Raw genomic sequence first — 144179 nt, 5'->3', positions numbered from 1 at the left:
GAGAAATGTCTTTATACTTGTCTTCCATGCATCTTGAAGGACAGCGGGTCAAGCCAAGCTGTACTTGAAGGTCAAAGGGATCAAGGTACAGGTCAAGTTTGGACAATACACACTGCTCTTAACAATGCATATTGCTCTCATCAATACACACTGCTGTCACACACCTGGACAGAAAGAACACATATGTAAGAATGCTGTTCATAGATTACAGCTCAGCATTCAACACAATCATCACTGCCAAACTCATTCCTAAGCTCACAGACTTGGGTTCGATCTCTGCAGCTGGATACTGGCCTGCCTGATGAGCAGACCCCAGGTGGTGAAAGTTGGGAACAGCTTCTCCTCCACACTGACACTGAGCACAGGGGCTCCCCAGGGATGTGTGCTCAGGCCCCTCCTGTACTCCCTGTATACACATGACCGTGTAGCCAAACACACGTCTCACATCATCTTCAAGTTTGCTGATGACACCACCACCCTAGGCCTCATCACTGATTGAGATGTAACAGCCTACAGAGATGAGGTCAGCGGTCTGTCGGAGTGGTGCCATGACAGCAATCTCTGTCTCAACCACAGCAAAACAAAGGAGATGATCGTAGACTTCAGGAAGTGTTAGAGGGGTGGTCACTCTGCCCTGTTTATCAGTGGAGCCGAAGTGGAGAGAGTCAGCAGTGTGAAGTTTCTCAGCGTACGCCTCACTGATGACCTCACCTGGACCCACCACACCAACACTATTGTGAGATCAGCATCTCTTCTTCCTGCATAAGCTTAGGAAGTTTGGTCTGCCTCCTCAGATCCTCACCAACTTCTACAGATGCACCTTAGAAGCATCCTCACGGGCTGCATCACTGTCTGGTACAGCAGCTGCACTGCCTGTGACCACAAGGCCCTTAAAGGAGTGGTGAGGATGGCAGAAGCCATCATACGCAACAAACTACCAGCCTTACAGGATATCTACCAGTCCTGCCTCATCGCTGCCTCAGGAAAATCGATCCGGTCAGCCAGCGTCACCCAGCACATGGCCTGTTCACCATCCTGCCATCAGGCAGGAGATTTTGCAGCATCCAGGCTAGAACAATCTAGCTAATGAACAGTTTCTACCCACAGGCTGTCAGGCCTCTGAGCAAGCTGTGAAGCTGTGGGTCCGTCCCGAACTATCATTTCACTCAGTCACTCTGTCAGTATTATTATTATTATTATTATATCATATCATCTCTGCTATGGACAATAACACCTTAACATTAAGTCACTTTAAATAACAACAACACTGAGTCACTTAAGCCACTTTAAAATGTATATTGTCTCTATATTTTGTGTATATTTCTCTATATTTTGTGTATATTTAATATTAATTTGTTTTTTTATATTTTACTTATTTACTTTCTGTAGAGTGATTAGTTGAGCATTTCAATGCATAAATATCCTGACATGTTGGACAAATGACAAATAAATCTGAAACTTGAAACTTTTGCTCAAATGCTCCATATCAACCCACTCATTTTGGACTTGCTCAGGAGCTCCCTCTAGCATTTAAGAAACCAGGAAGGCATTGCAGAGTGGAAATTCTCCACTCTACAAGTTCTCTGGTGATGCGTCTCTGTGTCCGCAATGTTGGAGCGGTCAAGACCAGCTTGTGAACAAATTCGCTTGTATTGAGAGATGATGAGCTCTCAGGATTAAACCACAACTTACTTATTTGTTTGTAATAATATTCGGGTTAATCTAGGTTGCACAGACTGCTCTCGGTAGCTTTTATTTCTTTAATACCTCGTGCTAATTAGCCGTCCAGACCAGGAAAAAACATTTTCAGTCGGGACCTGACGTTAAAAAACAGAGTTTAGCGCAAGCTCCAGTGGAAATACAATCTCACACAGATCAGCAAATCCATCAATGTATGAACCACTTCTAAACTTAATACACATAAAAATAAAATAAACTCCCCAAAACACAGTAAGAAGGACAAATAAGTTGGCTTACTATTCCCCAGCTTCTTGTTTGAGTTTTCACATTCCACCTTAAATGGTGCAGCAGTCATTTTCTGGTGCCTGAAGCTGCACTGTTTAAGGTATAACAGGAAAATTCGAACAAGATGCAGGCTGATGCGCCATTTAAGGTGGAACAGGAAAAGTCCAACAAGAAACTGGCTGATTTATTTATATATTATTATTTTGTGTCCCTAGCATTTACAGATATATTACACTTGAAAAACCTGTTAGGGTTACAATTTATTCACATTTTAAAATAAAAGAATGTTATTTTAACAATTACACCTTCTTGAGCCATTAATTTAGTAATATTGTTTTTTAAATCAATTATCTAGAATTCCATGCACCACAGAAGTGCTTGTACCCACAGTCATGTGTAAAGGGTGAGTGCTGTATTTTGAAGTAAAAACACGTTTTTCTGCTCTTTTAACTGCGATCATCTATACATGGCTATGGAATATATGAAGTAAATGAAACAAATGCCAAAAGTAATAAAAAGTTGTTGTCCCCAGGAGTGTATTATGAAATAAAAATCACACTGATGACATTACCTGACTTTCTTTTCTCTATTTTCTGAAGATCTATGAAGAAAAGCACCTGGTAAGTCTGCTGTGTGTTTTCAGTTATCAGAAATGTTCTCATTTAGCTCCTGATTTCATTTGAAGCTTTTAGTTGAAGTCACTGGTATCACTTACGTTTCTCTTAGGTAACTGTGAAAAAAATGAAATTACATATTTTAGTATAGATTCCATGATTGACAACACCTGGTTTGATGCTCGGTAGCAGTCATTTTCTAAAATGCCTTTTTCTTTATACATGTCTCTGGTGTTACCTTTCTTACGTGTAACACCAGTGAGGATTGGTAACAAAAATGGAAAAACGTGGAATTTGCCATCAAAATATTTTCTAGTCAATAAAGTTTACTCGTCTCACAAAACCTTTTTTCTCCTGTATTAGCTTGTTAAAAACCATAAAACAGTATCCGTACTCAGTTAGTACTCAGGCATTTCCTCAGTTTACTCCCATTCACTTACCCAGAGTCTCTGGTTCCTCTGTGTTTTCATTTGGAATCGGGAAAAAATATCGTCTGAAATCGATTCCATTGATTACCGTTACTTGGTATTGAAATCGGAGTCGACGCCGCAGTTTTCGGAATTGAAACAGTCTTATGCTAAGCCAACGTGTAACTCAGTAGTTAGCTAGCAAACTAAAATTATTTCGAAAAATCAATCTATCGCAATAATTATTCTTATTTTAATCATTTAAAAAGAGTTTGTTCGCGGAACTGATGCTAGCTATTTTAATCGGGCAGACGCGACGGGTGCCAAAGGGTCTTTGGGATGCAGGCTGCTGCAGTAGACCGGATGGGACGCACACTGAGGGGTAAGATGTCGCTGCACCTGACGAGGTTTTCTGCTATTTTTAGGCGAAATGTCGCCGTTTTGCCCCGCATAAGCGGTCCCGGGCCTGCGGCGACTCAGTGTCGTACAGCTGTCTGCACATCTTCGGGTGCCGTTTTGCCCAAACCGAAAAAGGTAATTCTGTCTGTCGTGACGTTGAAAACGGTTTGCTGTTTTATTTAGTTCGACACCCCCGTCCTGTGATTGGCTGGTGATGGGTAGTGACACGCCTCCTTCCTCAAAATGGATAACGCCTATTAAACATGTTTAAGCCTGTGAAGAATTGGATGTAGTTGTTTGGAAGTTACTTAATATGCGCTTTTATTATTAATTACTTAATGTGCGATATCTTGACATCCAGCCAGTTTTCCTGCATCATTCTCCATAATTTTCTTTTACCTGCTCTAACACATTTAATGATTATTTACCATATTGACGGCTTATTGATCAGATATTCATATTTGGTACAGCAGAGAAAACACAAAATGCATTGGGTACTATGATGGAATCATGTAATTGGTGCAGATTTGTCAGCTGCGAATCTCCAAGTAGCAAAGGTGCTCTTATGGACTCGGATCAGATGATTGGGAAAGCATCTGAAGTACACAGAACTCATTGTTCTGTTCACTAAACCAGTTTGAGATGACGTGTTTTGTGGAAAGGCACATTATCATGCTGTAAGTGGCCATTAAAAATGGTTAAATTGTGACCATAAAGGGATTTGTAGTAACAATACCCAGAAAGGCTATAACATTCAGAAGATGCTTGATTGGTATTAAGGGTCCCCAGCGTCCCCAACTACTACACCACTAGCAGCAGCTTTAATTCTGACCTTAATTTCTGCATGTTGCAGCAGAAATCAAGATTCATCAGACCAGTCAGGGTTTGTCCATTCCTCACCTGTGCCCATAGTGGCTTCAGATTCCTGTTGTTGGCTGAAAGGAGTGGAATCCAACGTGGTCTTCTTGTGCTGTAGCCAGACCTCGTCAGTGTTTGACGTGTTGCATATTCAGAGATGCTTTTTGATTACTGTTCCAAAGAGTGGTCACTCAAGTTACCGTAGCCTTCCTATCAGCTTTAAAACACTGGTTAGCTTGGTTATTCTCCTCTGACTTCTCTTATTAATATAACAAGGCATTTTTGCCCGCAGACCTTGCATTTACTGGATGTTTTCGGTTTTCACACCATTCTATGCAAACTTTAGGAATTATTGTGTGTGTGAAAATTCCAGAATATTGAGTTTCTGATATACTCAGACTATCTTATCTGGCAACAAGTATGTCATCATCATTTAAATCACCTGTTTGCTTCATTCTGATGTTTGATGTGAACATAAACAATACATAAACTCTTCTCTCCCCATTCATGTCACATAAACTCTTGACCCGCATCTGCTTTAATTTGTGTTGCACTGTCACTTTATTGACTGAGTAGGTCTACAAGTGTTCCTATGAAAGTGGATGGCGAGTGTAGGTGTAAATTAATGCATTAAAAAAGCAATGAGAGCTAATGGCCTTAAGCCCCATCTTTGCCGCCCCCCCCCCTTCCCCCTTCCCCCTTCCCACCAGACGCCATTGGGTTTAATGCGTATTGCCATGGTGGTGGCTCCTTTCCTGTATGTGGGAACACTGATCAGCAAAAACTTTGCTGCTCTCCTGGAGGAGCATGACATCTTTGTCCCTGAAGATGATGATGATGATGACTGAATTCAGGTAATAACCCTTCACTCATATTTCAACAGGTCAGATTCTGGCAAAAAAGTCTAATTCATCTTGTGTGTATAAAGAGGAAAGTGCAAAGGTTATGACAAATATTTTGTTTTTATTGTTGACCCATCCCTTCTCCCAATATCTTAAATTCAATAGGTGTCATCAGATGTCTGAAGCTGAAGATGCTACTAATGGAGGAAGATTACATTGCAGAGAAACATCAGAGTGTCCTATCATTTCTCATACGCCGCTTTAGAGTGACTCTGCAGTACACATGGATGTGTTTGTGTGTGTGTGTGTGTGTGTGAGTGTGTATTTAACAGAGCTGAGCTCTCTTACTGTCTGCATGAAGCCCAATAAATTCAACACTGGATAAACCAGTCTGGTGCTGGAGTTGTATGATTTTTACACAGATACAGTAAGGCCACCTGAACAGTATGAACCTATAGAAGCAAACCATTTCCAAAAAAGGCAACCTCTTACTGAGGAGCATACTGCCAAAACGCCTTCTAGACTTGTGTATAAAGCACGAAAGCCTCTAGAGAAACAGAAAGAGGGAGGGGATCTCAGATCCGTTTATCTTCTATGCCTTCAAAACATATTTGGAGAACTTTAATATTAATTCGTTGTGTATGAATGCAGACAGACACGTTGTTTAGATAACATGAGTATTTACAGTTCAACAGCAGATAATAAGCACACTGTTTCATCACAAATATATGTGCAAATGTAGGGTGGGGTAGATCAGGGCTCATGTCCATGGTAAAATTTTGACAGGAAGTCATTGGGGCAGGGGTTTTCGGTCTCATGGAAGTAACGCATCACATGTGTTTTCTGCTTCCAGATGTGGATGGTTTCCTGAAGTTCCATTTTACCCTGTAGAGAGACATGAAAGACACAGGACAGCATTTTAGCATGTTTTTCCCCTCCTAACTCAGTTACGTTGTTGTTTCAGTTCCAACAAATAAAAAAAATTGTGCAGCATAAAGTAGAAGGAACTATGTATACAGTAACGTAATATAATAGGGAAGCACCGATATTGGAATTATGGGCCAGTGCTGAAATGCAGTATTTTTCATGTATACATCTGCCAGGCGGACACCTAAAGATTGGTAAAATCGCAACTGATTCACACAGTGGCTCATTAAAACAGAATCACACAGTCACTTTGTTGGCCAAGTACAGTTGCATATATGAAGAATTTGTCTTGGTGACACTGGTGCCTATATAAATGAACAATACATTTTTAGCATGGTAAATAAAATATATATAATAAGTAAATAATATTACTGGTAAATAGTATTAAATATATACTTTACATAGCTACAAATGATATCACAAATTTTACATACTCCCATGTATGTAAACAACAAAAATATAAATTAAACTCTTGGTTTTGGTAATGTGGTTTGACCAAAACAAGTCCACCATTATTACTAGACATTTGTCACACTGCTACAAGCAGAACAATTGCAGAATTTTTGCTTCATAACCCAGCCTGTTTTCAGTAATAAGTTTTTTTTTTATTTAGTGTAAATGTGCAGGTATTTACAGCCCTTTGTGAATCAGGTCTGTTAGAGCAGGTTACACAATGCAGAATCATCAGTCTTGGCGTGCGGTGGGTAAGTTTTTTATTCAAACTAAGCAGAAGCACGCTTCATATAACTAAAAAACTAAAGTCTGCTTAAAGTCTGAACTGAATAAATGAGTAGAATCAGGTAGGCTTCGACTTTATTGGAAAGAAGTTTTTTGTAGTTTATGTAAGCTTTAAGTATTCTGGGTAGATTTGTTTTTGATCTGTTTCTTACCTTGATGACCAGCATGTCGATGACTCGGGGGTCAGTGACATGCTTGTTTTTGTTGAAAATCTCTCTAACCTTGTCTCTGCCCTGTCGCACAGTGATGTCCAGCTGGTACATCGCCACTAAAACAAGCACAGTGACCACAGTTATACAGAGCAAAAACAAGAACTGTGATTATTTCAGTGTTTATATATGCTGTTTACAAAGCGCACTTTTTATGATTCCTTGTCAGACGAACTCCACTGTTCTGCATATTTCATCTCTAATTAATCAGCTCATTAAAGCCCTTCACAGAAAAAGAGTGTAAAGAGAGAAATGGAGAACAACACTTAAGTTTCATTCAGCAGCAGCATGAGAAAAACACTGTATTAGCAATTAATGATTAGCCCAAGATATGGCTAATAATTTTTTGAGAATTTGCATCAGGTTTAAGTTTCCATTGTGAGTGTCTTTCAGCACTCTAACAGAATTATGTCTGCTTCCACACATCAGGCCTAAATACAGACACTGCGGTGTCCAGTAGACACTGCTGTGCTCCTGGGGTTTTTTAAACAGTGTGTCCACTTACTGTCCACTCTCTGTCCACTCTATAGGATATACCTACTCTGATGGTCCAACTTACAGACAACAGTTAACCTGTTCTACTGTATATCACTGCAGTGATTGATGAACAGGTTAAAGGGGGGCTGACAATTCCGCAGCAAAAGAGATGGACTGCAGTCTGTAATCACAGAACTTCAAAGTGTATAAATGTCAAGATGACCTTCAAAAATGGACAATGAGTGCAAATACAAGGTAGCTAGATGTACAGGGCACTGAAGCGGCCACAGTCAGTCAGTGAGTGTAAATTCACCACAGTTTAACACAATTACATTTAGGAGGTTTGTGAGAAATAAATTACAATTATAAAACCACAAAAATATAAGAATACAGCTTTATGGGCGTCAACTGACGCATTTATCAAAATGTCCTTCATTTGCTGAATACAACTTAAAGCTGTTGCTCTCCGTTATTTCGGTAGGCTAACACTTTACTGTAGGGCGACATGGCATTTATCCCTTTTAAGACAACTGGCATTAACCTTCATAAACATTTATTAAGGATTCTTGCAAACAAACCCTTGCGAATGAAATGAATCGACAGCGGAATGGACAAAGGTGGCTTTCTATGACAGCTGACGCGTTGATCTGTCTGTAACTGTGTTGACGCTGGTTAGCGTTAGCTGTTCGTATCATTGCCGGTCGCCGTGCTCTTTCTGACCTTGACCCTGTGCGTTTATAGCCGCTGTGTGTGTCCGGTTCAGGCCAGTACCTGTGTTGGGAACCTCTCGGTACCATGCTCGGTAAAGCTCCCTCACCCGCCGCTTAGCTTCGTCCACATCCCGGCTAAAAATCGGCTTGACCGCCTTCACAGCACCGCGGGCAACCGACGACGCCATGGCTGAAGAATGACTCGCGAACGAATCGGCTCTTTTGAACCGGTTCATCGGTTCCAACTGAATCTAAAACTTTACCAGTAACCACAGAATTTGCATCCATGGGTTGTTGTATTTATTTACATGGGTTGAGGGGTTGTAGTAAGATAAAATACGAATAATAATATTTCCACATGTAATCATAAATTGATGAAATCACGTATTGTAACATAGTAAGAACTCTTTTTATATCACATTTGATATCGACAGTAGCTTGCTCTTTCTGTTGTGTTTTGTGCGTTAAAGTGTGACAGCATTAGTGAACAGAAGTAGTACATCAGGCTCGCTGAACATTGCTGTGCATGGAAGCTGAGGAGTTGATTTCAACGAATCAATGAACCATTAAATCGGACGCTCGGTTCGGTAAACGGGAAAGTTCGGAAGAATCGATACACCTTCCCTTGAACATCACAGGTCTGCAGACTGAGCATTGTCGCCCTCTACAGCACTGGAGGTGAAACCTCTGCTGGGGTCTAACGCTCCTAGTAATACCTCTTATATCAGCATCTGCGGGCCTAGAACACGATTTTAAGAGTTTTGTGAGACACACAGACAATATATTTGAGAATTATTAGGCCAGCTCTACCCTAGTCAAAAACTCTGTCCTCTATTATGTATTTCTCAAATTTAATCCTTATGTCATCCCTTTTTGAATTCAATTGGATTTTTAATGATCCCACCCTCTGATGGAAACTAACGGACTTAATAGGTTTCACAACAGTGATTATGAGATTCTATCCTGCCTATGTGAGGATGAAGTAGGAGTCTTTCTGAAATGTTTTAGGATACAATTGGTTTAATACGTTATATACTACGGCAGGTCTTAAGGGAACATTATGGCCAAAATAAAAAATTTAACTATTGTTGCATCTTTTGTGAACAGTGAAGCCACAGTAGTATTTGTCAGCGAATTTTTTTATTTAAAAACTAGCCAAAACCCCACTCTAATCATGTGTGTATGAAGGTGAAAGAAAGACGAGTGCTTTGGGTGGATATTTTTTAAGCTAGGTGGTTAATTAAATTTCAAGAGTCATTCCTCTAAAGGAAAAAATATAAAATAATAACTGAAAGCCAATTAGGGTGAGTGCTATAATGCTAGTTGGCATCACAGATGTATTTTCTATCCTTGTGAGGAGAGTCAGCAGTCAGGATTTGGAGTGCCACAGGGATTCCCGATTGTCTAATGTACTTATGCAAAAATACAAAAAAACATACAAAATGCAGTTTAAAAAAAACACTAACTCAGCAGGTGATGATAAAATCTTTACAAGCAGAGAAAATGTATTAAGTGTGCAGTGTCTTGGGATTGAAGTTGACATCCACCGCATTAATGTGTTTCTTCTTAAATACAGTCCACTTCCATCCCAAACTATAGTGCCATTTTACTACTGCTCTATTTCAGAGTCTGTACTGTCATCTATTCCAAACACCCATGCTTTCTGAACTTAGATGGCAAGTGATGTCAATATTATTAGGGTTCCACCTACAGAGGAGCCTGTCTATGATAAGGACTATAAGGAAGAGGAACAGCTCACTTTTTACTCCACACTTGGGCTTTTATAATACTCGTGTACGTCAGCTGTTGAGAACGCCAAAACCGACTTTTGTACATCATTACTGAACAGAAGCTTTCAATGAGGGGAATATTCCACTTATTTATAATTATAATGACTTTGGGTACTTCTTGACAAGGACAGGCACATTTTCTCAGTCCTAGGTCAGAGAGATATTCTACTCTTTATACACACACAAGATGAATTAGACTACAAAAACTGCAACCTGCATTTTATTAATTTGTAAAATAATTACTTTAAATATGTAAAAACATTTGCAAAATAACAAAGTATCTATTTTAAGAAAACAAAATTGGCTCATTGAAGCAAAGCTGGGCTGTTTTTGTGGCACTCAAGAGAGACGGACACTGCAGCACTCACACTTCAGATTAGTGAGTTGTGCTGCTGTTCCAGGATCTCAGGCCTCATGACCCCGTGAATGTCCAGATTTTGTGCCTAACAGTCTCAGCCAGATGACCAGCACTCTACAGCTCTGCACACAGGTAACACACCTGCACAAATAAATCCAAGTGATGTACCCCTTAAACTCCAGAATTACTATTAACCGCAATTTAACTGTTACATAAAATTCAGTTTAGACTAATACTATTAGTCTATTAGACTAACACTAATATTAGACTAATATGTAGATTATGTAGTTATAAGAGTGAGAAACGGAGGTGTGGCTCGCACAAACAGACACTTGAGGAGTTTAAGGGGTTAACACACATGAGAAGTCTACATTTTATAGATTGTTGGGGTTTAAGTGTGTTGGGGATGCTGGACTGAGATTTTCCACAACCCACAGAGCAACACACAACCATCCTAAACAGTGTGTTACCCATGCTGGAAAAATCATGAAAACATGTGCACAGATCCACATACATTGTGCCACAGTAGATGAGTTTACATGTTTCAGTTTCAGTATTCTTCCAGTGGTATTTCAGGTTTCCTCCAAGTTTCCTGTTGTAAAAAAGACCCCTAAGAGCAAAAATATTCCAGTTCAGTCCCGTTGTTTTTCTCCATGTGCTTAAGTTTTGATTCACGTCTTTCACGCTCAAGGATTCTCTCTCAATAAAATACAATATTATAAAAGATAGAAAGACAAAAAAGACAGCAATCACACTTGACAAAAAGTGCAGAGACAGATTTAAGCGACCCAGTGTATCAGGACAGGTTAGCTGAGGCAGTTCCCTGCTGCTGATTGGCTGACTGGATTGAAATGAAAGGCACATGCTCCACCTGGCTCCTCCACTTCAGCTGAAATAAACACAATATATTACAAATTATGAAAACTGCAGATTATAAATGAAAAAAAAAAAAAAAGACAATGTGCCACTTTCCAAGACAGGAATTAGGCCTATTCATGGACTATATCTTCCATTCAACTCAGGACTAGGCTTAATCCATGTAAATTAAATAAAATAAAAATTAGGTTAATTGGTATGGGCTATACAAACTAAACACAGGTTTAAGAAGCTCACTAAAAACTCCGCCTTTAGTGATCCTTTAAAAGAAGCCTTTAAAACTATAGCCCTAAACACCAAATCCAGATGTCTAAACTATAACCCTCTAAACCATATCATAAACCTCACCACAAAAACTCAAAACCATAAACCCCAACTGTAAACTGCAAAACCCATCTACAGACTTCAAACCCTAAACTCCAACCAAAAACCCTACACCCCAACAATAACCTCAAAACACTGGACTGGTGACCATTGCTTTAGACCTTACATTCTAAACTCTAAACTCTTGAATTCTAACCCTCCAGGTGCTGCAATACCTGTTGTGTGTCCAATAGTCCAATAGGGGTCAGTGCTGCAGGCTGTTGCTGAGGTGCTGGCCCTCCTGCAGCGCCGCCATAGCCAGCCTCAGGTGCTCCCTCAGAGTCTGTACCTCTTGCTCACCACGCTCCTTCATCCCCCGCAGCTCCTCACACACATCCTTATAGCGAGCACACACACCCTGCTTCTCCTGAACATGCACAAACAATTATGAGTGGTGTCTGAGTTGTGTACAATCACATGATCAACTTAGCACAAGGAGAGTTTTATCATGTGGTATCTCAGGGGTGCACAACTCCGGTCAGGAGTCCGGCCTGGAAGGCCGGCACAGTTTGGAGTTTTCCCCACTAAACCTGGCAATTAACAGGAAAGTGTAATCAGGTGTGTTGGAACAGGGAAAGCACCATACTGTGCTGAATACCAGCTCTCTAGGATCGGAGTTGTGCACAACTGTGGTATCTTCACTGTTTCAGCAGGTACAATGTTACTGACTGTCTCTCTCACACACCGACTGACTGATTGAATCACTCACTGAGAATCACTCACTCGCTCACTCACTCACTGAGAATCACTCACTGAGAATCACTCACTCGCTCACTCACTCACTGAGAATCACTCACTCGCTCACTCACTGAGAATCACTCACGGAGAATCGCTCGCTCGCTCGCTCACTCACGGAGAATCGCTCGCTCGCTCGCTCACTCACGGAGAATCGCTCGCTCGCTCGCTCACTCACGGAGAATCGCTCGCTCGCTCGCTCACTCACGGAGAATCGCTCGCTCGCTCGCTCACTCACTGAGAATCACTCACTGAGAATCACTCACTCGCTCACTCACTCACTGAGAATCACTCACTGAGAATCACTCACTCGCTCACTCACTCACTGAGAATCACTCACTCGCTCGCTCACTCACGGAGAATCGCTCGCTCGCTCGCTCACTCACGGAGAATCGCTCGCTCGCTCGCTCACTCACGGAGAATCGCTCGCTCGCTCGCTCGCTCACTCACTGAGAATCGCTCGCTCGCTCGCTCGCTCACTCACTGAGAATCGCTCGCTCGCTCGCTCGCTCACTCACTGAGAATCGCTCGCTCGCTCGCTCACTCACTGAGAATCGCTCGCTCGCTCGCTCACTCACTGAGAATCGCTCGCTCGCTCGCTCACTCACTGAGAATCGCTCGCTCGCTCGCTCACTCACTGAGAATCGCTCGCTCACTCACTCACTCACTCACTCACTCACTCACTCACTCACTCACTCACTCACTCACTCACTCACTCACTCACTCACTCACTCACTCACTCACTCACTCACTCACTCACACTACCGTGTTGAGAAACTGCACTTCGTTCCGTAGGCACATGATCTCTTTATGTAAATACTCCACCTCATTCTGCTTCACTCTCAGCAACACCTGCACATAGACACAATATGACTGTTAAAACACCTGTACTACTAATAACACTATTACTGATTACATCTGCTGCACTACGTCTGCTAATGCTACTACTTTAATACCACTTCTACTTCTATATAACACATTTTACTTTTATACTACTACTTTCACAATACAAGTACCACTACATTACTACTGCAATTATTTTTTTACATCTGTAGTACTCCTACTGTTGGAATTATTACTCTTACTTCTATACTACTAGTACTACTACTGCCACTGCAACCACCTTTATGTCTATGCAACTTTAACTACTACTACTACCTCTGTTTCATTTATATTACTACTGCCATATTCCTACAATGCTAATATGCTACTTAAGATAATACTAGTATCTACAATTAGTACAATGTGCACAAAATGTTTCCAGCCTTTAATTTGGCAGGCAGTGATTTAGCCTCACCTCCAGCTCACACGCTGGACGCTCCTTTTGGTCAATGGCAGTGACTTCCTCTGACCCTTGACCTGTGACAAATGAGCGCATTCGCCGAATCTCTTCCGTTAAACGAGTGTGCAGGTCCTAGAGGGAGGAAGTGAGAGAGAGAGTGGGATAGATTTAAAAGATTTAACAACTTCAGATACATATTTGCTGGAGAAAACTAAAACTACCTTCTCCATGCAACCCCTGTTTACCTGGTTTTCCTTCTTCAGCTGCTCCATCTCTCTGCGCTTCTGACTGATCTCTCTCTCCCTCTCTCCGCTGTGCTGCTGGGCACGATTTAGCTCCAGGCATTTCTGAGAGTAACGCTCAGACAGAGCCTGCAATTCTCTGCCCAGAGAGAGTAACTCCAACCTACACACACACACACACACACAAAATGAGCAACACATTCCAGTGTAAAAATGTCAAAACAGTATTATCAAGGGGAGTTATTTTTCCACGTTTTAGTGGAAGTTCTAATTTTCTGGCTAATAACGTCCCTATGGGATTCTAGTAGTTTGTTAGAGCTCAGCTAATGGTGATTTGCATTAAAATTATTTCTTGCTTAGCTATCTTTACTTAGGTACTAGAAAATCAATGCCCAATTGACCAATTTTCCACTCTGCATTTCAAGAACTAAAACCTGTTGCCTTTGTCCAAACCTTTACTATGAAATTAGTGTAGTACCATAACACTTCAGATACAAGTTTAAATACAAGCATAATTCCATTAAATAAAAAGAAAAAACTGAAGTTGGAAATTTAACCAAAAAACGAAAAGTTTGTGATGTCTGGCATATTACATTCAGCGTCTGAAAGAACGATGTGCTTGTGTTCTTGCCCAAAAAGGCCTACAGCTTATTTTATAAGAATGATCCCATTTACAATAAAAAGACACAATATTAGTCAGATAAAAAACTAAGATTTGATAATTCCCCCAAAACATTCAGCCCTACTGAGGCTAAAAGTACATCAGCTTCAGTTGATTTAACACGGGTAATTATTGGAAATTATTACCACATTTCAACTGTATTCACTTAAAAGTACACACTAAAAGATGGTTCTTCAAGGGTTCTTTAATAAAGAGAATGGTTCTATATAGAACTACAACAATCAAAGTACCCTTTGCATGAAGAAAAGGGTTCTATATAACACCATGAAAGGTTGCTACTGCTACAGGCTTGACATCGTAATGAAAGAACCCTTAAAGAACCATAATTCATAAGTATTTCAATATAAACTACTACAGAAAGTATAGCCTTTCTTTCTTTTATAGACTGAATGGGTTTTTTCTTTAGCAGTGGTCTGTAAGCTTGTCCAGCAAGGAATATTCACAACACTATTTTTAAAAATATTTCTTTAAGCTCAACCATGTGTTTCTACTGTCTTTTCTCTGTCCTCCCAATGTAGTCTCTTTCTACTCATAAGTATGTTGCACAATATTTATCATTATTCTATTATTTTTCGCAGGTATCAAAAGCATTTCAAATGTTAAAAAATGCAAATGCCATAAACAAAACAAAACTGTAAATTAACAATGCTTTCATATAATGTAACTAAAACAGATAAACTGCACTTTGGTGTTATAAAGTGACTGTACAGATTAAAAATTGTTGTAAACAGCACCTTAGCAACCATAATAAGATCAAAGGAGTGGTTGCTGCCATTTTGCGTTTATGCCTCACTGCATATGTATTTAAAGGAATTTTCTTCTCAAATCTCAAAATACTAAGAGGAGATTATTATAATGAAGCACCTACTCAGATTTACTGAGGCTGATAATAAATACAGAGTATTCGTTATTTAACACCTGTAAAAAGCACATCATCTTTTTGGTGCCAACATAGCTGCCATAGCTTGTGCTCAGAGAGCAGAAGAGTTTTTCAAACAAATATACCTATTTTTGTGATTTTATGTAAATGCCTATAATAAGTCATTTTGATGTAATAAGTCAAATGCTGAATTTTTTTTATTCTAACCTATCGAAGCATTTTTTGCATACAAAAAAGCACAATGACAACACTGCACCTATATTCATTGCACTTGAATTCCAAGTAGATTATCCGCTAAATTTGCTACCCCCACCAGTATAAAGTGTCAGTAATTGTTGCCTCTCACAGTAAAATCTTATTTAGCTCCTATTCATTTTTAGACAATTTTAAGTACATTAATGATTTTCCTTCAAGCTCCTCCATTCTGCAGTGCAGCTAGAGCCATATGTCAAAGTTTACCTGCGCCTTATAAAATTACATTATGAAAGTAAGTAAAGATCCTTTACAGAGAACACACTTTTGCATATTTTAATACACAACTACTGTTTATTTGCCGGATTTGGCATAACAGAAAAAAAGCAATAATTGTGGACATCAACTATTGTGGGATATTTTATTTTTTTGATGGAGCAAAGGTAGATTAGTATAATCTGTAACAGTCAGCTATGATGTTTTGTCATTTTGACTTCTTAGTTCACTTAGTACACTGCCTGAACAAACACAAATGTTTGGCTGATACACCACACCTGTGTTCTACTGTTGAAATATTCTTATTCACTCTGGCTTATTTGAATTGTCAGTTCTTTTTCTTGCCATTCTAAAAACAACTGCAAACTTCAGAGTGTTCTTGATTGAACCGGTCAGTGTACTCTGGCCTTCAGAGGCACGTCTAGTTCCAAGTAGAATATGTGTGTGCTATAAGCAGCACAGCCTGTGCACAAGCAAAGATTTGTCAGTAATACTTTTAACTCTATACTTTTCTGTCTGGCTAGTTTCATTAAAGTTAAACTCTTGTTATATATCTTTGACAAATATTCTATAAACTGTCAAACTGTTGCGAGGTCACACTAAAAAAACTAATGTTAGCCTAAATAACACTGTGGAAGTGTTATTGTAACTGTGTATAATTTTTTTCAAGTGTAAAGCAAACATTAATTGAGCAATACTTGAATAAATGTAAATGATTATTAACCAGTCTAAAGTTCTTAATTCCTTTCTAACCAGTTACCAACTATAGCATGGACATACACTGCCATAGTACATACACATCATACATTGTTGCTTGCATGTCTGTGTGTACTTATATACTTACTGCTGCTGTTCTCTGAGAGTTTGTGTGTCTGCTGTGTGTGTCGCCAGGCTTTTTGCTTTCTGCACCTCACGCTCCAGCTCTTCCTTATGAGCCTTCTTCAGGGCTTCCATAGCTGATACACACACACACACACACACACACACACACACACACACACACACACACACAGACAGATATATATATATATATATATATATATATATATATATATATATATATATATGATAATAATTAATGCATCTTATTAATCACTGTCATAACACTGTAAATAAGAATCTCATACATTATCATCTTAGTCCTCCAGTCACTGTTGCGCAACGACTGCTATCAATCTGCTTCGCAATCCATCATTCCTATGACATTTTAGTTCTTTAGTCAGCATTTCCCACATACATATATTTTGAATGTAAAGCTCCAGATATGGTTAGATGGGCCTCAGGCACTCAATAGTCTAACCGACTGGATGTTGTTTTCTAACCATTTTACTCATTTCAAACACCAAAACAGCAATAAAAACGTCAGATTTGGATTTGTCTGTGTAGTGAACCTCGGCATTAGCTCAACACAAGAAGTAGAATTATCTAATTCTATGTTAGGTGAGTCATTTTATTTGCTGTGAAGTCGGTAATATGAGATAAGCTGTCTGACACATTGTGTCTGTCAGATGAAAAATTATTCCAAATTATTAAGAGCAATATTTACATAAGTAAAGCATGTTTTTTCCTTTTCCTGTAAAGATACCATTTTGGAGATACAAGGTTTTGTTCTGTGGCACATAAAAATGTGGAGCAGGTCCAGTAGACCTCAGTTGTAAATCAAGATGCACAGAGGAGAAGGTCTGATTCTGTTTACATTGTTGTAGACTGATGGCGGCAAACCAGACATTATATTTTTAATGGAGCACTGACAAAAAATTCCATTCCGCTTACTGCTGCGGTCAGTGGAATTTTGGTTTTTCCGTTGAACATTGCAGTGGAATAAACCAGATGCAAATTTTTTTGATCTGCTGAATGGTTCTAACAACGACTAAGCTTAAATCTAAACAAATTTTTAAAAAATAGAGCATGTTTGAAAGACATTTAGAATAAAACAGTACCTAACACAATTGCCCTGCACATAGGCAGAAACACCAGTAAAGCTATTCTGTTGGCTGTGTACAGTTAGGAACTGGGCTACGAGGCACAGAATGACTTTAAAAAAACGGTTCCTTATTGGGACATGGATGTAGGAGATTCTATCACAAAGACTAAAGTGATCTGCATTTAGATCTATGCAAAACACAATGGTAAAAGTACTTAGTCGGCATTTGTGTGTGTAAAAGGGGAGGGTCACTGAGAGGCAGAATATTTAATAACTGATTTGCAGTGACTCTCCCCTCATGCTCCGCAGATGGAGGAAACGCTCTATCCGCAAGGCACTGAATGCTTTGAGTACCAAAATGATACAAATCATCCCGAGTGAGCATTTATGGGACATTCGTATGTTAGATAGCCCTCTTCATGACAGTTGTTAAAACACAGGCAAGAAATAACTATGAAGATGGGTATTCGAGTACCCTCGAATACAGCTCTAGAGGCTTGTAGAGTCTATGCTAAAATGCACTGAAGCAGCTTGTGGTGGCCCAACAACCTACAAAGACTTTTTTTCCCTTTGTCATTCATCTGTATGTGACATAATCACATCACGCTAAATGCAATGCAAGATCATTTTCTCTGCTCAGTAGACTCTGTAGCATCAGAAGTAGTAATAATATTTGTAGGACTAGCGTTATCTAGCTGATAAGTGTGTTAGAAATGGCTTTTGAAGCTAATCAAGCAGACTACTGTGCTCTCTCTTACATGGGCTGAGGCTGATTGTGCAGTCAGTGTTGGGACCGAACTGGTGGAAAGTGAATTATTGTTTTCTCTAATCTTTATTGATTTCTCTAATCTGCAAACTACAGGCTGCTAAGTTAACTTTCAACAGTGTAGGACTGCGTCAACCACAAATGACAATAACAAATGTAAATGTACATTTGACAGAGTGTGTATGTGTGCGTTTTTACCACGTGCAGTAGCCTGCGTTTCCTCCTGCAGTAATCTCTCTCTCTCTCTCTCCAGCTCAGCTGTATGACGCTCATGTTTCCTTTGCAGCTCCTCTAGAGCCTGTCTGTGAGCACGCTCCATCTGCTCCAAACTCACACCACACACACCCCCACAAATTCTCCCACACACACATCCCCCACACACACCCCCACCACCCTTCACTCGCTCCAGCTGCTGCCTCAGAGACGCCACCTGGTGGAGAAAAAAAAAGAGACAGGGAGAGGGAGGTAAAGCCCACTGAAAGATATGGCAATAAAACCTTCAAGAATTAATTCTATGAATTACATGGACTAATTTGTAAAACAGAAATACAGTCAAGTTTTCCCCCAATATATTACATATAGATGATCAGTCAAAACCTGTTTGGTGTCTGAAGTTTGCTTTTTTTAGTTCTACACTAGAGATACAAGGCTAATGCAGCTAACAAGTAACAACACCAATTAGCGCTGTGCCAAATTAATGTCTAAATCACACAGTTGCCTCAAATCAGCTTGAGCTTCTGACATTGTTATACAGTCCCATGCAAAACTTGGGGTGCCACTGATCAAATAATAATGTTTTATCCAGCTTTTGTTTTTCAAAGTTGCCACACATTTGGCAGATAATTAAACAGGACCGATACGTTTAAAGCGCAACATCAAGTTCAACCCAGTCTATGTTCCCACAACATCCTAAGTGAAGCATGGAAACCATCCTATGTTAATCAATGTAGCTTTTAATACCAGGCAGCGAGCAGTGCAGCAGAAAGTACACATTGGACTTGTACTTCTAGTGGAAAAAAAATACAAAATTCAGACACTAAACATGACTTGGCTAAACGAAATTTGGGTTAAGGAGAAAGTAAGAGCATGCACACTCCACACTCACACACACACACACAGCATAAAACCCAGCAAAAAACCAGATAAAAGGAATTCCACTATTTCTCAAAATTTCTGCATAATTAAAAATGTATGATAATGTCATTTAAGAGTGCTTTAATGTAAAATGTTCCATATTAGAGAAACTTAACAAGTGTGTTTACAGCAGTGGTCATCAAATACACACAATCTAAAGCTTTTAATGACTGAATAAAAGCTATTACATGAAATGATTATGAATGGGTTGTTTGATTAAACCCATTCATGGTGTAGGTCACATGTGTTTAGTGCCAGCTCACATGGGCCAAAACACTGCAGATTTCAACACACTGCCTCATTAAACACACCTCATTCAGCACATCAGCTAATTAACAAAGGCTTCATGAACGGAATATAGAGCATTAGAAGAAGGTAAACACTAAACACTTTGGCACAGAAGGTCACCAGTTTGACATGCCTGATTTAGGGGTACATGCAGGGCATTCTAAAGCAGAATAGTCCTAAAAGAAAACTTTGTCAGATTTACCATTTGCATTGGCATTATCAGCATAGCACAAGAATTTCAAGAACAAAGCACTCAGAATGACTTCGTTTGCATGTGTTCAATTGATCTACGCAGAAATGCGGAAATATCAATGGAATCTTTTACTTTTATATGCTTACTCATTCACCACACCACTATGTAAGCAGCCATAACACACACAAGGAACACTTTAGCCAAATGACCCTTATGAATACACTATAACATGCCTTTAAGGCTCGTATAGCAAATTAAAAATAAAAATGTAGCTTCCTCTATGTCCGCTATGGTTTCTGAATGTGTCTTTGTGAGCATGAATTCATGCATGTTAAATCTGCTCATCGATATGAAAGCCATTCAGAGTGGTTTGCTGTAAAATGGTTCAATGTAAAGAAAAAAACCTACTGACTCAGGTTTCTTTACAGTTGTGGTGACAGGAACTACAAAACAAATATAGCCATTTTATTCACTATCCAACACCACCAGCAAACCTAAATGTCTTCTGAGTTCTTATATGTAATGCTGATGATGGTACAATAGTGGTAAATCTGACATTTTTTCATGTACCCCTCCACCATGCATGAATCTGATAAAATATATTTTACCTCAAAAGCTTATTTCAAAACTACCATAAAACAATGTCTCAGGCATCAGGCACCACATTTCAAATCATTTCAGGTAAAAACTGTCAGTGATTGAGATTTGAGAGGTATTAACTCTTCAGATGTCCGGTTCTGTCTCCACCACTGTGAAAAAATTTAATTCAGTAAGTTTCTCTAATGCAAACCACTTTACATTAAACGACTCAAATGACTTTGACAGATGTGCCCTGAAAGTTCATGTTGTCACATTTCTGAATTTACTTATTTGTTTGGCTCTGGATTTGCTATTGCATTCTTTTATGCACCTTCACAGGACTTTTAGTCTTTGACTAAGGCATTCTAGGTCACTGTTTCACCACACACAGACACACACAGATGGATTGATAATTTGCAGCTCTCATTTTGCAAATTGAAAATCATCTGCACGCTCTACCTCCCTCTGCAGCGCCTCATTGGCTAACGGGCCAGTCCGTGACCCCAATGCAGGAAGTGATCTCATCTCTTTGAGCGGCAGACGCTCAAACTCCGCCCATTTCCTCTCTATCTCCTCCGCGATTCGTTTCTGTTCTGAAGCAGTCACTGCCCCTTTACGCTGCAGCACCCCCTCCCAATCGCTTTGGGAAGGGTCTCTGACTTTCTCTTCTTGCCACTGGCCGTGGTCACGGACCTGCCCTTCCCCAGCCTCTCTCTGATTGGATGGGGTGGGGACAAGGGGGCTGGCTACAGGTGACAGCTCAACGTAATCAAATCTGCGGTGGGTGGGGTTTGGAGTGGAGGAAGTTTCTGATCGGGAGAGAAGACGCCGGGAGGATGGGTGACGGGAGTTTTCTTTATCACTGCTACTGTCTGGAATCCTAGATAGATAGATAGATAGATAGATAGATAGAGAGATAGAGAGATAGAGAGATAGAGAGATAGAGAGAGAGAGAGAGAGAGAGAGAGAGAGAGAGAGAGAGAGAGAGAGAGAGAGAGAGAGAGAATTCCCATTTTCCTACAATTTTAAACACACAAATGTTGCTCAACAAACCCTAAAGACTCCTTACTGACTTAGTCATACACTGACATGTACACATACAAACCATTGGAAAGTTACACACTGTAGCCTTGCTCTAGGTGTATCATCATAAACTATGAGAAGTATTATAGGACACTCAAACTGGGGATCTCCAAACGTGCTAAAGTAGGATAGAAAGAATATGCTAAAATATGCATTTTTGGAAGGTGAATATACATTTCCAGGACATTTTATCAATCTTCTTATTTTCCATATCAGTTATCAATCTTCTTATTTTCCATATCATATTCTCAGACCATGCTGGACTGAGAATAGTCCACCACTGAAAAATATCTATCCAGCAGCGTCCTGTGACCAGTGACAAAGAACTAGAAAATGACTTAACTTCTACAGCTACAACAGAATCTACTGTTCAGCCAAGGCTTTCCACAGGATTTTGGAGTTAGTCTGCGGGAATTTGTGCCTATTCAGCCAAAAGAGCATTTGTCATGTCAGGCATTACTGTTTGACGAGAAGATCTGTTTAGCGAGTTTGAGGTCAGGGATCTGTGCAGGCCACTGGAGGTCCTCCATACCAAATTCATTAACCTATGTAATTTATGGAGCTAGCTTTAAGCACAGGAGCACACTCATTCGGGGACAAGAAGGGGCCTTCCTCAAACTGTTGCTACAAAGCTGGAAGCATATAATTGTCTAAACCTCTTTGTGTGCTCTAGCATTAACATTACCCTTCACTGGAACTAAGGGGCCCAATCCCTGGAAAACAACACCAGACCTTTATCCCTCCCCCAACATACAGCGTGATTCAAAAAGATTAATCCGATTTAAAAGTGCCATATTTTTATAATCAGGCGGCACCTAGGAACCAATCACATACCCACTGAAAGAGGGGGTCATAGAGTTTGACTGTCAGTGAAAGATGGCTCCCTTAAGTCTGTGAGGACATGGTGATCCCTGAGCAGAAAGCTTTTTGCTTTCTCCACTTCAATGTTGCTCCTACGTGTGTCCATTTCACAATAATAGCACTTAAAGTTGACCAGGGCAGATGTAGTATGGAAGAAATGTCACAAATTAACTTGTGGCTAAGGTGGAATCAAGTAGCAGTGCTCCGTTTAGTACAACTCATTCTATAACTCTCCATATGTGTGTGTGTGAGAGAGAGTTAGCATGGTTAGCATGTGTGAGAGGGGTTGATTGTGTAATGTCTGAGAGATTGTGTAAGTGTGAGATGAACTGGGTAAAATTTAAATGCATGTGTGACACTGACTGTGTTAGGTCAGGAGAGCTGCTGGGTCTGATGCTTTTCCTTAGAACCTCAATCCAGTTTCTCCTGATACCAGCCGTCATCGCTGACAGTGTAAACAGAGCATCCTTTGTCTGAGGGAGAGAGAAAGAGGGGCAGTACTATTTTACATCAGCTACATAAATTAGGATATGTCTCGAAAAGCTTCCCTTTATACATATTGTAGACTATCAGGGTGTATTAGTCACTGCTTCAACAGTGTATTCAAAAGAGAGATTCAAGAGAGATTTTCTAAAAGTCTACTCCTTTTACTTACAAAACTAACCATAAATCTCTGCCTTTCACTTGAATTTTACTCACCTGAATCTGAAACCCATAGTTCCTTTCCACATCAAACTCTGAGACCTTCACACATGATCTGAGATCTATCTCCCCATCCAGCTCCTCTTTCTGCAGTGGACAGAAGCAGAAAGAGTTTGATAGTATTGACGCATAATACAGACCTGAAGAGAGTCAAATTTAGCCTTAAATCAGCATCCCAATCCAGCCTCAATTTCACCCACAATCCAACTGCAATTCATACCTCAACCTCATTTCAACCTGAAATCCGGCCTCAGCTCACAATTCTGCCTCAAATAAACACATAATGCAGCCCTACCCAGCCTCATTTCAACCTACCCTGAATTTAGTCTACAAATCAGCCTCAGGTAAAACAACAACTGAAATTCAGAGCCAGCCTGGCCTGCTTAGTGTCTAAACACTAGTGGAGGGGAAACACCACTTAAACAGTCATGATTAGTGTGAGTGATCACACTCACTGTATTACCTCTTCTGCTCCAGAATCTCTGTAGTACTTAAGACCAGCGTCCGTCAGCACAAACCAGTGTTTCTTCCACTGTGTATGCGCACACACACACACACACACACACACACACACACACACAGTTATATTACAAGAGTAAAGTAACATTTAATTTATGATATTATGATCAATTATTTATTGTAATGTGCATAATATCATGCAAGTGACCAAAGAACACTTAAATGCTTAACAATAAATGAATTCCCATACACCTGCTGTCACAGCAAACAGCTGCAAACACACTAAAAGAACATGAAGCTATCACCTTACACACACACACACACGTACACACACACAAACAAAGAGGAAAAGATGAACTGATAAAACTAAAGACAGGAATGCTGTACCTCTCCATTTTCGTCCAGTTTTGACATCCATCCTTTCTTGAAGTTAAGCAGGTCAGGCTGGAGAGAGAAAGTGAGTAAGAGAAAGCAAACTCTCCACTGATACTGGATTCTTATACGGATATTTTTCTTTAAAAACTACTAAGCAATGAACTAATTTCATTTCAGAGTTCAGAGATGAACATCTAAAAAGTAGGTTTGAGTTAGTGAAAAAGTTAGTTTGAGGATACTGGAACCAACAATGAGTGCAGCCATGCTTTATAACTTCAGCTTGCATCTGTGTGACTTGCTGCAGTGAAACAACAAAGCTCTGGTTATTATAACAAAATTCTGTTATAATTATATAACAATATAACAATAATATATAAAAGGTGCACTCATTTGTGTTGCCAGTTATTTAGACATTAATGGCTGCTGTGTTATTTTCAGAGGACTGTAAATCTGTACTGCTATATAAGCTGTACATTGACTACTTTAAGTTATATCCAAGTTTCATTTCTGTAGTGTTGTCCCATGAAAAGACATAAAATATATGCAGAAATGTGAGGCGTGTACTCACTTTTGTGAGATACTGTGTGTGTGTGTGTGTGTGTGTGTGTGCCAGACGGGCTGAGTGTTTCAGAAACTGCTGCTCTACTGGGATTTTCACACACAACCATCTCTAAGGTTTAAAGAGTATGGTCCGAAAAAGAGAAAATATCCAGTGAGCGGCCGTTGTGAGGAGAATGGGCAGACTGGTTCCAGATGATAGAAAGGCAACAGGAACTCAAATAACCAACCAAAATCTCTGAGCAATGTTTCCAACACCTTGTTGAAAGTCTGCCACGAAGAATTAAGGCAGTTCTGAAGGGAAAAGGGGGTCCAACCTTTTACTAGCAATGTGTACCTAATAAAGTGGCCAGTGAGTGTATATTCACACAATATATACAGTAATATACACCACTATTGCACTACTTCCAATTTACAGTTGTACAGTAATATATGTCCACAATCAAGCAACAGGATGAGGAAAAGGTCATATATAATACTGAATAATATGTACATATAATATTAAAACACTAGGCCTTTAAAGGGTGATGGTAGAATATATTTCCCACTGATCATGTTTGCTTAAAATTTGCAGTATTTCCTATGCAGCTTAAGTGTGCCGGTGGTTAATTACCTTGTGAAAATGCTGCTATAACAACAGAAAAATAACGTCTTTCATGTCTTTTCACATGAACATGACTTACGTTTCTCCAGCAGGGAGTGCTATCAGCAAGCAATTCATCCTAGATCTGCACCAGAAGAAGCCCACGAATGTACATGTAGTGGTAACGTTGGAAGTAGTTATTAAAAGATGCTGGGCTATTCAGTATTATATGATTTTAATATGTGGTTTTGTTAAAGATATTCATTAAAACAGTATTCAAAAAAGCACACACACTAAAAATAGGTCAAAGCCTCAGCTGACCATGTGTATTTGTTTGAAAAAATTATTTTTAGATAATCACACAGGCCTAATGGAGAATGAATAAATAATAAAAAAGTAATTATGTAATTACAAAGTAATACGTTTGTACAATAACCCAAATCATGTGCGTGTTTATGTTTACTTTATTCTAATCAGCAGGTGAATTAAAAATGTATTTGTCACTTTAAAACAATGACGATAAGACGGGCTTACTCTGCATTACACTATTACACACAAGGGTGTGTGCAAACAGTGTGGATTAAGTGTGAAAGTAACAGGAAACAGAGAGAGAGAGAGAGAGAGAGAGAGAGAGAGAGAGAGAGACAGAGAGAGACAGAGAGAGACAGAGAGAGACAGAGAGAGAGAGAGACAGAGAGAGACAGAGAGAGACAGAGAGAGACAGAGAGAGAGACAGAGAGAGAGACAGAGAGAGAGACAGAGAGAGAGACAGAGAGAGAGACAGAGAGACAGAGAGACAGATGAAGTTTTACATGCAAAAATGGTGGAGAAGAGAAATGCACTGTTTATGCAACTGTACATCTGGATGCTTGACAAACATTTATATTCCTAAAACCTACTTATATTACATATACACACACACACTCAAGAGTGCTCAAGGCAGTAAAGATGTGATTTTGGATTAAGATTAAGAAACGCTGCCCTGTCTGCATTCTTACTTCCACACACAAACTGTTATCAGTCTCCAACATGCCACTCTCGCTTCAACATGCCGCTCCATTCCACATACTGAAATCTTTTGTAGAATTCTCCAGAATGCTTCACTCTGACTAACACTGTTGTATTCAGTGTTTTCGGCAGGCCCAGGAGTGTATTCTGGCTTAATTAACTTTAGGTGTGTATTCTCAGCTACAGTTGAATCAGCAGTGTTTTTGCAGCATTTTGTATTCTCAGTTTAGCAGCCAGGCCATTAGGGCGCATTTACAGGAGTTAGGGCACATTTAGTGGAGTAAGGCAGCGTTTGGAGGAGTTAGGCAGCATTTACAAGTTGTTAAATCAGAAATAATACACTGTAAATTATTTACACTAAATACTTGGTAAGAAACCTGATCATTATGTTTCAAGTGTGTATTTTGGATATTAATTAATAAATTTTTTATATTAAATGTATTTTGTAACTTCATTCAGCCTTTTCAGTCATTATGGAATCACACATCTAACATTTCTTCTCTTTTGACAGATTTCTACTAATTTGTTTAAATGTATGAAGTTGTATAGTAGAAGCATCACATTAGAATCATTTTGGACCATTTATTTGTGATTCATTTAATCATGAAATTTGGATATAATTTAAAGGGCAGATTACAAATGTTTTCACAGGAAAAAATAAGGTTTTGTTCTAACAGTGATGATAGAAAATTTATTTGCAGATCTAAGAAAGGAGAAAACTGTGCAACAGTGAAAGTTAATGCTTTGAAGCTGGCGTGAGTCTTTAAGAGACAGAGTTTATAAGAAACGTCTACCTTGCACATACACCCACTAGTCATTTGATCAGAAACACCTATCATCTGTACTCTACTGTTAGAGCCCATTTGTTTTTGCATAATTTATCTACATCATGCATCAATAGAAAGGGACCACCATAGGACTATTGCTAACCAGATATTATCTTAATGGTGATCGTCGGGTCAGTGTGCATTGTGCAGGGATGAGGGTATTAGACATCGTAGTTTTCAGTGGTTTTCACCAATGTGTACTTATTGGCCACTTTATTGGAAATCTTACAGTTCCACCTCACTAGTGTATCGTTACAGATTGCAGCTGGTCTGTATTAGCAATCCTCTAATCCTTCACCCTTCCATCAGTGGTCAGCACGCTGTTGGCTGGACATTTCTGGTTGTTTGACTATTCTCAGCCCAGCAGTGACAAGTGTTTAAAAATCCCTAAAACACTGTTAAATATCATGATGCATATCTTGTAAATCTAAAACTGCCTTTAAGTATTGTGATGGATGTTTAGTAAAGGTTAACCAATATACTGTTGCTGTCAAAACAAAACCTTGTATCTCCACTTTTGTCATTTTTTTCACATTTTAAAAATGCCAGTTGGCCTTTACATCCTGTCAATATTGACTGCTGAATGAGGCAAAGGAAATTCTCCAAAATAAGTTTCTGTTCCATTGAATCTTACTAAAAGTTATTACAAGTTATTTTCTGAGGCATGAGCTTCTGTTCCGACAGCGATGACATTTCAAAGCATATTGCAATAATATTCAACGATAAATTCACAATGTGGTATTTTGCTCATTTTGTGCAGCCCAAGTTTGGATCACCGATGGACAAACTGGATGAAATCCATAGCTCACTGGGCCTTTGCTGGTGATAAAGAAAAGCAAACAGACTGAGAAAAACTGAATATTCAGCAGTGATGAAGGAGGTGCCGTTTCCTTCGCTCTCACAGAAACACATACAGAACTTCACTTCAACACACAATCAACTTTAGTCCTGAAGACCCCATTGCCCTGCGGTTTCAACTGCTCCCTGCCCCAGCAAATCTAACCCAGTTTACGCAGGATTTGGCAGTTAGCTGATAAGACAGATCAAATGTTTTGAGCCAAGGAATATGTGAAATTATTCTAGACAGGGGGTCTCCAGGACTAAAGCTGAGAACCACTGGTGTGCTTTTAGGGCGTTTTTCCATGTGCTTCTATATGTGTTTATGTAAATGTTACTGATACACACTCATAACAACCCATAAGCTTAACCACACACACACACACACAATCTTTTTTTGTCACACTAGGACTTTTGACCAGCATAAAGACATAAACACATACTGTTGACTTATCTACGTGCTGTCTCTTGGCTTGTACACACACGACCACGAAAAAAGAGAAACCTTCACACTTACTTGAAACACCGCTGGGGCAAACAATACAGAGTTTAAGAAGACACACCCTCACTCACACACACACACACACACACACACACACACACACACACACACACACACACACACACACACACACACACACACACACACACACACACACGCGCACATGAACTTTTAAACTCGTGTTCAGAAACTCACCGTCATGTTTATGATCTGCAGGAGGTGATCGGGATGCGCAGAACTACTGGTTATCGATCACTGGTCCATAAGTGACGTTTTGTAATCGCGCGGCTCTACCTGTTACTGTGCGCGAGCGCGATGAAGCTAAAGCTACTACAGCAGCGCGAGCAAAGAGAGCTCAGGGCGCAACAACACCGGAATAAACACACGAACACACACACACACACTCGAACACACACGCTCACACCCACGCTGCGGGTTTCCCTCGCGCTTCTACAGTCCCGTTTAAACTTTAATTTCTCCCTTTCACAACTTCCAGCTCCGGGCTGCTCTTGGCTTCCTGGGCGGATCCCTCAGCAAACATCAAAAGCGACCTATTAGAACGCAGCGCCAGTAACCAATCAGACCGCGCACAACAACGCGTCAGAATACAGGAATACAGCAACAAGCCACAACTCCAGAAACAATCAAGGCATCCAATCAGAACACAAGAGACATTCACAGCAACCAATTATAACACCGATATAATCTGCAACCATTTAGAAAACCAACAATCATGACAGCCAATCAGAACACCAGAGGCGCCACCAAAAACCAATCAGAACACCAGAGGCGCCACCAAAAACCAATCAGAACACCAGAGGCGCCACCAAAAACCAATCAGAACACCAGATGTACAACCAAAAACCAATCAGAACACCAGAGGCGCCACCAAAAACCAATCAGAACACCAGAGGCGCCACCAAAAACCAATCAGAACACCAGAGGCACCACCAAAAACCACTCAGAACACCAGAGGCGCCACCAAAAACCAATCAGAACACCAGAGGCACCACCAAAAACCACTCAGAACACCAGAGGCGCCACCAAAAACCAGAGACACCACCAAAAACCACTCAGAACACCAGAGACACCACCAAAAACCACTCAGAACACCAGAGGCACCACCAAAAACCACTCAGAACACCAGAGGCACCGCCAAAAACCAATCAGAACACCAGAGGCACCGCCAAAAAGCAATCAGAACACCAGAGGCACCACCAAAAACCAATCAGAACACCAGAGGCGCCACCAAAAAGCAATCAGAACACCAGAGGCACTGCCAAAAACCAATCAGAGCACCATGCTTTGGTTAAACCTAATGAAAGCCGTATTGTGTAGATAAAGTTTAAATCAGAATAAAATGAAATTAAAAGTAATGAAATCAAGATTATTTTTCATCCTTTTTATATTTGGTCATTTAGCTGATGAAGTAAAGGAGTTAAGGGATTCACATGGCAATGAAAGGTTACTGGGGGGAACACATGTTTAAAATGTTCCTTTAAAAAGTCTTTGAATTTCCACTCCAGTAAAACGGAGCACTGATGAACGAAACGTCATTCTATAGCAGGATCAACTGCAGGGCAGCTTTCATAGCCAGTAAGAAACTCCAACACTGCATGAATCACACACTAATGTGTGTGGACCACTAATGATCTTTGTGTTGGGAATATGCTTGGTGCAGTAGCGATGCCTGAGAAACTAGGCAAATGCATAATGGCTTTGAAGACGTAGGGCCCCCTGCTGGCCACAAGCGGTAGAAACATTAAATATGTCACAATTAGATAGGTAAGCTAGCTATTCAGGGCGTTTCTTATTTAAGCTCCCAAAAATGCTTGTATTCCAGTGATGCCCAAATAAAATAAATGGGAAGGTAAGTGTGATGATATGGAAAGAACATGAAGGCAAATCAAAACTGTTCTGAAGCCAGCACCAAGGTGTTGTTACAGATTAGCAGTAGCATTAGTAACTAGTTACTAGAACATAAGGATTATTTTGGACTGTGTTATGGTTCCTTAAAATCAAATATCCTCGACAGTGGCCACAAGAATGATAAATCCATGCCTCATGCATAAAGTGAACAGAGACACAGAGAGAAAAAAAAGAATGAGAAAGAGAAAGAGAGAGAGAAAGACAGAGAGAATAAAAAGTGTGAAACAGTGAAAATGACAGAGAAACAGAAGGAAGTATGCATGCCTGGTCAATGGTTTCATCCTCAGCCTGTTCCACACTGGAGGAGAAATACACTGATGGCTTGCTGCCCTGCAAAAACAGAAAACACTTGAGTGTTTACAGCAGTCACAAACATTCAGGCACAAAATTCAGGCTTCAAGACGGCTGTTAACACCGTTTTAGCTGTGCTGCATAGTTTTGTCAATTTCTATAGAAAACAGTATGTCATTCAGTGTCTGAAACCACATTAAAGTCTATTTGAGATTACTTAACATCTAAACATGGTCTGAGGTAAGTGTGTTATGATTTAGACATGTCGTTAGCTACATTAGGTTTGTTATTCCAGTGCACAACCAAAGAAGCAAACACCAAACATGTCTTGGCTGATTAAACACATTGCCACGCTAAACACCTCAGTAGTGAGTCAAAACAGCAGTGAGGTATTTTTGTATATCCTTAGCACTGATGCTTTAAGATGTTGGACACCTTCTCATACATGTGCACCACCTGTGCAGGTGAGGTATATTGGTCCACATTTCAATTCCTCACTCTCATAACTTCACACAACACAACAGTTTTATAGGAGATACTGAATAATTGTAGTTACGGTGTAATTTATACTTGTTACTGAATAGGTCATAGCAGCTACTAAATAATTCATAGTAGAGACTGAATAACTTGTGGTAGATACTGAACAATTTATAGCATATACTGAATAACTTATAGTAACTAAGTTACTGAATAATTAAAGTAGATTAGATTTATAAGTAGATTAATAACTGAATAGTAATTCTACAGTTTATGGATTTTAGTCATTGTACAAGTGATTTACTCAAGCATGTGTGTTACCTGTGTGTGTTGAGCAGAAGATGGAGCTGCTCGCTGTTCCCTGGACTCATCCCAGGCGCTCTGGACAGTTTTAGAGTGGGAGTGGCTGAGGAGAGATGGTGTTTATAGATAACAGTATGTCATACAGTTTCAGAACCCATGTAAGTCAATCAGAGATTATTTTGGGGTAAATAAGAAAATTGTGTAAATTAAATTTTTTGCCAAAGTTTTTTTCCTTTAAGAGTTACAGCCAATGCAGGAACAACACTAGAGGGCCGCAGTACTGTATGTTATGCATATCCCCTAGTCAAGGTTTTAATGCACCTTATTCCACTCATAAAGTTAAATTAATAAATTGTAATAAAAATAAATTACAATGAAGATGGGAAGTTGTGTAAAACATAAATAAAAACAGAATACGATGATTTGCAAATCCTTTTGTACATTCAATTGAATACACTACAAAGACAAGATATTTAATGTTTAAACGGATAAACTTTATAGTTTTTTGCAAATATTCACTCATTTTGAATTTCATGCCTGCAACACATTCCAAAGAAGTTGGGACAGGGGCAACAAAAGACTGGGAAAGTTGAGGAATGCTCAAAAAACACCTGTTTGGAACATTTCACAGGTGAACAGGTTAATTGGAAACAGGTGAGTGTCATGATTGGGTATAAACGGAGCATCCCTGAAAGACTCAGTCGTTCACATGCAAGGTTCACCACTTTGTGAACAACACTGTTGAGAACAATGTTTCTCAACGTGCAATTGCAAGGAATTTAGGGATTTCATCATCTACAGTCCATAATATCATCAAAAGATTCAGAGAATCTGGAGAAATCTCTGCAAGTAAGCGGCAAGGCAGAAAACCAACATTGAATGCCCGTGACCTTCCATCCGTCAGGCGGCACTGCGTTAAAAACCGACATCATTCTGTAACGGATATTCCCACATGGGCTCAGGAACACTTCAGAAAACCACTGTCAGTGAACACAGTTCGTCGCTCCATCTACAAGTGCAAGTTAAAACTCTGCCATGCAAAGCGAAGCCACATATCAACAACACCCAGAAACGCCGCCGGCTTCTCTGGGCCCGAGCTCATCTGAGATGGACTGACGCAGAGTGGAAAAGTGTCCTGTGGTCTGACGAGTCCACATTTCAGATTGTTTTTGGAAATCATGGACGTCATGTCCTCCAGGCCAAAGAAGAGGAAAAGGACTGTCCAGATTGTTTTCAGCGCAAAGTTCAAAAGCCAGCATGTCTGATGGTGTGGGGGTGTGTTAGTGCCCATGGCAGGGGTAACTTGCACATCTGTGAAGGCACCATTAATGCTGAAAGGTACTTACAGGTTTTGGAGCAACATCTGCTGCCATCCAAGCAGTGTCTTTTTCAGGAACGTCCCTGCTTATTTCAGCAAGATGATGCCGAGCCACATTCTGCACATGTTACGCCAGCATGGCATCGTAGTGTAAGAGTGCGGGTACTAGACTGGCCTGCCTGCAGTCCAGACCTGTCTCCCATTGAAAATGTGTGGCGCATTATGAAGCGCAAAATACGACAACGGAGACCCCGGACTGTAGAGCAACTGAAGTTGTACATCAAGCAAGAATGGGAAAGGATTCCACCTACAAAGCTTCAACAATCAGTGTCCTCAATTCCCAAACACTTATTGAGTGTTGTTAAAAGGAAAGGTGATGTAACACAGTGGTAAACACTCCCCTGTCCCAACTTCTTTCGAATGTGTTGCAGACATCAAAATCAAAATGAGTGAATATTTGCAAAAAACAATAAAGTTTATCCACATGAACATTAAATATCTTTGGACATTTAAAATGTTCTATAAAGAGTTTTTCTAAGCTGATCTAGTGCTGTAAGGTTCTAAAATACCAGCATGATATTTCTAGGTTTCAAGTTAACAGACATTATTTAATTTACATTAAAAAAGTTAATGAGTCAGCTACTGAATGGCACAACTGCCCTGTTCACACCACAGCCATCCATTGTTGTGAGTCCATGAGAGCATAATTGGTCTCACAACCTCTTTTCTCCCAACAATGTTTATTATCAATCAATACTGCGAAAACTAAAAATCAGCATCACCGTGTATCAATATGTTCCCGGTATACTGGAATAGATGATATCACCCATCAATAAGCTTATGTTGCATTTGGGACAGTGTAGCCTGTTACCTGGCAGGTTTGTAATATAAGTGTTCATCCCTGTTTCTGCTTTCAAGTCGCTCCAGCCGGCTTGGCCCCTCCCTCTGGAAGACGGTCTTGACCTTCGGAAGGTCAGCCATGATGGCGTACTCCTCCCGGTTCAGACCAGATGAGCCAGCTGACAGGTGGCCTGACTCTGACGAGTCCATGGAGCTCTGAGAGGAAGTATGTCTTTGCATCTGAGGGGAGGGGCTTTTATTCCTATTTGACGATCTTCTGAAGTCAGGGGAGGGGCTGTGAACCTCTTGGTTCCTCCTGTCCTGACTTCTACTCCTACTTTCCGTTCTAATATTTTCCCGAGCAACATGGGCAGGTCTCTGAGAGTAACTGATTGGCTTGTTTTCAGCACCTTTTCTGGATGGGGAGGAGCTACGGGAAATGGGTGGGCTGTGAAGAGAGTGGATGGAGCCTTGCCATGACTTTGCACTGCTATTGGTTGATTTCCTCATGTAAGAGATCATCTCAGCCTTGGTCTTGTGCAGGATTGACTGTCCTGCTGGTTCGTGGCTTGCTTTAGATGGAGAAGAACTCCGAGATTCCCTGCCACTCTTATAACTGCTAACCTCAGATTTGCGACGAACAGATTGGCTAGGAGTATTATAACCCTCCCTTAAAGGGGAGGGACTGCGGCTATCAAGTCCACGACTATAGGATGTTTGGTTTGCTTCAGTTTTGCGGAGCACTGATTGGCCAGGTATGTCATAACTCCTTCTTGAGGGGGAAGAGTGTCGACTTTCACAGCTGTGGCTGCGAGTGGAGCTGTTGATCTCATATTTGCGCAGCGGTTGACTGGCTGTCTCAAAGGTCCTTTGTGATGGAGAGGAACTAGTGCTGTTCTGACCCCTCACATTCAACATGTGACTTATATCTGATTGGCTTGGTGCACCATAGCCCTTCCTGACAGGAGACGCACTGCGCCGACCTTCAACTACCTTGCGCAGAAATGACTGGCTGGCTTCATAGCTTCTCCTGGATGGAGAAGAGCTATGACTGTCACGACCACGACTATTTGAAGAGCTGTCTCTTTCAGTCTTTCGGAAAAGTGATTGGCTTGAAGAGTCGTTACTCCTCTGCCTTGATGGGGAAATGCTCTGAGAATTGCTGCAATGTCCACTGTTAGTCTCCGCCTTGCGTAACCCAGCTCTTAGATCAGTGTAAGAGTTGGTCAGAGATTTAGCAACACTGCTGGCAGTACCCACAGAGGTGGCGAAGGTCCTCAAGTTTTTCTGCAGGCCTGTGGACTCGGATGGACGACTATAGGAACTCTGAGTGGGGCTTCTGGACCTCTGGTTATGTCTCTGTGAAAACCCACCTGGCCCAATTCCCCTACCTGACCCAGGTCCCCCAACTGTCCCAAAACCACCACCTGACCCAAATCCCCGAGAGGGCAGGGAGGACACTGACTCAGTCCGTTTGAAAGGGGAGGAACTTCGGGAGGGAGAAGAGGAGCGAGAAAGGCTTGAACTTTGTCGAGAAGAATAGAAGGTTCCAGACTGTTGGCAGGAGGATGAGTAGGACGTCCGCAGCCCCCTTCGGCTAGATGCAGCCAGTGATTCCGCTTGTTTGAAAGGTGTGGGGCTTGGGGACCTGGGGCCAACCTGAGCCTCCACCTCAATGCTAAGGTCCACAGGTTCTGGAGAGTAGCTTGCTGGAGGTTCTGGATCTGAGTTCTGGATCTCAGTGGCTCTTCTATAGGAAGGGACACCCAAGTCTGGGTTACGGAAAGGGATGGTGGCTTTGGGTTCTGGGGCGCAGTTGCTGGGTAGAGGATGGCCACGTTCAGAATGCCGATGAGGAGGTGGGGGGCTTTTATCTCGTAACGTTCTAGCACCTGCAGCCCGGCCCAGAGAGAAATATCCACTCTCTCTGTCCCGATCTGCCTTTGAGCCCCCTGAAGGAAGACAGAGAGGAATTACAGTAGCCAGATTGAGCTTGCAAATAATCCCACAAGTACTTGGTAAATCCACAGACAGTTCACATTTTTGCTGTAGCCCAAGCAAGAAAATCAGTAAGTAAAATGCTGATTACTTAACAAAGCATGCCTAGTGGTAGTAATTCAATAGCACAAGTCAAACTGCCACACCAAGACTTTCTACTGTTGGGCAATTTAGATCTAGATGATGGAAAATCATCACATACATGCTGAGTCAGACATTCAGAAACTGAAACTGGACTGACTAGTGGATCTCTGAGGACTGTACAGTACTATTAAACGACCCAATCCAGCTTTTCATACTCCAGACCAAGTTATTTTATCCCTGTTGGTTGAAAGGTGGTGTGCACAGCAACCCAGCACTGAGGAACACCCAGAGAAATCATTAGAACCATGTAAACAACACCCGCACTTCGTCACTCCGTAACTGGAGCTGCCTGAATGTGGCTTTGGAGCCTTCCTCACCGCGTGAGGGTAATGAATGGCGTCCGAAGCTTTCATGGCCCCGTGCTTCCTCCATCCACGCCCGGGGATTTGGACGGTGGGGTGGAGGGTCCAAACGCGTCATCTTGTAGTGATGAAGGGGAAGAAAGTCTTCCTCTGGAGTAGTAGAACCACTGGAAGCCAAGTCGTTTTCACACTGACTGGAATGAGAAAGAAAAAGAGAAAAGTGTGTATGAAATTTAAAAAGTGTAAAAGCTAACATGGACCAGAGAAGAAGTTATTAATAAAGTAAAAATTCAACTATAAGATTTTCTATTATTGTCTGTTCTTAGCCATTGTTAAATGTGGATTTTAGATAATTAAGTAGATCATTTCTGCTGAATGTTTGATATTACAGTAGTAAAACATTTTGTACATATAAAAGACACATTATTGTTAGCACTGTATGTGAAAATGAACATATTTTCATATACACAGTGCAAAAATTAGGCTAAGTACAGAAGACAATAGCATCAAACAGAAGTATTTAATTGTGTACAGTAACATCTTGCTTACAATAACACAATCAAAATGTCCACTGTTTCAGCTTTGTTCTGTCAGATATTGGCAGATTGTTACAGGGATAATAACTAACTACAAATCCCCTAAACATTTCACTCTCAGCAAACAACACCGTCTCTTTTGTGCTAAACAATGCCTATTATTTGCAGTCAGGAATGGTAATTATTATTTGAACAGCAGAGAGGCCAGGTGTGTCTTACCTGTCAGAGCTGCGGTCGCCGTTTCCGTCACACAGGTAAAGGTCACAGCCAGGGCTAAGGATGCAGAGAGAGCCTCTGCTTACATCACAGTAGCTGCTCACCACTGACACTTCATCAGAATCCTCCTGATAGGCCAGCAAAGCACAACCAGCCAATTACAAAACAGAGCAAATCACCATATCGTCCAATGGTAACTGCCACAGGAGGATTAGGCTGCTTAGGCAGAAACCTCACTTGATCTGTGTACTTTGATGTACTTGACTAGTGTAAGAAGGTTAAAGATGTACTAGCAGCTTTTTCACTCTGTATTACACTCTGAATTACAGATCAGCACGTGATTTGCTGTCAGTACAATACAGTCAGCTAAGAGCATCGCAGGTCTATTCATTCAAACAGTGCAGAGTCAATCAAATGCTGCTAGAACTAGCTGACTTAAGGCTTTCTGTTTCTGATTTGTTGTCTGCCTCTAATCTTCATTAGCAGCCTCTTTTTTTTATCCAAAGGCTGATCGAGATTCAGTTTTTACCGAAATTGCTTTTGCAAAAAAGCAGGAGGAGCTGAACACAAGACACAGCAGCTTCTTTGGCACAGCTGATTCATATAACCCTGGGTGTCTTTTCCTCTCTATCTTACATACTCAACTCCATGTATGTGTGGCTAGGTTTGCATTATGTTGCTGTAATACTAGCTGGGTGCTGCTCTTCTTCATCATTATTTAATCTCTCTGCCGTTCCTCCCTCTCCTTCTCTCTCTCTCTCTCTCTCTCTCTCTCTCACTCTCTGTCTGTCTCTCTCTCTCTTTCTCTGTGTCTCTCTCTTTCTCTCTCTCTCTCTTTCTCTCGCTCTCTCACTCTACTGTAACATGAAATAATAGCTAGTGTGTAGACATCAGCATCAAACCCAATACTCTCACCATCAGCCAAAGCGGGTAAATGAACCTGTTCAACTCAGAATGACATTCAACCTGAGGTCAATTCTTCCAGTCATATTGCTTCTAGCTGGTGGTCAGCGCTGGACAAAATGAAATTACAGTTACACACCATCACAGCTCTCTCTCTCTCTCTCTCTCTCTCTCTCTCTCTCTCTTACTCTCTCTGTTAGTAAAGGTGTATTGTATTACTTGTGATTCCCCATAGAGCAGCAAATGATCTGCCTTCATCAATTTGTAATGTGAGAACACACACACACTCCATCCCCCATAAGTCCCTGTGCTTTCTTTAATATTTCATTGTGTTTTCTGGGAGCCACAAGAAGTTTTTATATGACAGATATGATCCTGGTCAAATTTGCATGAAGAAATTCAAGCTAAACTTCCCTTTAATTCACTCAACTATGTAAATTTTCAAAACGGCATTTTTTTAGTTTTTTAAAGTTTATTAATAGACTAGAAGGAAAAAAAGGAAGGAAAGAAAAAAGAAATAAAGAAAACAGGGCATACAAGTTAATAATATTAAAAATGCTAATTAAACAATCATCTGCAGTACTGTTCGTCCAGTGCTATATCAACAATTAAAAAGCACTAATATGTAGAAATTGTGGGATTTACAGTAAATTTGAACAAACACTCTGGACAAAATGAAAAATGTAAACACCACAAATTCTGTTGTAAACATGCATACTCGCATACCGTGGTGTTGAAGTAGTCTCTAGAGGGAGATTTTCTGGCTTTAAGACTTGGAAAACCCCTTTATGTTTTTCATTTTTGTACGACAACCAGGGCAAGAGTTACACTAACTACTGGGTTGCATTTATTTGCCTATAGATCAGTGGCTAGGTTGGCATTTAGCACTGGTTAACACTGTAGGGATTCCCAGTGACTGTATGACTTATTGGTTAATGCAAGCTGGGTCTTGTAGTGAGAGAACATTACTGGATGAAATACAAGAATGTGAATTGTGAAACTAATGAGGCGCTACAGAATAACACAAGTAACATTAAATGTTTAGACCAGAATCCCACTTTTTTAAAGCAAATATCTTTGTGTAATCAGTCACTGTGCATCTCATTTTGCTCAGCTTAAAAAACACTAAGAAACTCCTTTATCCATAATATATGAGAGGGAGGTGTTCCATCTAATTAGAATCAATCGCCTGACCAGCAAAGAGACAAAGGCAAAAAAAACAGTCTTCAAGGCGGAAAGCAGAGCTAATGGTGGAATCACTACAACAAAGATTTCAAAGCAGTAGATGTGTTTGGGTTTTCCAGTTATAGCTGAGAGTGATTTAAATATTTCTGAGCAGTAAGAGTGTAGAGAAAGGCAAGACGAGAACGTATGCATGGCTTACTGGTGTCTCCATCTCAACTTTTCATCACTACTTTCTGTTCACTCTAAATCTCATTCTGTTTTTTTCTAATTCTGACTCTGCATTTTCTGATATGCTGAAAACCATAACAAAAATAAAAATAAAAAAGCTGGAGACAAGACAGGGTGCGCAAAATCAATACAATTTTAAAAATATATAATGCAATATAATATGGTACAATTGTGTTTCCTTGAGAAACTTGAGATACTGATTCTGAATATGATTCACAATCTGAATATGATTTTGATCTGAAGCGGTCCTCACAAAAGGCTGCAATAAAGACACATGGAGGTTGCTTGTGAGTAAGTTTGTAACAGGACTAGTCAGCATTAAACATGTGACTGCTTCTTCAGATACTTTGATTCTGAATCTGAATATGATTCCGTTCATTCTGATTCATTTTAAAAACTGATTATTCTGATTCTAATGCTGCCATTTCTGATTATGAATCTCATTCAATTAATTCTGATACTTGTTCTGAATTTTATTCTGTTCAATCTGAATCTGATATTGTCTGCCTGTCTGCTATTTCAGAGCTCGGTTTCTCATTCATCCAACAACATTTATTCACTTATTCACAAAAACATTTATTCTCTCTCTCTCTCGCTCTCTCTCTCTCTCTCTCTCTCTCTCTCTCGCTCTCTCTCTCTCTCTCTCTCTCTCTCTCTCTCTCTCTCTCTCTCTCTCTCTCTCTCTCTCTCTCTCTCTCTCTCTCTCGCTCTTACCTTGTTGCTTGTTTCGTGCTCCTCTTCACTCTGTACCTGAGCTCTGCTGTGGCTGCTGTTTTTCTCCACAGAGGGGTTGACCTGCTCTCTTCTGTGAGGTGTGTGTGCGTGTTTGAGACGCAGGCAGTCGTGGCAGCGGGATGAGTTGAAGATATTTGGCTGAAACTTTGGGCACACGAGATCATCACCGGTGAAGGGCATTGTGGGTAGACAAGGAATATACACACACACACACACACACACACACACACACAATCATCACACACTGGAGAGAGACAAGAGAAAAAAGATCACACATTCATTAATACCACTGATGTCACAGACAGACAGAGGAAGGTACAACCTATGAACCTATGAACAATGATATGTCAATCATGTAAACTATATTTTTAAAGAAAAGGTGCTACAAAGACAACATATCAAATGTTGAAACTGAGAAATTTTATTGATTTTTTAAAAATATATGCCCATTTTTAATTTGATGTCAACAACACATTCCAGTTAGGATGGGAGTTTACCACTGTGTTTCGATGCCTCTTCTTTTATCAACACTCTGTACGTGTGGAGGAGGAGGAGGCCAATTACTGTAGCTTTAAAAGTAAAAGGTTTTCCTGTTCTTGTTTAGATATAGGATTTCAGCTGAGCCCATGCAGTGATTTCCACTACAGAATGTCTATTTCTTATGCAGTTCTGCCCAAGGGCCCAAAGATCAAGGAAAGCAAGTACTAGTTTTTGGCCTTGTCCCTTGCATATTTCTTCAGATTCTCTGAATTTTTTATATTATTATGTACCGCAGATGATATAAAGCAAAAGTTCTTTGCTATGTTATCTTGAGAAACATTATTTTTTTAATTGTTGCATTACTCTCCTACACAGAGTTTTGGACCTCTCCTCATCTTTACTTCTGAAAGACTCTCAGAAGCTCTTTTATACCCAATCATGTTACTGACCTGTTGCCAATTAACCACCAGGTGATTTTTTTAACATTACACAACTTTACCAGCCTTTTGCTGCCCCTGTCTCAACTTTTTTGGAACATGTTGTTGGCATGAAGTTCAAAATGGCCAATTATTTTTCAAAAACCATTAACATTTCTCACTTTCAACAGTTGACATGTTGTCTTTGTACTATTTTTAAATAAATACAAGGTTTAAATGATTTTCACATCAATGCATTTTGGTTTTATTTACATTTTGCACAACATCCCAACTTTTTTTTATAAATGTGGTAGTAGTAACTAGATTAATCAAATGTATAGTACTTAATGGGTAACTCTGGATAAAATTTTAAAAATCTTTACTGTGTGTCTGTAAACATGCTTATCCCAGTGTTTTTATGACAAATTTGTGTAATGCATGTTAGATACTGCCTAATCCCAGCAGTCAACTAATAACATAAAAATTTCTCAGCTGCTTGAGAAAACATTCAGAAGTCATATTCTCCAAAGAATCAACTCATATTACTAAAGAGAGTCTTGCTGGCAAAAGTAACAGTTTCATTGCAAAAAGGACTGATCCTCAGAAAACACTAAACACAAGACACAACAGCAAACTTTTCCATCAAACTCTACAACTGACAATCAAGAGAATAAACTCCTAAGACATTAAGCTCATTTTCAGAAACGTTAGGATATTATGTGAAATGCAGTAAAGACAAAGATCTGTGGTTAAGTCTTTTGGATGCTGCAGGCTATGTGTCTGTGCATCTGTGAGACCAATAAACAACTATTTTGAAATGATCATAAGAATGCCGTCTGAATCTTTTCATTTGTTTACCTCAGTGTTTGAATTCAGCACACACTTGGCTATGGAGCCCCTAAGGGGCCATGGTTTAAAAAAAAAAAGAAGAAAAAAAAAGAAAAAAGTTAATAACATTGCATTCCCTCGCAAAAAAATGCATTCCCTCACAAAATATATCAAACGCAGGACCATAGGTGCCCAACGGCAATGCCTACATTAGAGCTTTGTTTTGAACATAGCTAACATTAAAAGCTGTTTTTCCCAGTCTGTGCTGACTCTATTCAACAGTTGTTCTCTGCAGTCTCTGTAAATGTAGCTTTTTACTGTACGGGGACACTCAATCTTTTTTTTTGCATTGCGTTAAAACACTAGCAAGGAAGCACATTTTTCTTTGCAAGGGAACGCAAAACATTTGCAAGGGAACGCAATGTCAACTGTTTTCTTTAACCACGGTACTTGACAAATAGGGCAGCCTGTTCTTTTTTTATTATTGTGAAATGTCTCAATATAATGTAACTTGAATATTCTATGAACTTTTCAATCTTATTTTGCTCCTGACCCAACATACATACCATACCGGATTGAAAATTCCAGTAAAACCCAGAAATCAAAGTCTACACTGTAGCATTTACTGTACAAATTGTTATCTCATTAAGTAAATCTGACATTGTAAAAAACGACTTTGCAGTAGATCAGACTTACCTGTCACACATCCCTGTATTGACAAATGCTGTTTTTAGCCTTCCGTTTTACAACACTTGGCGCAATACTGCTTTCAACTGCTTTTATCTTTTTCGAGTGAGTTTGGAAAAAAGCAGAAACAAATGTTTCTGAACATCTCGGCGGAGGGTGTGCAGCTGGTTACAGTGTCTGATATTTTCAACAGGCAGGTCTGTCATTGTGTAAATCAGTTTTATTTAATGACAGCCTCGCCTGTTACCTATTCCTCTTCTGAGAGACACTAGTCTATAGTTTCATTTATCCACGCTTACATTCAGAAACCAATGACATGAATGAACTATTATGCCCTCTGTAATTCACCATGAGTTCTATATAGAACCATTTCATGCTTAAATGGTTCTTCGCATGGTGAAATGGTTCTTCACATTGATAGGGAATGTGTTGTATATGGTTCCATATAGCATGTTTTTGAAAATTGTTCTGTATAGCACCAAAGAGGGTTCTGCTATTGTTACAGTCAAAGAAGAACCCTTTTGGGTGCTTTATAGAATCATTTTCAACAAAGTTCTTTATAGAAACATAAACCACGCATTTCTCATCAATCTAAAGAGCCATTTCACCATGCAAAGAACCTTTTATGAAGATATTTATACAATGGTACTTCATGTACCCAAAGCTACAGAAGCCCTGAAGGGTTATAGATTTGCATGTAGCTTTTAAACACCTCAGTGTCGCTGCTAGACTGAGAATAGTCCACCAACCAAAAATATCCAGCTAACAGTGTCCTGTGCCCACTGATGAAGGACTAGAGGAAGACCAGCACAAACTGTGCAGCAGTAGATGAGCTATCATCTCTGTCTCTACATCTACAAGGTGGACCAACAAGGTAGGAGTGTCTAATAGAGTGGACAGTGAGTGGGCACAGTGTATAAAAACTCCAGCAGCACTGCTGTGTCTGATCCCCTCGTACCAGCACATCACACACTAACACAGAACCACCACATCAGTGTTACTGCAGTGCTGAGAATGATCCACCACCCAAATAGTACCTGCTCTGTGAGGGTCCATGGGGGTCCTGACCACTGAAGAACAGGGTATGCAGAGAAACAGATGGACTACAGTCTGTAATTGTAGAGCTACAAAGTGCACCTATATTGTAAGTAGAGCTGATAAAATGGACAATGAGTGCAGAAACAAGGAGGTGGTCAGACTGCCTGATCAGTGTGTGTATATATATATTTTTTTAACTAATATTTTAATTACTGTCTTGATGGTTGTAATATAGCATTGTTTTGGATATACATACACACTGAGAGTCAGCCAAACAACAGCACATCCTACATTCACAGATCCATCAAGCATATGCTATACATGTTTTAGCAGTGCTGTGGTTGAAAATAAAGTAGCCACAGCCTCATTTCTCTGATCATGTTTTAATTTGATGCAGATGTTATATATATATATATATATATATATATATATATATATATATATATATATATATATATATATATATATATATATATAGGTTGGGGACAAGTTTCTGTAGAACATTTCACATCTTAACAATTAAATTATGCATAGATATTGAAGAATTGGTGGAATACCCCATCAACCTCACCTATTGGGTAAGCTACACCATTTGCCCTCATGCCATTCTTGGCTGAACTTTTCACAAATTGTAGGTCTTCATTTCTAGCTGACAAGCATATAATCACTACCTGGTGATTGAATTTAACAATGGGGGGGAAAAATATTAAATTATTGTAATATGTAAGGTTGTGCTATGCTCTCCCCTATTAGCAATCTAATCTACAGTGTACTGCATAACAATACACAAATAAACAAAATCAATACATCATATGCATTTCTGTGCTAGTTTTAGGAGATATGAGATTGAAATATCTGCCTGGATTGACACCTAATTTGGTTACACTTCAACATTAAAATGCTTCATTCCTGCATTACCAGGCTGATGTGACAGTGAGTTTGTGCTGCTTTAAGAGTGAAAACTAAACAGTGAAACATTATACACACCAGCTCTGTTACACCACACTCTACACACAGACACATCAGACTCTACACAGAGCACACTCTTTTCCTACAGCACTCATATGCCATTAAGACAAAACTCTGTACATGAGCCAAGTGTCATATTATTGACTAATGTAGTTCGTTCATTACTCTTACCTGCTGCAGCTCTCTCCAGGCCGTGTGTGTGCATTTAGAGTGCAGGAAGACAGCAGTGTGTCTCGTCCTCACTGTTACTCATCTTTACACACACGTCCTATTGGCTGCCACTACAATGGTTGCTGCTCAGTGTTTCTACATGCTGGCTCTGAGGCCTGAGGGACAGATTAAATGTCAGCTACTTTGCAAGAGAAGCCAGCCACCAGGCAGATGGCACCCTCACCAATTAATTAATCAATCAACTGATCAGCCGATCTCCCACAACAAGCAGTTCATCTGTTGTTTAACCACTTTATTAAAGTGCCACATATCGAAAAATTTTTTCCTCCATTTTTTCCAAACAAAAAGATCCAAATAGTTATAACTAAGTCAAGCTTAATGTTTTTTTTAATCCTCCAATTAAGTTTACTTTTTTGGACTGTAAAACACACTGCAAAAAACTTGTTTTAATGCAAAATTTATGATTTTTCTGCATTATATTTCTGCTCAAAAGTAGCTAAAATTGTCACTACCAAAACAGTCACTATAGAAACACTTGGCAAAAATTCGGTACAACTGCTTCTGATGTGACAAAACAGAATGTTCAATCAAACATTCAGTTTGAGAAATAAGAATAAAGCAAGAGAAAAACTAAGGAAAATAAAGAAACTGGCTCCTATTAACAATGAACAGAGTTCCTGGGTTAGAAAAAATGTGTGTATGTGTGTGTGTATATATATATACACAGTGGGGAAAAAAGTATTTAGTCAGTCACCAATTGTGCAAGTTCTCCCACTTAGAAAGATGAGAGAGGCCTGTAATTGACATCATAGGTAGACCTCAACTATGAGAGACAAAATGAGGAAAAACAATTCAGAAAATCACATTGTCTGATTTTTAAAGAATTTATTTGCAAATTATGGTGGAAAATAAGTATTTGGTCACCTACAAACAAGCAAGATTTCTGGCTGTCACAGTCCTGCAACTTCTTCTTTAAGAGGCTCCTCTGTCCTCCACTCATTACCTGTATTAATGGCACCTGTTTGACCTCATTATCTGTATAAAAGACACCTGCCCACAACCTCAAACAGTCACACTCCAAACTCCACTATGGTGAAGACCAAAGAGCTGTTGAAGGACACCAGAAACAAGATTGTAGACCTGCACCAGGCTGGGAAGACTGAATCTGCAATAGGCAAGCAGCTTGGTGTGAAGAAATCTACTGTGGGAGCAATAATCAGAAAATGGAAGACCTACAAGACCACTGCTAATCTGCCTCGATCAGGGGCTCCACGCAAGATCTCAGCCTGTGGGGTCAAAATGATCACAAGAACAGTGAGCAGAAATCCCAGAACCACATGGGGGGACCTAGTGAATGACCTGCAGAGAGCTGGGACCAACGTTACAAAGGCTACTGTCAGTAACACACTACGCCGCCAGGGATCTTGCAGTGCCAGACGTGTCCCCCTGCTTAAGCCAGTATGTGTCCGGGCACATCTGAAGTTTGCAAGAGAGCATTTGGATGTTCCGGAAGAGTATTGGGAGAATGTCAGATGAAACCAAAGTAGGACTGTTTGGTACAAACACAACTCGTCGTGTTTGGAGGAGAGTGAATGCTGAGTTGCATCCAAAGAACACCATACCAACTGTGAAGCATGGGGGTGGCAACATCATGCTTTGGGGCTGTTTCTCTGCAAAGGGACCAGGACGACTAGTCCATGTACATGAAAGAATGAATGGGGCCATGAATTGTGAGATTTTGAGTGCAAACCTCCTTCCATCAGCAGGGCGTTGAAGATGAAACATGGCTCAGTCTTTCAGCATGACAATGATCCCAAGCACACTGCCAGGGCAACAAAGGAGTGGCTTCGTAAGAAGCATTTCAAGGTCCTGGAGTGGCCTAGCCAGTCTCCAGATCTCAACCCCATAAACCTTTGGAGGGAGTTGAAAGTCCGTGTTGCCCCAAAACATCACCGCTCTAGAGGAGATCTGCATGGAGGAATGGGCCAACATACCAGCAACGGTGTGTGCCAACCTTGTAAAGACTTACAGAAAACGTTTGACCTCTTACATTGCCAACAAAGAATATATAACAAAGTATTGAGATGAACTTTTGTTATTGACCAAATACTTATTTTCCACCATAATTTGCAAATAAATTCTTTTAAAATCAGACAATGTGATTTTTCTGAATTTTGGGGTGGCATTTCTTTGGAGGGCCGCACAGCCCTCCATGTGCTCGCCAGAGGTAGCCTGACTGCCATTAGGTACCGAGATGAGATCCTCAGACCCCTTGTGAGACCATATGCTGGAGCGAACAAAGTATTCAATGAGAATATTTCATTCATTCAGATCTAGGATGTGTTATTTGAGTGCTCCCTTTGTTTTTTTGAGCACTGTATATATCACACACACATACATTACTGTTGCTCTCGAGGGTCCACCTTGCTGGTGAGCAGTTTGAGACTGTAGCTCACATAATAGTGAGAGTACAGTTTCTACTTTTAATGTGTAACAGACCTGGCTGTGCTACCGTGGTTAAATAAATGGATAAAATTCCTCTTTATGCTACTACAGTTGGTGCTCCTGAAAGCCTTCACTGCATGTAATGTGCTACACTTTCATGCTTCAAGTCACTTTTTTAAATGACTGTCATGCCACTATAAAAAACATCCTTTCTCTTTAGGAAAAGCAAATGGCGTTTTCCAAAGATCACTCCCATTGTGTATTGTGATAAAAGAATGCAATAAATTATGTCCAATGTCATTTTATTTCTCCATGTAGTCAAAGTATAATTACTGCTACAATCATGCCATAAGCAAACCAACATTCCTGCGCACTGAAACAGTGTAACATGAAAAGTATACTGCTGTTACACATCAGCTTCTCAAACTGTAGGTTACTACTGTCAAAGCAGTGGAGAAAACCAAACTCCAATTTTGCTAAAACATCCAGATAACGCTGTGCATTCCTACACCGTCCGTTCTCATCTCGGCACACTGAATCTAAAAAGACGTGTAACTGTCTAGTTTAAAAAAAAAAAATTCAAACAAGTGAAATAAGAAGCTGCTTGTTCATACACTTTTGTAGTTTTGCCCTTTTTTCTTCGATGGGGAGAAATTAATGGCATTCCTACAGATCCTTTCCATTGCACCTTGTGGTTAACACCTTTATTTAATTTCCAATCAGTTCCAGCCATTAAGTACAATTTATACATTTTTCAACATCAAGAAAAAGCAAAACATTTAAAAGACACAGACACAGAAGCCCCAACAAGTGAATTAAATAGCAAAATTTCAATGTTCAGTGTGTCTAACCTTTGCCTTTATTACAGCTTCCATTCTGTCCATTCAGAAGACTTACTTTCGGTTTTTCAACAAATCTGCAGGGATATTTTGCCACATCTCCAAAGTTACAGAAGTAAATTTTATTTTCTGCTATTAATCCCAAATGCATTCAACAAATTTTGAGGTCTGGACTGGTCTGGTGGTTGGTCCATTTTTCTGAGAACACAAGCAGCTTCTTCGTAAACACTGAAACACAACAGGAGTGGGCGGGCTTCTTCATTTTGCCATTACAATCTGCAGTTTTACTCACTGAAGTTGAACAATCAATAATAAAACAGTACCCCCTGCTGTTCACCACAACAAATTCCACCTCAAATGTCTTTAAACTGCCATGGTCTCGAACACATCCATCTGTAGTTGTTCATCCTCTCATACAACTTTAACCCTTCAGTCCTGACTTTGCCCCTTCCTGCCTGTACGTCTGCGCCGCTGCTTCTTTGTGGATCGTCCCAGTCGACGCTTGTTGCCCACACCATTCAATGAATTTCTCTCAACCTGATGTCTCAGCCCCCTGACATCCTGCTTACCTTTTCTCCTCTTCTTCTGTTTAGTGAAAGCTTGGAGCGAGGATGAAAGGGACTTAATTCTAGAATGACAGAGACGGAAATGGAGACAGAGCAAGAGAGAAAATCAGTCTGATAATACTGTCAATTTATTTATATATGTTCTGTTTTATACTTCTTTATTTCATGCATGATCATTTCTCTGGTGGTAGATTAACTTGGCTTTAATACCAGTGAAGCACTGATAAACTGACCTGACACAGATCAATAGAAGATTGTTTAATTTCTAATAACATTTCAAAAGGTAGCTCAAATAAAAAGGAACAAATACTTTTTAGAAAGCAGGGGATTTCCAGCTTTTTTCGGTAATGCTGCTACTTTCTCCTCTTCATCACATTTTTTTTCATCATCACTCTCTTCCTCTTCCTGTAGGACAGGACAGACTGCTGTCAATACTTGAAAATACATATTTTAAGTTAATACTTAAAAGCAGGTAACTTTCAGACACAGAAATAATGTTTCGAAAAATTCCAAATTCCCCCTTAACATAAATGGAGCTCATTAATCAAGACACATTTGGTGTTGGAAACTGGTTTCGTTAATTTAAGACAGAATGCAGTTTGAAGTGACCACATGATGATTTGGCATATAGTTAACACCACACTAATTGCTGGGTTATAAGCTTCCACCAAGTGCTACATTAGCATTAACCTCCAGTGAAAAACTAACCAAGAACACTTCAGACACCAAACAAGGGTGATTGACAATATCTGAGAAAGGGAAAGAAATGTGCGCATTTCATATTCTTACAACCTGCTGCTTTACCTGAGAGGTCAAAGGCTCCAACAGCCGAGCGCTGGTCAGGTCGAGGTCACTGATGGTCGTCACGGTAACCGTATGATTAGGGTGATCATACTGCACACTCTCTGTGGTAGCTGTGATGGAGTTCTCTAGTTCATCAGCCTCCTCTAAACAACATTACATATTGCAGATACACACAAGTAGTGTTTACCTTCCTCAAATGCTTTGAAAAAGTAAAAACACACAAACTTAAGAGCCCCTCGCCCCCCCCCCAAACACAAAACACAACAAAAATCTCACCAATAAACCCTCATACAAACCTTACAGCCCCCTCCAGACACTCACAACCTCTTACAAAGCACAGCCCCATAAACAAACTTGATCAAGAACCCAGAACCCCCCCCCCCCCTACACATTCCTTACCTACATGCATACAGACCTTAACGTACCTAAAGCCTCTCTTCTCTCCTTCAGCATCTTCAGATATTCTTTGTGTCTCTGTGAACAGTCACACTTTTACACTCACGTTCACGGACAGTTTCTCCATCAACAACACGAGCGTCTCAGTCCATCTGCGCTACACCCTCACCTCCTCTCGGACTCTCTTCTGCTCCTCCTTCAGTTTGTTCTTCATCTCCTCTATCGCCGTCTTCCTCCTTTCCATCTTCCTTTTGTGGAATCCGGTGAGAAAATCTCTGAAAAATAACGAAACAGAAAGATTTCGGGTTTACGTTCCGCATTAAACGGCGCCAGTTATAACCTGGAGTTAGCGCCCGCCAGCCGGTCAGCCAGCCGGTCAGTCGGTCAGCCAGCCGGTCAGCCTAGCGAGCTTAGCTTCTCTCTTTCTGTCCTCATTCTGTCCCAACTTACTGGCGCTCCTTGTCGTCGAACACGACAACGCGTTTATTTTCTCTCCTTTTGGCTCCAGGTTTGGCTTTAAACCCTGTGCTCATCCCCTTTGTTTTATTTTTCTTCATTTTCATTCTCTCAGTTTTCCTCAACACGTGAAAAGGCGTTCTAGAGTGCGTCACTCAATGTGGTCCTCCGACTCATAGCACTGGAACACTACGTTCCCATTTCAATATCCGTAATAATAAACCCAGTAAAGTAGTAAATGAGTTTGTTAAAGGAAGAAAATTTAATAAGAACCTTTATAGTTATGTCTTATAAACTATCCAAACTACGTATTGAACTTAAAAATACAAAAAAACACTCACACAAAAAAAACCAGATTCTGAATATTTTTAGCAAAATTTTACTTGCTAGTAATTAGTTAATTATTTGCTTACTGTTAGTTAATAATTACTACAATCAGCTACTACTACTACTACTACTACTACTACTACTACTACTACTACTACTACTACTAATAATAATAATAATAATAGCAGCTTGTCTTTTCTACTGCTTTCAGATGCATTTTTATGATGCTTGTGATGATATTAATGAACTAGCTGACACGGTTTCATCTTACATTACATTTTGTGTTGACACTACTATTCCAACTAAAAAGGTTGTTATTTATCCAAATAATAAACCTTGGGTAACGAAAGAGCTCAAAACAATGAACTGTGAATTTCTCTTTCAGCAAAGATTTTTCCTTTTAAATTCGACAGTTGGTGGCATATTTTATTGTGGATTAAATAGGAAATGAGACAAACAAACGCTATAAATCAATAAAATGTGCAGAAAATGGGAGACTGATTCGGTCACTGATTCGGCCACCAGGGGTCGACAAAGGTGAGCTCAGTAGTTAAAATTACTTCTGTAATTAACAAGGGGTTGGAGATAAAGCCAGAGAGGCCAGGTTGAGATGGTTTGGACATGTGTTGAGGAGGAATAGTGGATATATTGGTCAAAGAATGTTGGAGATGGAGCTGCCGGGTAGAAGGAGAAGAAGTAGACCTCAGAAAAGGTTTATGGATGTAGTGAAGGTGGACATGGAGATGGTTGGTGTAAAAGTAGAGGAGGCAGTGGATAGGGCAAGATGGAGGCAGATGATCCGCTGTGGCGACCCCTAAAGGGAGCAGCCGAAAGAAGAAGAAAGAAAGAAAGAAAGAATTAACAAGGGGTGCAGTTTGGTCTAACAAGTGGGCGACAGGCTATTACAGCAAGTTAAGTAAGACTACAAAAGCTAGAATTGTCATAATGTAATGATTTCTAAGGCTTTGTGTAGATATCAAAACAAAAATAAACAAATGAAAAAAACTATTTTGACCTAAATTACACTTTTATGTAAATGTAAGGAAATACAAATATGCTACAGCAGAAATACAACCTTACATGTAGTAACTGAATGGAGTGCTTCAGATGGCTATGTGAGAAGCTAAATGTGGACCCTTTGTAGCAGTTCGCCAATAATTAATGGTATGTCCACATGCACTATATTGCCAAAAGTTTTTGCTCATCTGCCTTCACACACATATCAAATTGAATGACATCTCATTCTTAATCCATAGGGTTTAATATGATGTTGGCCCACCCTTTGCAGCTATAACAGCTTTGATTCTTCTGAGAAGTCTTTCCACAAGATTTAGAAGTGTGTTTATGGGAGTTTCTGACTGTTCTCCTAGAAGCTCATTTGTGAGGTCAGACACTGATTTTGGACGAGAAGGCCTGGCTCACAGTCTCCACTCTAATTCATCCCAAAGATGTTCTATGGGGTTGAGGTCAGGACTCTGTGCAGGCCAGTCAAGTTCTTCCACACCAAACTGATCCATGTCTTTATGGACCTGCTTTGTGCACTGGTGCGCAGTCATGCTGAAACAGGAAGGGGCCGCCCCCAAACTGTTCCCACAAAGTTGGGAGCATGAAATTGTCCAAAATCTCTCGGTGCATTAAGAGTTCCTTTCACTGGAACTAAGGCGCTGAGCCCAAGTCCTGAAAAACAACCCACAACACAATCCCTAAGAGCACGTCTCCACTGCTCTAGAGTCCAGTGGCGACGCTTTACACCACTGCATTCCACGCTTTGCATTGTGCTTGGTGATGTAAGTTTTAGATGCAGCTGCTCGGCCATGGAAACCCATTCCATGAAGCTCTCTACGCTGTTCTTGAGCTGATCTGAAGGCCACATACAGTTTGGAGGTCTGTAGAGATTGACTCTGCAGAAAGTCGGTGACCTCTGCGCACTATGCCCCTCAGCATCCGTTGACCCCGCTCTGTCATTTTATGTGGCCGACCACTTCGTGGCTGAGTTGCTGTCATTCCCAATCGCTTCCACTTTGTTTTAATACCACTGACAGTTGACTGTGGAATATTTAGTAGTGAGGAAATTTCCCAACTGGACTTGTTGCACAAGTGGCATCTGATCACGGTACCACGCTGGAAGCTGAGCTCCTGAGAGCAACCCATTCTTTCACTAATGTCTGTAGAAGCAGTCTGCAGGCCTAGGTGCTTGGTTTTATACACCTGTGGTCAAGGAAGTGATTCGAACACCTGAATTCAATGATATGGATGGGTGAGTGAAAACTTTTGGAAATATAGTGTATATGTTCAAATACAGAGCCAATCAGAGCGCAGCAACGAGGGCAAACAAAGTCATACAGAACAGGAAATGAGTACACAGAGTTTCCAGAGCCAGTTTATGGGGAGAATGACCACTTCCTATTTCCCCTGTTATATCAAAAACAGCACTGTTAAACAGCAGAGGGTGCTCTCAGTGAATAGGAGTTAATGGAGATAAACAGCTATCCATCCATCCATCCATCATCTTCCGCTTCTCCGGGGTTCGGGTCGCGGGGGCAGCATCCTGAGCAATGAAGCCCAGACCTCCCTTTCCCCAACCACTTCCACTAGCTCCCTGGGAGGGATTCCGAGGCGCTCCCAGGCCAGCTGGACGATATAGTCACGCCAGCGTGTCCTGGGTCTTCCCCGGGGTCTCCTCCCCGGTGGACTTGCCTGTGACACCTCCCAAGGGAGGCGTCCAGGAGGCATCCTAACAAGATGCCCGAACCACCTCAACTGGCTCCTCTCGACGTGAAGAAGCAGCGGCTCTACTCCGAGTCCCTCCCGGATGACCGAACTTCTCACCCTATCTCTAAGGGAGAGTCCAGCCACCCTGCGGAGGAAACTCATTTCAGCCGCTTGTATTCGCGATCTCGTTCTTTCGGTCATTACCCAAAGCTCATGACCATAGGTGAGGGTGGGAACATAGATCGACCAGTAAATCGAGAGCCTTGCCTTATGGCTCAGCTCTTTCTTTACCACAACAGACTGGTAAAGAGCCCGCATCACTGCTGACCCAGCACCAATCCGCCTGTCAATCTCCCGCTCCCTTGTACCATCACTCGTGAACAAGACCCCAAGATACTTAAACTCCTCCGCTTGAGGCAAGAGCTCATCCCCGACCCAGAGGGGGCTCTCCACCCTTTCCCGCGTGAGAACCATGGCCTCGGATTTGGAGGTACTGATCCTCATCCCGGCCGCTTCACACTCGGCTGCAAACCGATCCAGTGAAAGCTGAAGTTCACGGCCTGATGTCCCCAATAGGACCACATCATCTGCAAACAGCAGCGATGTGACCCTGAGGTCACCAAACCGGACACCCTCCATCCCCTGACTGCGCCTAGAAATTCTATCCATAAAAATTATGAATAGAATCGGTGACAAAGGGCAGCCCTGACGGAGTCCAACTCTCACTGGGAAAAAGTCTGACTTACTGCCGGCCATGCGAACCAAGCTCCTGCTTTGTTTGTACAGGGCCTGAATGGCTCGTAGCAAAGAGCCATGTACCCCGTACTCCCGAAGCACCTCCCACAGAATACCCCGGGGAACACAGTCGAATGCCTTCTCCAAATCCACAAAGCACATGTGGACTGGTTGGGCAAACTCCCATGAACCCTCGAGAATCCTGGAGAGGGTAAAGAGTTGGTACAGTGTTCCACGACCAGGGCGGAACCCGCACTGCTCCTCCTGAATCCGAGGTTCGACTATAAGCCGGACTCTCTTCTCCAGTACCCTTGCATAGACCTTACCAGGGAGGCTGAGGAGTGTGATTCCCCTGTAGTTGGAACACACCCTCCGGTCCCCCTTTTTAAAAAGAGGCACCACCACCCCAGTCTGCCAATCAAGTGGCACCACCCCCGATGTCCATGCAATGTTGAAAAGGCGTGTCAGCCAAGACAGCCCCACAACATCCAGAGCCTTGAGGAACTCGGGACGGATCTTATCCACCCCTGCAGCCCTGCCGCCAAGGAGCTTTTTAACTACCTTAGCGACTTCGGCCTCAGTAATGGACAAGCCTATTCCCGTGTCCCCAGACTCTGCCTCCTCACTGGAGAACATGTTGGTGGGATTGAGAAGGTCCTCAAAGTATTCCTTCCACCGCCCAATGACGTCTTCAGTCGAAGTCAGCAGCACACCATCTCCACTATATACAGTGCTAGTGGCACACTGCTTTCCCCTTCTGAGTCGCCTGACGGTTTGCCAGAATCTTTTCGGAGCCAACTTAAAGTCACTTTCCAAGGCCTCACCGAACTCTTCCCACACCCGGGTTTTTGCCTTGGCAACGACTGAAGCTGCAGATCGCTTGGCCTGTCGATACCTGCCAGCTGCCTCTGGTGTCCTACAGGCCAACCATGTCCGGTAGGACTCCTTCTTCAGCTTGACGGCATCTCTCACCTGGGGTGTCCACCACCGGGTTCGAGGATTACCGCCCCGACAGGCACCAACTACCTTGCGACCACAGCTACAGTCAGCCGCTTCAACAATGGAGGAGCGGAACATGGCCCATTCTGAGTCAATGTCCCCCACCTCCCCCGATATCTGGTCAAAGTTCTGACGGAGGTGTGAGTTGAAGATCAATCTGACAGGTTCTTCTGCCAGACGTTCCCAGCAAACCCTCACTATACGTTTGGGTTTGCCTGGTCTGACTGGCATCTTCCCCCACCACCTGATCCAACTCACCACCAGGTGGTGATCAGTTGACAGCTCAGCTCCTCTCTTTACCCGAGTGTCCAGTACACATGGCCGCAAGTCCGCTGACACGACTACAAAGTCAATCATTGAACTGCGGCCTAGGGTGTCCTGGTGCCATGTGCACTTATGGACATCCTTGTGTTCAAACATGGTGTTCGTTATGGACAAACTGTGGTTTGCACAGAAGTCCAAAAACTGAACACCACTCGGGTTCAGATCAGAGAGGCCATTCCTCCCAATCACACCCCTCCAGGTCTTACTGTCGTTGCCCACGTGAGCGTTGAAGTCCCCCAGTAGGACAATCGAGTCTCCAGGAGGAGCACTTTCAAGCACCCCTTCCAAGGACTCTATGAAGGCTGGGTATTCTGAACTGCTGTTCGGTGCATAAGCACAGACAACAGTCAGGACCCGTTCCCCAACCCGAAGGCGTAGGGAAGCTACCCTCTCGTCCACCGGGGAAAACCCCAACATACAGGCGCCGAGTCGAGGGGCTATGAGAAAGCCCACACCTGCCCGCCGCCTCTCACCATGGGCAACTCCAGAAAAGAAAAAAGTCCAGCCCCTCTCAAGGAGATTGGACCCAGAGCCCAAGCTGTGTGTTGAGGTGAGCCCGACTATATCTAGCCGGTATCTCTCGATCTCGCGCACCAACTCAGGCTCCTTCCCCGCCAGTGAGGTAACGTTCCAAGTTCCAAAAGCCAGTTTCAGCAACCGAGGATCAGAACGCCAAGGCCCACGCCTTCGGACACTGCCCGATCCACAATGCACCGCACCCCTACTACTGCCCCTCCCATCGGTGGTGGGTCGATGGGAGGGGGGACTCATGTAGCTCCTTCGGGCTGGGCCCGGCCGGGCACCATGAGTGAATGCCCGGCCACCAGACGCTCGCTGGCGAGCCCCTCCCCCAGGCCTGGCTCCAGGGTGGGGCCCCGGTAACCCTGATCCGGGCAGGGTACACGAGTCCTGCTTTGTTGTCCTCATAGGGGTGGTTATGGATCACACTTTGTCTGGCCTGTCACCTAGGACCAGTTTGCCATGGGAGACCCTACCAGGAGCTTTTGCTCCAGACAACATAGCTCCTAGGGTCCTTCAAGCACACAAACCTCTCCACCACGATAAGGTGGTGATCCATGGAGAGGATAAACAGCTAAAAATGAAAAATTAAAATAGTTTCTAATCACTTGCCCAGAACTTTTCTTTGATTTTAGAAAGGATGTATTTCGCAAAAAGCAAAGGCAGTACAACGCTAGCATTACTAAGCGCTGATTGGTTGGCGAGCGGAACAACTCATTACCGGTTCGCGCTCACGGACTTCATGGACTGAGTGGTAATGCAAGTTCTCTGGTGGTGCTACTGCTTAGCCTGGCCTCCGTCCTGGATTTTCACTCTTCTGCCAGTGCCGCGCGTCCACGTTTCTATTGATTGATGTGCCTCCACCTCAGAATTGAAATAGGCTGGGGGGCTGCATTTCTGACTGCATGTGTCATTTCCTCACTACCTCGTCAGTGTCACTGCAGTGCTGAGAATAATACAACACCCCAACAACCACAAAGGACAGATCAAAACGGCAAACCGGGCGTTCCAGTATTTTAACAGAGAAGTCTTAAGTCAGCTTAATTTTTTTTGTCAGCTGCTTGTTAAATTTTCTTCTCCCCCCTTAAATGACTCAACGGTTCAAATTCTGTGTAAATCAGGCACAAACTCAGGTGGTGTGTTGAATGCCATCTGCTGTTTTATTACAAAACAAAATAAACAGGAAAAAGCAAACACGTTTAAAGGGAAGCATATAAGAGAAGCCATCTGTATATGATTCAGCAGAAATTCCACCCATTCAGATCAGTCCATTACTGGGCTTTAACACACACACACACACACACACACACACACACACACAGCTCCACTATCCAAAAGCAAACAGTCTAGATATTCCTTTAGCTACAGTTTTAGTTTTGAGCATTTAAATCCACAAGAAATAAAAATTACCTATAAAATCACTTCCACCTCCTTGTAAACACACACAGGCAGTTTTAATGAAGAAAAACAAAAAAAAATATATATATATTGAATAGCCTAAAATTCCTAGCTGATATTTCTGTGTCAGCAAGCAGGACAAACTGACATCCAGAACTGTGAAAGATGCCAGGAAAAGGTACTGGTCAAAAAAGATGAAGGAAAAAAAATATACAAGAACAAATAAATGAACCAAGTTTTTGTGACAAACAGCTCATTAAATTCTTAGAGACACACACAGCTCTAACAGGCAAAACCACCAAAGTAAAAGAAAACCATCTCAGAGAAAGCACGGTAAAAAAAAAAAAAAAAGAATTAAAAGCTGTGAAAGACCATTTTTCAGCTGTACACCATTTATTACCCCAATTCCACCACTCTCTCTCGCACATGTACTGGTGAACTGATCCCACTAAGCTTTATATATGACTTTGGTCTCTACAATGCTATGTACAGTTTATATACAATCTGGTGTGTGTGTGCGCCTGTGTGGTGTGTGTTGAGTAATTGTGGGTGTTATCATTCTGAATAAATAATAGATTCTATGAGCTCAAGTTACAGAAATAGGTGTTGTGTTGTATAATGTCTACACTGTGTATAATTATATAATAATTAATACATAATGGACAGTACTGTGCAAAATTCAGAGACTAATTATTTTATTTCCAGTCAAAACAGCCATTAAGTACAAATGAATCATTTTCAATGTTAGTGAAAAGTAAAAATATATACTGAAAATCCAAATGTAGATGATTAAAATGTTTGTATGATACTAAAAATTTCTGTAATGGCTTCTTGACAGCTACACATCCTTTTAAACCCAACATGTTGCGCTGAATTTCCACAGTGATTCCATTAAAGATTCTGTAGATTTGAAACAAAAACTTGTACTTAATGGCTTTTTTGACTGAAAATTAAAGAAATGAAAGATGGCATCTGACTTTTACACAGCACTGTACATCCTGCTGTGTGTGTGTGTGTGTGGTTGCAGGTCCCACTTCATGCACAATGTGTAGACTGGGAGGGTGGGTGAATGTGAGGGATGTTAAAGCACTGTGCACTGTGTGTATATATACATACACACATTATATATGTATATGTATGTATGTGTGTGTGTGTGTGTGTGTGTGTGTGTGTGTGTGTGTGTGTGTGTGTGTGTGTGTGAGGTAGATGGAGACGCACTGGGCTGTGATGAGATTTTAATTCTAATCAAACCTCCTCAGCCTATATTCCTCTTACATGTGTTTGTGTGCGAGTCTCTGTGTTGGTTAGTTGTGTGTGTATGTGTTTGTGCATATCTGCATCAAGAGGAAATTCCTATCAGTAAGGCCTCAAGCCTGAGTACATAAGGTTAGTGTGTGTGTGTGTGTGTGTGTGTGTGTCTGTGTGTGTGTGTGTGTGTGTGTGTGTGTATGCCAACCCAGCAGCTGTGTGTTTACAGGGGTGAAGTGCAGTAATCTGATTTCAACTTTGAAACTCTCTTTGACCACCTCAGATTTGCTTAATATTTTTAGAAATCAATGTTACTGTGCGCAGTACACATGAGGCCTAGACTATGTCTAAAACAGTGGTTTCCAACCTGACGTACAGCAAGGGGGCTGTAGGCCAAAAATCTTATTTTTTCTCCAATAAATAGATAGTTCAGCATATTTAGTTCGTTTGTTTGCAAAACAAAACGTGTTTAGTTTGAGTTCGTTGAAGACAACCAAGTTACGTCGGCATTTGGAGACTAAACACAGCGAGTATGCATCTAAACCTGTGGAATTTTTTGAGAACAAACTTAAAGAATACCAAAGCAGGAAAAAGACCCTTGAATTGGCTTGCTCTGGAACCGATAATGCTAAAGCTGTTGAGGCTTCCTACCGTGTTGCGCAGCTAATAGCAAAGGCTGGAATGCCACATAAATTTGGGGAGAGTTTGATTTAAGCGTGTGGAACAGTCAAACTACGAGTAATTTGACGATCTGTCAGATTTCCTGACAAAAGAAAATACTCAAATGCTCTGCCAAATGCGGTTTCAAGACCGATTGTTGAGCACCTGCAAAGTTTGAAAATGCAGCTAGGCGATTACTTTCCAGCTCTAGAGCTCTAGACGTCCATTTCAGCTGGATAGAAAATCCCTTTGTCGACATATGCCAAGGAGCCATCGCAAGTCTGAGTGCGTCTGAGCAGGACAGCCTTATTGATCTCTCTTGTGTCAGTGCTTTAAAATGAATTTTTTCACAAAAGTCCTTGGTAAATTTTTGGCTTCATGTTAGGTCAGAGTACCCTCATCTTTCAGACAAGGCAGTGAGATTCCTGATGCCATTTCCCACAACGTATCTCTGCGAAACTGGATTTTCTATGTTGGTGGTACTCAAGACCAAATACAGGAATAGGCTTAATGTTGAGCCAGACCTCCGTTTGCAACTTTCTGCACTTCAACCTGACATTCACCACTTGGTAGATGGCAAACAACATCAGCCATCTCATTAGGTGAGTGACAAATGCTGTAAATGTTTAGTTTCTTTTGTTGTGTGATTATGCAGTCAGTTTCACAGATCACCAGAGGTGTAAAATTCAGGTCCAGAAAGTCAAAATCCTTCCCAGGATTTTGTTCCAACTGGACAGCTCTGCTGGTGATTCTATATAACTAGAGAAGTCAGGCCGTTGGAACTAAATCCTGGGAAGGATTTTCACTTTCTGGACCTGAATTTTACACCTCTGCAGATCACGTGGATGGTTGCACTGTATTTGGTTTTAAACGGCAATAAAAAATATTCTGGGGGGCCGTGAAAAGTTTTGGGGTGGGTTAAGCGGGCCTTGGGGTGCAAAAGGTTGGGAACCCCTGGTCTAAAATATTTAGTGCATTTACATTCTTGTTAAAAATCAGGATGATAAAGTGTATCACTGGGTTCATGAATTTTTCTTCTCTGGAAGCACAATAAGCCACTAGCTTGCTAATACCTTTCTTAATGTCACACTGTACAAAGTGAGCAGTGAGCCCCAATGCCATGTCCATGTACTACACATAGAAAATAATTGGTGTTTTCCTTCATTATAACAGACACAGTACAGGACACTGTACGTAAAATGCTAGTAATTTTCCTCAGATAGTATTTCGCACTTTTAAAAACCTCCAGTACAAACTGGGAAGTATGGCTAAATAATTTATTTATAATAAAACATTACACGTACGTATTTAAAACTGCTTATAAAGCCGCAACATGGCAATTTCTGCCTTTGAATCATCGTCATCATCAGCTTACTACCAAAAGCAAATCAGAGGTGGTCAGTTGAGAGATTCTCAGTGACTTTTACATGGATTGATCCCACTATCTGCAGTATGTTTATGTGTTTATGAGGTGATGGTGGTCCCTCTCAGCAGTATATGCTGGCAGTCTGTGAGTGTGCGGCGGTCCCCTGCTCTCTCCAGTGTGCGTTTGGCCTCTGCAAGCATGCGGGCACGGTGTCCAGGAGGGGTCAGCAGGGGCACAGGCAGATGACTGAAAGCCAGCAGGATGGCATGTGCTCTCTCGCGTTCACCAGCAACACATACGCCTTCTACAAGCATGAAAGGAAACAGCCGCACAGGGAAAACACAAGGATAAAATGGAATTAACATATATTATGTGACAATAAAGAGGCCATAAAGAGTTCTGGGGTCACCGTTCCTTCACTTGAAATCTTACATTTTCTCACCTTTGCTTTTCAATTAAGTTCGGAAAAATACCTGCAGATATACACTTGGCATGAAAAGTAATTTAGATTTTCATAACTGAACTGTTGTTAAAAGATAATATTTACATGTGTGATACAGTTTGTAATATATTATTCTTTTAGTAATAAATATATCAACAAAAAAAATATTAAAGCCAGGTGTGCACAAACTTTTGACAGGCAGTATTAGTTGGTGATGACAAGTAAAACTGCAAACTTCAAGTTGCTATTTTTGAATGATTGATATTTGGTGCAAGAAAATGATTGGTTCGAGGTGTGTTTAACTACTAAAATCAGAAGATACAAAGATGCATGTTTGCCATGGTATGTTTAATGGCTTGGTATAAATTAAGACAAAAAGTTGTTTATACAAGATCATACACACATGCAAAAGAAAATACATATACCTGTATAAGTGTGTGTTCTTCGGCGCAGGCTGTGCTCCAGTAGCTGGTGTGTACGAGTTGGACTTGCTCCTGCCATTAACCTAACTGTAGTCTCATGCAAAAACACCTAGAGAGAGAGAGAGAGAGAAAAAAGAGAGAGAGAGAGAGAGAGAGAGAGAGAGAGAGAGAGAGAGAGAGAGAGAGAAAAGAGAGAGAGAGAGAGAGAGAGCAGAGAGAGGAGAGAGAAAAGAGAGAGAGAGAGAGAGAGAGAGAAAGAGAGAGAGAGAGAGAGAGAGAGAAAAGAGAGAGAGAGAGAGAGAGAGAGAGAGAGAAAAGAGAGAGAGAGAGAGAAAAGAGAGAGAGAGAGAGAGATAGAGAGAAGAGACAGACAGAGAGAGAAAAGAAAGATAGATAAATAAGAGAGAGAGACAGAGATAGAGAGATGAGAGAGAGAGAGAGAGAGAGATTTTAGACACACAACCCTGGTAGAACTCCCCAAGTAATGTAAGACACAAGCCCTATAGGAGGTGCTCCCATTTTTTCCATGTTGGGACCTAAAATATGTAGACATATTTTGTGAAATATGATATGTCAAAGAGTCAAAGTCCACAAAAGTCAAAGTCCACTTTTACTCAATATTACTATAATAATATTTATTTACTATACTATTTATCTGACCAAAACAAGCACATTAGAATACAGCTATGAAAACAAACATAATCCTACACATACTTGAGACAACTGAAACAATAAAAGAGAAAAATAATCAAATAATAAAGGCAAACTTTCAATACCATAGTGTTCCACTTACCACTGTGATATCACTTCAGTATTACACACAGACAAGGCAAGGTAAGTGCATTTATGCAGCACATTTCATACACAAAGGGAATTCAGTGTGGCTTAGATAAATAAAAGCAAAAGGAACACCAAAAGGAAATTATAATGGAAAAATGCTTAAGAGTGAAAAAACAATAAAAGAAAAAAGTAGAATAAAAACATAAAATCAAAAAAAAGAAGTGTTACTAAACAAGCATACTGCATCCGTGCACATGCACACACACACAGTAGGCCTATATGTTGGCATCAGAATTACTTAGTTTAATGGTGGTTAGCGTGGGCCTACTGTTAGCCTACAGCATGTTTGTTAGCCTACTGCATGCTGTGCCATTCAACAGCACAAATTAGGCTAACTAGGGCCAATACCATGCTTGCAGCTAACAGCACAAAACACAGTCATCAATCTTTGATCACTGCAACCACACAACCCTTCCATCATGGTTTGCATAACACTTCATGCTAAAAGCATGCCCTTTACATGTGCATTCTGTAAGCTGCAGCTGTGTAGTACAGAACAATGTAGTTCTCTTTTCTGATCAAAATTGTGCTTAATTCAAATCTGCCCTTTTGGAAAACATGTTAAATATGCATTGATGCACCTTCCTTGTGATCCACTTGTTTTCCCACAGTTAGAAAAACACTGGCATAACCCACAGGTTCCTTAAAACAATGGCATAAAACTAGCAAATTATATGTGTTCTGTTTGCATATTAGCAGGTCAGTGGTGGTATTAGAGATCAAGAGTAAGATATTAGGGGTTATAGGTTTTGTACCAGAGATCAATAACATGGTATTGGAGCATAAAGATGTTGTATCAGCGATTACCATTCAGAGATCTCTCATATGAGATTCGTATGAGAGATCAACACTGAGGTATTAGTGGTTAGACATGTTTTATATTAGTGACCAATAACGAGGCCTGAAAGTTTTGTATTAAAAATCAGGACTGCATTATTAATGGTTATAGGTTTTCTATCGGTGACCAATAGAGAGGGGTTAGTATTACCTTGTGCTGAGCCTGGGGGAAACCCTGAGCTAGTTTACGAAGAGAGCTCAGGTCCCTTTGGAATCCAGCCAACTGTGAACTGGGGGCAGGGCCTGGCTCTCCATTGGCTCCGCCTCCTCGTTGCCATAGGCTGGTCCTCAGAGTGAGCAGAAGGTCACACATCAGCAACTCCATTCCCTGTAGGAGAAACACAAAGCAGGTATGTACGCATGAGTGCATGGTGTGTGTGTTTTTAGAGATATGGTGTGTGTGTGTGTGTGTGTGTGTGTGTGTGTGTGTGTGTGTGTGTGTGTGTGTGAGAGAGTGTGTGTAAGGGGGAAATGGTAGGCCTCTGTATTGCACTGCAGACACATTGCACTAGGCTACAGCATCATGCAATGCAACTACAATGCACCACAGCCACCTCCGTTAATTACTGCACACACACACACACACACACACACACACACACACACACACACACACAGACACACACACACACACTCTACAAACATACATTCACAGATTAAATATTGTACATACACATATTTTTACACTCAATATGAGTCAGTATGTCATTTATGCTGCATTAAGTGCAAGCATGGTGTGTACCTTGTGCAACCAAGTGTAGGTGTGTGTGTGTGAGATGCTGGAATGCAGGTAGGCACTGGCCCGATCGCAGTGTGTGATGCAGCTCAACGTTCCCTCTCCCTTCTGTGGACACACACTCATCTGCACCGCCTTACACAGCGCCAGCACAGCCTTTGACAATGGGTGGCTAGAAAACACATGCAAACGCACACATGAAAAGAGGAAAAAATTAAAACAATATACACCATAACTGACCACTGCATCAAATACAGTGCTGTGCAAAAGAGACCACCTTTCATTTACTTACCATAAACCATTAAGTACAACATTTTTCAGAGTCAGGAAAAACAGATATTTAACAGAACATTACACAGAACAACTAACTATAATACCACATTTTTCAGTATTTAGTGCGTCCAACATTTCAACTTATTGCAGCTTACATTACTCTGTATTATGTTTCAGGAGACCAGCTTTCAGTTTTTCAAGAAATTTTCAAAGTTCAGATTCAGTTGCATTTTCCGCCTCTCAGGGACCAAGTATGCCAACTACAACTTTAGACTCATCATCAAAACCTTACTTCACATCTCAGATGTGTTCTAGAGCAAGTTTTCTTTTTCTTTCTGTTTCTGTCTATCCTTCTGCTATGAGAAAACAAGTCAATGTGAGTTATCTTGTCACAGTGGACGGATGGACAGAAACACCTGTGGATTTTTCAGATCTGAAGTGGAGCTTGATCTTCTCCTATTTGTCAAAGTTGCAAGCTATAAGTACTGTTTATCGGATGGTGATGCATGGTTGTTTATCTGATGGTCTTGCATGGCTGTCAGCACTCATTTCCTTACATTATCTTTTAATGTTTTTTTTTAATGTTTACTTTTTACCCCACTCATTTTCCTTTGGCCTTTTCCTTTCTTAAGCAAGTAAATAATTTATATTCTCGTGCCATCACTCACATTCACACATTTAAATACTCACTCTATTGAGTGTAGAGCCCTGGGCATTCGTTCAACCTCCGCGAGCATTAACCTCACAGACACATCATCACCTTGCAGCCAGTGAACAGATGCCTTCAGGATGGATGCCCACCAGCGGCACACAGGGTCTCCCACTGACCACAGCAAGACCACAGCAGGCAGGACACACACAGGAAGCACCAGCAAAATAAATATATAGATTAGCCAATATTTTTCCAGCCAATCAAATGTTAAAGGTAGGATCTATAGACCTATTATTTCGCATAAACATTGCATTGCTCAATTAAATCATTCCATATCCAAGTGTTGTTGCAGGAATTATGTTAGTTGGGATTTGTCTGTCCTCATGCTGTGGTATAAGGACATGCACATGTGCAAGGCAAAAGCCATGTACCTGGTGTCATATTGTGATTGGCCAGAGCAGGGAAGGGTGGAGTGGGGGAAGCAGAGTCTTCAGTGCAGCTGTTCAACAACTGCAGAAACTCCAACACACCACTGAACTCTCTACACACAGAGAGAGGGAGTGGGAGAGAGAGGAAGGAGGTATCAGAAATTTGTGCGCAATGTAGCAGTGTATGCTTTGTAAAATGATGCTAATATTCTATGGGTTTCAAACAATTTGTAGGAAGCTGTAAAAACAAAGATTTTAAATTTGAACAGTGCTGTAGATGATTTTATAATAACTGAAAAAGTATTGTAAATAACTGAAAGTATTGTAAATAACTGAAAGTATTGTAAATGCATAGCAAAATGTATAACATACAGAACTAACTTAGAATGAAACAAATATCCAGAAAGCCTCAAAAGCAAAGACAATTACAGTTTAAAAATCATTTAAAAAACATTTACTATTTTTTGCCATGTCATGTCACTTGTTTGTTCTAAAATAGTATATTTACAGTCTAAAGTATCAGGTTACATTTTGGTATCTAGTTTATAAATTTTCATTCTGCACTCTGTAGGGCATTATTCAATTAAAAGTATTATGTAAGTAATTTGAAACTGAACAGCAGCGTATATATTCATTACTTTAATATTCATCAATCCCAGTCATGGAAACACTGCACATTTTAGTGTTTTCTTGCCCTAACATATGTGCTCCAATCAAGCAACTTATTAAAACCCTTATTTAAAAAATGGGGAGTTTAAAAATACTCTAAAACATACAGAGCATGAGGAAAGAAGCAGGCCTAGATGAAAATGTAGCAATCCACAGATTTCATTCCTACATGCATTTGTCTGTATGTGTGCCTACCCGTTCTCCTCCCTGTGTTTGCTCGTCTCTGTGTCAGTGTGAGGTTGGATGAGTGTGTGGACGGCTCTTTCCAAAAGCTTTTCACAGAAACAGCGATGCAGCTGTGCAATAGGATCCGCTACATACAAACACACAAAGTACAGAAAAACTCAATTAGTAGTTCAATTTGCAAAAGTTGTGTTGAGTTTTCAGTATTACAGAGCTGTATGTAGCATGTTGTCTGACCCACACTGTAGACTGTCCAACTCCGCTAATCTTTAAATGATCTTGCTCATCACTGTAAACTGCGGTCATATCATGAACTTACGTTTTTGTCCTTTAACAATGACCAATTCATTACATTACACTGTTTGATGCAAAAACTTTAACTGTGTAAGTACTTATTGGTCACCAAATTACGACCGTGAGTCTTATATAACACCAGGCTAACCGTGGCCCTCATCTCATGCTGAGGCTCAATCTCAAATGGCGCCCTTCTCCCTACACATTGGGCTATGTTAAATACTAGCTCCTGCACCCCAACAGTGCAAACTGTTTGGGATTCAGCCACATCCATGCTTCACAAACAGTGCACTATTTGGCTGTAGAAGCTAGCACACTACTTAGGGAGTATGTAAGGCATCTGGGATTCTGCCTGGGGTTGACGTGACTTGTGACTAAAATGAACATTTTAAGCGTGTAAGCCATACGAGTGAAATACTTCATCACAATGTGGTCCACGTGAGCAGCATTACAGTCAAAGATTATTCCATTAGCAGCAAATGTGTTTTTTTGTGACACAGCACAGTAAGAAAGAGTTCAGTAATTTTGAGGCAGTCTTAGGTGTGCATATATTGTTTATTTTACAACAACTTATAACGCAGCTCAGCCAATCAGATTTTAGGGCCAGAACTATCCTATAAGTAAAGTATCTTAATGTGTGTTTATTTAAATTTAGACAAAAAATTGGGGGCAGTCGTGGGCTGGAGGTTAGGGATCTGGCCCTGTGACCGGAAGGTTGCCGGTTCAATCCTCAGCGCCGACAGTCCATGACCGAGGTGTCCTTGAGCAAGACACCTAACCCCAATTGCTCCCCGGGCGCCGTGGATAGGGCTGCCCACCGCTCCGGGCAAGTGTGCTCACTGCCCCCTAGTGTGTGTGTGGTGTTTCACTTGCATGGATGGGTTAAATGCGGAGATGGAATTTCCCTGGTTGTGGGATCAAAACAGTATCACTTAAACTTAAACTTAAAATATTATTAGCCCTAACCCTAACCTTCCTAAAATTATATTTTACTGTCTTTTTTATTAATTTGTTATTTGTTTCCTTTGTGTGGTATTGCTTATTTTAGGTCCATCTATATTCTTCGTGTGTGTGTATAATGTGGTTCTCTGTTCTTACCCTGCTCTCTCTCAGAAGTGTAAACCCCTCCACTGCTCTCTGGCTTCACTGACCAATCACAGCTCAGGAAAAACTGCCTGCCTAAAGGAGTGAAGAGCCAACGTAGGCTGTCTGGGAGGGGCTTAGAGTCTGAATGACCAATCAAACTCTCTGCACAACTCAAGAGATAACCCTGAGAGAAAGAGAAGAGAAAGCTGAGGATATTTGTTGCATGTGTTTATAAGAGATTACATCATCAGACAAACAAGAATACAAGTGTCACATTCTTAGAGCTACCTGGTAGCATCCATAGGACAAGGGAAAATGTAGAGACATTTAAACATTTTATTATTCAAAGTGGCTTTACAAAATGTTTTGTGTAGACATACATGAAAAGTACATTTATAATAATCAATGTACTGGATATTTGGCGAGTTCAGGCTTAATCTTCAAATAAAAGAACATAATAGGGCAGCCGAGTAAAAGTTGTGGTTGTAGTACAATGTTATTTGATTTAAAAACTAATCTAGTACAAAGGAAAAAAAGTAGTAAGAGTTTGTCTGAACATCTGTGTGCTGCACAAAGCACATTTAAGCAGTGCAGCTGTGTTTCTCTGCTTAGTACAATAATGTAGGATCACATCAGTCAGCTAATCTAATAATATGTAAATATTCAAGCTGATGAAAGATGCATATACCTGAAGACATACATTCAAGTGTGTGTATGTGTGCATAATCACATATGCATACTTACAGGAAGACATGTGAGGTGGTTCCCCAGTGCAGTACGAAGTGAAATGGCGGCAGAGATGTAAATCTGAGCATGCTCAGTAGAGTTCATCTTTCCCCGTGCACTTTCACTCAGATTAACAGCATTCAGACACACACAGACACCCCACAGTGCACTGCGCTCCGACATTTTACCTACACACATACATTTTTTTTAATTCATAGAATTATCGCCCAAGTATCAAAATCAAACATTTTTGCAATTTCGATAATGCACATTTGAGGTATAATATATGGATCTTTCTGTTGTACTGGTTAAAAATCTGAGATTTTAAAACACAAATGTGTATATATTTAGCTTATTACTATCTAATTAATGCTTTTGGTTTAAATAGATCTAAAAGAACTGCAAATTGAACTAATTCTGTAGAATGGTCCAAATACAAACAAAAAATACACACGCACCTGTAAGCTGCAGTTGGCCGAGTCGATGGTAGACTAGAGCTGCATCTCTAGAGCTGGTCTGAGACTCCTCCCCCTCATGTTTTCCACCAACCAGACGCACAAGCCAGCCAAAGGGGGCGGGTCTGTGCAAGCAGTAGCGAATCAGATTCCAGGAGAGAGAGCAGGCAAGGTCAAAGTTGGTAGAGGGTAGAGCCCGGGACAGAACAGAAAGACATGTCTCTAAATTCACCACCGCAGCGCTGTAATCACCCTAAAAGAGGGAGAGAGAGCAAGAGAGAGCGAGAGAGAGAGCGAGAGAGAGAGCGAGAGAGAGAGCGAGAGAGAGAGCGAGAGAGAGAGCGAGAGAGAGAGCGAGAGCGAGAGCGAGAGCGAGAGCGAGAGAGAGAGAGAGAGAGGCATCTCTACTAACCATCTCAGATTTGCTTGAAAGTTTCAGGAAAATGTCCTTGTGTCCCACAATGCACAAAAATTACAGGCTAAACATAAGTGTAAACTTACAGACAAAGCTGTTCATAAGCAGTAGGAGTAAACTATTTTAAATTGCTTAATAATTCAAAACCATGCATTCTACTCTGCTCACTTGCTAAAGGCTAAAAATGGCTAAAACAACAAAAAGAAAGGCACTGTACCAAAAATTTTGGCATTGCAAAACTTTCATGGCTCATCGATTAGTTCAAGCACGTTTCAGTTGTCCCCTCCCTTCTGCTGCGAGTGTGTATCATGAGAGAGGTGAGACACACATCTGAGAGGTGAGCTGAAGTTGGCAAGGGCATGTTAAAAAGAGTATTGAAATGGGACCCTAGTTTCTAGTTTTCATGGATCCTTTCACACTAAATAATTTTAGACCAATTTCAAATCTTCTTTTTTAAAGTCTTAGAAAAAGTAGATTAAAAAAAAAAAAGTAATGTAATATCAAACGGGTTATATATACTGGCCTTTTGCATATACCACGTGGAGAGGCCGTTCGGTTACTGCTTTATAAGATTTTTAAATGAAGACTTATAGTTTCTTCTTCTATCACTTGTCTGTAAAGCACTTTGAACTGCTGTTGTTATGAAAAGTGCTCTATAAATGAATTCTTCTTCTTCTTCTTCTTCTTCTTCTTCTTCTTCTTCTTCTTCTGTCGCCACAGCGGATTATCTACCTCCATCTTGCCCTATCCACTGCCTCCTCTACTTTTACACCAACCATCTCCATGTCCACCTTCACTACATCCATAAACCTTCTCTGAGGTCTACCTCTTCTCCTTCTACCCGGCAGCTCCATCTCCAACATTCTTTGCCCAATATATCCACTATTCCTCCTCAACACATGTCCAAACCATCTCAACCTGGCCTCTCTGGCTTTATCTCCAAACTGCTCCACCTTCTCTGTCCCTCTGATCTGCTCATTTCTAATCTCTAATCTGTGCCTGTGTGTGTGTGTGTGTGCGCGCGCATGTACCCTAAAGAGCTGTAGGTCGGCCTGTTTGCGGTGTCTCCAGAACAGCACCGATGTTGGAGAGTGTAGGGGTGTTACTGGCTCCCACAAATACAAAATCCTCACGCACCCCCATACCACTCCAACTCCAGACAACACCCACACTGTTACCCACGGCAACACACACCACAGCCACGCTGCTGCAGAGGTGCAGAGGGAGAGGGAGAGGGAGAGAGGGAGAGAGCGAGAGAGCGAGCGAGAGAGAGAGACAGAGAGACAGAGAGAGCATTATCAGACAAAACTTTTGGTGCACACATCCTGAACAGACAACATGTATCTGCACATTTTAATGCATCACAGCACAGCATATATTTTGTGTTTGATCATTTTAAAATTTGCAAATTAACAGAAACTCTGCACTAAAATTTTCAGAAAGGTTGTGTTAACTTATTTTAACTTAGGATGTGACCACGTTTGTGCAAATTTTACATATGACTAATTGTAATTAGTGCAATTAGCAATCAATTATAATTAAAGCTGCACTGTGTAAGAGTTGTTTAGAAAAATCAAAGGAATTACTTTGAAAAAACTCTGCCAAAATATGGTGTTCTTTCACTGCTGTGCATCAGAGCAGTCAGCTTGGGTTTTTCAGACCATTTATTATTTATGTCTTTATGTATTCACATCACACACACAGACTCAAAAAGAACTCTGACATGATAGGGGTTACCTGAGCAAAGTTTGCTGCATGTGTTGCTCACAATGCTAAAAGTTAGATATCACTGAATATGTACACATTGGAAAGGCAGATGCAGTCATCCTCTGAGGCATCACCCATAGCTAAAGTACCACCACATCCCTCGTTACAAAATGTTCTTCTACACGTTTCGTGCAGTAACATAGAGAATGATACTTGCCCAAAGTTCCATACTTACAAAGTGCAGCTTTACATAAGACTATCCGTATGAATGTGAGTGCCCCTGCACCCTGCTAAACAAAGCACACGAAGGCATCTTTTTCTAGTTTCAGGTCAAAGAAATGTAACTTGTGTCTAAGCAAGATTGCACATAGTAGCAGTTTAATTATTGACTTCAATGTTGTTTTTTTATGAATGCCAGGAACAGACTAAACAATATTTTTGTCTTCATGACTGTCACTGTGAGATTAGGCAATCATAGTGCTATAAATTCATGCTGTGTCTTAGTTGAGAGACTGGCAAACCAATCATAATTGGTTCATGTTCGTTCATGTTCTTACACAAGTTCCTACCAGCTGCCCACCTGATAGCTGCAACAGCAGCGTTCCTCTTTCTCTTTACCATGTTTACCCATGTGTGGCAGACAGCACTCTTTATTCCTATTGGTTAATGTCAAGGAACACATTGTTAGAGATGTTAAACCAGACAGAAAAATACAAAAAGTCTGACATGCTAGACTTTACGTCAGGGTGTCAAGACTGGTTCATCATTACCAATACTCATATTTGGGCCCATGCTGAAAATGTTAACGACAACAAAACCATGTAAAAATCAGGATGAATTTGTGCAGTCTGATCTCAGCATAAGGCTTTGCTGTGCCAGAAGCATTGATCTTTTTGTACAAATCAGTGGTTCCCAATTTTACAGTCCTGTGCACCTTCAGACTTTAACCTTTTGCAGTGTACCCCTCTCACTCCTACATACATGCATATACTGCAATCACGCATATCTTAGACATTTAGTCTTACAATATCAGTCCCCCTTAAATATCAAACATGTTCATAGCACTTTGTCAGATATACTGAATAAATAATGTTATTTACAAGTGCACAGTGGTCTATATGTGGGCACACTGCATATGTGTGGCTTTAAAAAGAACAGTGAATAATTAAATGTGGACTAACTACAGACACAATTCAGCAAAGTAACACCAGACATTTATCTTTAACAGCTCTACAGATTAAACTCGGCATTTGAAAATCGGCTCATACTACTTTAAGTGAGAATATCTTATCTAGGAGTTGGGGAGTTGAATGCAATGAGTTTTTTGTGTCATCTATGTCAGGGAAGTATTTGTGCAATTATGTGGCCCACTTATAGAATGAAAAAGATTTAATGAAGTGTACACCCCAAACATTAGAATTTTTTTTTAGGTAACCCATTTGTTTATCACAACCACTTTTCGCAACCACTGGTATAAATAACATAACACTGAAATTTACACTTGGACTTGTACATTAATGTACATTAATACATTTGCATTTGGAAACAGCAATACTCTCACCCACAACATTTTGAAAGGTGACTGACTTTTAAGCTAACCCCTTCCAGTTCCACTGGCTGTATGGAAATGTGTACATGGAGTGAACATGTACACGGAGTTACTCTGTGTATATACAGTGTGTGAGAAACTCACTGAAGCTCTGAGTCTGTGCAGGCAGCCAGACAAGTGATCTAGAGGGTCCATGTCCTTCTCCTCCAGGCCATGAAGGGGCACCGTTATCATCCGAGCCCAGAAGCGAGGGCAGAGGGTTCAGGGACAGACACAGGAAGGTCAAAGCGCACAGCAGCACTCTGGAGCGGTCCATCACACCGACAGAGGAGGAGGGGGAAGCTGGCTCACTCTTTACCTGCGTGGGTGGGGTGGGGTGGGGGGTTACACTTCTTATTTTGAATATACTGAATATTCCATTTAGGACCAATCCTAATCTCCAGGACCAGGATTGGGCTCCCCTGCCTTTGGAGATCTATTAACGTTCCTTACTAAACCAGTTGACTGAAAAATAATGACTGACATTCCCCTCAGTCAATCACTGACATCTCCAAGGTCTACTTTCTCTCAGATCAACCTGCAGTTAAAACGGTGGTGGCAGTAAATCTTAATTATTAGTCCAATCTTAATTATTAGACCAAAGAAGTGATGTGTCTTACTGAGAAATGTATAACTCAGAAACACATCATCTTAATTATATGAAGGTTTGTGATGTTTTCATTTCATTTTCCAAAGCTGAAATACTATCAACATGTTCTTAAATAAGCTAAACTTTATGTAGGTTGCTGTATTTGCTAATACCCATTTTAATATTGTGTCTCCTGATAATGTTACAGTACAAGCTGGGATGCATTTTCTAAAGCCATTCTTAGCTTTAGCTCCAGAATTAGCTCATCTGAAAGCATCACTCAAACTTCTTGCTTTTTAGACATAACACCTATGCTTTAATGTGCAGTGTCTGAAAGATTTCCCTGGTTTGATTAATGCAGTGGTTTTCAACTGACATGACATGTCATGATATTCCATTCAGGAAAAGTAAAAGGGGCACTGAGAGTTTCGCCCCCTCATTCAGGAGCTGGAACTGGAGCTTTCGGGTATTTCTGAGTCTGAGCACTATATGAGCTGCCTATGGAGATGCTTACACCATCCGTGAAAAGCAGCAGGAAAAATTAAGTTGCATTTTTACCATTTTGTCATTTTATGTTTTAGTTTTTAAATAAAAATTTTACATTTTTAGTATAAATAAGTATTGGAGATTTAAATATTTTTTAGCTACACCGGCCTAAAGAAGTAGTACTGTTTTCATGGTTCTCAGCATTACACTATTATTCTGCCATGGGAAAAGAAAATACTTTGCGTCATCCTCGAAAATGAAAATAGCGCTATGATTGAAGTGGTGTTGGTATTGCTATTTCTTCGGTTTTTCAAGTAGGCTAGATGCTGCTGCCTCTTGGAGTTAGATTTAAGGACTTCACACTCACAACTGAACTTGCAGGCGTCAACAGATTATTGCGCAGAATGGCTAATCGAATTAGCATACTTTGCTGTCAAAATGCTATGCAAGATGCATAAAGGTTGATGGGTCTGCATTACTGTTATACTGTAGTACAGAAACAAACTGATGGGTACTAGTGTTGGTATGCATGAGTGTACCTGCTCATGTTCTAGCAGCGGACTGCCTGGCTCGGAGTCCAGACAAAACGGAGAGGACTGAGGTGGAGAACTGGAGCCGGAGTCCGAAGGGGGTGGAGTCATCACACACACATCTGGCTTCATCTCCACATCATCTGCCACACAAATCACTCCTAGAGAGAGAGAGAGAGAGAGAGAGAGAGAGAGAGAGAGAGACAGAGAGAGACAGAGACAGAGAGACAGAGACAGAGAGACAGAGACAGAGAGAGAGAGAACAGCTTTACAAATGTCAATGTGTTCTCTGAACTCTTTCCAAGAGTCTCCTCAAGGAAGTGTAGAATTAACTGTAGTGATCATCAACAATTGCTCTTGTTAAATCAATGCTTCACTAAGTTAATTAAGTGTGCTGTCGATATAATTTAACGAATCTAGGCAGGGACTGGAGGTGTCCAGGAGAAACCTTTGCATTTATTCTAACCATATATATTGTTTAAAATTCAACTGTTGTCAAGATAAATGGTTTTAAACAACGTACTTGCCTCAGACTTTTGCATGGTACCGTACGTAACATGAGACATATCATTGTTCCTTATAGGTATGTGCATCGTACTCTACTCACTGTGTTTCTGGCTGGCCATTTTTAGTGCCAGGTTCTCCTGCCTCAGCTTGTGGTTCACTTGCTGCAGGTACTTAATGTAGTCTATCGCCTTCCGCAGCACACCTGACTTATGCATCTGTCATAAATACAATTTAACACAGTTCAGTTCATTTCCCTTTAATTCACTGTTGTCTTTGTTGACAGTATTGCGTTTTTATACAAAATCCCCTCAACTTTTGAATTACCTATACAAATCTGTCTGAGACTGACTATAATGTTCTTTCTCAAACTCTTGTAAAGACTTTTCTCTTTACATAATACTAATGGCTACTTCATGTCACTTCAGCTGGAAGTGTTAAAGCTGATCGCATGCAAATAGATGTATGCTAACAATGCCCAGTTTTTAAAACTCCCCTTCCCAGCATGCATCTAGAGCCTATACTTTGGCGTCGCTGCCCATGACGAGGTCTCGGAGCTCAAGGATTTTGTCGTTTATGGATGAGCGGTATCTCTTCTCAATGATATTGTGGGTTGTCCTCCTTTCGCCCTCCTTCACCACTCCACCTGTTGCCGTGGTAACAGCTGTGCTTTGCTCCACCACAGTCCTGGTTATGCCCCCACTGTGGGTGGGGCCTGACTGGAGTTGTTTGATGGGTAACTTTTCAGCACCGCCCATGACAACTGGAACAGTGGTCAGAATGTTACTGCCCACCAGTGTCTGAGAGAGAGGGAGAGAAGGAGAGAGGGAGACAGAGAGAAATAAAGAGAGAGAAAGAAAGAAAGAAAGAAAGAAAGAAAGAAAGAAAGAAAGAAAGAGAGAGAGAGAAAAAGAGAGAGTAAGAGAGAGATATAGATAGATTAGTGAAATTATTGCCAGTTAGTTGGGTTGCTGTGAAGTAGCTGAACATGAGCCTAAGATCGCCATACCCAATGCTAAGCCTCAGCCAGTGAGGTATAAACAAGTATTGGGCTGTGGAGTAATGCATTCTGGATGAAGCTCCCTCACTCTAGTATCTTTAGGATGTTATGTAGTCATGATTCTAATCCAGATCTATCATCCAACATCAGTACCTGACCTCAATAATGCTCTTTTGTAACCTTGATTTTGAGACTTGACCTGACTGGTACTGCTCAATTTGAAAGCCTAACCCAACTCAAACCTGCCTCAACAGAAATATATCATCACAGAGTTCTACAGTGCTTTGTTTTAAATGCATGAGATGATTGAGAGAAATGGTCATTATGGAACAAACACTAAAAGAAGACAATACGCAAGGGGAAACATCCACTGTGACCTTTCCATCAACCCATAACAGACAACTTAAACAATTATTAATCAATAGAAAACAAGCTTGAGGCTGTCAGGAGCCCGTTGCTGTAGATGAAAATCAGCCCAACCTCAACCCAAAACATATTTTTGCAGACCCTTTTGAGCTTGAGTTAGGCGGCACAGCTCTAGAAGAAACACAGTATCTGTGTGTGTGTGTGTATGTGATGTGTATGTGTGTGTGTACGTACCGGAACCTGTAGTGCAGTCTGCAGTGGTGTGGTGAGAGTTGTGATTCCAGTTGGATTCTGCATGGTGGAGAGGACCTGGGTTCCATCATGCTTCAATGTGGTCAAGACCAATGAATCGGTCTTCAGAATCTGCGGCTGATGCACCAACACCTATCACACACACACACACGCACACACACACACGCACACACACACACACAAACACACACACACAAACACACACACACAAACACACACACACAAACACATTTAAACATGTTTACAGTTTAGATTTGTTATCAGGTGAAATACACTAAGGTCTTAGGCACCTGGGCATATCGTTAATCTGAGAAGATGTAGACAATAAAGTGCCACAAAAGGTTCCTTGAGTGACGCCATAGAAGAAACACTAAATTCCCAAAAGAACCAAGTCTGAAAAGAGATGTGTGAAAGTGAAGAATCTTTGGTCTCTCTTTGTTTGGACAGACCAAAGTTGATTATCTGTGGAAAGACAGGTGTTTGATTTAGGACCAGGGTTGGAGTTAGAATTAGACTTTGGGTTAAGATCAAGTTAGGCCATAAGATTAAGCCAATGAATGAACAGTAAACACACAGATGGCTGAAGCTCTTGGCAGGTGACCACTATCACCACCACTATCTGCTCCCAGAAATAAATCACATTCAGTAGCAAAGAAAAAAGTGACATTAATAGAAGCTAAACAAGAGTTAACACTGGCATTGCTCTTCACTGCTAGAGACAGCTCTTGGTGAGTAAAAAGATTGTTTATTGCTGAAGTTTGGGGCAAATAATGAATTATTACAATAGGGGTGGACACCAGAACTTTCTGGAGGTGTGGAGTGTTGAGAATAAATTTGACAGGTTGCATGATCTTACATATTGCTCCTTTAAAGAACCTTCACATAATGTAAAAAGGTTCTACACCAATTTAGGAGCACTTCCTAGAATATTTACATTATGTGGAGATTTTCTGAACTTTCAAGAGGTTCTTCACATCTTCTTTACATAAATGGCTCTCTAAAGAAACATCCACTTAAAAGTTTTCTTCAAAAAAAGTTCCAAAAGAAGGTCTTCTATGGCATCATGCCAAGAATTATTTGTGGAAAATTTATCGTTGAGTGTGTGTGGCTGGCAAAAAGTGGAAATTTTATATTAATTATTTCTCACTAGTTGGTCATTGAAACAGGAAAAGAAATTCTACATGAAGTGTGGATTCTAAACTTTCAATCCAGTAGAGAAAAATCTACTAATTAAATATTTAATAAAAAGTTATTCTGCACAGTCTTGTTTTAAAGAGAATTTTTCTTTCTGCATTTGTTCAGTTGTCCTTTTTTGTTGGCAAAGCAGAAAAATAAATAAATAAATAAGTCAAATAAATAAGAAATTAATCACATGACTATGCAGTTAATTGTGTATTATGGAATTCATTTAAAATAAAGAAAAAGCCTATAATAAGAACAGATTCCATAAGGGTAATTACACCAGACTGTCTTTGTATGTGTATTGTGGGGAATAACAATAATAATAAGGCTCTGACTTTGAAATAACATAATAACAACGTTCTGAAATAATAATATTTCAGAGCCGGGACCAGGCCGCAGACAGACAGGCTAAACCGACCGTCTGCGATCCGCCTTGAGGCGTTACCCAGGTTCAGCTTTATAGAGACTGTGTCTTTAAATAACCTAATCAACACGCCTGTAGGCTATAATTATGCACATAGGCCAAGATTATCAGGCAAGGGAGGTGGAGTCTGTGTAATCTACAAAAATACTATAGATATTATTCAGAAACAATGCGACACTTTCACTTCCTTTGAGGTCCTCTCTATTCACGTTACAAATCCGGTCACAAAAAAGGTGTTTTCATTATTTAACATTTACAGGCCACCAGGGGGCGACTCTGAATTTATAAAAGAATTGTGATTTCGCTGCAAACCTGGCTGTGTGCAACGATAAAGTAATAATTGTAGGGGATTTTAATATTCACTTTGAGAAGGTAGACGACCCATTAAAAAGGGCATTTACCTCAATCCTAGACTCTGTTGGTTTTACCCAAAATGTAACAGGGCCGACACACTACTGTAGTCATACGTTAGATTTAGTTTTGACACTAGGTCTTAACATAGACAAGCTTAATATCCTACCGCAAACCACAGCGATCTCCGACCATTACCTATTTTCATATGAGCTACGACTTAGCCATAATATATATACGTCCCCTTGTTATTCAACAAAGCGCTCAATAAAACCTTTTACCGCTCTACAATTTATAGAAAATCTCCCAGAGATATCTACCCCAGTCTCCACTGCATCAGACCCAATGGAACTAGATTTACTAACCGATTATTTAGAAAATACCTTCCGATCCACTTTAGAAAATGTGGCCCCACGTAAAATAAAAAGAATAAGGCAGAAAAAGCCCCGTGGTACAACGATAAAACCCGTATCTTAAAACAAACAGTTCGGAAACTAGAGCAGAAATGGCGTCAAACCAAGCTGGAAGTGTTCCACTGTGCCTGGAAGGACGGCCTTATAGAGGATAGAAATGCCCTCACTGAAGCTCGCTCAGCATATCTGGCCTCGCTGATCGAGAATAATAAGTATAATCCTAGAATACTGTGTAATGTGATTTCCCAAATCACAAAAATTCAGGCAGGCACTGAACCAGAAATTCCAGCAACTCTTTTTTTTTTATGGACTTCTTTAATAATAAAATTGAAAATATTAGACAACAAATTCAACCCACAGTATCAAATCCAGCTTGGCTGATATAGAACAAAACACAGCTGTAGAAAAGAGCCTGGAAACCTTTTACCCACTCCCACAGCTAGAGAAGATTATCTCCTCTGCAAATTGCACAACCTGCATACTCGATGCAATTCCATCAAAATTACTCAAAGAAGTACTGCCAGTTATTATAAACCCTATTTTAACTATAGTAAACCCGTCCCTTAGTCTGGGCCATGTACCCAAAGCTTTTAAACTAGCAGTTATCAAATCTCTGATCAAGAAACCAAATCTTGATGTCGCTGTTTTGTCTAATTACAGGCCTGTTTCTAACTTACCGTTTATATCAAAGATCTTATAAAAAGCTGTGGACCAACAACTTAGTTCATATCTACACAAGAACCATATATATGAAAAATTCCAATCTGGATTCAGGCCACACCACAGCACTGAGACGCTCTAGTTAACATAACTAATGATCTTCTTCTTGCCTCTGATCAAGGCTACATATCTCTCTTAGTGCTACTTGACCTCAGCGCGGCTTTTGATACAATAGACCACAATATTCTCCTAGAAAGGTTAGAAAACATGGTTGGAGTCACAGGGACGGCCCTATCATGGTTCAGATCTTATCTAACAGAACGTTATCAGTTTATTAGGGTAAACAATTTATCTTCCAATTATTCAAAAGTGAGATTTGGAATTCCGCAGGGGTCTATATTAGGACCATTACTATTTACACTATACATGTTACCGTTAGGCACAGTTATAAGTAACCATGGCGTAAACTTTCATTGTTATGCAGACGATACTCAACTGTACATATCAGCCAAGCCTGATGACAAATACAGGTTAAAGAAAATGGAGGACTGTGTAAATGACATGAAATGCTGTCACGTAACTTCCTCCTATTAAACAGTAACAAAACAGAGGTTCTCCTTCTGGGTCCAAAATTAGCAAGAAGTAAATTAGCTGCCCACCCTACACTGATGTTCTCATAGACTGCTAGTTATTCCTAATACCAATATTACTGCTATTAATATTAGTAATATAATCACTTCTAGGTAGTTTCACCAGAGGAGGACGGGTCCCCCCCTGGTGAGCCTGGTTCCTCCCAAGGTTTCTTCCTCAGTTCTGAGGGAGTTTTTCCTTGCCACTGTTGCCCCTGCGTTGCCCACTTGCCCACTTGCTTACACTCCTGTTAAAACTTTGTCTTTTCTGAAATTGTCAAGCTGCTTTGTGACAACATCCATTGTAAAAAGCGCTATAAAAATAAAATTGATTTGATAATATAATAATAATAATAATAATAATAATAATAATAAAGCACTGGTACTGTGCTTACTCACAGGTACTTGCTGCACTTGTTGCACCTGCTGCACCTGTGATGACACGGTGTGAACAGCAGTGGGTGCTGTGGACAGTGTCTGGATTGTCTGACAAGGAGGAGTTAACAAACGCTGGTGCTGGATAGTCATCGGCTGAACCTGCGGTGATGTTACAATGCTCTGCATCTGTGGTTGAAGGACTAAAGAAAAGAAAAGAAAAGAAATTATGAATAACGTAATATTACTGAAGACACATATTGTACCACACCTCCATAATTTCATCTAATACTGTTTCATATTTTTTTATTTATTGAAGCAACTAAGGCCCGCAACATCACCACATAATTCAATTAATACACAAATGTCACAAGATCTGTGGTACAATGCAAAAATATACATTATTCTGGATTTTCAGCAAACCATAAAATGGCAAACGTGTCTCAGTTTCCTAATGTTTTGATAGTATTCTTTGGTTTAAGTTGCCTTTAACCATCTCTAAACATAAAGTATCAGGTATCAGTGATTTAAATGTATTGATCAAAATTTACACACCTTTCCATATCACATGCCATGTCCACTTTTAAAAGTCTACACCTCAAAACCAAATAAAGATTTAGTCTAAAGTTTTGCACACTATCCATGCAAAGGCACATTTACATTACTCCTTTAAAGTATTAAGCAATTCTGAGCTTCAGTCAGGAGGTCTTTGGTATATAAATTTGTGTAGTTTGTATAACACTGTATTCTCTGTTTATTTTGTTAAAAACAAAAACAAAAAAAGTGCAAAAACAGCAAACAGTGCATTGTGTCGTCTCACCCTGGAAGCTGGTGTTGGGGTTCTGGTGGCAGATAACGGGGTTTTGTATGAATCGTGACTGCGCTGCCGTGGGAGCGATCATCACTGTCTGTGCCTGTGTCTGCACTGGAAGTGTCTGAGTGTGAGCCTGCACAGCCAGCGTCTGAACAGGAAAACTCTGAGACTGCACTGTCACTGTCTGCGTCTGCAGAGGCACTGGGGCTGCAGCCACCTGCAAGTCAACAACACAAATTACAGCAGCTTTCTAAAACCTTACAAACCATACTCCAACGCTGTTCTTACAGGTCTACATATCTGTAAATTTCAGTTGTAAAATCACTACTATTAAAGCATGGGGCTCTAATGTTTAGATGCTGAAGCTGAAGTTGACCTGTATTGTCTTAAAAGTGTTGCGCCTAAAACTTTCACTATATGCATCTGTGTGTTTGTATTGTTGTACCTGTATGACTATGTGTGTCAGTAACTTTTACCTGTATATGTTGCTGAGGTTGTGGTCTGGGCTGCAGCAGTGGCGGCACACGGGTTTGTTGACCTGTGATGGTCTGTACAGGTGTGTGTGGTGGCGTGAGTGGAAGGGCAGGTGTTGGGGTGGCAGGCATTAGGGTCACCGGGTTACTCTGTAGCCCGGCAGCGGACGGCCGAATGTTAGACCCAACCCCAGCTTGCAGTGGCACTGATCCAACCTGATCCTCAAAAAGGTCAGGAAAATCAGCCTGGTTACTCACAAACTGCAGCATTTCTGCACAAAGAGAGAGACAAAGAGAAAGAAACACCACAAAAAAAAAATGTGACATTTTAAAAACTTAAAACTGAGTAACATGGTCATGTATGTCATTAAAATGTAAACATAAGGTTGACAAAAACAGATTAATGTTTAGAACATAAATTTATTACAAAATATTTTATAAACAAAATTAAATGAAAGGGGGAAAAGAAAAACTCTTTTTACTGTGAACAGTGTAAATAAATTCTAATAATTATAGTTATCTAATATCATCGATTACTGGAAAAGTGGACACACACTGATATATAACATACTGCAACATTCAAAACACATAATACTGCAATTTCCATTACTACACTTTACTCAAACAAACTGCAGCTTCACCAAAGAGTTTTAGTTCTTCACAATAGTTTTTCTGTTCTGCCTTAAATTGAGCAGCAGTAACATGTAATCCTTTGGCGTTGCCCCTGCTTTAGGTTTAACATAACTAACACCCGACCCCATGGTTCACAGGCAGTATGTTAAATGGTTAATAAACACACACAAAACAAAACACAGACAAGAACGAAAACACACACGGCACAAAAACGACAAAAATGATAAGAATGAATGACTCGAAGGAGGGAGGCTTCAGGTTCACAAACACTGCATGTACTCAGCTTAACCCAGGCATGAAATTTGGGGGCAGTCGTGGGCTGGAGGTTAGGGATCTGGCCCTGTGACCGGAAGGTTGCCGGTTCGATCACCAGGGCCGACAGTCCATGACTGAGGTGTCCTTGAGCAAGACACCTAACCCCCAACTGCTCCCCGGGCGCCGTGGATAGGGCTGCCCACCGCTCCGGGCAAGTGTGCTCACTGCCCCCTAGTGTGTGTGTTCACTAGTATGTATGTGGTGTTTCACTTCAGGGATGGATTAAATGCGGAGGTGGAATTTCCCCGGTTGGGGTATCAAAAAAGTATCAAAAATTTTTAAAAATGGGGAAAAAAAAAAAAACCAAAAACGGTAAACCAGTCCAATTTGGACAAGGAGTGATCCTCTCCTTTCTCTCAGTGCGCACAAAACAACCCTTTCCTGCACGGGGCGGAATCCCAGCCGGCCCGTGTCAAGAGAAACTCAGCTCCGCTTACAGCGGAGGCTTGTTATGCCTTTACAGGGTTATGTAATACATTCAGACATTAACCATGAGATGCTGTGCGAGTAATAAGACAGAAGAAGAAAAAAAGTCTTACTTACAGCATCCCACTTCTGACACCAGGTTGTTAGAACCGTTTGATCGTGTTTTAGGTTCTAGGGTTCGACCTCAATACCAAAGCTGTGAACTTAGCCAGCTGGGGGGAAACTCAAATGACCACAGAGACAGTGTCTGTCCTCAGAAAGTCTCTCCCCTTTATTAATCAGAATAGCAGAGTTTATATACACACAAATGGCATGACCATCGCGCGATCATGCGACAAGACAATAGAGGGAGAGGATTGGATGAAATAGAGATTTAGGTGGACAAGGGCCCCCAAGGACGTTTATGACGTCCAGGAACATGGAGCCTAAACAACAGATAATGTTAGAACATTGCTAATCAGGTACCATTGCCACTATGGGTTACAACTAACCATATGAACGCACGAGCATAAGCTGAGGCCTCTGTATGACGCAAGCCCCTAAGGCCTTAAGCGTACCATAGGCCTGAACCCCATAGGTCATGATACAGTCATGGACCCAGGATTGTGCATTGATCAGTATGCGCTGACATTAGGATCTAACATAAGGTGTAACCCGAAAACTCAAATAACCTCGCCTGACAGCAATTATTTCAGATTATAGTAACTATTTAAGGACACCATACTTATTTTTCACACTCAACTTCAATAACGTTCAGTTGAAGTGCAGTTTTTTACTTTTGTGATTATTACTTTTAGGAATACAACGGACACCCCATGTTTTATCATGTTAAACAGAACTACAGAAATCACTCCCATCATCATACATCAAACATTTTGTAGCATTAATACTAACTGTATTTGATTCACAGAGTATTGCCTAGTAATCCCCAAGTAAAATAAATAAATAAATAGATAAATAAATAAAAAATAAACATGCATATTACGACACCCCATGATTTATCGTGTTATTGGTCCAAGCACGTTCACAGCTCACAGAAATGGTCTACACCTAAAAGATTAGAATCATTATCTGGAATCATTAAGCAAAACTTGTGTCAATACAAACAAATGCACATGCACCACTTATGGACACAATGCCCCTCATTGGTACGTTTGACAAGTCTACATTCCTGCAAGTCTTCAGGTAAGCTGAGCCTCATAAGCTCAGTTTTAACACCCAGTTCCCTTCCTAGCACATTTCTCAAACATAATCCACATCTAGGTGTGGGTCACATGTTGTTGGAGAGCAGAGTTTGGGGTGTATAAAAGAGAAAAGTGACAGCAGCTGAAATGAATGTGAAATATGCAAAACACACCCATCTCTGCCAGCACGGTCATATTGCATTCTGGATCACAGTGTTGTGACAATGTGGTTCACAATGAACAATTCTGAAGGAACAGTCCAGTGAAAAATCAAACTTGCACAATTTTATCCTTTACCACAAATGTAGTCATTCAGACAGGCGTGTCTGGAGTCTGAAATTTACATTTTTTTACGATTTAATTAAAAAAAAAAATAAATAAAAAAATAATAAAGGCTAATGGTAGCCGAGACAGGAGGAGCAGCTCATTTTTTCGAGCTGACTTAGGGCAAAATCTAATAGTGATTTTTCTAACCCATACTGTGTTCCTGGGATTTAAATTGCAGTTATGAAATGAGACTTGTTACTTTGGCCAAGAAGACCTCCGTTTCTCGCTTAAGGCTTCAACACTAAACACAGGGTGCCAGGCAGAGTTAGTTGTGATTGTGATATCACAGCATGGCGTGTTTGTTGCTTCTGATTGGTCTAACTCATTCATGAGCCGCCTGTCATTAGGAATAATTTCCCTATTTAAATCCAAGACACTGTTAATAATGTAGGCCAGGGGTGCTCAATCCTGGTCCAGGAGATCCACCACCCAGCAAAGTTTAGCTCCAACTCTTATATTTGTATACTAGGCCTGGCGACAGGGTGACGCAATCGGGTCTGGTCAATGATGGACAGGTAACCATTTTATAGCCATTTTGGTACAAGAACGGAGACAGAATTAGAGAGGATGAAATGACCACTAAACAGCTTGCAAATTATGTTGGGAAACTCAGGTTCCCATTAAAAAACCGTGTGGGCTTGCAGACAAGAAATCTAGTCTGCCTGTGTGGGTTGTGAGTCATTTCAGAAGCTTGAACAAACATGACTATGCTCTACATTGTTGGAACTAGCTGATGGACTACAACGACAACAAACACTAAAACCTAATCTGCCTTGCTGTTTGCATGTCTTCGCCTAAGGGGAGAAGACAGCTTGGGGAGTCAGAAAAAAAATGCATTTGTCTATTTCTATAGTCCATTTAAAATAATCAGAGACCAACAATGACAGATATGATAACATATTTCCATCCAGTATCTGCCTACTGTAATATCACAATCACCACATAATCAATCTTTTACAGTTCCTTGACCTACTAAAATATCACTAATAACCCAATGGCCTTGAAAGAGAAGCATTGAAGGTCATCTGAGAGATTACTGTACAGAGGTATTACAGCATTACAGCATGAACAGCAAGGCTACAAGATGGCCAAGGTCAGGTACAGATGCAATACAGCCTTGAGCTCAGACTACTGCTGCGTATGAGTCCAGGAACAGGTGAATGTAACTGTTTCACAATTGAGTTGTTTACATTTGTTGTTTATTTATCACAGCATACTGTGCAAAGCAAATGTCTTTCAAAGATGATTTGGGCTTGAGACTGAAGTCTCACTGATTTTGGGTGAAATATACACAATTAATATTTTCATTGTAAACTAAATGTTCACCAAAAAATTCTTGTTTAAAATGCTTATTTTAAAAACACATAAAATGTTTATTAAGCACAGATACGCGTATACAGTTTGAAATAGATTCCTAAGGGCGGGCAGTGTGGTAAATATCTAATGTCACAAGACTTTCGACTTTATAGTTTAATCACACAACGGATGTAGGCATTTTAGGACTCTTGCCCAAGGAGTCTTATCGGTGTAGTGTAGTGTGCTTGCCTGGTTGGTTGAGAAGCGTTCTAACCGTGCTGTTATTTTGCCATAACATCACAGTTTTTTCACAAACACTGCATCACTCTTCTGAGACGCCGTTGCTAAGCAATGACTCTGACAGCTGGAGAAGAACGTTTGTAGCTGAACATTTTTACTTCTTACTTTGTGCACAAACAGAAAACGAACACTTAAGATTAATTTGACCTACAGCAGACTTGATCAGACTCTGAAGAAGAGACTACACTAAATCCAGAAACTGTCATCACCACTGAGCAGCTTTTCAGTCGGCAGCTGTGACAGAAGAACAGTTAAACAACGTGGAATCAGCCAGAAATGAACCCAACACCATTCGCCAAACAAAATGGGCTGTAAAATGTAAAATTTACAGACTGGCTGGAACAACACATTAATACTGATTTATCTAAAAAAAAAAAATAAAATAAAAAAAAATCAGCTAAAGTTGATACTGCGGGCAGTTCATGGCTCAGCTATTTGTTAAGGAACTATAATTCAGCGAAAGTAATTGCTAACATTAAAACATTAAATGCCACATTCACAACCCAGTTTACTTATTTATTACTTTATTTATTCAACTGTTGTAGAAAAGCAATAGAACACACAAAGTCTTGTGGTTTTGCAAATGACATCACGGCTGTGATGACATACGGTGACCAAATCACAGCCGTGATGTTATTTCACGATGACGCACTCCAACTCATGTCCTATTGCTTAAATGAAACATGCAGCTGGCCAGGTGACTATAAGCTGCAGGAGGTGTGCTACAGTGGACAAAACACAAAAATGCAGAGAGGGGTCCTCCAGAAAAAGGCCTGGAAAACTTGAAAGATGATTAACAAACAAGAAGACTCAAACTTTTGATGTTGTGACAGGTCTATTAAAAAGGTACAAGTGTGTCTATGTGTGTGTGTGTGCGCTTGTGTGCGTGGCACACAAGAATCAGAAAGGGTCAGTACTGGTTGTAGGTAAAAATACAGTATCAAGTGCATGTGAGTAAGTTTAAGGCTCTGAGACTGAAGATACACACTGCAGGCTCACAGAGAGGGCAATTGTGCACAAAGGGTGCTGTGTGTGTGTGTGTGTGTGTGTGTGTATGTAGATGGAGTAGATATGTAAAATAAACATCAGCAGTACAAGCTCCAGTTTCCACAGTACACTAATCGATTCACTCAAAAACAACAAAACCCAAACCAAAACATTTAAATCAACAAAATGAAAAAACATTAAATCAATTAAATCAAGCAATGATGTCGCTTGATTAGTAGCTTAGTAGCTGTTGATGCACCCTAAACAACTGCAATAACAACCATCAAAAATTCAACATTAATGTTTGAGTTATTACATTTTTTTGTGTTTTTGAAGTTTTTAAACTGCTACATGCTGCATTAAGACAAACCCCAAACACAAACAGAAGTTTCAAAGTTTGGAAACACTTCTTGTGTCATTATGCTGTTAATTTATATGTAGATCAAGACTAAGTCAGAAGGAATTTCAGTTGTTTTAGGTCAATATTTCACCTTTTCCATAATTCTAAAACACAAAATTTGCTTACTTATTCCAGTATTTAAATAAGGCATCAAGTATACAAATAGTTTTCCTACATTTTTGAAAGTGAAGGTGCATGTCATGGAAATGACCAGAGGGAAAAAGAGTGATGCTTTACATCAGTGACACTGTACGCCACTGTTTATGAAAATTGTATATTATTAAAATGAAATGAAATATACTTGAGTATACTGTAATATGTTCTTGATAAATTATCTGTGAGATTTGGTCACCACTTTTCAAACAGGAGGCATTCTGGATGTTTTACAGCTTTCGCAATCATTGTGGTTTAATCTACAGCTCTGATCTTTGCTCTGTACACATACTACATTTGGTATTTATGCTTTAATGTACATTATGCATTTTGTTTTAATAATTAGTTGAAATTTGCAAAATTGTAGAGTAGTTGCAATATATAATCATTACATACATTTATTTAGATATTTCACTGAAAACTTAAAATGACTGAACTCTGATCTCAAACCTTCGAACACTAAAGTACACATCAATGCATGCTTTAAAAATTAAGAAATTGGGACTACATTGGACTGGAATATGATTACAGAGAAAAATAACATTTGTTTCTGTAAGGTTACAAATGGAGCCAGATGAATAAAAAAAATGATATTTTTGTGCAGTAAATCAGCATCACCTAAACTTTCATTTTTAAGCAGTGATCTGCAGATACCAAAAGAGAAGACAGAGCAAAAGACAGCTCGTTATGTGAGGCTTTCATGACGGAAGTTCAGCCCATGCCAGGAAAACAACCTACAAGCCTAAAGCTTCCAGCTGGAAAGTAAAAGGGAAACACAAACAAGACGACACATCACAAGGTCAAAATATCTTTTGTGCTGCAAGCCAGTTGGTGGGTGAGGTCACTGCGGAAAAAAAGGAAACACACACTCATACCCCCCCCAGACGGTGTTGCACTCCAACGAGAGTTTCATCACACTGCTGTTTATTTACATCAGCACAACACTACCGGGAACTGCAGCAGTGGAGAAAACATCTAAAACCTTCTCAGAGCACAGCAAATTCAGCACAGTATTTTCAACATTTTACTTCTGCCACAGACGCACACAGACACACACAGACGCACACAGACGCACCTACGGATCATGTATCATTCTGTAGTCAGCATCATAACCATATTATGAATTTTAGGTGTGATTTCTCCATTAACGACATTCTCAAAGATCACTGCCAGCACATCCTGTGGTAAACAAAAATGTTCCAAACTTGACACATTTTGTCCTGTGTACGTTTCCTCCAAATGATTTGGTGGCTAAATGATAGAATATGAATAATGCCACATGTTAGCTAACACTACTGAGCTGACAACACTGAACTGGCATCATTACACTAGAGTGGCAAACAAAGCGATTTAAGCATGTTCAAGGCAGCAAACCACCCCTCAGAGGAACTCAACCATTTCAAATGCATATTGGTAACTGTATTGTATTATTCAAGAAAATACACCATTTTTGATATCCGACAGCTTTAGAAAAACTAGCTTTCAGTCACTGTTTTCAGTCAGTGGAGAGCAGACTGAAGTTCAGCACACTGTAACTTCGCAGCGATGTGCCACAGCATTACACTGCACAGGTCCCCAAAAACAGCTTCACTAAAAGGCACGTGCGAAAACTTTTTGATGTGATAATGTGGACAGACAACCTTATCAAAATACATTTACATTCACGGCATTTGGCTGACGCTCTTACCCAGAGCGACTTACAATTTGATCATTTTTGCACAAGTAGGCCAAGGTGGTGTTAGGAGTCTTGCCCAAGGACTCTTATTGGTATAGTGCCGGGTGTTTGCCCAGGTGGGGATTGAACCCCAGTCTACAGCATAGAAGGCAGAGGTGTTAACCACTACACTATCCCAACCTCACACAAACCAGCAAGCTTTGTCCAGATAAGTTAATTTGGAAGTAGTCGCCTGCTGTGTGAGTAGCTGGTATTGTTACATAAACAACGCTGAAGTTTAATATCAGTATTACATTCCTGTGATGTTATTTTAAATGTGCATTTAGTAATAGCTTCCTTAAAGAATTCAAAGAGCGAGTGATATTTGGAAGAAGAAAGTACACAGGACAAAATGTATTTCATGTGGAACTAGGGATGTATCGATACCGATCCTCATATCGGACCGATACATCGCTCATTTACTCACCCACGTACTCACAAAATTCAGATACCAACAAACGACTCTGTGGAGATCAGACACAAATTCAATGGTCATTTTCCACCTTAGCACAATCCCGAGAGAGCGTCGTGATTTTAAGACTGTTTTTAATAGCAATTCACAACCAATACAGGTGGAGACACGGAGGCAGAAGAGTTGACATTTTTCCTTTCCTCTGATTGACTGATGCTGTTATCATATTGTTATCGTATCATATTGTTTTCTTTTTTGTAAAACAGAATGCAGAGCGATCATGTCTTACCGTGTAGATCTTTGATGCACAGTGTTAGCAGTGAACAGCTTTATTTGAACTTGCTCACATTCAGAGAGTTTCTTCACTCAGCAAGGTTGGAGCATTTTAACACAGTGCAAGTATATAAATTGTCTGCTTTCTCCGTACATGACAGCCTTCAAACGTACAGCATAAGTCAATAAAGAGCAAGATTTCTAAAATTGCACAGTGTGTGTCTGGATTTACTGGACATTCAGCTACAGCTCAACCAGCCAAACAAATACTTACAGGTGTAAAACCCCAAAAGTGAGCTTCTCGAATACACTAGCTGTGTATTCACTAGATGTGATTCCTGCCGTCACTGTGCTGCAGACGCTGCTGCTGAAAGCGGCGATCAGGGCTCAAACCTATGAAACACTACTTACACCTACACAGAAGCGCTTTTCTGACAAATAACAAAACCTGCTCATCTCCAATGCAGCGCTACTCAATCAACGGTAACTAAATAAGCAATAAAACACGAGAGGGAGTGCGTTATCACGAAATAACATGACAGCGGTGATTTGGTAGCAGATCACCACAGCCGTGATTTATTTGCGATAACACACGGCCTTGTTAATTCTACTGCTTTTATATAATAGATCAATACATAAAGCAAGAAATAAGTAAATGAATTGAGTCATGAATGTGGCATTTAATGTTTTAATGTTAGTAATTCCTTCCGCCAAATTATAGTTCCTTAATAAGCAGCTTGTTGCTACACCAGAGTAATGAGCGCCACCCACTCGCTGCACAGCCGCACTTCGTTCTCCAGCTCCTTATACTAAATTCCCAAACTGTCATTACCACTAAGCAAACTTTTCAGTCAACGGCTGTGACACAAGAACACCTAAACAACCTGGAATTAGCCAGAAATGAACAAGATACCATTCACCAAATGTGTAGTCTAATCTTCAGAGTCTGACCAAATGGGACTGAGCCATAAAACTGTTGCAATATCAAGTTTAGCTCAGTTTTGTCAATTTTTGCTAGATCAATACCGTTACTGTTTTGTTCATTTTACAGCCCACTTTGATTGGTAAATTATTTAATTCATTTCTGGCTAATCCGGGTTGTTTAGGTGTTCTTCTATCACAGCTGCCGATTAAAAGGCTTGCTCAGTGGTGATGTCAGGTGATGTTCAGAATTCAGTGTAGTCTCATTTTCAGAATTTGACCAAATCGGCTGTCGGTCAAATGCCATCTTAAAGGTATCCATTTTCTGTTTGTGCGCAAAATAAGTAAAAATGTTCAAATTCATAACACTGGTGGCAACCAAAAGTACATGGATAAATACCCAGTGTCACGACTCCCTTTGGCTCTCCCAGAATCCCCTGGGAGATCACATGACACCACCTTCACTCTCGCGCTCCAGTTCTCTGTTCTTCTCTGATTAGTTAAGCTTAAAGCTCAGGCTTGTAGACAGATTCATTGCAAGTTATTGCTTCTTTCGACAGAGCGTTATTTCTGACTGTTAATTCCTGTTCTGATCTGTTTTGCCTTGTTTGCAGACCTGCCTTTTGCCTGATCCCTTTTGGACTTCTGGCCTGGTTATGTTTGTGTTGCTGTGTATATTGTCTTTTCTGGACTTGACCATTGCCTGCGACCTGACTACGATTGTGGATTCTGTTTGCACTAGTAAAGCCTCTCATTCACCTTTTATCTGCGAGAATCTGCGTCATTCTGTCGTGTTACACCCAGACAAATACAGCCTCATCATCCTTCTCCTTCTCAACAAGCTAACTTCACTAATTACACACAACGCTATGTGGAATCACCTTGTGATTTAATTTTAATATTCAATATAAGGGGAAAAATCAGAATGAAAAGAAGCTGCCATTTACTACAGACAGGAGACAGACACAGCAAGGCAACATTCACCTTCGATTATACCAGTTTTAGACAAACAGGTTGCAAAAAGTCTGCAAGATGGGACCTAGTGCTCCAGATGAACTACAAGACCCGAGCAAGAATTAGCCTTGAACTCATGGTTTCAACCTTGTACAGACGTACTTCCTCCCTCACGCACAGGCCTCCTGCCACTACTACTAATGCTACACTAGCAATCTGCAACTATCTGACCAAACGACAGGATTTTATCACACACTAGGGGAAGATAAAGCATTTCCCTCAGGTAAATGATAAAATACGATAAGGCAATATTTTATTGTTACATCTCATGATCTTCACATATCAAATGTGCCATCAAAATACAAACAGACTTACTATAGAAATTGTGATAAAATGTGATAAAGTAATGTTTAGTGTTGCGACCTTATCTTCTCCTGATAACAAAGGTGACATCTAAACACCTGCTCTGCAGAAATGAGGGGGAAAAATAAACTACATTCCTGAAGCATTCAATGACATGCTGAATAGTCCAAGGTCATTTCTGACATCAGTAATTAAGTCAATAGAAACAATGATGGAGTGATAATAGTCCAGTCTGGTTGATGTTTTACAGCACCCAACATTAACTCCACCACATGTACCAAACTGAGCAAATCAAAAATAATACAACCAACAGGAACATATGAAGCAAGAGGAGAGCACACTGCATGACATTTTCAAAGTGCTACACATTTTCTTCTGAAGAAAGCATTAAACTGTAACTGCTTCGATATCCTGCACTTCCTAATACATACACACTCACCCATACACAGCATGACCCAGACTGTGTGCTGCAAAAGTATAACAAAAATTTCCAGTTCAGCAATGAACTCAATGTGATTGATGTGGATTTATGTAGTTTGATTAGAATCGCATACAGTACTACGCAAAAGTCTTAGGCACGTAGGTTCATTATTTAAAGCTATTTAGCTTGGCAGGACATGTTTTCCTTACAGAATCACCATATTTCATTAGAAAAAGATCAAGTAAATTATTTTTAACTTTTTATCAAACATTTACTGGCAAGACAAACAGTCTTTTTAGCCCAATTCTCTCAGATGCCTAAAATCTTTGTACAGTACTGCAGGTTCTTTTATTCACAAAAGCATCATTCTTCATCCAAATTCCACCAGCACAACCTCTGGACTACTTCATTTTCTCCACATGTGCACAAACGCACTGCAGCCCCTCAGAGGCGTCTTCTAAAGGTTATTTGAGCGCTGCACATGTGTTATATAACACAACAGACAGTAGTTAGGGAGGAGTACTCTAGAAATGTGCTATGATGAAGGAGGACAACTATATGACAACAAAAGAACTATATGACAGCTAAAGAACTCCTTCTTCCCCACCGCAATCAGAGTTCTGAACCAGAAATAACTATTCACACTTCGGTCTGCCAGACTTAGGTACAGACGTGTGATGTGTACCCCACTGGTAAAGAACTCTTTCCTCAGGAATAACCTGCAACTACTGTCACTTTAACTGTAGCACATGTTTACAATTGCACTATCGCACTTTACTACTCATTTCTGCTGCAGATAATCATGTTCCCGGCAAGGCACAGCACTATTTGCACTATTTACCCATACCACTGTAATTTATACATTGCACTATTTCTTGATTAATATATATGGTTGTATATATACTCTTTATATTCTTAATGTTATATCTGGCATTCTTAGCGAGGAGCAAAGTAAGCTTTTCATTGTATATAAGGAAACCTGTTTCCTCTGTACATATGACAATAAACACTTTGTAGTTGGTTGGCCAAAACATTCCTGTTGACTGAGGTTTCCTCTTTAGTTCTGCACTAGAACTACGAAGCTAATGTAGCTAACAAGTAATAGAAGTTTATACCCCAAAAATTAGCATGGTGCAAAATGCATGCCTAAATCAGCACACACTCGCCTGAAACTGTGTCAAGACAATTAAGTTAAGTAATATCTAATAGAGCATCTTATGCTGTTTCTGACACTGTATGACTCACTTCTCTCTAAAAACAGACATAAGTACAAATGTGCACAGTTCTGGCCCTATGCCTTCCAGCTGCACTTAGAAATCGGGAAGCATCAACAGCACTGTCGGAATTTCCAAAGCCAGCCTGTGTGTCACACTGAGTCAAAGTTCCCTCCGTCATTTTCTTTCAAGACTTTTTCCACTGTGGCATCCTGGAGTTGCACACATGCACATGAATTAGCAACAGTGGGGTTTAAAAGCAGTTAGTTATTAAATCATTTATTTACTGAATGATTTGGTTCCTTTTCTGTACAAACGAGACCACAGCCGACTGATTCGTCAGAGTTAAACAAGGCTTTTGGGGATTAAAGCAGACACAACAGACAATAAATGGTGAACAAACAATTACTAGTAGTTGAGAACAAACAGCACCAAAATAATAAGAAAAGAGTCAAAATCAGGGGTTTGGGCAAATAAAAAGTACTGCTACACACCTGAGAGGAGAGGCAAAGGCAGGAACAGAAGCCAAATTTGGATTCACCTCATTCAAAACTACTGATTTCCCACTTCAAAGATGCTAATTAGCACTTTCAGAAAACTTCATCTAACAGTCCCATAACCTACCCAAATGGTTTCCCATAATGCATTACTATGTAAGCGGTTATGTGCTCTACGCAATGCATTATATAATGTTAAAGCATCATATGCACCATGTAGCGCACGATGCAGAGCCGTTATGTGCCCCATGTAGCGCGCTACATAACTAGCTAACCTGGGTGTTCAAGACACCGGACGCCGTATGTAGCGCACTACATGCACAGTGATTATATGAGCTATGGAGTGTGTCATTTAAGTGTTTAAACCATCATATGCGCTACGCTGTGCGCTATTTAGACGCAAGCAATCACAGGGCCCATGTAGTGTAGCAGTATAGAACCACCAGCACCACCGCAAGTCTGACAGCCAGACATACCGTCACTGTGGCTCAGGTGGGCGGCGGTAGTGATGAACAGCTACACGAGTCACTACATGACACCACAACTTCAACTTCCACACTCTACACTATTTAGAGAAAACAGCCACTGGAAACTCGTACAAACTAAAATAAGCCATGTACATATGTTGATTACCATCGATGTCCCCCAGGGTGAACTCGTCCCCCAGCTCGGACAGAGTAGGGTCCATATTATCCATCAGGAACTCCCCGGCGTCCATACTCGGACTCTGCCCGCTTCCGACGTCTACCCGGGGGAAATTTGGCAGTAACAATGGTTTGTATGTGCGTGTGAGTTGTGTTTTAATATCAGAAAAGGCTTTGAAAACACAACAAAACACGCAAAACCGTATGTGACCGCATCGCTTTAGCGAACAGACAGAAGCCTCCTTCACAAAACAAACGCAGCCATCTTGTTCCCGGACAGTGACGTCACATGCCACCACACGCCTGATTGGCGGGGTCGCGCCCGCCGCTGCAGTGAGACCAGGAGGCTCCGGCCAATCACATCACCCGCCGCGCCGTGGTCTGATAGCGCGTCGATGGGCAGAGGCGCTGGGCGTATTTGAATACACCCCGCCCCTAACTGCCGTCTCCTCTTGTATAACCGTTTGTGAACGGCGTTGCTAATAAATATGCAAAGTAGGTAGGCAAGGTATATGAATATGTATACATTGTGGCGGCGACTCCAACTTGTTTCACTGGTGTTGCATCACCGTCGCTTACCACTCTGCTCCAAAGCAAACTTTACTTTAAATCGGCCCGAAATATTCCATGGCCGCTTACTCAGAATTATAACGTTCATAAGGTATAATGGTTCACAGTTATACTAGCTTTTCAGTATTGTTATTATAAACAGTTTATATAATTTGAATCATAATAGAGTCATAGTATTAGTATTTTATTAAACAGCAGTTCAAAGGGTTATTATAGTGTTATATGCTCTTATGAATTGCCAGTAAACACAAAAGACACTTTCAGGAATACTTCATATAGCAAACATTTGAGATTTCCACCTGTGATTGACAAAATATTATTGCAGGCGTTTAAGCTCTTCAGGGCATCAGGGTCAAAGCAATGCTCAAACACGAGGGTTCACTTTGATCTTCTGCTGATGACTATTTAACCTGGCAATGTTGCATGTTACTCACATATAAACTTCATTACAAGTCTAAGGAAACTGATAGCTGAACACACGTTGAACCATTTGGTGCTTTCCAGTGGGTGCTCACAAGCATATAGGAATGTGGTTTATTATACTGTAGTAGTGGACAAAGGTGGCTTGGTGAGTATGCAGAGAAAGTAGTTATTCATCAAAATACATTTCCATTACACCAACATTTCCAAATAAAGCAGCTTTATTGATCTCAGCAGGCTCCTCCTTCAGAAACAAATACAAACACCCCCATCAGAAGGCACATCACCGTCCGTGCTATAAGGACATATTTCACCAATGCAATTTTTAAACACTAGCAGTTCGGTCACTTGGAAAACTATCAAAGTCTTCTGGAAATTCTGTGCTCTACAGAAATAATAAAATATCTGAATATCTGATGCTGGAAAAAAAATGCTGTTTTGAGCTTAAGTTGAACACTGTCAAAAAAGAAATGACATACAGGACTACTTGAAGCATGGTGTGTTCAGAGATGAACCCAGACACCCCTGTGTTCACGTGCTAAAGAAGTGAAGAAAACTACACAGAAAGAGAAAGCACCACTGCAGAAAAGTCTATGTTAGCTGTCAGTTATCAGCTTTTACAGTTTTACAGTTACACTTGGGTGACCATTTTATCAGGAATATCTGCCATACAGATGCACTTTCTTGGCCTCTGACAAGACAGTAGCTAATAAAGAGTTAATGCAGTGGATAAACGTTAAGCAAATGACTGAACCTTTGACAGCAACATAAGTGTAAATATTGGTTGCAACCCATAACTAAGTGCAAAAACCTATACTATCAAATTGCAATGCAAATATCAATCTGTTCAACTGTGCTGACGCTTCATAAGGAAAGCGACTTAAAGCATAGCGATTGAATGAAATAGCATTACATAAATCAGGGTAGTCAAACCCATTGCCATTTTTGTTCTGCTGCTCCAGCAAATCTTTAACTGAGAAATGAACCCCTTACACTTAAAACCTAAGGATTTGTTGTTGGGTCCAGATTACCAATACACATGCATGTAATTATGCAATGTACACAGCACTTTCATTATAGATAAGAAATAGTTAGTAAAAAATACTGAATAATGCTGAAGAGTAATCTGAATACTAAGACTTAAGATTAATAATGAAAAAGCAAGCCTGCACTTAAATTTTAGACTGGACCTTCAGTGATTTGAACCGCATGCATTAAATTATCAGCAAGTGCTCCAAAGCAAATTGTGCTAACACAATCCCTTATTTGTTCCAGTAGATCTCGTAAGAGTGTCTCTCCGTGTTGCCAGTTGCTGATCGAACCTTCTCCTTCACCACCTTCACCACAAGTCCTCCAGCCACTATGATTCCAGCCGCTGCCTTTCCAATCTCCGTCACTGCTGCTAAAATCCGTGCTGTAGTTCCCACTGTGTCAAGAGCGCTTGTTAGCCCAACACCAGCAGCTAAACCACTCTGACCGCTGCAGGCAGCGCCACCAGCGGCCACTGCCTGCGGTGCAGCCACAGCACCCCCTACTGCTTGCACAGCATACCCCACCTCACCCCCAGCGGCCACTGCCTGCGGTGCAGCAACAGCTGTAGCATTAGTGATGCTAACTGCTCCTCCAGCTGCGGCTTCCGCTCCAGTTAGCGCCACTCCACCTTCAAACAGTGCCCCCATTACTGTCCCTGCCCCCAAAGCCCCACCCACTCCTGCAGCCACACCCACCACTGTAGCTCCCACTGTGCCCACCTGCCCCATGGCTTCTAGTGCTGCCTCTCCAGGCCCTTCTGCTTCTGCCCCAGCTAGAGCCCCCATGGACCCCCCTAGAAGCCCTCCAGCAGCAGCGCCCACAGCTACTGCTGTTTTTCCGGTTGCTGCTGCTACAATAGCACCAAGAGCTTTACCTACACCACTTCCTGCCACAGATACCCCAACCAGCCCCACCGAATTACCTACCATGGAAGCTCCGGCTGCCATAGCTAGAGGAGCAGCAGCTCCAAAAACTGCACCCACTGCCATTCCTGTTGCCCCAGCTGCCACCAACGCTTTCACTTGGTCTAGAACCTTCTGAGACAGTGCTGCGTCCCTACGGAAGCGGCTAACTGCTAGCTGGAGCGAACGGCGCCTGCTTCCTCTTCTCTTCTCTCTCCATTTTTCTTGTCGCTCCTGCAAAAAACCCCACCCTTTACTCATACTACATCTGTCCTCTGGGTCACCCTCATCATGTCTTCCATTCACCTCCCTCCTTCTCAAGCCCTCCTCCAGATCCATCCTTCTTCTCTTAGCTAACACCAATCTTTCATCCATTCTCTCCTCTTCTCCTTCCCCTTCTCCTCTCTCTCTCATCAGCCTCTTTTCTTCTTCCTGGATGGCGAGTTCAGCCTGCTGGAACATAGCGCTGGTGTAGAACTGTCCCGCATTGTCCTCTATCATCTTCTCCACTTTTTTGAATAGCATTTTCACCTGCTGCTTGTTTCCTGGATCCTTATTGTTTAGAACATGATATCGATTTCCGCAGGTCTGGATTACAGTCTTCAGCTCCTCTGGCGTGTCATCTTGACCGAGAAATCGCTCTATTCCACCTCTGTTCTCTTCCAGCTCGTCTCCATGGGTGAAGAGCACCAGCGTGTGCTGCTGTAGAGCCATTTCACCAAACACATGGAGCATCTCTTGGACAGCTCGGTTCTCGTCCTCTGTGTAACGGCCCAGCGGGATTACCAGCAGGAAGGCATGAGGTCCCGGGGCGGTCAGTGTCACACATTTCGCGATTTCAATGTGAACGAGAGCTGCAAAAATACGTACAAACATTGATATTAAATATATGTTATTGCAAGAACGCCTCTGTCCTGAACGTAACAATATATTTTATGCCAAAAGCATCTCAAAACTATTGCGGCGTAATAATGTCTCAAGCATTAGGCAGCGCATCCATAACTATTTCATGTAATGGCTTTCTGTAAGGGAGATTTTAAAGATAACTCTTCAGACATTTAGATCCCAGCACCACCACGGTGAGCAATTTTAAACTTAAACTACTCTTGTCATTGGCCTGGATGCCCATCTCACACAGTAAAACACCACAATATCAGAACTGCAAATACAAACATCACGCTAATGATTAACATGCAATATACTGTTTAGTCCTTGTGTGAAACTGACCTGCATCCAATCGAGTGTCTCCGAATCCCGGCATGTCCACTACCACCACCCTCCTCCACCTGCTGGAGCCCTCATCACCATCTTCATCTTCGGGCAGTTCAGCACTGGCCTGCTCACACACTCGTGTCACAGAGCTTGCCCTCAGCTCAGACTGGAAGTGACGTCGTCCCAGGATGACGTTCCCTGAAGCGCTCTTTCCTGAGCCGGTCCGGCCAATCAACACAAGCCTGAGCTCCTCCTCTCTCTCGCCCTCTTCCTCTCTCTGTCTGGCTGCTTCATCCCTGCCATTTAAAGCTGTCTTGTCTGAAAAAAAGAGGAAATACAAAGCAAAATAGTCACTTTATTTTACTAATTTGTTGAGTTGATGCAATATGTGTCACATTTTTTATGTAACAATGTTTAACTGTATAACTCCCTGGCAAATAAGTAAATAAAACAGTTTTTAGCCCTGTAATCGCACGAGCTGCAATACAACATGAAATATATAATATCTGACTTAATTCTTAATTCTAAGTTAATTCTCAGAAATGACATCATCCCTGCGTTACAAAAACCATTTATCGGTTCTGTTGTTTAAAACCAACACAGCTAAGGCTAATCTTAGCCACGTCCAACCTCCAAAATGAAACTCAATGACCTATCACAAGAACATATTCACTTCATCTGCAGATTTAACAACACAGTGATGTAGTTTGGTTTGGCTTCAATGAATGGAGGTCAGGAATACTCCCTGCTTTCAAGGTTCAGTCACAGTGATTTGGGCCTTAACTTAATGGCTTGACAGCAAACAGTAGAAACTGGAAGAAGAACACTGTTAATGGTTTGTTTGGTAAATTGTTAATTAATCAATTATTTTAGTTAAAGCTGAACAAATCATGCTGAAATCTGACGTGTGTGTATGGGTCCTAATAATAACTGATGACGTGTTTAACATTATTATTTATGCATAGTACTTATACATTATACTTGCATAATACTGAACAACAACAGTAGTTACTGTTTAATAATAACTAGACACTTTTTAATTAGTTGGTTGTTTAGGTTGTTCACAAAGTAACGACATGTATTTTAGAAATGTACAGAATTAAACAGTCTGACATATCTCCTTCTTTATAGCCATAAATAACAATGTTTTATACATTTTTTATTTGTTTACCTTTACATCAACATCTAAAATATAAGTCAAGGGTGTATAAAAGTTAAGGGAACTTTAATCGTCACTATCGTAAACAAAGACAGATAGAAAAACAGAGAGAGAGGGAAAAAAACGGACAATAAATAGGCATTCTCAATTTTTATACAAACAACGTATGCAGACAGTGACTTACAGAGACTGTTAACAGTCAGATTTCCAGGAATTAGGACATATTTCTAAATAGTTTACCATTTTATTATCGTTAGACCGAAGATAGTTTTTTGTACACTGAAATAACCAAGAAAGTCACTGATGATAAAGAAGGCAAATCAGGGGCGATGATGCCCTCACATTTACAAATGTGACTATGGCATTTGCCCATAGTGATGACTAGACACAGATATTGACACAAACACTTGGCAGTAGGCTGCCCGAGTAAAAATATGTATGGGCATTTTTGAAGTTCTGTAATAATTATTAATTAATTGCTTATTTTAAGAGCTAACCGCGCATGAATATCATTCCAGGATTTATTGCTATTCTGCGTCTGCAGCACAAAAAGCACAAACATCCACACCAAAATAAAGAAGACAAAAAGGCATTCACTGCATATGAAGATGGCACTAGTTTAAAATGTGTGTCTTTAGCTTTAGGTGTTATAGGATGAGATAAATAATAAGACAAGACCTTCCTGGATAGTTTAACACTCGGCTTACAACCCTCTGCCTGGTGATTTACATTATAATCACTAAAAAACTGTGTAAGGTGATGAACGTGGTCTGAGGACTGAGCGCTGCAACAAAACAGGCACCAACATCACCACCACCTCAACACAACACGCCCACACCTGCTGGAGGCATAACGTTATATTTTAGACTTGTAACAGGCTGTGCTGTTAACCTTAATAAAGCCATAGTAAACGCCACCTTTACACAACCTGCGGTTTCTCACTTTACTAACAATTAGCGCTGCTAGCCGATAACAGGCGTCCTTTCGTTAGCTAAACAAGCTAACTTTGGCTATACTGACTTTAGCTGAACTAGCTAAGTTTAGCTTTAATCTCCCTCTGAAACGTAAGACCATAAACAAATCTCTAAACGTCCATAATGTTCTTACCCGATGTGGCCATGGTGGAGGGCTGAACTCACACCCCCGTCAGAGACTGTTCTAGGCCAGCAGCGGGACACAGTGGGCAGCGTTTCTGTTATTATGCGCGCTTTGTGAGCAGCCTGGTCAAATGTCACCAACACACAGTGTGAACTCTAACTGATGATTTGGCGCCGCCTGCTGGTTTGATATCAAGTGCTTCGGACTTTAGCTGCATCTAACACATCGCTTCACGCTAGTGATGTGTTAGGCCAGAGGGGTAAAATTCAGGTCCAGAAAGTAAAAATCCTTCCCAGGATTTTGTTCCTACAGCTTGGCTTCTCTGGTTTAGATCAAACCACCAGCGGAGCTGTCCAGGCAGTTGGAACAAAATCCTGGGAAGGACTTTTTACTTTCTGGACCTGAATTCTACACCTCTGGATGCAACTAAAGTCTGAACCACTTGACAGCTGAATCATGAGCGCAACAACCACAACGTACTTATGTACATTATGTACCATTATGTACATAATATACATAACAAACTAGAAAATTTCATCATATCAGTCCAGTGCTATCATCACTTCATTGGCTGCCTGTTAAATTCCGTATTGATTATAAAATTCTTTTATTGACATATAAAGCCCTACATGGTCTTGCTCCTGAGTACCTGCAGGACCTTATTTCCCATTACGAGCCATCATGACCACTCAGATCCCAGAGTGCTGGCTTATTAAAAGTTCCTAGAATTCCTAAGGCTGCAGCTGGGGGAAGAGCTTTTTCTTAGAAAGCCCCCAAACTCTGGAATGATCGTCCAGAAACTGTTCAGGACTCAGACACAGTCTCAATCTTTAAAACTAGGCTGAAAACTCACTTGTTCAGTTTAGCTTTTGGTAGCTAATGTTCCCCCTTAGATAAAGGCAGCAGATCCAGGGGTCCATGGACACAGGGAATTATAGTAAACTGAGACGCTGGTGCTGTCGTCCCGCTGCTCGCACGCGGTCACTCAAGTTTGTGGACGGTGGAGCGGAGGGATGCCAAACTGTTTCAGAGTGCTCTCGTGTCTGTGTGTCCTTCTGGTTCTCTCCTGTTAGTTAAGCTGTCATAGTCAGATCTGCCAGAGTCGTTAGCCACACTCTGGAAATGTCCACATTCCCTGTTTTACGTACAAACAGACAGAATAAAACTAATTCCCTCTCCCTGCCTTTTTTCCGAGTATACAACTGCCCACATGTCCAGCCGGACACTGAAGGACGACTGACTGTTGAGCCCTCCTGCTGCCCACTTCAGACCAGCTGCCCACACCCCAGCTACTGCCACCTGCCTTGGACTAACTGCAAACCCTACGCTGATGTTCTCATAGACTCCTAGCTATTCCTAATACCAATATTACTGCTATTAATATTAGTAATATAATCACTTGTAGGTAGTTTGACCAGAGGAGGACGGGTCCCCCCTGGTGAGCCTGGTTCCTCCCAAGGTGTCTTCCTCAGTTCTGAGGGAGATTTTCCTTGCCCACTGTTGCCCCTGGCTTGCCCACCGGTTGGGTTTCTGTACATTCTTACAGTCCTGTTAAAACTTTGTCTTTTGCGAAATTCTGTAAAGCTTCTTTGTGACAACATCCGTTGTAAAAAGCGCTACAAATAAATTTGATTTGATTTGATTTAGCTCCTCCAATATGTTAGCGTTTACTGCAGAGAAAAAAAAAAATCAAGGCAGGTAAAATGTTAAGACACATAATTGTTTTGAAAGACATAGAAATAAAAGGGTAATTAGCAATGAGGACACTGGACTTAAACAGCCATCAAAATGCAAACTTATACAAGTCCCAGATTGCGTAGCGTAACAGTCTGTGTAAAACAATCTGTGTTTAGTTCTCACAGAATATCGTCATTACTAAATTATTCATAATGTATCATCATACAGATGATACAGAGGTCATACAGATGCATGTGTAAAAAAAGAAAAACAAAAACAAGGCACATACAGTATTCATACAGCCCATAGAGTAATGATGTTATGTTACTAATTTGTGGTTTTAGTTTGTAGAATTCTCATTGGAAATGAGTTTCTGTACATCTGCATACTACAGAAGCGAAAGGAACTATCCATGGAGCGAGAAGATCTCTCCTCAAGAGAGTGACTGCAAACAGTCTGAGAAACAACACAAATCAACAAACGTAAAATCAGAATATGAAAGATCATATTGGAAATGAAATCAAGTGAGATGAAAGACAGGAAACTGTAATGAAATGGTTTGCATACTCCCAGGTGTCTCTGATGCTTATGCAGTTTCCCTTTGACTTTCCCAAGAAATTACACATAATCTCTTTACTCTCCAAGTTGCAATGCTAAAATAAATACAAATATACTCACACCGCTATACATTTGAATTTATATCATGTCATTTTACACTACATATGAAATAATACATATAGATCCAGGACTAAGAACTGAAATTGTCAGGTTAAATGGGGAATCTACAAACGTAAACAGAATTTTCTTCTTAAGGATATATGAATACATTTTACATTACATATCCATTGTCCATTTTATCACCTCCAGCAGTGCTGGTAGAGTGTAATGCAACAGACAATAAGTGATTTTTTTAGATGCTACACACTTTAGCACTTGGTAGCCCCTCTCTGAGTTTTGCGTGATGTACTGCTGTTGTTTCTAGATGCTTCCATTTCCCATTAATAGCACTTACTGTTGAGCAGGGCTGATCTAGCCAAGCAGCACCATGTTTACAGTCACTGAGTTCTTTAGTACTCATTGTACTGCCAGTGTTTGTCTATGAAGATTGCAGTGTTACGTGCTTACACACCTGTTAGCAATGGGAGTTGGTGCAACACCTGACCTCAATAAATAGGAGGGGTGTCCACATACCATATAGTAGCCATATAGTGTGTGATGTAAATGTGACTGAGGAAATGCACTGTAAATTAGGACACAGACACATTGTTGGTTGGTCTAAAGTTTTTAATAATTCTATAAAATAAGCTGTCTTCAAAAGCAAAGATAAAAAGGCCTTAAAATACCCCCTCCCCACAACATAGTACAAAGTCCATTTTTTTGTAAATATTTAAAAGTACAAACATTTTACTAAACAACAAATCTACGAGTTATTGCACATCTCTTGTTTTCCTCTTCCTTATCTTTAAATACAATGGAGTATTTTTATTGACTGGCTTGCCATTAAGACAAAATGCAAGTAAGACTTTATTATTTTTTTTTAGATCATTGCATTAAACAGCCTGCACCATGTAGCACACCAGCCACTTCATTTTGAACCATAAGCAAGCCACTTCTTAACATAAACTTTCATCTTACAAATATTTATCACAATTTATTGTTTTTTAAATAATAAATAAGTGCAGATTGAACATACAACACACAGTACAAGTATGTGTTTTTTTTTTTTGGAGTAAATTTGCTTGAATGAAGTATAGAGAAGGTATGTCTATGGGACTCTTTACCAGCCATAAAATATAAAAATGTACAGCTATTTTTGAAAGTTTTTGTACATACACAGATTCTCAGTTAAATCACACACGTGAAATGTTTTGGCAGGAGTAACGCTTAAACATGAGGGAGATAAAAGACTCCGTACACACTAAGATGTACATATAGCACTGACCCACACTCTTACCCCAGTTATCCCAAAAGCATTGTAGTGTTAAAAGTCATCAACACAATCAGAGAGAGCTTTCAAAGCTCTACTGACATACAATGACATTTGTGCTACAGCTCTTTGGAGGAACCAGGCTCTGAACAGTATATCCCTTCATGCTGGTCTGAGCATCGCCTGGCTCGCGCCAGCAAAGTCTGACAAGCGGCGTATGATGGGGAAGAAAGAGGGAGAAAGCTGGAGAGGACTGTGCTGATGTCTACTTGTCGATGAGACCTGCCTCTTTAATCTTAGTGTAGAAGAACTTCTCCAGCAAGTTGGCGCACTTGTAGTACTCACTCTCAGGAGGATTGTACTCCCGACAGTTAGTGAAGATCCGCTGCATGTCTGCCATGAACAGCTTCCTAGTGGTGTAGTATCGACTCTTCAGACGCTCGCTCATGGTCTTCAGGTCTACACACATGCACAAACACAAACATGTCATTCTTTGACCATTGCTTTAAAGGAATAGTTTGGCAGAAAAAAAAAAAAAAAAATCAACATTATATAATTTTTTGACTTATTCCAAATTCAGTTGATCAGCAAAGACATGCTTGGTGTCCAATGTTTGCTTCTTTAGTTTAGTACAGGAGCTGCCAGTTTTAGTCAGTTAGTGCTAACAGACATTGGGGAAAAATTCAGCAAAATCCATTTTGATAAATGCACACAATATTTGCTTCAAGTGACATCAATAAGCTATGCAAATTTAAAAAGAGCTGCATCTTAAATAAACCTACAAAAATGAGATTTTCCGTTCTATTTTGTAAAAACAGAACAACAGAATCCATCCACACTCTGGTACATAAGCAGTGCTGCCTTACAGATACACACACACACGCAACCTGTGACTTTTGGCAATGAACTACAAACTAGCAAGCGAGATGGTCAGTAAGGTTGCCATGCAAAATCTTTGTGTATGTGGTGATCATTTTTAGCGGATGATTACAAGGAAGGTGTTCAATAGGACATCCTAATATTTAAGGAGGATTGTAAAATTTTAACAAGCAGCTAATTTCAGCTTTGTGCTTACAGATGGTTCAGGAGGCCAACTGATGCTTTTTCATGTGTATATTCTGGATCAAACATGTAGCATTGAGGCTCACGTGTGCAGAAAAATGTGAAACACTACAGGTTTTTTTAAATACACTCCCTTAGCTTCTCTACCTGCATTACCCTACAGTGTGTCTATACTGTGAATTCCTTGCTCATCTTGTGTGGAATGATACCAAATTCTGCTCCGGAACGAAGTGGTTCTCTTCCTTTAGCTGCACAGATATTGCTGGGCAGGTATTTGTGGAAATGGTTTGGGTGACTCTTGACCTTATGTGTTTGTTAGCAACATTAGCTTTGCTGTTCCATTTCTAAACAAAAGAAGCAAAATCTCGACACCAAACATTTCTTGGCTGATTAATGTAAATTTAATTTGAACTACTACAGCTGAACTATTCCTTTAAGATGGTGTGGCATGGTGTGGCTGCTAATCCAAATCAAGAACTCTCACAACCCTGGTCGTGTACCTGTGTCTATTTCCCATTGCACAAAAGAACTGTGAACCTAGGCAGGGTTCTCTGGAGGCTGTGAAGTAGTCAGATAATTTCTCAAGCGACACTACTGTTAACAAGAAACAAAAGTTTTAACAATGGAGGAACTTCAAATGCTGATTTATGTTTTTAATAGCTACACACAGTGATTTTCTTACTGTTTGTACTGGATATCTGACTCGAATCAGGACGTGTGATGATTCTGTTCCGAATGCGTTTGACCAATCAATGGTCTACATTACTTCTAGCTCCACCCATAATTCTCAGTTTGGTACACCTGATATCATAGCAAGACACCAAATTTGGTACCAAAATCAGTCCAGGTACAGCTCACTTGGCAGTTGATACCAGAGTATGTGAGTGGTGCCAAGTTGAAGCAGAGTGGCGAGTAGAGCAGAGAGATTTTGAGTATTAAGCAAACGTATTACTGGAAATTCTCACCGATAGCAGTGGAGTTTTACCGATATTACACTCTCAATTAGATGTATGTCACACATTTTGCTGCACGAATGATTGTCTATTTGTTTACTCTCAGCAGTTTTCTGGCTGTTTTTTCATCAATCATCTGGAGTGGGTTTGCTCTGATATGTGACTCACTTTCCTGTTCTGTTCCTGCCCTCATCCTATCTCTGTTACTCTGGCTTTTGTTTTTTTTGGTTTCTGTCTCCTCCCTGGTTCCGCCCCCTTACCCTCTCCACCTGTATTTAGTCTGTAAACATGCCCTCGTGTCACTACTCCTAGGTGCCTCATGTTTGTTCTTAGTGTATTTATACCCCTGTGTTGCCACAGTGTCTCTGTCTTGTATTGCCTAATGTGACTGTGCTCCTCATTTGTATACTGAATAAAAATCTACATGCAGCACTTTTCATTGAATCAATTTGAATGAAATCCCACCAAAAAAGGGAGCCGTTACGACCATCATCTAATCGCCCTTTAGCTTTTTGATACATTTCTAAGAAAAACACAGCACCATGAGTGCTTTGAACATAAGTGTTATATTTTTGTTTAGTATTTCTTTTTTTTTGCAAGTTTTAGTTTCAGTTCAGTTTTGACATTGATGTTTCATTCTAGTTCTCTGGTATTCTTTGTTCAGCGGAATAACTAGGATCTCATGGGCCCCAGCACAAAAACAACGAATGTCTCCATGTCTCCTCCTCTCCACCCTACAAAAATGACTTTTGCTCAATCAAAAAATTCATTTGCTTGTGTATTTGGTGTATTTATGTCTCAAATGAGTCGATGTTCTCAAGGCATGCCAGTTCACCCTCTAGAATCTAGAATATAATATATTCAGTTTGCTATATAACTGTTTATAAATACAGATAAAGAAAAATATAATAAAAATGTGTTATTTGGCTGCAAAGTTATTATGTAGATTAGATGAATACAGAGGAACAAGGCTTTTTTCCTTCTCATGGCAACGCCAGTTTTAATTAATTTAATTTAAAAAGGATTGATTAGATAGATAGTTTGATTAAACTAGGTACTGGAAAGTGACTGTAAATACTATCCAGTACATGGTTTAATAAATGTAAATTTCATCCAGGAGAGATTTAGAAAATGGTTTAGCTGCCACACACAATCAGAATGGATTTTTTTGTTTACTTACTGCCCAGGTAACTTAACATATCATTTTCTTAATTTGCCTGTTATTGTTTACAATAAGAAGTGATTCCAGGCTTAAAATGTATGTCATGTATAAGAGTTCCATAATCAGCTCAGTCACATTACATTCCAGTGTTAATAATGCTCCATTACATGCACTGATAGTAATAAAGGTTCTGTGCATCAAGATACAAACAATGTAAATGCACCCATAAAGACACAGTGGTTTTAAGGTCCAATTGTGTACCTTGAATAAGGTTTTCTTATTGTTAAAGTGTATATATTGATCTTTTAATAATCTAATGTTTTACAGTAGAACAAAGGCTGGAGACGAGACAGGGTGTGTGGAGTCAATGAACCTTAGAAAATATTATTTCAGTGGGTTAGATACAATTGATACAATTGGGTTTCCTTGACCAAAGATTCTCAGATGTGGGCACTACATGAGACAGTAGGTGGGACAGTGTAAGACAGGATGTGGGATAGTGTGGGATGAGGTGTGACAGAATACAAATACAGGGTTGGGATGGAACAGGATTCAAGCACTGGGAATACATATTCAGAACACAGAAATTCAGGATCTGTTACATTTTATAAATGTAGTGTTCAGACGGCGTCTACTCCACTTTTAGAATACTTACCCATTAAATAAAAAGTACACCTTTTAAAGAAACACCATCTTGCATTCTTGTTTATTAAATATTTTAAAATCGGCACATGGCAGCAAACACACTCTTGTCACTGGGGTAGGACCCTCAAGGGTACATCTCAGTACCTTTAGCCAGGGAACATAATTGTATCATAATCCATTGAAATTATATTTTCTAAATAGCATTGACTCCACACACCCTGTCTCGTCTCCAGCCTTTTTATGTGACAGTTTCGTACCTATTTTTCTGAGTGATATGATACTTGAACAAATTAAGGTAAAGCTCATCATTTAAATGTATTCTGTTGTATGATGCAATGTTTGTGTTCCTATGTAGTCTGTAATCTCTATAAAAATATTCATTTAAAAACAAAAACTTGAACTGGCCTGAGCTGAAACTACAAATATCAGAAAAAGGTAGGCCTTCTACATGATTGTGATGATTTCTGTTGGGTTTTGTTTGTAATCAGATGTAAGTTGGGTATGTTAGGTAGCAAACCAGGACAATTTTTGCAAGCAGTCTGAAAATGAATAACAGAGATGATGTCAGATGGTACTGAATTACTGTGATATTTCCTGACACAGGAAAATAGTCTACAGGAGTAGCAGTGAGTTAAGACATCTGGTGAGTAGATGAGGCTGAGTGACCTGTTGCTCTCTCTTGCTGTAATAGCACACTCTCTCTTTCCCTCTCAGCTTCTCCTTTCTCTCCTCCTCTTATCCATTTGCAAAGTTGTGAGCACAAACTGTGATGCTGTGTTAACTAACCAATCTAGTTGAACTGCACATCTCTGATTTCATACTGTAGCGTCGGTGGAGATGCGTGGAGCCTGTGGTGGACGCTACAACATCCTGTAGTGTGCATAGACTGCATTGTTTAAAATGACCAGTCGCATACGAGAGTAGGGGTCCGAAAGGTGGGGGTGTTTTTTCACATATTAGTGGATGTGCTTGCGCTGTGCCCTAGTTTAGTTAATCTTTTACGCAACTGACAGGTCAGACTACTGGACTGAAAATTTCTGGGCAGTCTGAGTCAATAAGAAAAATTCCCCAACCCCCGAGTTACACCACTGCCTTTATTCAATATGAATATCTCTGCACTGCTTACTTCAATCAACTATATTAACCTTGGATGGCAATAAAACCAACTTGAAGCCGGCCGTTTTGTCTACTTTGTGACAATAACCGTACTGCACTGCCCAGTGGAAAAATTTGCATTATATCATATATTTAGACAATTTCAACACAGTTTTAAAGTTTGAAACCTAAAGTTCCTCCAGAACCAGAGAATCTTTGGACCAAAAATAAAAAAACTATTTTATACTCATGTACGTCTTGCTAGTCAGTTATTTATATTTAGGTGTGCTTACACAGAGAAGACCTTAATATAGGCAATTCCTGCATTTGTAGGCTCTATACTCAACCAGGATTACAAAACACTGGTACTGTACATAATGCATCCCATGCATGGGGATAATACTGCAAAAAAATAAAAAAATACTGAAATGAGGCATACCCATAGGAAAGCGAATGACTTGGTAATAACCAGGTGCTTCATTCTTCTTTACGGGCTCCATGAAAGGCCATGCGTTCTGGTGTGACTGGAAAGCGAAGAAGTACGCATACAAAAGCTTCACTGGAGAAATCCTCACACAACCCATTTAAAAATGGTCAAACATAGTGCAGTGCTGTACCTTCACTTGTTGCAAAATGGTCTTTAAAGTGCTATATAGCTGATCTGGATCTTTCATCTCTTTGCTGTAGCAAACAAAAACAGATGTTTCAGACATTTCTGTGCAAACACACATTGCAAATCAGAGAAATGTTCTGATACAGATTTTTACTGATATAAAATTTTTTCACCCTTTCCCCATAGGTTTCCAGCCTGTCTCACCTTAAAAAAAGAAAGACAGAAATTAATTAACAGAAAAAAGAGGACATAAAACTGCCATTACACTGTATTTATGCCAAAGTAGGAACATACGTATGCCTGGAATGCTCTCGATTGGAATCTGGCGAACACCCTCCTTAAAACAGGAGAGGCCAGGATACACCTTGCGTATCTGTGCTTGCTTCCTCTCGATCAGCTTCTTAATGATCTACGAAAGTTATACCATGAAAAAAAGTTACAATTAATTCAAACAGAAAAAGATGGCAAACTTAGCAGCTTAACTTTTTAATAGGGTCTCACCTTCTTTGTTAATTTCCTAAGAACCACAACAAGCACGTGTTCAATATAGTGAGTGAATCAAGTATTCAGACACTTGTTTTTGTTATTTAATAAACTTCTAGTGTGTACAACTACTTCAAATTTACATACATTACGCCTTTTGACTTTGTACTTGTACAAATTTAACAAAAAGTATGTACACATAAGCATAAACCAAGATGTGTTTAAATAAATCATTTAGACACCACAAATGAATAATATTAGTACTTTGCTGTAAAACCATTGTTGGCAATTACAGCTTCAAGGCAGACTTTGAGAAGTAATTAACCCATTGCAGCACTGTGGATCAATTTTGACCAGCTTCTCTGGGCAAACAGTCTTCAGTTCCCCAAGGTCATGAGGATCCCTCTAATGGAACTCAAAATTCTTCATAAATTGTCCGTTCTTGAGTTATTTTGGCGTATGTATTGAGTTGTTCTTGTCTAAATTTCCATCGTTCAGTTTCTTTGCTAACTGTTGTCTGTGTAACTGTTGTTCCTTCTGTATTAAGCTCATCCTGCACCTCTTTTTGAGTAAATACTGGTTTCACTCTTTCTGACTTTATCATTGCCCTTATTCATCAAATCTGCACACAAATCTGATTGTAAAATGTGCGCACGCAGATTTCACTGACAATTTTATTATTCACCTATTTTATTCGTGTGTGCCTATATGACCAAGCTTATGTCTTATGTTTAGTGTGTGTAAATTTGAGCGCAATAGTTTAAAACTTGAAAAAAATTGATTTAAGGCTAATTGACCCCAAATATTTTCAATATGATGTACAACAATGCCAAACAAAACAACATAAGTGTCTGAATACTTGCTTCCTGTGTATCTTCTTATGTTAATAGCTCTCACTACTGTTAAACTAAGTAAATCTCTCTAATTCCAAGTCTAAATCTAACAGCCATATGAAGTCCAAGCAAACCACAAACTAAACTAATAAAAAATTTAAATTAAACTAATGAAAGAAAAAAAAAAACAGAGAATGTTAATATCTTAGCTTTTCTAGTTTTAAAAACAAAGACACAGACCTTTTAATTTGTATTCCCCACAAGTTTAGAAACGCAAGCATGTACATGCACAGGCATGCATAGGTACACACCTCTTTCTGTTGCTTAATGATGACTGAAAACTCTGTATAGGGGATGCTGGGGTTCAGTTCACAGCCCATGAGTGTGGCTCCCTCATAGTCTTTAATGTAGCCTACATATTTGGCCTTAGGTACCTTAATGTCTTTAGAGAAACCCTACAGCAGAAAAAGGAGATATGAAGATTAGCCATCACTAGTTAACACAAACCTTATAACAATTGACATTTAACCTCGTCATATTTTGGTTTAGGTTTTACATTAGAAACAGAGAATTATGTTGGGCCTCTTGCTGAAGTATGTTAACCCCTTAAATTTGCAGACATATTACATCTTAAGGCCCACAATTCAGTAATTACTCTACTACTCTCAATTCACATTATAAAGAGACACAGACAACCTTGACAAAATACATCTGTTTTCAAGCACTACAATTAAGGCTGTAAAACTATAAAAATAATTAAACACCATTAATCACATCATGTTGCATATTTAAGTGTAATTCATTACAACTGTTTTATTCACTTAAATTTAAGCTGTTTTTCTTTCATCTAAAAAGCATTGCATTTTATTATAGCTATATGAGTGGACAAAATAAGCATCAGAATGCATTCATTACTTTCAATAATTACATTATTTCCAGCATGTGAACATGTAGTAGATACGTGCCAATATGGCTTTAAAAGCCCTTTAAAAGCTTAACTGGAATGGCAATTATGGATTCTATCCACAGCTGGGCTTCACCTTGACTAATAGTGTAAAATTTGTGATCTTATTAAGTTACTGTTAATACCTTACAATATTTTCAGAAAAACACACAGTTAACTTTAACAGTTAACAAGCCGCAGAAGCTTGGGCTGTCTGTAAACTCTTCAGCATAACAGTAGTAATAAATCAATTCTTTATTAAGCATATTTACTTACTTTTACAACAGTAGAGTTTTGGAGGGATAATCTTGCTTGTTAGGCTGGATGTTTGCATTTTACATAGAGATACTCCAATATTACATTTGTTATCAGTAATATATACCAAAGCTCAAGTGTGTGCTATTGCCAAGCACCGTAAATACCAGATGACTGAAGTCAATCAAGAGAATGTGTTGTCCTAATTATTACAGCCCATCAAAAATAACTAAGCTCAAGCTACTTAAGAAATGCCTCATTTTACAACACTGCATGAGACGAAAAGTAATATAGCATAATGGTACCAGTACTGCAAAATATGCCTGACACCACTGATGAACTTTAGTGTCAACTTTGTAGACAATAGCAGTATTGGTACTGGTATCAGTGCCACTGTAATTTATACCTATATAAAGGGTTTTTACACACTAACCTGCTTCTTGAAGTACCCAATAGCATATTCATCAGCATATGTGAGGAAGTTGAGGATCTCATGTTTGATGTGATACTCTTTTAGGTGGTTCATCAGGTGAGTTCCATAACCCTGAGAGAAACCAGAGTGGCTAGTATTAAAACAGCTCTTCATTACTTCCAAACATTTGCCATCAAGCTGTCCACTCCTGTGACAGTAGGCTGAAGTTCAGCTGTAAGATCAACCTTTTTTTAATCACTGAAATGGCAATTTGAAGGTGTGCAATTTTCAAATGGCAAGACTTGCTATTTTAATTATAATAATAATAATTAAAAGAAAATAATGTAATTATAATAATAATAATTCTGCATTATCAACAACCTTGAAAGATCATGTGACAAGGAATGTACATGTGAAAAGGAGTACATTCAGGCTAAACACCAATGACATATTACATCGCAAATTTTGCCATGGCTTTCTATGCTTTCTGTATTGATCAGATGCTAACATACATTCTTAAGAGGCAGTTTCTATCAATAAATCCACACATTGCTTCAGGTCAGGTATTTTAGAGGATTTCTGGTGCCTCAGAACTATTCTTGAAGCTAATGCTAGGTCTGTGGTCAGAATTACGTATTTGCCCTTGGTTAAATTTTTCACAGTCTCTCTATTGCCACTGCGGACAAGACACAACTGTGGGTAAACTTGCAAGACTTTCCCAATCCAACTTCCCAACATATGCAATAATCCCTCCCAGAAAGGTAGTAAAAATGCACATGAATGTAAATAAAAGGAAGCATTCACAACAAGACATGTTGTAATCTAAAACATATATGTGAGGTATACTTCAGTCCTTTTGGTATTTCCAACAGAGATCATTATCTAAGTGGTGAAATTTAACCTAATAACTCCAAGCTTGTGTACTGCCTGTAACTGAATTAGACCAGTCAGAAACAACCCAACAACCACATGTACGTGACAACACAACCACAGCTAACTGGCACTCTGCGCCTCAAGGATGAAAAAGTGGATGCACTGGTCTTGTTAGCAAAAAATAGCCCTGGACTTTAATTTACAAATTGCCATTTAAATCAGTCACTTTTGAAAAATCGCAATTACGTAATTTCCCCAAAACATTCAGACTATGAAGCTTATCAGCATGAGCTCAGGATTGAACAAATAGTTTTTTTGTGTAGTGTTTTGCCTTAGAACACCAGTCCAATAACCGCAAATATTAAAACATCTGCTTTAAATGGTGAGCACAGAGTGCGAGTATCTCAGCTGAAACGACTTCCCTATCAAGGACAGTAATGATGGACAAAGCGTGGTAGATCCAGCAGTAACAGTGTGCGGATATTGTTCAACGACTGAGCCCTGTAAGAAAATCCCCTCTCTCACTCTCTCACAGAGTCACACTTTACATATAAACACAGAATTGTGTTGTAAATGAATGTGTGATCATTTTCTTTCATTTTATTAAGTAGCTTTACACTCGACAGATTTGTTTGTTTATTGTTGTGAGCCTTAATAACACACGTTGGCCAAAAACACGTGCAACATAAAAAATATTGATCTTGCACTTTCTTCACATTATTTTCTTTATTTTATTTCTTAAACAATAAATACCTTGTCATAGTTAAACAATCACTGTTGTCTTTTCAGGTAATCTTGACTTTGTTTACATCATGTTCTCAACATATCTATGAAATTCCTCTATAACAGATTAGACCAAAGTGTGAGGTGACTATATCTTACCTTCACCTGTTCGTTGGAGGTTACAGCACAAAAAACGATCTCAGTGAAGCCCTGAGACGGAAACATCCGGAAGCAGATACCTCCAATCACACGGCCATCTTTGATTAGAGACAGCGTTTTGTGCTTCCTGTGTGAAAAGGAAGTGGACCATTACTAACCAACTTGAGAAGCCTTACAATCCAGCCCTTCTTATAAATAACTAGTTACTGGACCACTTACAGAAGGTTCCTGTGGTTTATTAGGTTTAATATTCAGGTGGTGTTTGTAATACATTAGTAATAATACTCAAACAATTAAAATGATTTGAATGATGAAGACAAAAAAAAAAAAAAAAAAAAACAACAATCTGCCACAGCAATCAGTGCAAATACCTTCAAACAGTTAAAGCTGCTAAAGTTTCTGAAGTGAGTTCTGTTCTGACACATTCACGTGTTACGGTTTCTTTAGCTCTGAATCTGTAGTTATAGAACGGATTGTTTCAGTTTGGAAATAAGACTGAGGCGAATTTAAAGTTATTATAAAATACTCTACATACAAATTTGACTGCCCACATAAATTATGTTTCTAATTTTGCCAGTTTTTGTTTAATTTTTTTCTAATTGCTACACTGATACATCTGAAATTGTCCGTCTGCTTCTGACTTTTGGCACTTTTTAACAGGGGTTGGGTCATAGAAAGGGGCATTCACCTGCACTTTCTGTTGGTCATCTGATTTGGAGTGACCTCTGAACACGTAGCCACAACCACTCTGAGAGCTGTGACCTGCCTCGAACATGGCAGAGTACTTCGTACTCAGCGTAGTATTGCCAGAGAGGATTGCACAGATATGTCCAACCTTATGAGCAGTGTTTAACATATTTGTTAATGTAATACACATTCAGGGTCCTGTGTTAAGCTGTGTGAAATTGGAAACTGAAGTATACTAGGTAAACTTAGCTGATCGCAGCTGCTAGCACTAGTCTAGTGTAGCACTGCCTGCTAAATGCTAACTAGATGAGCTTTGCAGCTGTTTACATCGGGGTTTATTAGCCCTGCTTCTAAGATCTACAGCTCAGAATGGATTCAAAAATTCCTTACCTTAAAACATCTGATCTAGCTCATCAGCTGATTGTCAAGCCATTCATGAGCTGGATCAGATGTACTGGGTCAGGAAATCAATGAATCTGCAGTGCTGTGGGATCGAGAGAAATAATGCAACACTAACCTAAACATAGTGAAGAGTGGAAAATACCACTGATTACTGCTAGCTATGAGTTACTACTGCCATGAAATGGTTGATAGACAGTAATGTTTAATCACTACAAAAGGAATCAAGTCAACTTGTCACTGAAACTAGGCTCTTATCTCAGCACACCAGTTTACAGAATGTTGCTGCTCCAAATCACCATCTTTGCATTAATACAGTGAAATAACAGCAATTTAGCTATATCAAGTTATATTGTTTTACGCAGGTTGACACAGGACCCATAAACGTGTGTAACATATGATAAACATCTTTCATAATGTCAGACATCCTAAGTAAAACACTGCACAGTGTGTTCTGCCACGCTGAGCACATATGTATTCAGAAGGCTTATAACTCCAAATCAATTGACCAAAAGCATGTGCAGGTGAATGCCCTCTTCTAAAATCAATCCGTGGTTAAAAAGTGCCAAAAGTCAGAAGCAAAGCAGAGATTTCAGAAGCAAAAGAACAATTCCAGAACCAAAAATATATCAGCAAAAAGAAAAAAATTAAAGCAAGAAGTGACAAAATGAATAATATATTTATATCAGAATTAGTGAAAATGAGTACTGTTTTGAAAAGTTTGATTTAACTTTCCTTATTTGTACAGATACCTACAGATCAAACAAACAATGCAATACAGCACAATCACAATAAATAAAATCAACTGTTATATGCATTACAATGGAATACAGGTCTGGTACACTGCAATGCTGAACACTACCACTGACCCACATGTGCTGTGCTGTACAAACCAGCATGTGTGAAACCCCTTACATGCAGTGCAAAAATGTACCAACATATCCAGACTAAAACAAGGATAACACTAAAAATTCTCACCTACCTACTGTAACGATTGCCTACATGTATTGTACTACTGCGCATGCGTGGGGGAGTTGTAGCCCCTCCGTGCAAGATGGTGAGCTGCTGTAGCACAGCCTCCGGTCTGCTGTCTCTATCCTCTAAGTTATCTGGACGGTGATGGTGAGACCTATCATTAAATGCGTCTTTTGCCTCGCATGGAGTGTATTCCTGTCTGTGTGCCTCCAAGGAAGCCGGGAATCCTTGCTGGCTCTTCTACCACACGCTCCCCCCTTTTTTTCACGATTACACTATGCACAAATTTAAAAAGCCCACAGAACAGAAGCATATCTAAAATGGTGCATGCCTTTATTTTATGTCCAGCAGGCTATATTCCCAGGGCCCTATGCTTACTCATTTTCTAGGAAACAACTATGTTCCCATAGCTTCAGTTTCAGCCGCATGTTGCCTCAATGTTTCGTTAACATGATAATAAGGTCAATATCCATATTTCTGACATATCTGCAAAAGCACATATTCCAGCAGTTTGATAAATTAACTAACCATCTCACTGAGGCTAATCTAGGTAAAGGCAAGCGTGTTCCTCCTTAAGACTCCATTCCTTGTTGTCCTCTGTATGATCAAAGTAAATGTTTCCACATGAAATACTGCCATGTAAAGAAGCAGAAATGTTTGAGTATGTGAGAAAACAGAGTAAAGCTTATTAACTTATCAGAGTATGTTATGCTTTATGTTAGCACCAGTAGTGGTAGCAGAACATGGAAATGACTAAACAGAACAAAAACCCCAGCGCTGCTATGGAAGAGTGGTGCTTTGCGTTAGGACGATTCCAATCGTGCACCTCTAGTCAGCACATATGATCTAAAAACAAAAAGGGAAGCAAAAAAGAGGATGGTAGAGTTCAAAGATCTTCAGTGGCAAAAGGTAAGAGACATACGGGTCAAAGACGAGGCGTGTGATGTATTCTTTGGGCATGCGGGGCAGCTGATGGGAGAAGACATTCTGAAGGCCCACCAGCCACATCAGGATCTTCTTGTTGGGCTTCTGGTTGAGGGAGTTGCCGATGACGTGGAATTCAATCACACCTCGTCTCTCTTCTAACCGTGCAGCTTCGTCTCGTGCTGAGTGGGCTGAGAGGAGACTGGTCTGAGAGACGCAAAGAAAGAGAAACAATAATATGGTCAGTTGAAACTATTTTTGTGCCTTCTACACAACTAAAGCATTGGGTACACTACATGACAAAGTCTTAACAGATTATAAAAAGACTTGTGTGAACTCTGGCTAACTCTCTGCATTCCTCTCATTATTTAGGAGACCCAAATAAACCAATGTGGAGCTGCTCACTGCTGTGGTTTTCTCGGCACTGATGCAGCACAGTATAAAAGCAGCAGGTTGAACGTTTAATTGAGGCTCATGGATTTGAAAATGTGATTAATGTGGTATTTTTTAGAGTTTTACAAGGTACATAAACTCTTAAACTCAGCTCAGCACATTTTGTTGTTGTTTACTTGCTATATTTTCTTCTTTCACACTCTCAGTTTTCATTGGCTGTCGCAGGAGTCTGTTCAGACTGAACTGTTGACCAGTTTACACTACTAGATTACGCCCATAGCTGGGTCAAAAAAATGTCTGATATACTCCGACAAGTCTGAAACGCAATCAGAGGGCCAAAAGTCTGCACCCCTCACACACTACTTGATTCTCTCTCCAACAGTCAAATCCGACTGACCCAAAAATCTGCAGACTAGAGCCAACTAGCTCAGACTCGGCCAGGCTGTGAATCAGGGCTAAAATTGGGGTAAAAGTCATGTAGTGTAGCCCGGCTTAACATGTAAAAGGCACAGCTGTGTTTGGATTCATGTTCTTGACAGGGATTATTGCGATTTTCAAACATCTCTTATTAGTTTTGTTATAAGTGTCTTATCTTCTTCTAAAAAAAATGTACATACATTACATATTTCATCTATGAATTCTTTTTCATTGCTTGTCCAATATAAAGAATATACGTTGTCCTCATGTTCAGACTAGAGCTATTAAATGATTATAATAATTTATTATATTATTTGTGTACAATTTAGTACAATTTATGCTTAGATTTAACTGTCAAGAGAGTTGTTTCTCTTTAAACAGCAGAGCATTTTGTCATATCTGTATAACTGTCCAGGACAGTCTTCTTTGATGCTACAACGGCAGGCTACAATCGCAGATCCTATCATAGCTATACAGAACACACCAGCAGCTAGGCTTCAGCCTGCAGTACTACAGATGATTCCAAGGGTCAATTTAGAAAAATTTTAATAATAATTTAGCATGTCACACATTATGTATCAACACTGACATGTCAAGTTCAAACTAAATTTTCAATATCATGAAATCCTTAATAAAAGCTGTTACTGTTTTTATTGGATGAACAAAGGGTAGTTCAAATAGGTGTTTAAGCTCATTTAACAAGGACATTCATTTTACTTTTATCTGGAAAAAGATGTCAGTTAGCCTAAAAATGTATACAAGCTATAACTGTATGATCCCACTATCCTTCTAACCCTTCTGTCCATTTTGGTATGTGGGATATCTGGTCTTCTACTAAACTCCCACTGTTCTTTGTCAACACAGTGAAGACTCTTGACCATGGATCATCATATTTAGGTCATATTTAGGAAGTGTACTTCAGGCTTTTCTAGAATCTTACAGAACCACACAGACTCTTACCTCTGGTCCCAGCATGGCAGTAGGGTCTGTAATTGTGGACATGACTTCATTTATCAGCTCCATTGGAATGTCACCAATGACCCGTGCTTTCTTAGTGTCTTCATGAGACAAAGGCTCAGAGGACTTTCGCTTCTCTCCACCTTCAAATGCACACAAGAAACATGTAGCTTGCAATGTGCTAACGTGCATTTGAATACAGCACAGTCACTGTAGGGTCACATTTGCTCTGACTGCAACATGATATTAGAACATGCCTAAAACCTACCTAAGCCACAGCTGACAATATCACTTGGCACTATCACAACATTGTCAAAGTCTTCTTATGTTAGCTAACTCATGTTCTGAGTGGTGGTTTGATTTTACTTACTTAGGCTGGGTTCCAGAGCAGATGCTGTTTTGCGTGCTGGGCTCACACTGCCTCCCCCTGACAACTCCACAGGAGAGGAACTGTTGGTGTAATACAGTGGCCTAGCCACTTGAGGTGCACTGATAACTACACCAGTCAAACAGAGATAGAAAGAACACCGCCAGTCAGAAGACTCTATTCAGTCCTTCTAGGACTTTGCAATCACACATTCACACAAATTCAAGTCCTGCCACTTTTGCAAGGACTTGTGTCCAGGTATGTTGTCCAATCACCACATTCTTGCTATACCTTATCAGTAAAAAAGTATTCAGACAGCTCTTGTAATGTGTGAATTGAGCCACTTTAAGGTGCACCCACTGCTGATACAGGCGTTCAAGTTGCACAAAAACAACTTGTATTAATGTCAATGGAAAAGCACTGTCAACAGAACAGCATGCATGGAAGCAGCCACACATCAGATTGAGTGGCGATTGTGATCCAGAATTAATCAGCTAACATCAACACCTGTCCTCACTAACGCTCTTTTGGCTGAATGCAATCTAATCTTCACAGCAATGTTCAAATATTTAAAGTCTTCCCCAAAGACTAGTGGCTTCTACTACAGCAAACGAGGACAAACTCCCTTTTAACATTTACGAGTCTACTGATACCTAGTTAATACCTGTTCAGTGTTTTGTCTGATTCTCTGTGCTGTGATTCCCATTTTTGTAAAGCTGCTTTGTGACAACATCAGTTGTAAAAAGCGCTATATAAATAAATTTGATTTGATTTGATTTGATTTAATACCCAGGTGTCTACAAACTTATGCACATATAGCATATAAGTGCTTTCACAGTTAATGTAGCATGCATCTTTTGTGTCCCATGCCTTGTGCCATTTAGACTGAGCTGGGAGGGGAGGGGGCATATAATCGATAATCTCACTTTATAATCACAAGAAAATACTGTTCTGATTATTTTTAGATACTGCACAGGCCTAGTTCAGCACCACAAAGTGCTACTGGACGTTGTACCAAAATAAGTTTGAGAGCGCTTTGTTTTACTTCTTGTCCTCATCTTTCCAGTATATTTCTCTGTTGAAATGTGCGTATCTTGTATAGACACTGTTTTGTTACACCATTTCAGTATGACATATTGAACTCTGAATACTGAAAACAAACTTGAGAGTTTACAGTATTAAACAATATTAAAATATTTTTAAATCAAATTTGTATGCACTCATTCCTCAGACGTACGCTTAATTAATGATTTGTTTCTCCCTTGTTTTAGGAGCTAATTAGGCTACATTCAAACCAAGAAGAAGAAATACATCAGACTCACAATTATGGCAAGCCACGCAGCCCACCCCACAAAAAAAAAAGAAAAAGCAGATGGTACGTTTTATGGAATGCTCTTTTCCTTTTTTGCCAATGGGAGCTTAAACCAGAAAACTTTGAAGATTCACAAGCATTTTGAAAAAAGTTATTATAAGTGCTCCATCTAAATATAAGAGTTTGACCAAAGCATGGCTATTGTTAAGGATTCATTGTGCAGGAAAACATACCAACATTTTAAATCAAAACTACCTCGAGGGATCTGTCCACCTGACGAGCCAACCATGAAGTCTTCGCTCCAGATAGGAGAATTGGGACTGTACACCTCCTCCTCCAGCATGGATAAGAACCTAAAAACACACAGACAACAAAAAACAGACACATCACACATTCACAGCAGTGTGTATGCTTACATGTTGTATAATGTGAGTGTGTTTTCTCACTTAGGGAAATGAGTGAGGATGAGTGTTCGCTTCTCAGGAGGCAGTTTGTCTTTCTCCTGTCTGGCCTGCTCCAGCAGCTGTTTCCTCATGACGGTGAAGACAGAGCGCAGGAGAGTGCGGCCAAATATCTGCGTGGCCTCGTACCGTGGGAGACTGTCGCAGAACTGTGGGACATTACAGTAGCACAGCCACCTATAACACACACACACACACAGACACACACACAGACAGACACACACACACACCTCATATGGCTAAGAGTAAGATATAAAACTTTTCATACAGGGATGCACAGATATGGGAATTGTGGGCTAATGACAAAAACTTTTTTTGTTGTTTTATTTTTACACAGTTTTCCCTCCTAGTTTAAAATTGTTCATTTTCACTCTTAATCAGGAGCTCCCTATTGTGCAATGCTGCCAAGCTAGGAGAGTGAAGGCCAACACACGTTTCCTCCAAGTCTGATCTTTTTCACAAACATATTTGCCAGTGCTGATGTACACTCACCAGCCACTTTATTAGGTACTTTATTGCTTGTTAACACAAACAGCTAATAAACCAATCACACGGCCGCAACTCAATGCATTTAGGCATGTAGAGGTGGTCAAGACGACTTGCTGAAGTGCAGACCGAGCATCAGAACGGAAGAAAGTGGATTTAAGGGGCTTTGAACGTGCCGTGGTTGTTGGTGCCAGACGGGCTGGTCTGAGTATTTCAGAAACTGCTGATCTGCTGGGATTTTCACACACAACCATCTCTAGGGTTTACAGAGAACGGTCCGAAAAGAGGAAATATCCAGTGAGCGGTCAGTTGTGTGGATGAAAATGCCTTGTTGATGTGAGAGGTCAGAAGAGAATGGGCAGACTGGTTCCAGATGATAGAAAGGCAACAATAACTCAAATAACCACTTGTTACAACCAAGGAATGCAGAACACCACCTCTGAATGGAAAAATGTTGCCTGGTCTGACGAGTCTCGATTTCAGCTGCGACATTCAGACGGTCGGGTCAGAATTTGGCATAAACATGAAAGCATGGATCCATCCTGCGTTGTATCAATGGTTCAGGCTGGTGGTGGTGGTGTGATGGTGTGGGGGATATTTTCTTAGTACCAATTGAGCATCATTTAAATGCCGCAGCCTACCTGAGTATTGTTGCTGACCATGTCCATCCCTTCATGACCACAGTGTACCCATCTTCTGATGGTTACTTCCAGCAGGATAATGCACCATGTCACAAAACTCATATCATCTCAAACTGGTTTCTTGAACATGACAGTGAGTTCAAATGTACTCCAATGGCCACCACATTCAGCAGATCTCAATCCAATAGAGCATCTTTGGGATGTGGTGAAATGGGAGATTCGCATCATAGATGTGCAGCTGACAAATCTGCAGCAACTGCGTGATGCTATCATGTCAATATGGACCAAAATCTCTGCGGAATGTTTCCAACACCTTGTTGAAAGTGTGCCATGAAGAATTAAAGCAGTTCTGAAGGCAAAAGGAGGTCCAACCTTTTACTAGTGTACCTAATAAAGTGGCCGGGGAGTATGTATACACTATATGTCCACAAGTTTGTTCTTCTGAAATCAAGAGAATTCCTTTAACACTTAAGTTTGAGGCTGTTGCACTAACAGCCTCTACTCTCATTAGAAGACTTTAAGTGAATGTTTGAAAAGCAATTTTGGAGCATTTCTGTTGGTGCAGTCATAATGAATTTTTATATAATGAAAAAAGACAGCTGCTGAGCTATGCACAAAACTAATGGAGATACTAATCAAGTAAAATGCAGACATTTCACAGTTAACCCAGCTTTTATTTCAGTCTGTCCGTTGCTGATATTTTTTTTTAAACGATTCTGATCATTAATCCCTATTTCAGCCATACGACAAAGTGGTAAAAAGTGAACAGTGTTGTTGAAATTATTGACATTGACATTTTCTTTTCAGTATTAAAGTGTTACAACACTTACAATGAGCATAAAGATTTAAATAAATGCTTTTACTACAACTTTAAATCCATAGTCTGAACAAAACCTTTTTAAGTACTAAAAAAAGCTAATGTCCTCCCTGCAGCATCATGCTAACTGGTGGTTTTCATCTCCACTGTGTGCCAAGTTTTTTTCAAGCATTTTTGATTGGTTTGTTTGTCTACCTGGTGTAGTTGATTTTGTACCCAGCCACATCATCAGTAGGCACTCGCTGCCTTCTCTGTGATGGTGTTTCCAGTTGCCAATAGTTGATCTGGTTGAGGAACATCTTGGCCAGCTCAACGATGGTCTGCCGCTCTTTAGAAGGGAGATGACTGAACTTGTACTGTACAAAGTTATTCACTCCCTGGAACACACAAACAGCCAGTGAGCAAATTTACTTTCAAGTGACTCAAAGACTGAATTCAGACCGTCAGTGAATCCTCTAGATATGTAATACATATCACAGCAGTGTCAGTGGCAAAAATGCCAAACTTTTTCAATTCCATTTCCAATTAAATTGTATTTTAAAAGACAGAGCAGTTTCAGTAAATGAAACACTCAGTCAAATGCTGAATGCTCAGAAAAACAAATCAAACTTTAACCATCAAAATCTGTTGTTTAAACAGGGCAACGAGAAGAAGTTACTTATATAAAATTTCTCAGCTAAAATCCCAGAACATCATTAGAGATGCTCTCAAGGACACTCGGTGTTGTACAGCATTTGATCTAGTGGAAGGCAACTTTAACCAGTTCCTCTTTGCTGCTTAGTTACAGTTTACCTGCTCAATGCTGGGTTTCTCAAATGGTGGGCTCTCCAAAGCCTCCACCACAGGCCTCCCCATTTGCAGGATGCACTTCCTCAGCAACTAAGATTAAAAACGCATGTCACATGAAAATATTTCTAATTCTAATCAGAAAGCAACAAGCAAATTCTTTCAAATAATTCTGCATAATTCAGACTTGAGATGGAAAGAGTCATTCAGAGGGGTTTAGTATGAAATGAGGCATTGCATGGCTCAGATTTTTTTTTTTCTAGTGGTGGTGATAGGAACCAGGAGGCGCGCTTCTACAACGCAAATACAGACAGTTTATTTACCATCTAAAATGACCAGCGAATATAGTTTTTTTCTCCAAGCCCCCTATACAGACCCTTTTTCTCCCTTACAATGCCATTTAACACTTTGGACATCTGGTTCCTATTACCACCACTGTGAATTCTGACTTGGTAAGTTTCAGCATAAGTATTTCATATTAACTCTGAATAGTTTATGTCTTTATGATAGCATTATGCAAAATAAAATAAAATAAAAATGGGAGAAATTCCCCTTTAACTATCAAAAAGACTGGACATACCTAGCCTTTCAAAATGTGTGTGGTATATAAGTATGTTTACTTTGTCAATTTGCAATAACTTAAGAAATGTATATTACAGTTCATAATATATTTCAATTTGTTCTTTTGTTTTGATGTCAGCAGTCATTAGCATTCAAACCTATGGGTTTTTAACAATAGTATGGAAAATGGATCATTTAATCATTGTTTAAACTACAGGAATTTTTTCTTTGTTATTCTGCTAAAACTAAGGAAGATGAACATGAAGCTGAGTGCTGTATATAGTGTCAGCAAACTGTTGTTTTATATTAACAAAATCTTTGCAGCTACATTATATGTCCAGATGTTTGTAGACACGTGCTTGTCAAACATTTCTCTGAAAGCAAGGGTATTAACACAGAGTCTAATGCTCCTTTGCTGCAGTAACTCTACTGTTCTAGAAAGGCTTTATACTAGATGCTGAAACATTGCTATGAAGATTTGATTGCAGTTGGCCACAGGAGCATTAGTAAGCTTCGGTACTGATCTTGATCTGAATCTGAAATATAAATGTCCTCCAAATCTTATCAAAGGTCTTGAATAGTGCTCCATCACAGACATCAGAGCGTCACTGCTCCACAGCCCAATTCTGAGCAGATTCAGCTGATGCTTGGCATTGCAAATGACGACCTTAGGCTCATTTGTATGTTGTATCATTTTTCATACATGTATGAAATTCTGTTTCTCAGAACATACTCAGAACTTTTTTAAATGGTAGGGGGGAGGGGGACTTCTAACTGGCAATGTACCTTACTGCTTGGTAGGGCATCTATTGGTTATGTATGGAATGAAAGAGGTGAAGGAGATGCCAATGCAAATGTAGTCACCTTAAATAGGGAGAAGTAGACTTGCTTAGTGTCTGCATCCTCTTCTTTGTGGACACAGGTGTAGAGGTATTCCACATCCAGTGCAATACCCAGTAACCTGTTCATCACCTCTTCTGATACGTTCTCCAAGTGAGTTACATGATCTCCTGGGCAACAAAATTGATGAGCTTCAGAAAGGCATCCACTTCAACAACACTCACTGTGGTCTGTCTCATCCAACCATGTGCTAACAAAGCATTCACTACTACAGCATTATTTACAGTCTCAAAGACATGTCCATCATACCTAACGGGTGACTGCAACTCCTACAAGGCTCAAGCAGATTAACAGCGATTGGCTGCTCTGCCCTGGGAGGGGTTGGAGGAGGTGGAGTTGGAGGAGGATTTTGGCTCTTCCAGCCATTACACTTGCATGCTCCCTCTGCCTATGGGGAGAGAGGGAGAGAGAAAGAGAGAGAAAGAGAGAGAGAGGGAGAGAGAAAGAGAGAAAGAGAGAGAAAGAGAAAGAGAGAGAGAGAGGGAGAGAGAAAGAGAGAGAGAGAGGGAGAGAGAAAGAGAGAGAGAGAGAAAGAGAGAGATCCAAGTATTATATGACATGCCATATACTCTTCTGTTTATTTTTCTTGAAGTCTACCCATGTATTAAAAACTCCAACACTATCGGTTTCATCAATTACTGCAAGAAGACAGCCTGTCTAAATTCAATCAGATGAAGAAATAAATCAATAAAAAGTTTAAAAAGTCAAAAATAGGCTCTGCTCTAATCACAGTACACTCATTTAATTCCAAAGAAAGGGGAATTCCACCAATGTTCCTAAATTCCTGCTTATTTAAATAATTTACATGTAAACAAAGTCTTTAAGAACAGTTTCATTGGCAATGTGCTATTCTAGAGAAAAAATCTGAATTGCTCACAGTGGTGATATGAACCAGATGTCGGAAGCAGTTAACACCTCTAAATGCTTCTTTATAGAAAGTTATAAATAATTATGAATATGTTGCTCAATTTGAGATATTGTTTTATAACAGTTTTGAGATAAGATTTTGCCCTAAAGCACAGTTTTTAAACCCATTAATGGCAGAGAGATAGATGTGGGGTACTGTAAGGCAAATCAGTTCCCAAAACAATTTACCGCTATTTTACCATCATCAACAATACAAACAAACCTCTCTCTTTTTTTAAACTGTTGTTTTAGACAGTACATAAAATGTATATATTTTGTAGACACTGTGACCCCTGGTTCCTTTCAACACCACTGTAAAGACATATAAGTTGGTACGATTCTCTACAATGAACAATTTCACATCAAACCAGTCTGAACTACTCTGTTTACATCTTGTAGAATACAGGTGTTTTCAGCCACAAGCAATGCTAACAGGTGGATAAAATCAAGCACATAAGTCATGCAATGTCCACACACAAACATTGGCAATAGAATGGATAATACTAAAGAGCTCAGTGCCTTTAAAGATGATAATATTAGAGGAATTTCTGTCCTGCTAGATCTGTGACTGCCACCAGACTCTGGAGCAGTGCAAATGTATTCATTAGAGTGATGAATATCTGGCAGTCTGATGGAAAAATATGGGTTTGTCACATACCAGGTGAACACTTAACAGAATGCACAACAGTAAAGTTTGTCGGAGGATGAATAATGGTCTGAGTCTGTTTTCCAGGTTTTTAGCTTGGCCCCTTAGTTCCAGTGAAGCGTAATGTTAATGATACAACATACAAATACATTTTCAACAATTATACACTTCCACCGTCGTGGCAGCAGTTTGGGGAAGCCGCTTTTCTGTACCAGCATGAGCGTGACTGTGGCCCTATGCACAAAACGAGGTTCATAAAGACACGGTTTGACAAGTTTGGTATGGAGGAGCTCCTGTGACCTGAACAGAGCCTTGACCTCAACCCCATTGAACAAATTTGGGATAAACTGGAACATTCGTTGTGAGCCACAAACGTAGAAAGCCTTCCCAGAAGAGAGGAAGCTGTTATTGCCACAAAGGGAAGGGGGCAATGTAAGATGTCCAAGATGTAGACATGTCCACATACTCCTGCTTAAAATGTTTCTTAAAATCACAGAAACCATGTAAGATTCTGGCAGTTCCTAGTGGTGTCCAATAGTCACTAATGGTATTTTATGTTTTCCTGATGGGTTGGTATCACAGTGTAAAGGACCATGTAGTGCTTTAACAGGTGTTTTGGAATGGATTCCAGATGTATATGATGGTTTTCTCATTCCCAATGTATCCCATAGAAAAGTAGAGGTAATGTTAGCCATTAAGCCAGTTCTCATTAGAAAGCAAAACCATCAGATATCAATCCTAATGGTTGTCTTTTTCCTTGTGTCACCCACTTTTTGCTTCTTGTTCATAATCTACTCTTATTATATCAATAGCCTTATCTTAAGTTCTCTATGTAAAAACTTCAGTATATATGGGATGTGACGTGGTCTGACGTGAAATGCTCTGTCCTTTTGCCAAGTCAGTGTTGTTCACAGTGGTATAAACTGCCTGATGGCTTTGATTTACAGCGGTCTTGAGACGTGCTTGAGCCCTAAAACTACAATTTTGAATTAAGCGCATGTGCGGAGGTGCATGCACGACGTTGTACGGAGAAATGGTCCCAAAAGAAAACTTCTTTAAATCTATTACTCTTATAATGTTGAGAACAGTAAAGGGACAGTTGAGAAGACGTGTGTGGTCATTTTTAGTAGTAGCATGTCCAAGTTTGCACTGTAGACACTGGGACCCCTGGTTCCCATCACCAGCACTGTAAAGATAACCCGAGCTGGCAAGAGTCTCTACAGAGAACTACTTACATTTACAGCGTTTAGCAGACGCTCTTATCCAGAGCGACCTACAAGAAGTGCTTTGTCTATCTAGAGAAAGTATCTTTGCTAGTTACTTCACATAGAACCGCGTCGTTTACATCACCTGTGGCCCAGAATGAAGAACTAAAGCAGTGAATGTGAACTTCTCCAGTCCTGAACTCGAATTTCGTTCATCTCAGCGTTTTTAACCGTTAATAAAAGCGAACTCAGCTGCGAAAATACACGAAGCAGCGCGTGCAGGCGAGCTCGAGCTGCGCGCTGAGAGGCCCCGCCCCCGGCAGCTGTCATCCTGTCAAAACAAAGACGGCGCTCGAGCCTCCCGACGAAGCAGATTCACTCGGCATCGCGTTTCATAACAAACTTCACTGCGAGGCTCGCAGCTCTGTGAGCACAAACACATGTAAAAATGAAGTCACTAAGTTCAAAAAACACGCATGCCCGGTTCAAAACACGGCAAAATAACCCCAAAACATTACAACACTGAAATTGTCAGCCGGCCAACTCCAGCCCAATGTTTACGTCCTCTTGGCCGCTTTGGCCAAACGGCGGTTTATCGGTTGTGCTCGCGGAAATGCTGGTGTACAACGCCGTGTTTTAGCTCCTAAGTGAGCACACGTCGCACAAAAACGGTGCTTCTGAGGAAAACTAGCTCGAGCAGACTGCGAAAGAATGACGGGTTGATCCGACGGCTTTTGTGCTGCGCTTGCAAATCGAAGAGTGAGTTCAGCGAACAGGAGCTGAACACATCAGCTTTAATGTGCAACAGCAGCCAAAAAAAGCCACACACGCACACAAACGACACTCAGTTCACTCCGCGCTTCGGCAGGTCGACGTGCGTTCGCGGCTTTACCTTGCACGACGAGTACAATCCGAGTTTCTCCAGTTTCTTCAGGCGCGGAGAGGAGCGGAGCTGCGCCTTCTTCACCGCGATCCGCGCGGAACCGACCGCCGCTCCGGAACCCTCGGCTCCCGCGACCCCTGGAGCCGCCGGAGCCGAGCCAGCAGCGCCCACGGCCGGGGAGCCCTGGGCGATGGCCGCGCTCTCCGCCATCTCGCACTCCAGGCCCCACGGTGGGGAGGGAGGGAGAAGGGGAGGGGGCGACGGGCTTCTCTGCGCTCCGAAATCCTCGACGACGCCGCGCTTTCTTTACTCCTCCGCGGCAGGATCAGACATGGCGTTCATCCCTGTTTTTCATTTGACATTGTAAGTGCGCCGCGCGTCCGCTAGGGGAAACAAAAAGAACACGATTCCACAGCGACTTGAGAAGAAAAAACCGCACTCGCCCCGTGGCTGGAATGTCAAGGTCAAACTGACTCGATCGACAAGTCAGAAATGATTTGAATGAAAAGCGGCTGAAGTGTTAATCTGTGACGAAGCGTTTAAATTAGCCGCTGGAACTAACAGTCCACGCCCAGTCTGCCCCATCAGACACACGATCCATCACCTTCATCTATCAAAGCCAGGACAAATGGCAGCGGACCAGCTAGCGATGTGCCATTCTCGACCCTGCTTAAACAGACGTCCATCATTTGTGGCTCAGGGTACCAGTTCAAAGTTTTCGAGTATTGCCCATCTCTGTGTATAGAACCAATAACCTGATGGGACACGTACCCCTTCTAACCCCCGGGCGTTGTGTAGTACACAATTACAGACTCATTTCGAACCGACTGACCCCGAGGGCCACATAATTAGAATAAGCACTTGGTGTATAAGCTATCGTGTTGCTCCAACAAAGTCAGTTACCCCCATCATAAACTGGTGGTCAGATGATCGATGTGCTGGCCTCTCGATGCACACAGCTGTTAGTCAAATAGCTCAGTGCTAGACATGTGCCGATATACACCGCGATATTCAAACTCCTGTGAGCGCGGACGTTTTAAAATAAGGTGTATTCCTGCATTTGTAGCTCTGGTTATACAAGATCCCACTATACTGTCACATTGTGATTTCGTGCTTTGAAAATATACAAAACATACAAAAAAAAAGAAGAAAGAAAACACCACAAAAGAACTGGATGTTTGTTTCTTATTTTCTTTTTGTTAATAACACTACATACATTTATAAGACCACCATTGATTATAATTTAACCATTTTGTGAAAAAAGAAACATAAGTCCAAACCCCTATCAAAGCAGTTTCTGGTTACTGTACAGTTTTTTTTAATGATTATCTAGACAACTCCCTATCAAGCATTAGTTCTGCAACGGTAAATGGAAAAGTAGACTACATTGCAACACCCTATTTACAGTAAATTATTTATATATATATTTATATCACTCTGGCTGTATTTAGAGCAGATAAATTCATGAACAAAATTAGTGCAAGGCATGGAGTAAGAAACACCTGGGTGTGTTAAAACCAGAGAGAGAGAGAGCGAGAGAGAGAGCGAGAGAGCGTGAGAGAGAGAGAGCAAGAGAGAGAGAGAGCGCGAGAGAGAGAGAGCGCGAGCCTCAGGCTCATATTTGTGAAAGGGATGGGGCAAATAAACAACTACTCATCTTATTAAGTGGAAGTGTGCACTAAAATGAAGGGGTGCAATTAATTTCTCACTACATGAATGCAGTGTCACGGCATAGGTTCCTTTGCATTCTCAAACATGCATGCTGACTGACAGACACTCAGGCACGCACACTCACACTGTGCCAAAAGAACTGTGCCAACAAAGTAGTAAAGGCTCACCGTGACTGGCCAGATAGCATTGTGGGAATCATCGATATATGTAGGTGCGTGTGTGCATAAGTATGTGAATAACAGCGTGATTAGATTGTAAGAGAATTTTTACAGGCAGTACGGTCAAAAGAAGTGGCTGGTCAGCTATTGCACGGTGTCAATGGGGCATCTAGAAGCAGAGCAGAATGTGCTGGGGGGGAGGTGTGGAAACAAAAGAAGGGAAACGGGTCATCTGTCTCATCCTCTCTCATCGCTTGTGCCATCGGATAAGGTTAAAACTCTGATTTATGTTTAGGCCTTGTAGTGAAACATGCAACCATTATTCTGCAAAGTACATTTCTATAAAACAAAATAATAAAAAAGGTGAAAAGAAAAAAGAAAAAAAAACAAAGAGGAAAAAAAGATTTTGTCTGAGAAATCAAGGCTATAGAGTCTTTAGCTATTGACAGGATGGGTGGATTCTTGCAGAAGCCCCGCCCCTGTGCCTAGGGCTAGCAAATGGCATAAGGAAGAATTATCTGATGAGCATTTGTGAAAGCAGAGTAATGTTTGGACACAAGCCATAACCTTCAGGAAACAGAATGAAGGGCCTTGTACATGAAAAAAAGGTCAGGGCATAGCTTTTGTTACTGCTGGCCACCAAGTTATGGAAAGGAAGAGAGCAGGGCATATCATTAGTTACAGTCATAACCAAGTCAGGGGAGGGGCAGGGCCTTGCGTTAGTTGTTGTGGTAACAGAGTTTGGTGTGTGGGATGTTTGCATTAGTTGCTGCAGCAGGGGGCCTTGGCGGGTGGGGCTGTCTCAGTTAGGTCCACGCCCCTACTCCGCCCACTGTTGGTTCCAGCAGCCTGGGGCTCACTCTTGGGCAACCTTTTAGCTAGAATACAAAAGGGGGAAGAAATGTAAAATTTAGTAAAACGAACTGGCTGTGGAAGACCACATACCTGAGACATCTATCACTATCGGAATCAATTGCAAATAGGATTTAACACAATACTATGTTATATGACAAATGCAATCACACAAAACATTGTCCTAGTGGATTGTTTACAAACTGTAATAACAGCTGTGACATTGTAGTACAAATAAAGACTTACCAATGGCCATGAAAATCTCATTCACATTCATGGAGGTCTTAGCTGACGTCTCCATGAATAGCAAACTGTTGTCATCCGCATAAGACTGGGCATCCTGAAAAACAGCATCCCAGACAAATGAGTCAACAAACTGGCCACACTGAGTGCATAGCACTCTGCAGTTATTTTCAGTGGAAGTCTATCTTAATGTATTGAGAGTTGTGTTGCACTGGGATTAGAGTTCCAAATGCATTTGAATGTCATGTTCCATCTATTGGTGTTCAAGTTAAATGATTCATTTGCATTAATGCAAAAAAAGAGCATTAACACACTTCCATAGTTTGATCTTTCAAACAATCTGTAGTAATACAGGCTGAAACAGAGCTGCTCATGCACTCTACATTGCTCTGATAGAATCAGCAATTGTAGACTTCTCATTTAAATCCAGCTTTAAAGTAGCTTTAAAAGCAACACCTTCTAGCAGCGCTCACGGGAGACCTAGCGCTAAATCAACAAGCAGAAACCTAACACATCAAAAACAACTCGACAGTCCTTTAAGCAGCAATAAAATAATTTGTTCATAGATTAAAAAAAAAAAAAAGTCTGCAACTACAAACAAAAGCTGTTACAAATGCTTATTTGGGGTGGGATGCTATTCGGCTGCAAAGTATGTTCGTTAACACATTAAGAGAGAAAAAAGTTCAAATTCTGCCATACAGTCAATTTAAGAAACAAGTAAACTCCTAATTATCAGCAATGTAAATCTTCCTGAACTTAGAAGCAGTTATTGTACATGTTATTGTACACATTTCCATAACAATTGTAGTGAACACACTGAAAGTAAATGACACAGAAAAAACATCCGTCTGGTAACAACTTCCCAAGAACATTGTCAGCCACTGGAAATCTCTCTCAAGAATGCAGTAATGTAACTTCTGTCACAAAAACAGACTAAATGAAATTACACATGTTCACACAAACCGCAATTCTAAAAGATTTGGTAAAGTACATAACGAGCGAAAACACTGATCCTGTTAAAACAGTACAAGACAAGACATATAATAATTTTTCAATTTCATTATTGTTTATAAATATATGCCCACTTTGAAATTGATGCCTGCAACACATTTAAAAAATCTGTGACAATGACATTTATTTAACTATGTTGTAAAATGTTCAAATAACATTTTAAACATCTGATACAATCATGCTTAGGAGCATAACATGAGCATCCAGGAAAGACCTAGTTCTTTTGGTTAAGAATGGTTTAAGACCGATTAAGCTAACAGACAGTTTACATAAATAATAGATGTTGTGATCTCTAGCCCAAAAAAGGAAAAGGACCATCAATACTGTTCATAAAGTTCAAAAGCCAGGGTCTGTCATTGTATGAGGTAGTATTACAGCCCATGGCATGGGAAACTTGGCCACTGTGATGGCACCATTATGGCATACACAGATTTCCTTCTAGATGAGACTGCTTTCAATGACTTCCATGCATTTTTTTTTTTTAACATGACAAGGAAAGCCACACTCTGTATGTGTTACAACATCAATGCTGTGTAATCAAAGAGCGCAGCTACTAAAACGGTCAGCTGAAGACTTGTATAACAGGGAAAAAATTAAATTCAAATGATGTCTTCAGTTTCCAAATGATTAAGTATTGTTAAAAGGAAAGGTGATAACACGATAAACAAACTTCTGTCACAACTTTCAGGCATCAAATTGGGAAGGAGCATATTTTACAAAACAAACATAATGAACGTTTTAAAGTTAACAAAAACATCAGCTATTGTGTTTTAGTACTGACTTCAATTTAATATACGTCAAACAAAACCAAATCACTGTTTTTTTGTAATTAGCATGGCAAACAATGTTTTTTTTTGGTACTGTTTTGAAACCCACCTGGAAGTCAACAGCTCTTTTGTTAGCAAGGTCAGCTTTGTTTCCAGAAAGAGCAATGACAATGTTTGGGCTGGCCTGCCTCTGGAGCTCCTTCACCCAATTCTTTGCTCTTGCAAATGACTCCTAAATAGCATAAAAAGTATGAAATTGGTTAGCAGTAAATTACACAAAGCAGCTAGTGGTATAACATTAGTTATTTAATACTATAGGCATAACCTTAATCTTAGTATTATATATATAAACCAAATTTTTTTGGTTTATATATATTTTTTTGCACCTTTACCTGCGTAGTGCTTGTGTAATATCATTCATATTAACTTCGGTTTTATGTAAACTGAACATACACCGACATGCCAAAAGTCACGGGACAGGAACTGAAGCGTAGTCCTTTCAAAGTACAGTGACTCCATGAGGAATCGACTCCACAAGCTGACAAAAGACGCCTGGAGGGATACTGAGCCATAACATCTGGATAGCCACCCACAGCACCATGGTATTTGTAAGTGCAGGATCTCTGATGCGAATGGATCTCTCAACCTCATCCCCTAAACGCTTGGCTGGGGTGAACGTGCAGGCCACATCACTCGTCAGAACTCTCTAGAATGGTCCTTGCATGGTGCAATATACGGCTGGAATATCCCATTATTGTGCAGGTACATGCAGATAAGGAGGGGCTGCAAATGATCACTGGTGCAATGAAAACATGACCTGCACCAGTATGGAACCACTGCGCTGTTCACTGTGGGTGCTAATGCTACAAACCCAATTCCAATGAAGTTGAGACATTGTGTAAAACATAAATAAAAACAGAATACAATGATTTGCAAATCCTTTTCAACTTATATTCAATTGAACACACTACAAATACAAGAAATTTAATGTTCAAGTGGATAAACTTTGTTTTTTGCAAATATTCACTCATTTTGAATTTGATGCCTGCGACATGTTGCAAAGAAGTTGGGACAGGGGCGTGTTTCCCACTGTGTTACATCACCTTTCCTTTTAACAACACTCAATAAGCGTTTGGGAACTGAAGACACTAATTGTTGAAGCTTTGTAGGTGGAATTCTTTCCCATTCTTGCTTGATGTACAACTTCAGTTGATCAGCAGTCCGGGGTCTCCGTCGTCGTATTTTGCGCTTCATAATGTGCCACACATTTTCAATGGGTGACAGGTCTGGACTGCAGGCAGGCCAGTCTAGTACCCGCACTCTTTTACTACGAAGCCACGCTGTTGTAACACGTGCAGAATGTGGTTTGGCATTGTCTTGCTGAAATAAGCAGGGACGTCCCTGAAAAAGACGCTGCTTGGATGGCAGCAGATGTTGCTCCAAAACCTGCATGTACCTTTCAGCATTAATGGGGCCTTCACAGATGTGCGAGTTACCCATGCCATGGGCACTAACACACCCCCATACCATCAGAGATGCTGGCTTTTGAACTTTGTGCTGAAAACAATCCAGACAGTCCTTTTCCTCTTTGGCCCGGAGGACACGATGTCCATGATTTCCAAAAACAATTTGAAATGTGGACTCGTCAGACCACAGGACACTTTTCCACTCTGCGTCAGTCCATCTCAGATGAGCTCAGGCCCAGAGAAGCCGGCGGCGTTTCTGGGTGTTGTTGATATGTGGCTTCGCTTTGCATGGCAGAGTTTTAACTTGCACTTGTAGATGGAGCGGCGAACTGAGTTCACTGACAGTGGTTTTCTGAAGTGTTCCTGAGCCCATGTGGGAATATCCGTTACAGAATGATGTCTGTTTTTAACGCAGTGCCGCCTGAGGGGTCGAAGGTCACGGGCATTCAGTGTTGGTTTTCTGCCTTGCCGCTTACTTGCAGAGATTTCTCCAGATTCTCTGAATCTTTTGATGATATTATGGACTGTAGATGATGAAATCCCTAAATTCCTTGTAATTGCACGTTGAGAAACGTTGTTCTTAAACTGTTGGACTATTTGCTCACGCAGTTGTTCACAAAGTGGTGAACCTCGCCCGTCCTTGCTTGTGAAGGACTGAGTCTTTCAGGGATGCTCTCTTTATACCCAATCATGACACTCACCTGTATCCAATTAACCTGTTCACCTGTGGAATGTTCCAAACAGGTGTTTTTTGAGCATTCCTCAACTTTCCCAGTCTTTTGTTGCCCCTGTCCCAACTTCTTTGGAACGTGTTGTATTTACAAAAAACAATAAAGTTTATCCGTTTGAACATTAAATATCTCGTCTTTGTAGTGTGTTCAATTGAATATAGGTTGAATAGGATTTGCAAATCATCGTAATTCTGTTTTTATTCATGTTTTACACAACGTCCCAACTTCATTGGAATTGGGGTTGTATGTTGCATTCCCAGTACACACACTACCGTGTCTATGTTTACATGCAAAGATTTTTTTTTCAATCTGATTGAATACATTCCGATTACAGATTAAGACTGAGGTGTTTATATGCTCATGTTATTCAACAATCTGATGGAAAATCTTCATTTACATGAACACTACAAGTAAATGACACGTGTGGAGTACCACTTAAGAGTAAACGCTACATCAAACATCGTACATCATGTGAGGTCCAGTCAGTGAGAGGAGTTCAGTTAGCTTGCTTGTGTTTCTAATTGCTTGTCAGTACCTCACATGTACTTATTAAGGAAGCGGTAAGAGGAAGACGTTGTGCTCACATAAGCTGGACGCCTGTCCCACAGCAGTCTTTTAAAGTTCAAAGAATAAACTTCATCTCCTCTGCAGACCAGTTTACAGAATTCCCCATCTCATTCAATCAGATAGACATTGTATTTGGAATGGCCTCAATCAGATTACTCTATTCCAACTTAAGTGTTTACATATTCTGATTGCATATTAGTTATTGCTATCAGTTGGATTATTGATGGATTATTAAGATGCAAGTAAACGTGGCTACTGTGGATCAAGAAATTTTGAACGCCCACACAACATTGGAAATGGAATGTCCCATCCATCTGGCACCCACTGTCATGCCTTGTTTGAACTCTGATAATTCATGTCGCTTTGCCATGAGCACAATAGCCAGTATTCAACCTCACAACTTTACAGGTGTGGCTGGTCCCAAGCGGTTCCCTGAAGTAACACCACTTCATCATCAATTTACATCCCTCTCTCCAGTGTCTTTCGGCATGTCAGTGTACAGTAAGAGCTTACTGTCAGTCTAGTAATGCCTGTATTCCACAGAGATTCATAGTAAGTTTGAGGGATGTGCCAGGAAGAAAGCAACTTCACAATTATTAAAAAAAAACTGGTGTTATAGAGAAAAGGACAGGGTGTTAAAGACATTTGATGTCCCCAAAAGCCTGCCACTTAAGTTAGCTTTTTTATTGCTGGTAATGTTTTCACCTAGGGAAATAAAACAACTTTAATTTTGTTTAATTTGTTTAAGAGTTAAAAGCATTTGCAAATTTTGTTTTTCAGTATTTACACTGGGGTCTTCTTTTTCAAGATGAGCTGTCTAAGACTTTTGCAACAATGTTGGCTTACTGGCTGGTGGTCATTATTAAAAAACAAGAAAACCTTAGTTAATTAGAACAACTAAAAGTAAATGTGCAGATTCGAAGCTTTCTGCAGTACGATCACATTTTACATACAGCAGACCATATTCAAAATTCAAAAAACTTTTTTTCATGGAATTCACATTTAAACAAGAAGTAAACATGAGAACTACTGTGTGATAATATGGTTCTACTTAAAATCCAGTGATCAGTGTTGATAGCACACATATTATAAAGCATTGATTAACATACACTACAGCACCTATAATACGTTCACTGTCAGGTGAAGTGGGAGTTTATTTTCCCATCTAATTCATTAATTAGCTTTGTCAATGGCCAAAAACTTCAAATGAATATTTTCTGAAAAGAAGCATACAGACTAACTAGATATTACTATGATTAAATTAGACTGGGACAGGTTGAAAATGGAAAAAAAAAAATAATAAAAGATACTTGCTCTACTAAATAAGATTTAGAGCAGCAAAATTAAAAGGAGGAAGATCTATGCTAAGCTATGCTGGGCTGATAATTTACCAAAAATATCATGTGTATGTATTTAGCACTGAAACACAAGTATTTGGTCAACATGCAAAAAACCCATGTTAAATCTCTGCGGTGAATCAACACACCAGCGACTCACTTCATTGGTGATGTCATAGACCACAATGGCAGCTTGGGCACCTCTGTAATACATGGGAGCCAGGCTGTGGTAGCGCTCCTGTCCAGCAGTGTCCCAAATCTCAAACTTCACCGTTGTGTCATCCAAGCACACTGTTTGTGTCAGAAAGGCCGCTGGAACAAGTTTAAAAAAGTTAGGTCACTCAACAGTCTGGTAAATCAAGCCAAAATCAAGTCTCAAGTAAGGATTTCTTTTTCTGTTTTCATTTCTACTTCCAATCCATTAAATGTATAACAACAAAATACACACATACAACACATCTGTAACACCCACAAATGGTAGTGTGTCCTACAGATGTGAACACGACCTGCAGTCACTTTCTAACAAATTACACAGTTCAACAAAGGTTTGACTCAGATAAACATCTGTCTTCAAAGTATTTATTAATTTTTTGTATTTTAATGAAACAAATTTATAACTTAATACCATCAAACTAACATAACATGTTACGGCACACTGAATACAGAACAAAATGGGATAGAAACAATTTTAAAAAATGCATTGCCAGGTTAGGAAAGCATACACAGTTGTCAGAAAAAGTATAGGAACCTTTTCTGAGCTTATCTGAGCATCATAAATGTCATATTGCATAAAGTTTATTTAACACACAGATCACATGACTCAACAATTAAGACAATTAATGAAAGAAGCTGTAAACTTTTACAGTCAACAAAATGCTTTCTGTACCCGCTGATCAGTTCTGTGCACGGTACTCTATACCAGGGGTCAACTGATTAGGGGCCTGGCTGATTACCCATTACAATATTTAGCGTTCTCCTTTTATTGGAAATGGGCTTGTATCCCTGTTAACAATAGCCTTATGTGAGTTCTTATGTCTTTGTGTAGCACAACCACAGCTGATAGAAATGCTTCTGGTTCAGTGCTCCACCTGCAGCCTTTACGGATCGGTTAATATAAATGTGATGAGTACAACCAATACAAACCAAATTTCACTAGCCTGTCTTAATGTCTTACCCCAAGTGATATGAAATGGTTGAATCCCTGATCATGTGTCAAGTGAAAAAAGGGCTGTTCAATTTGAGAAATTTTGGATTCCAATTGACAAGAATTGATGGAGTTGATTATACAAAACAGCCTCAATTCCAAAAGTGAACAAATATAGAAAGACATCTGAAAATATTAGAGCACACTATAAAGTACAATATTTGACCTTCACAAGGAACTTTGAGAGCGAACACTAAAAGAATTTACTGCATGTCTTCAGACCATCCTGTGTGCTGGCATTTTACAGCCAATACAATTAAAAGATACAGAGAAACAGATTGAAGACTTAAACCAATTTTACTAGCAACTGACAAAAATCTGCAATGATGATAATAATAATAATAATAATAATAACAACAATAATTATTATTATAATAACGATAATAATAAGAGAAATATTATAACACTTCATGGCTTGATTAAAACCTGTTCCATATGATCTTAAATTTTTTGTAGCTGATTTTGGGTAGCTATTTACTTGATCACATATTTTACTTTTATTATCTTAAACACCCATTTATAACAAATAACTGAAAATACTTTGTGACATTTTCTTATTATTTCTTTATGTTTATACTGTGTGGAAGCTCCATGAATGTGGAAGTTCACGTGTTTACTTTTAGTATTTCATTAAGCAATATGTTCTTCAAATTTCTGGCAAATTGACATCAGCTCCATATACCGGTTACTGGCTTCTTCGTTTACCAATAATTGGTATTGGCCCAGAGAAACAAACATTGGTTGAACTCTCTATATTCAGGTATTTCTCATTTGTTTTACTTCTACAGATCGTATCACAGCATTTCAATAAGACTGAGATTAAGACTCTGAACTAAAATATAAATTTAGTTTACTAGTTTCTGTATAAACAACAGGACACTAACTCCTGTGTTTCAAATCAGTGTCATAGTCTGTTAGCCTAAGTGTTGAGTTTAGCATCACTAATAGCCTGAAATCATGCTACAGAATGAAACTTGACATACAGGTGTTTTCATTTACAAAAAGCTGAGAGCAGCGAAAATGATTTGCATCGATTCGGGAGGTCATTCTCCAAGAATCACCCATAATTTCTCCAAGTCTTTGACTATTCAAACAAATTATTATTTATTAACTTACATTGCCATTGATAATTAACACAATGTATAGGAAGATCATATCATATTAAATGACTCACTTGTACAAAACTCAGATAACAGTAAAGGGTTAAAAACATCTTCTCTCATGACTGTTTAGGCTTTGTATAGCTGCCCACAAACCGCTGCAAATATTACCACAGCTGATTAAAATGACAGGTACTGATGAGCTAGCTTGTTTTTCTGGACCACATTCAGTTTCATGTTTAGAATGGTTCAAATGAATTATAATACAAAGTACAGGCTTCTAATGGGATCAGTTCAAATAAATAAGCAGACATGATGTTAAGGAAACCAATGTACCCTTTTACATATAACGTAGTTAAATTAAAACAGACAGAGGTAAAAAATTTAGCGTAAGACCAGACATTACATACAAAGACATAAAGAAATATCATGCATAAACATCTGTGCAGATGTGTCCCCTACCTCCTATTGTGCTCTCTTGAAACTCATGGAATTGGCCTTTGACGAAACGAAGCACAAGACTGGACTTGCCCACAGCTGACTCTCCCAGCAAGACCAGTTTGAACTGGCAGATCTTATTGCCCGCATTGGGCCCATTGGGCCGGGTCGCTCCTCCCCGATTGGCCATGACAGTTGTCAATGTCCCCTTCTCCGTCTGGCACGCTCACACTGCACTGTTCCAGAAAGAGCTACAAAGTTTTCAAAAAATGAAGAAATGAGCACTTTCACATTGACCACTGACCTACTGTTTTCTCTCACTCCTTGTCTTGTTGCCGGAATAGCGCTAAATGGCCAGTTCTGATGTCATCTTGACTTTTAAAAAGGTTTTGCTTCTTTAGCCTTTGTTCAAACACGGTTCTCATGGATTTCGTTTCTAAAGCTTTACATGTGAACAAAGTTTATGGCACTTCCACTGCAAATCACATCAAAGTAACCGACAACTGCTTTCACTTCATCAAGGAAGAATGAAGTACTACTGCTATGGAAATGAGTTCATCATTTCTGTGACAATCTGTCATAACAGAGCGCAGGACACACCAACAGTCCATCATTGCATACAGTATAATTACACAGCAAGCCAGTCCTTGTCACCGTTCAGTCACTGATTGCTGGTCATGATGAAATTCTGGCATAGGCTATGTACTCCCAAACCAGGCAAGGTCTATTCAGACTATAGTGCTCTTCTTGAATGTCTGAATCTGCCATAGGATGTCAAGCCTTCCCAAATGTGAATATGCATTACATACCACAAAAACAACAGGCCTAATCTATTTGGCATTCAGCGCCAAATTAATGTTCAATAGGTGGCTGTTTTTTTATTTAGCTTAGATATCAGTGATCATGCTGAGCAAGGAGCTCCATCAAATAATCTAAAATAAATTGTCACAATAAACACTAATAAATTTGATATGATATTTAGCTTTTAAGGCTTTGGTGTAATTTTGCATAATGTTCTCTGTATCTTTTCTTGAAAAAGACATCTGAACAACCATTTTGACTGCAAATTAAAGAAAAGAAGGGATGTATCTGACCTTGGCATGGCACCGATTATACTACAGGTGGCACAATACCGCTGTTTCTTTTCCACTACAGATATTGAGACCTTGAATATGAAGTGATAAAAATGTTGACAGTTTTCTTCCAAAACTACTTAGCATTAAAATCATATATTGTAATAATAGTACTTCAGATACGTTGAGCATCTAAAGGTAGACCACTGTGCTCAGACTAATCAAACACTACTACCCCACAAGAAACAAACAGCTAACACAGCATTACAAAATATACGTGTGATATATACACATGTATTAATGCAGATTTGCTACAGGACTGAATCAGATTTGTTCTTTCTTCCCTCCAATATTTGATCCAACATCTGCTGATATCAGTTTGATGTTGATATGACATCTCTATTGCACACATACTTGTACATATAGCACCAAGTTAAAGTGCAACAGGTGATTAAGATCAGCCTAGACATCAGTGTCCACACGCTGAGCAAAGAGCAAATAATCTAATAGACACTGCATGTAAGACACAAGCAAAAATATGTATACACAAAATGTATACACATGTATGTGAAGGACCAGCATGTTAGTTCTGTGATGGGAGAGCGCAATAATGAAATCAACACTGCACTGATCACTACTGTGATGTCGCAACAGCACTTTCTGACATGTTTACCCAGCAGTCGAGCACTACTCGGACTTTACAGAAGACAGACACTCTCACTTCTCACATGCAACCGCACTACTTTGTTTAACGTAGCCTAAATCTTTAAAGACAAGCGTAACACGTCACCGTCATGCCACAGTCATAGCCTAACCTCTGAGAAAATGATTAAGTTTAACGCACACGACGTGTGTGGTGCCAAGTAACGATTACATGCATCTGTCGCGTCTGTGGGCAACTGCGTTTGTCTTGTAATTAAATATCTCTGGCTGAGAGCAGCACGTCTGCCATCACGGCATTAACACCGCGGGTGCCTCTGAAACATCAGTCCAGAGAAATATCAGCGGGCACTGTCCGCAGAGCGTAATGATGACAAACCAAACAAACGCTGCGTCGGTCGAGGGCGAATCAAGGAAGTTGACGTACTGAGCCGGATTATTCCTCTCTGTTGACACCGGCAACATTTAGAGGGGGAAAAAATTTTACGTGGCTGACAGAGACCCGAACCACATCACTGTCTAAACCTAGCACGCCGGCTTCACACCATCTTCCCATTATTTCCCCCCACTTTCTCGGTTCCTCCGTTTTCCAAAAACGCTACGTTTGGAGGCCGCCATTTTTAAAGAAAACACCCTAATGACTTGTTTCCTCGATGCGTAAATCGGCAGAGACACGCTGACGACACGAGTCGCTTCGCCTTGTCCCAGAACAGCGTTTCTGTCCTGAGCAGCACGCTGTGGCGATTTGTTCGTGACAGAAACGCTGGTAAAAGACGCAGCAGCTCTAATGCTCGTCTTAGCTCGCACAAGTCAGTTTAGCTGCATTTTGACACAGTTCCGAGTCGCCACAAAGGCAGCATTATAACCACATCACATTTGGGCTGATTTGGACTGCGGGCGGACAGAGACAGCAGCTCTTTGTGAGCAGAATTAGGGCAGCGGGCCTCTTATTTACTGTTGGCTTGGCTAACAGGCTAACAGGCTAACAGAGCTGCTGATCGGCAACCAGGCGAAACGCTCGGCGCCGCGAAACGGGCCGACTCATTTTACCTGGACGTGTAAAGTGATTTCGGGCGATGGGGATGAACGAGCGTTTCTCCTGGGTTTTGGGGGTGAGCTGATGTTGAACTCCGCCGAACCCCGACCGTCCCCTCCTTTTCTTTTCTCTCGCAACTTCCCTTTAGAATCAAAACACAAACAAGCACTTCCGCCCTTCGCGCCACGTCAGTTCTGGCCCGCGGTAACGCACTTCCTGTAGCACAGGAACAGGCACGGTGCCTGTTTATTATATTTTATTTAATTTTATTTTATTTTATTGTGTAGTAGCCACATTAATACAGGTAAGCACAAGGATATAATGACAAAGAAATAAAAAGAAAACTGTTAGGGGTGGAAAAACGAAGTCACATAAATGCATTAAATAGAAATAGTTTTTATTGCCTTTTT

At 40.3% G+C, this 144179-nt stretch overlaps 7 protein-coding genes across 8 annotated transcripts; all 7 read right to left on the bottom strand.

The window, feature by feature from the left end:
- Window positions 1-5186: 5186 nt before the first annotated feature.
- On the bottom strand, window positions 5187-8368 carry ndufa6 (NADH:ubiquinone oxidoreductase subunit A6). The gene is made up of 3 exons (XM_017683196.1): window positions 8208-8368; window positions 6903-7018; window positions 5187-5970 (listed from the first exon to the last, which is right to left on the bottom strand). Exons 1-3 carry the CDS (start codon window positions 8332-8334, stop codon window positions 5839-5841), a joined length of 375 nt encoding a protein of 124 aa, XP_017538685.1. The 5' UTR covers window positions 8335-8368; the 3' UTR covers window positions 5187-5838.
- A 1537-nt stretch (window positions 8369-9905) lies between these two features.
- On the bottom strand, window positions 9906-44593 carry LOC108411563 (TRIO and F-actin-binding protein). 2 transcript variants are annotated; one of them, XM_017683194.2, is made up of 19 exons: window positions 44496-44593; window positions 39886-40150; window positions 36859-36983; window positions 36119-36297; window positions 33691-35611; window positions 31520-31604; window positions 30695-30760; window positions 24199-24255; window positions 23816-23884; window positions 23350-23439; window positions 23014-23123; window positions 21166-21586; window positions 18711-18942; window positions 16667-16778; window positions 13796-13955; window positions 13566-13682; window positions 13034-13120; window positions 11710-11900; window positions 9906-11183 (listed from the first exon to the last, which is right to left on the bottom strand). In XM_017683194.2, exons 2-18 carry the CDS (start codon window positions 40084-40086, stop codon window positions 11739-11741), a joined length of 4194 nt encoding a protein of 1397 aa, XP_017538683.2. In that variant the 5' UTR covers window positions 40087-40150; window positions 44496-44593; the 3' UTR covers window positions 9906-11183; window positions 11710-11738. The 2 variants fall into 2 exon arrangements, with proteins under 2 accessions (XP_017538683.2, XP_017538684.1); XM_017683195.2 differs by lacking the exons at window positions 30695-30760; window positions 31520-31604; window positions 33691-35611; ... (2 more) ...; window positions 39886-40150; window positions 44496-44593 and adding an exon at window positions 28697-29070.
- Window positions 44594-47225: 2632 nt separating this feature from the next.
- On the bottom strand, window positions 47226-50207 carry nol12 (nucleolar protein 12). Its single transcript, XM_017683189.2, has 6 exons — window positions 49996-50207; window positions 49715-49820; window positions 49575-49623; window positions 49150-49292; window positions 48656-48750; window positions 47226-48407 (listed from the first exon to the last, which is right to left on the bottom strand). Exons 1-6 carry the CDS (start codon window positions 50106-50108, stop codon window positions 48209-48211), a joined length of 705 nt encoding a protein of 234 aa, XP_017538678.1. The 5' UTR covers window positions 50109-50207; the 3' UTR covers window positions 47226-48208.
- A 6546-nt stretch (window positions 50208-56753) lies between these two features.
- Window positions 56754-94812, bottom strand: srebf2 (sterol regulatory element binding transcription factor 2). The gene is made up of 20 exons (XM_017683193.2): window positions 94514-94812; window positions 81094-81362; window positions 80624-80834; window positions 79828-80006; window positions 75752-75901; window positions 74676-74951; window positions 74255-74369; window positions 73657-73808; window positions 72148-72361; window positions 69779-69954; window positions 68336-68585; window positions 67896-68065; window positions 67164-67335; window positions 65784-65901; window positions 64923-65032; window positions 64530-64662; window positions 63573-63738; window positions 62982-63158; window positions 61157-61262; window positions 56754-60593 (listed from the first exon to the last, which is right to left on the bottom strand). The coding sequence occupies exons 1-20, from the start codon at window positions 94596-94598 to the stop codon at window positions 60388-60390; spliced, it is 3435 nt and encodes a 1144-aa protein (XP_017538682.1). The 5' UTR covers window positions 94599-94812; the 3' UTR covers window positions 56754-60387.
- Window positions 94813-95717: 905 nt separating this feature from the next.
- On the bottom strand, window positions 95718-101065 carry LOC108411560. The gene is made up of 3 exons (XM_017683191.2): window positions 100927-101065; window positions 98676-98978; window positions 95718-98302 (listed from the first exon to the last, which is right to left on the bottom strand). The coding sequence occupies exons 1-3, from the start codon at window positions 100937-100939 to the stop codon at window positions 96777-96779; spliced, it is 1842 nt and encodes a 613-aa protein (XP_017538680.2). The 5' UTR covers window positions 100940-101065; the 3' UTR covers window positions 95718-96776.
- A 2795-nt stretch (window positions 101066-103860) lies between these two features.
- On the bottom strand, window positions 103861-130310 carry kat2b (K(lysine) acetyltransferase 2B). The gene is made up of 18 exons (XM_017683190.2): window positions 129465-130310; window positions 126065-126203; window positions 125780-125925; window positions 124361-124447; window positions 123764-123945; window positions 121610-121801; window positions 121419-121516; window positions 119855-119980; window positions 119488-119627; window positions 117716-117924; window positions 114733-114859; window positions 112999-113109; window positions 111679-111822; window positions 110346-110460; window positions 110225-110255; window positions 110056-110119; window positions 109878-109962; window positions 103861-104980 (listed from the first exon to the last, which is right to left on the bottom strand). Exons 1-18 carry the CDS (start codon window positions 129663-129665, stop codon window positions 104787-104789), a joined length of 2391 nt encoding a protein of 796 aa, XP_017538679.1. The 5' UTR covers window positions 129666-130310; the 3' UTR covers window positions 103861-104786.
- A 313-nt stretch (window positions 130311-130623) lies between these two features.
- rab5aa (RAB5A, member RAS oncogene family, a) lies at window positions 130624-143941 on the bottom strand. Its single transcript, XM_017683192.2, has 6 exons — window positions 143784-143941; window positions 141025-141251; window positions 138419-138570; window positions 134267-134389; window positions 132383-132476; window positions 130624-132162 (listed from the first exon to the last, which is right to left on the bottom strand). The coding sequence occupies exons 2-6, from the start codon at window positions 141188-141190 to the stop codon at window positions 132047-132049; spliced, it is 651 nt and encodes a 216-aa protein (XP_017538681.1). The 5' UTR covers window positions 141191-141251; window positions 143784-143941; the 3' UTR covers window positions 130624-132046.
- Window positions 143942-144179: the final 238 nt, after the last annotated feature.

This window comes from Pygocentrus nattereri, chromosome 27 (assembly GCF_015220715.1).
Source record: "Pygocentrus nattereri isolate fPygNat1 chromosome 27, fPygNat1.pri, whole genome shotgun sequence".
Classification (NCBI taxonomy): Eukaryota; Metazoa; Chordata; class Actinopteri; order Characiformes; family Serrasalmidae; genus Pygocentrus; species Pygocentrus nattereri.
This window is presented reverse-complemented; position numbering and strand designations above follow the sequence as displayed.

What these genes read in the sequence shown, in the direction of transcription:
- ndufa6 (XM_017683196.1), bottom strand. Translation starts at nt 8,334, where the DNA reads ATGGCGTCGTCGGTTGCCCGCGGTGCTGTGAAGGCGGTCAAGCCGATT. An exon ending in CCGAGAGGTTCCCAACACAG is followed by an intron (nt 7,019 to 8,207) that starts GTACTGGCCTGA and finishes TGCTTGTTTTAG; the next exon opens with TGGCGATGTACCAGCTGGAC. An exon ending in TCGACATGCTGGTCATCAAG is followed by an intron (nt 5,971 to 6,902) that starts GTAAGAAACAGA and finishes GTCTCTCTACAG; the next exon opens with GGTAAAATGGAACTTCAGGA.
- LOC108411563 (XM_017683194.2), bottom strand. Translation starts at nt 40,086, where the DNA reads ATGCCCTTCACCGGTGATGATCTCGTGTGCCCAAAGTTTCAGCCAAAT. An exon ending in CCATTCATTACCCTCACGCG is followed by an intron (nt 35,612 to 36,118) that starts GTGAGGAAGGCT and finishes GTCTTCCTTCAG; the next exon opens with GGGGCTCAAAGGCAGATCGG. An exon ending in GTCCAGCGTGTGAGCTGGAG is followed by an intron (nt 13,121 to 13,565) that starts GTGAGGCTAAAT and finishes GTCTATGTGCAG; the next exon opens with GTGTTGCTGAGAGTGAAGCA.
- nol12 (XM_017683189.2), bottom strand. Translation starts at nt 50,108, where the DNA reads ATGAAAATGAAGAAAAATAAAACAAAGGGGATGAGCACAGGGTTTAAA. An exon ending in TTCGACGACAAGGAGCGCCA is followed by an intron (nt 49,821 to 49,995) that starts GTAAGTTGGGAC and finishes GTTATTTTTCAG; the next exon opens with AGATTTTCTCACCGGATTCC. An exon ending in GGAGAGAAGAGAGGCTTTAG is followed by an intron (nt 49,293 to 49,574) that starts GTACGTTAAGGT and finishes AATGTTGTTTAG; the next exon opens with AGGAGGCTGATGAACTAGAG.
- srebf2 (XM_017683193.2), bottom strand. Translation starts at nt 94,598, where the DNA reads ATGGACGCCGGGGAGTTCCTGATGGATAATATGGACCCTACTCTGTCC. An exon ending in CACCCTGGGGGACATCGATG is followed by an intron (nt 81,363 to 94,513) that starts GTAATCAACATA and finishes CTCTTTGTGCAG; the next exon opens with AAATGCTGCAGTTTGTGAGT. An exon ending in CCTACACTTGGTTGCACAAG is followed by an intron (nt 63,159 to 63,572) that starts GTACACACCATG and finishes TTTCTCCTACAG; the next exon opens with GGAATGGAGTTGCTGATGTG.
- LOC108411560 (XM_017683191.2), bottom strand. An exon ending in AGACACTCGATTGGATGCAG is followed by an intron (nt 98,303 to 98,675) that starts GTCAGTTTCACA and finishes GTATTTTTGCAG; the next exon opens with CTCTCGTTCACATTGAAATC.
- kat2b (XM_017683190.2), bottom strand. Translation starts at nt 129,665, where the DNA reads ATGGCGGAGAGCGCGGCCATCGCCCAGGGCTCCCCGGCCGTGGGCGCT. An exon ending in AGAAACCCAGCATTGAGCAG is followed by an intron (nt 123,946 to 124,360) that starts GTAAACTGTAAC and finishes TGTGTGTTCCAG; the next exon opens with GGAGTGAATAACTTTGTACA. An exon ending in TGCTCTGGAACCCAGCCTAA is followed by an intron (nt 119,628 to 119,854) that starts GTAAGTAAAATC and finishes GTGCATTTGAAG; the next exon opens with GTGGAGAGAAGCGAAAGTCC.
- rab5aa (XM_017683192.2), bottom strand. Translation starts at nt 141,190, where the DNA reads ATGGCCAATCGGGGAGGAGCGACCCGGCCCAATGGGCCCAATGCGGGC. An exon ending in AAAGAGCTGTTGACTTCCAG is followed by an intron (nt 132,477 to 134,266) that starts GTGGGTTTCAAA and finishes GCTGTTTTTCAG; the next exon opens with GATGCCCAGTCTTATGCGGA. An exon ending in TGAGATTTTCATGGCCATTG is followed by an intron (nt 132,163 to 132,382) that starts GTAAGTCTTTAT and finishes TTTGTATTCTAG; the next exon opens with CTAAAAGGTTGCCCAAGAGT.